The 144,179-nt window shown below is 39.4% G+C and overlaps 1 protein-coding gene and 2 non-coding genes across 6 annotated transcripts; 2 read left to right on the top strand and 1 right to left on the bottom strand.

Annotated features, from left to right (window-relative positions):
* Positions 1 to 24,998: 24,998 nt before the first annotated feature.
* Positions 24,999 to 136,216, bottom strand: PTPN20 (protein tyrosine phosphatase non-receptor type 20). Of its 4 annotated transcripts, none has more exons than XM_039233760.1 (12): positions 136,175 to 136,216; positions 118,313 to 118,466; positions 87,783 to 87,886; positions 81,943 to 82,037; positions 70,486 to 70,598; positions 53,250 to 53,398; positions 50,632 to 50,722; positions 39,975 to 40,309; positions 35,988 to 36,203; positions 29,530 to 29,547; positions 27,943 to 28,005; positions 24,999 to 27,074 (listed from the first exon to the last, which is right to left on the bottom strand). In XM_039233760.1, the coding sequence occupies exons 2-12, from the start codon at positions 118,344 to 118,346 to the stop codon at positions 27,009 to 27,011; spliced, it is 1,284 nt and encodes a 427-aa protein (XP_039089691.1). In that variant the 5' UTR covers positions 118,347 to 118,466; positions 136,175 to 136,216; the 3' UTR covers positions 24,999 to 27,008. The 4 variants fall into 4 exon arrangements, with proteins under 4 accessions (XP_039089691.1, XP_039089690.1, XP_039089692.1 ...); XM_039233759.1 differs by lacking the exon at positions 136,175 to 136,216 and adding an exon at positions 135,807 to 135,850; XM_039233761.1 differs by lacking the exons at positions 29,530 to 29,547; positions 136,175 to 136,216 and adding an exon at positions 135,807 to 135,850.
* On the top strand, positions 113,936 to 114,068 carry LOC120232830. The gene has a single exon (XR_005528656.1). It is a non-coding gene; the product is annotated as a small nucleolar RNA SNORA70 (small nucleolar RNA).
* On the top strand, positions 117,991 to 118,097 carry LOC120232827. The gene has a single exon (XR_005528653.1). It is a non-coding gene; the product is annotated as a U6 spliceosomal RNA (small nuclear RNA).
* Positions 136,217 to 144,179: the final 7,963 nt, after the last annotated feature.

Genomic DNA, 144,179 nt, shown 5'->3' with positions numbered 1-144,179 from the left:
TGACAAAAGTTTTTAAAGGGCACCGAACAATTGTAATTTGTCCCATCGCTTATTAAGACAGCTTTTCAGTATTTCCGCTGCACGGTTCTCTCTCTGGTCCCAGTGACGGCGCCAAACAAAGACTGAACATGTTTTTGTAACAGCTCTTATCCAGATCATCTGATGGATGTAACTTTGTGGGACCTTTGTATATCTTTGTGTTCTTACTTCATTTTTCAGTTTAGCCTGATAGGAAAATCAAATCATAATTATCTTCCATCAGCATTTTGAAATTGTTAACTCCATGTGCTCCCGGCATCTCTTGCTGCTGGTGGAAAAACTATTGTCACTCAACCATTCCTTTGGAAGTAATTGGTTCTCTCATACTTGGTCTTGCTTGCTTGATTGCTTGAATGATTGGCTTTAGTCCTTACTCTGAAATAGCTATCCATATGCTGGCAGTAGCAAACAGTACAGAGAGCTCCTCTATCCCCTTCACCCTGTCTGCTCAGTGGTTTCATCTGACTTACCCACAGTGCAGCATCAAAGCTAGGAATGTGACATTGGCAGAGCGTGCATACAATGGCCGGATGCCCTTTTCACACTTGCGTAGATTCACTTACCCACCACCTCAACGCAGACACAGCTCTATTCCACCACCACACAGATCTGGCCCCCTCAGTCTGCTCCCACCTACACACCCCCATCACTAACTCTAAGCAACCATACATCTGTTCTCCATCCCTAAAACATAATCATTTAGAGAATGCTTTATATATGAAGTCACGCAGTCCATAGCGCTTTGATAATGGCTTTTGTCCCCTCACTGCCCATCAGGGTCTGAAGCAGCCACCTAGTGGCTGGTGAGGTTGAACATCTTCACAGCGCCTATTGGCCATGCATCTATCCTCTTCATTACTTTTGCCCATTTTCTGACTAGCTTATTTTTAACAGTGGAGTTTTGCAAGTTCTTTGCATATTCTAGGTATGAATCTTCTCTTGTATATGGGCATTACCAGTGTTTTACTTTCCCTTCATTTTTGAAGGATATTTTTACCAGACATAGGATTCTAGATTCTTCTCTGTCAGCACCAGAAATGTGTTCCACTTCTTCCGGCCTCTGGAGTTTCAGGTGAACAATCCACGGCCACTCTTTTCCTCTCCATGCCTGTGCTGTTTCCCACTGCTTTCAAGGATTTTTTTCTTTGTCGTTAGTTTGCACATGTTTTTATCATAATATGTCTTCTCATGGATTGCTTTCGGTTTACCCGATTGGTTGTTTGTTCACCTGTTTAATCTATATCTTTATGTCATTTTCCATATTTGGACATTTTTCAGCCACTCCCCCTTGGCATACTTTCTCAGCCCCAACTTCTTTTCCTCGTCTGGGACTCTAATGACATGAATGTTAGATCTTTCCCTGCCTTCCTGATGCTGTGTGCTTCATATTTCTTTTCAATCTATTTTCCATTCCAACAGTCAGGTCCTAGCCTTCACCTTCCTCTAGTTCTCAGAAGCATCTGACACCACTGTCCTCTCCCTCGTTCTTGAAGCACTCTCCTCGCCACGACACCTCCCGGTTTTTCTGCCATATCGAGGACAGCTCTGTCTTTGTCTCCTTTGGTGGAGCTTTCTCATCTCTCCAACTGCTATGTTTTAAGTTTGGGATTTTTAAAAAATGTTTATTTATTTATTTTGAGAGAGAGTTGTGAGTGGGGTAGGGGGAGAGAGAGAGAGAGAGGGAGAGAATCCTAAGCAGGCTCTGCACTGTCAGCGTACAGCCCGATGCGGGGCTTGATCCCATGAACCGTGAGGTCAGGACCTGAGCCAGTATCAACAGTCAGCCATTAACCAACTGAGCCACCTAGGCACCGCAAAGTTTGTGGTTTTTAACTCTTCTTTTTTCTGTCTACACTACTCCAGGTGTAGCCTCATGCTCTTCCTATCTCTTTCATGGCAATAGTGCCTACATTTATAGATGTAGCCCTGACCTCCCCCAAGCCCCAGACCCACCCTGACCCCTCAGCATCCCCACTTGGGTGACGCCTGCGTAGTCACTCAGCAACCTCACCCCGCCCCTCATCTTTAAACCAGAGGCCCCGCCTCTCTGTTCTCCTTCCCACCTCTACTCCAGACATGACTCTTGGGACTTCAATATCCACTCTGAACTCTAACCACCTTTTCCCCATAATGTGAAAGCTTAACATTCTCAAGTTCAACCACCTTCCCATCTCCCCATCTCAGAGATCCTAATTACTTTGTGAGTAACTGACTCCATTACTCCTATTAACCTTATCCCATCACATACATCGCTCTGTGACTTGGCACCAGAGCCTGGAACACTCATAAAGAAAGCAGAGTTGACCTTGTACTTTAGAAACCCTCGTCCTTGCTATAACCCCACCGTGTGGTCCATTCCGTGGTGGTATTTTCACCATATCATCAGAGAATAATGTTCCTTCCCAGACCCGTCTCCCACCTGTTTTCCTGCCGTCCATGACTCTCCTCAAGTCCCCTGTCTTCTCAGAGGATGGGAGCCCAAGGCCCCCAGCGCTCCTCTTGACTCTGTCCCCCCATCATCAGTGCCTAGGCTCCGGTGAGGATAGAGGATAGGGCATCAACCCAATGCTGAGGACTCTTCTGGAACTCTACTTCCCAAGCCTCTGGTGGACTCTGATTCCACTGTTTTCAGTGACACACAGACATGTCCTCTCCTTAGGTCTCTCCACCCCTAAAGAATCGCTCCAGCTCCAGCTCCAAGGCCATGCCCTCTGACCACCCTCTACCTGCCCATCAGCCTCTCCCCAGCTCTTGTTCACCTGCTTTTCATCTGCATAAAGATCACCCATTGTTTTCATCCTGCAAGTGCCTCATGAAATCATTTTGAACTCTGTCCTCCCATACAGCCCCAGATCCCTGGCCCTCCTACATGTTTCCATTCCTGCCTTGTCAGGCACTAGCACTGTGATAAGCCACCACCTGGCTTCCTCTCTCCCCTCCAGGCCCATGCAGCATGGAGGGGGAAGCCATGTAGCTGTGTGCCTTGGCTCCTTGACAAGTCAGCCCTTGCTAACCTCCACCGGCCCCTCCGGGCAGCTGCACAGCCCAGGTCTGCACCCCTTGCTGGTGTTCCAGCAGATTCCCCCAGCAGCTGTTCCCAATCTTCCTCCTATCCCCAAATCCACAAACCCACCCCCATTTCCTGAACTCATACCAGATGAATGCACTTCATAATTTATTGAGAATTTCATCCGATAATGACATTCTCACCTTCTCTCCTCCTTTCCTCAGAATGTTTCTGCCTTCCCCCAGCGGGTCTTTATTGAGAAATATCCTTCCTCTTTTCAAGACAAACCTTTCCCCCTGGATTCTGGATTCCCTCACCTTCCTGATTCCTTCCTGACCACTTTCCATTTTTCTGTCTTAGGGCTTCCTTTTAATTTTCTTAGCTCTATTGAGATATAATGGATAAATCATGCACACATTGAATTTAAGCATCTTGATGAGTCTGAACTTAGGCACACACCGTGATACCATAACCACAACCAAGTCACCAAGGCACTAAAAATATGCAACACTTCTAAGACATTTTTCCTTGTGTTATTTTTCCATTTTTATTTTTTGGTAGGAACGCTTAACTGAGTTCTATCCTCTCAATGTACTTTAAAGAGTAATTCCAGACATTTAACATGTAGGTACTATGTTGTGTAACAAAAATTTCTAGAGCTTATTCATCTTGCATCTTGCATATACCCATTGAAAAACAGTTCCCTATTTCCCCCTCCCCCTAGCCCCTGGCCATAACCATCTGTTATCTGTTTCTATGAGTTTGACTTTCCTAGATAGCTCATGTAAGTGGGATTGTGCAGTATGTATCCTGTGACTCGCTTATTTCATTTAACATAATGTCCTCTAAATTCATCTGTTTTGTCATAAATGGCAGGACTCCTTTCTTCTTTAAGGCTGAATAATATCCCATTGAGTATATGTACATTTCTTTACCCATTCATCTGTTGCTGGACATTTGGATTGTTTCCATATCGGTTGTTATGAATAGTAGCATAATAAATATAGGGGTGCAGATATCTCTTTGAGATCCTGATTTAAGCCCGTTTGAATATATATTCCTGGGGCATAGGGGTGCCTGGGTGGCTCAGTCAGTTAAGTGTCCAACTTTGGCTCAGTTCATGATCTGACAGTCTGTGAGTTCGAGCCCTGAGTCAGGCTCTGTTCTGACGGCTCGGAGCCTGGAGCCTGCTTCAGATTCTGTGTCCACTTCTCTCTCTGTACCTCCCCTGCTTGCACTCTGTCTCTGTGTCTCTCTCTCCAAAATAAATAATAAAATATTAAAAATTATAATAAAGAAGTATAATTGCTGGATGATATGGTAGTTCTATTTTTAATGTTTTGAGGAGCCTCCACACTGTGTTTTATAGTGGCTGCCCATTCTACATTCCCACTGACAGTCTTATAAGGGCTCCAATTTCTCCACACCCTTCCCAGCACTACTTTCCTTTTTTAAAATAATTGCCATTCGAACAGGTGTGAGATGATATCTCACTGTGTTTTCGATCTTCATTTCCTTGATAGTGAAGTCATATTGAGCATCATTTCATATGCCTGGTGGCCATGTGTGTGTCTTCATTGGGAAAGTGTCTATTTAAGCCCTTTGCCCATTTTCTAATTGTGTTATTTACTTTTTTGCTATTGTGTTGTAGGCCTTATATCTGTTTTTAATATTTTGGATATTGACCAAATATCAGACAGATGGTTTGCAGATATTTTCTCCCACTCCGTAAGATGCCTTTCACTCTATTTATTATTTGTTCTTTCCTTTCCTTTTTAATTTGATAGAGTTCCACTGACCTGTTTCTGGTTGTGTTGCCTGTACTTCTGGTGTCAAAGCCAATAAGTCATCACCAGGAACAATGTAAAGAAGTTCCCCCCCCCCACACACACACACACATTTTCTTCTAGGAGTTTTACAACCTCAGGTCTTACATGTTAAGTCTTTCATCCGTTCTGAGTTGATTTTTGTTTTGGTGTAAGATAGGGACCCAGTTTCATTCTCTGCATGGGATGTCCAATTTTCCCATTTTTTAATTTTTATTATTATTTTTTATTTATTTCTAGGAGAGAGAGAGAGAGAGACAGTGTGAGCAGGGGAGGGTCAGAGAGAGAGGGAGACACAGACTCTGAAATAGGCCCCAGGCTCTGAGCTGGCAGTCAGCACAGAGCCCGACGCGGGGCTCGAACCCACAAACTGCGAGATCATGACCTAAGCGAAAGTCGGACACTTAACCGACTAAGCCACCCAGGCGCCCCTAATTTTCCCATTTATTGAAGAGACTGTCCTTCCACCCATTGGATATTCTTTCTTACCACTTCTCTTCCTCCACGAAACTCACGAAAACCCCAGTTATTCACTTAAAATACTTCCTCAGCCTTGTTGCCTTTCAATTTCCTACCCCATCTCCTTCCCCACTTCCCTTCATGATACCAAGTTGAATACTGTGTCGTGAGGTTACCACTTCCCTTCTTGCCCTCACTCACACTCCCCTGCAGGCGTCAACCCTGTAGCCCACTCCCACCACAGAGCAGCCAGTGTGGCGCCTTCGTGGGTCTCTCTGCCTTCTCCACCTTGTGACTTGCGACCTCCTCATCTCAGTTTCTCTGATGTGACAAGCACAGGCTCTCCCCCTCCCTCACATCAGTCCTCAGCCCCCTTCCTGGGAACCTCTGGGATTCTGCCTTTGACCCGCCTCTCCTGCTACATTTCACCTGTGGTTATCAACCGAGAGGCACAGTCCTTTAAAACTCATTACCCAAACTGGGACTCTTTTTAAGAATATAAGAAGCACCATTAATAATTATGTAGGGCAACAGGTGTCACGCAGGGCTGTCCCGGTCACCCCTACCTACTGCTCGCCATACCCATAGGGGCTGTCATAAGGGTGGCTAGGATTCCTTTTTAATGTTTATTTATTTTTGAGAGACAGAGAGAGAGAGTGTGGGGGGAGGCAGAGAGAGAGGGAGACAGAGGATCCAACGTGGGCTCTGGGATGACAGCAGAGAGCCCGACATGGGGCTTGAACTCATGAACCCTGAGGTCATGACCTGAGCCAAAGTTGGATGCTTAACCAACTGAGCCACCCAGGCTCCCCTGGGATTTGTTTGAATCAGATGGTCTGACACGAAAATGATTTAAGACATGCAGACACAGGAATGACTGGCATGAAGGAAGACATGTGTTATACGCAGAGGTACCCAGCGGCCGGAGGCACAGCCCACGATGCAGGACCACCTGAGAAAGCACCAGGGACAGTAGGAGGCAGATGCCGAGGGGACAACGTGGCCAGTCTTTCCACAAGAAAGATTAGATGAGCCAGGGTGAGCAGGCTACGGGGTGGCTAGTGTGAAGAATTTCGGCAGGTTCTGGGGCACAGGGTGTGTGGTACCTGGCCCTGGGGGCATTAGAGTAGATGGATAGTGACTTGGAGTGTGAGAGCCCCCAAAAAGGAAGTGGGCTCTGGATTGGTTGGTTTGCATTTGAAAAGCACACTCTTAGGGCAGTGGTTTCCCATCTTCAAGAACCTTGGCTGCTCCTGGGAAGGGTAGCAGGGCTCCAAGATGTCAAAGCATCAGAACACCGGAAAGAAGATGGGATCAATACTGTGGTCTATCAGAGTCCCTGAAGAGACTCTCCCCAAAACTACACTCCACCCTCCACCCCCTTCCTACCTGCCCAGGTAAGAATGACTGTCTGGGTGAGCCAATCACCAATGCGTGTGCCCCAGCCCTTGGGTGTATGAGAAAAGGAAGCATGAGAACCTCTGCTTTACACACGGCCACCCAATGCTACCGCTTATGCTCACTTGACATACCTAACACTTCGATTCCAAGCCTGTGTCCTTACCCTCATGCCCGCCGTACCCCTGAACTAGAGTTCCACCCTTCTGCCTCCTACGACCTTTACTCCCATTCTTTCCTCAACCCCTTCTAACCCAATTACACCTGTCAAAGAGTTAGCTTTCGTTCAAGGCCCCATTAAAATGCTGCTTGCTGCTTGCTGGAAACTCATCTTGGTCACCCTCTCCCTACAGCCGTTTATGGGACTGCCAGCACGGCCCCAGCTTCCGTCGTGCACACCCCCTTGTGGGTGTGTGAGAGCCTCCTATCCGGGTCCTGTGCAGGGAGCAGGGGGAGGAGGGGCAGCTGCACTGCCGAACACAGGTGCTCTTGACTGAATTGTGTTGCATTCCTCCTGAGTAACGTGTGTGTGTTAATGTGCCAATGCATTACTCCCTGGCAACATATTTAAATAGGAGCAGAACCTCTGGGAAATGGTATCTTTTGCCAGTGTTTCTCATAATACACTCCAGGGAACACAGGTGTCCTGGGTGGCGGGAAGCATTGTGTAGAACAACAAACAAGTTTGACTCTAGGTTAAGCAGAGCTACAATTGTGCTGAACTGTGACACTTCTCACAGCTTTAGATACCAAGAAGCCTTGAATAAAAGCAATCCTCCCAAGGGGAGGAAAGGGGAATTTGCAGCCTTTTTTTTTTTTTTTTTTAACATACTTGGCTTTTTTTCCCTCAGGCTCATGGGACCGGTGGTTTTGAAAAACACCACTTTAGTCTAAAAGAAATGCTCTCAGGAGGCAGTGGGGCTGTGCATGTGCAGATGGGTCCGAGGGCAGGTCACATCAGCTGGACTGTCACCTATTTCATGGGCGTGCAATCATCCCCCACCTCCAATTAAGGTGACCTTTGTCCAGAAAAGCTAATACGTCCCATCTGCTCCTTCTCTGTGGTCACCCCCGGGGACAGGAGCTAAGCCAGCCCTTTCCCCTCGCCCCTGGCTTCAGTCAAGGGAATGAGCTTGCAGTTTCCTGAAAGCATCAGCTGCTTCTAGCTCCTGCGCCTGTTCCCACACCGCGAACTTCAGCTGAAAATCAAAGATATAGAACTTTATCTCTTAATGCACGTAAAACCCCACTTATATAAACATATATATATACATAAACCACATATCCATGGGTTTGGGATGCATATATATTTGGTCATATTTGTATATGTCTATAAACCTAATGGGGAGAAAGAGCCAAAGTAGACAAAGTGAAAATAACAGGTCAAGTGGATTCGACCATGGATCCGTTTTTCAACATCTCAAATGTCTTATTTCGAATGTCAAAACCTACCGTGTTTTTCTTCTCACCTTCCTCTCCTGCCCTCCAGAATGACTGCTTCTATCTTGTCCTCCTGAAATCTCCCATTGCGCGCTCCCCTGGGCCCGGGGGGTGGGGGTGGGGGTGACCCTGCTGCACTTCCGCTGGGAGTATCCTCGCCTTCCTTCCTTCCCTCGGGCTGCTCTGTTCCGGGCCGCCTGAAGGTGGCGCTGCCTCCCCTGAAGGGCGCCCGCGGGCCTGAGGAGAAGCTTGCCGGCCCTCACCCACCTGCAGTCCCGACCAGACATCAGTGCGGCCTGAACCCTGAGCACAGGCACATTCCAATGCCCTGTGTCCTGAGGGCACCCTCCCTTCTGTGCTTCTCATCTCCACCAGTCACTGTGAGATCTGGTAAATGTGGACATTTTAATCTTCCAGAAGAGTCTGGAAGCACCATGTGAACAGCACTATGTCTACTTCTGCTTACTAGGTTCTCCCCGACCCTTAAAAATGCTCCATAATCCTAATTGACAGAAAGAGTGTGAGTGAATGGATGAATGGGGGTAAAGTTTATAACACCAGTGTTGGGGACCCTTGATCTGATAAGAACAGAAGTTGTGGCTCGGCAAAGACGCTCCCTGAGACTGCCCCGCCCACAAACTCTTGAGGTCTAATTAAATTTCCCTCAGTAATTTCCCGTCCACTGACCTCTCATGATCAGCAGTCTGCCCTTTGGTGATACGTCCCTAGCTTCCTCTGCTCTACTTGGAGATGGGCTCAGGTCTGCAGTGAAGTCTCTCTTCCCTACGGCAGTTATTCAGATACAATCAGTCTTGCTGCTTTTAACAAATGTCCAGTGAAATTTCTCTTTGATGGGCTATAAATGTGCACACACAGACCCCGGTCTGGGCTTCCCTCGCCTGCCTTGGGCAAGTCTTGATGAAGCATTCCAGGTCATCATCTTGGACATGCTGAGCCCTCAGCTTTTTGTGACGAGTCAGAAGGTGACTGTCACAGTGCTGTGTGTGCCTCCTTGGCGTGGAAGTGGTGTATCTGCACTTCCGTCTGAACCAACACTGTGTCGTTCATTGTGTCAGAATTGAGTCTGGGCCCACAGGTCCCACAGTGGCAAAGTATTATTGATCCATATTTATCCTTTTGTCCCTCAGGCTACCAGAATCAAAGATGGCATCTCTAGAATCAGGTGGGCATGGAAACTGGAGAGAAGAGTTGGGGAGTGGACACTGGTCCAGTGGCTACGATGTGTCTGGCTCTCTGTTAAGCACCGTATCCATGTGAACTCACCCAGTCTTAACAGCATCCTTCTTTTTATATTGATTTTTTTTTATTTTTTTAATTTATTTCTAGGAGAGAGAGAGAGACAGCGTGAGCAGGGGAGGGTCAGAGAGAGAGGGAGTCACAGACTGAAACAGGCTCCAGGCTCTGAGCTGGCAGTCAGCACAGAGCCCGACGCGGGGCTCGAACCCACGAACCGCGAGATCATGACCTAAGCGAAAGTCGGACGCTTAACCGACTAAGCCACCCAGGCGCCCCATTAACAGCATCCTTCTTAACGAGATAGTCTCACTGGGTTTCCCAGCGGGGTGCTCATCATATGGCCCCTCTCTTCACATGGCCTCGCAGGAAGCGGTCTAGCCTGAGCTTCTTTTCAGCAAGGTGTAGGCCGCCCCAGAAGAAGCAAAAGCGGACTTCTTAAGGATCAGACTTAGAAGTGGCTTAAAATGATCACTTGCCTGCATCTCGTTGGTCAAGGCAAAAGAAAGATCTGGCCCTGGGTCAAGTCACCAGGGATGGAGAGTACTCTCAAACCAGAGCACTTTACAAGGAGAGGAGGACTGAAGGTGACTATCTTTGGAGACCACTTACTGTCCACCCTGAACCTGGAAGTTCTACCTTGGGAAGGAGCTGCTGGTAGGCGTTCTGCTCACTGAGCAGGGAGCAGGTATCAGAAACCTGTGGGGTCATGAGCAAGATGTGAATTTGACATACCTGGACCAGATGCAGGTGCTGAGAGAGTCAGAAAGGGATGAGGAGACTCAGTGCTGAATTCTAGGACAAACTGACACTTGCTTACTATGCCACATGCCACAGATCCAAGATGGCCCCGGAGAGGGAGCCATGGCCTCTTCCGACCTAGGTCTGGTGATCACTGGGCCACAGCAACCAGGCCACCTGTCCGGAAGAGGCTTGGGAACCTGAGGAAAGGGCTGTTCTCAGGGCTTGCTGGTGAGGCTGGTCGGGTGTGGAGATGTATCAGACTCCAAACCTCACCTTCCAAGCTTTCCCAGAACACAGCCTTGGAGGCGAAAACACCTCCTGGTTGTTCTCATTCCCCAAATGTCTGTGTTTTATGATGTGTTAAGTTTTGGGGGAAAAAAGAAAATTCTTCCAGCTGTGGAGTTATCCCAGCTGAAGGCTGTGCGAGATGATGATTTATGATCTGCTGAGTGCCAGCAGCGTGCTCGGCTCCATGAGAGGGCCTGTGATGGGGAGTCCCGCCCAGGGCACTGCACCCTGACCCACAGGTATAACCTCCATCGAGACCCTCCAGGCTGAGGGGCCTCCCTTGTGGGTTCACGACTCCCCACATGCTGGAACCTTCCCCAAGCCCTCTGAGCTATGTAGCTATAGCTGGAATAGCCTGCTGTTCCAGTTACAGTGAGAGGTTAACAGCCCATCAGAGCACGGCCTTGGTTCCCGGAGATTCTCTGGCATGAGCAATGGCCTTCTAAACTAGAAGCCCTGTGGGCATCTGTCCCTGGCCCCAGACTCCCGCAGCCTTGCCCCTACTCGGTGCCTGGGCGCAGGGTGAGCAGGGCCTGTCTGTCCTTGAGGCCAACCCAGTGCCCTCAAAGGAGACTTTGTCTTCCAGCTCCCCTCCTTCTAGACCCAGGTGTGAGGGCTGCTTTCTGCTGGTCTCCTTCCACAGGAGGCAGAAGGCAGAGCCAGTGGAGATGACTTTTCAGCTTACCCAGTGGCTTTTGAGCAGAGTAGCCTTATTAGAGGTGTCCTTTAGAGAGAGGCTCTCCAGGAGGGCCATGCACAGCGGCTGTTGTGTGTGGGCATGTGGGTGGGATGTGGTGGGGCATGATGGAGACGGGCAGGGCTTAGTGGCAGGAAGACCATTTAGACGTGGTTATAAAGGATCTAACAAGGCCTGATCCGATAGCTTCCCTCCTTCCCTCTCAGGGTTCCCTGGCAGATGCCCCTATCTTGGCAGCTGCCTGTAACTCTGCATCAGTGCTGGCTGGAGACTGGGATGAGCAGCCTGCAGCGTGAGAACTGGGAATTTTAGTAGCACTGCTACTAAAATCAGGGCCGTAGAAGCCACCTGAGCCAAAGGACAGGCCCCGGGCTCAGTGGGCTCTGTGGGCCAGTGCTGCTGGCGGGTAAATGATGGGGGTACAGGAAGTCCTGGTGCCCAATGGGACTCTCCAATGGGAGGCCCACTTTCAGATCCAAAGCCAAGCAGAGAATGACTCCGGCCAGAGAATTCTCATACACACCGCACCCATGCAGCCCTCCCCTTCCCTCTCCCCTGACCACAGGAGAGCCCTAAGCCCCACCAGGAGAACCCATGCTGAGCATCAGGTGCAGGGAAGGAGCGGCAAGCTGAGCACGAGTCCTCACCTCCAAACAAGAACCAATGAACCTCTCTCCCCCTCCCTCTCGCCTCTGTCTCTCTTCTCTGTCTCTGTCTCTCTCAGGAGCCACTGTGAGCTACGGAGTGGAGTCTGCACTGTGTGGTGACCTTGCTCTGCAAGGCCGCACAGACCTCACGCTCTGAGGAAGCTGGAGCCACTCTCCCTGCCGCTCATGCAGACTCGGCACTCGACTAATATTTAGCGTTGGGACGAACTCACCCCACTGCCCATTTTTATCACATTTGTTTACTTTAGTCATTCATTTCACTAAGGCTCCTGGGGGCCGGAAAGGACGCGAAGCACTGACAATACAAAATGAACATGGTAAAATCAGAAATGCATTAGACCGAGGTTAACTGAGAGCTAAGTTGTGAACTTATCACCCCAACCATTAACTTTCAAAGTTGTGGCTTGTTTTCTGGGTTTTTTTTTTTTTTTTTTCTTTCTCAGGCGGGAGGATGGATTTCTGTAAGGTGAAATTCACCAGAGGTGTGCCTGTTCTAAACCCAGCCTGGTGCCAAACTCCCCATCTGAAGGGACCCTAGGGGGAGAAAGAAGTTAGCATATGACCAAGAAAGAGACAAATGAAAGTCGAGCCCAGCGAAGGTCCTGCCCGGCCTGATGCCCACAGCCTTCCTTCTCCCCAGCTTGGAACACAAGGCAGGCGTGTGTGCTCCATGGACTGAGACATTTCTGGCCGGGGGAAGGCCATTACCCTGAATGGGTCTCGGAATGGGTGAGAGGATGAACAGCCGCTGCTACTCCTCTGAAGGAGAAACACATGAAAACCGCATCCACAAAAGAGGACCCGGCCTACAGGCCAGGGCCAGTCTCCAGTAAACACGAGCCAGGCCACACGGAAAAAGTGAGTCACACCCAACGGCAGTATTGTGAGGGGGACCCGTGTGCACCCGTTAGCTCCTTCTCTCTCTGTTCTCACTTGTGCCTTTGGTTGCTCATTTCAGACTCTTCTCAGTGAGTGAGTTGTCACTGGTCAGGGTCCAGGAGGAACAGGGCTCTGAATCACATGCCCACCTTTGACCACTGGCGCCTTCTTCCCCTCCCTGAGACACATGGGGCAGGGGGATTAAAATATTGGAGCAACGACACATGTGGAGAGCAGGATCCTGGGGTTGACGTACACTGTGGCTTATTTTTAACCAGTAATCTTGTTTTATCTGTTATTAGCAGAAGCTGCTGGGCAAAACAGGAATGCCAAAATTCAGAAAGATTAGCTTCATGGAGATTTCCCAGAATGTGTTATACAAGCCACAACAGGAGTCAGGATGGCGACTGTACTCTCATTAGTCCTGGCTGGCCTCTCTTGAAACATGGCCTGGGAGAGAATGAGGCTGAAATTGCCATTTTGTCTGTCCGATGTTATCTACTAACAACTCCAGTAGGCGCTGTGTAATGAAAATTCCCTGTGTCGCTTTTCATTCCCCCAAAGAAGGACAAGTCCTGAGGGTCCTCTGTGACAATTCTTAACCTATTTATTTTTGGCTCTGGAGTGGCTCTTGGTTTCTCTAAAAGCAAAAGAACATTTGTGGCAGCCTGCTTCACCAGAACACGAGGAATATGCATTGTGCAAATAATTTGCATTCATTCACGTATGCAAAACTCTGAACTACTTGGAATTGAGCAGCAGGGACATGCACAGAGGACAGTGGCACTGAGAACACATTTAGAAATGACAGAGAAAAGTCCCAGCTGCCAACTCAGCCTCCAGCCCTCAGCCCCTATACCACCTTCACCATTAGCTGGTAAGGAGAGGGCTTCCTTTCAAAGGGAAGAAGAATGACCATGGAAACCATTCAAAGGTACTAGAAGGCAGGAAACAAACAGCACAAAGGTAGTGCCCATTAGCTGACAATTAGGGCTGCACAAAACAGAAGCTAAAGGTGAGAGAGACACTCAACAAAAAGGTAAAAGGAAAAGAAAAGCTTAAAAGCGAGTTGGCAGTGCTTAGGGAAAGATTCTTGTTCCTTGATCTTCTTGCTGGTTTAGCCAGTAATGAGTTAAACGAAAACAATGAAATGTGCCCAGTATTTGTATGAGAATTTGGTTTCAACACAGTGGATTCCTCCAAAGCAGGATAAAATGCTAAGTAAGTGAAATAATATGTACAAAACACCCCAAGTGAGAGAGAGGAGGGACATATGGATTTTATACAGAGCCAAAATGCCATGTAGGCATCAAAACATCTTCAAATATGCCAGAAATCAAAGAATGTGGAACTCATGGGCGCATCTTGAAAAAACTGTGGGTGAGCTCTAATCAAACTGGTGGAATTTCTGTAGATCCTCTAGAGAGACAAAACCAAGATGTTTACTTCACTCATCCCTCATCCTCCGGCCGTAATTTCATACAAGGGGCCGAGAGAGAGATGACATTTTTGCACGCAGGCTGCCCTCCAGTCCCAGCAGATGAGAGCGAGCTAATGTGCTCTGTGGAAGTCCAGGAGGGGCACGTGGAGTGTGTTTCCCAAACTTCTTTGATCCAAGAACGTTTCTCTTATTGGCTCTCATGGAACGTTTCTGTGGAAAAGCCTTAGCATTTCAGGCTTGCGTGCTCATGGTGTAAACCAATGCCCGGAGTGAGCCACACTCCAAGACACTGACATTATGTGATGGGGAAGTACCACAACATCTCTGTCCATTCGCTCGCCACTCATCCAACTGCTGTTGAGGATGTAGGTAATCGTGTCTCAAAAAACAGAATAGAGCACAAGCAAGTCGTGGAAGAGCTTGGAGGAAAGCCGTCAGTCAATAACTGCGTAACATGGCATTTGCTGTTGTGATGGCACATGCACTATGCGAGTCTGGGGCCACAGTGACAAACGCGTATTATGTTTCCGCATCTGCACCTGCATTTCATAACTATGCTCACATTTGGCAGGAGAGGGCTGGGACTGAATCGGACGCTGTTCCCTCCTGCTCTGCTCAGAAGAAAGGTGTGCCGTAGGGAAAGTGCAGAAGAGCCAGGAGGCGCATGTACCCTGTGTGGGCGACCAGGGAGCGCATGAGTTACATTCACAGGAGAGGCGCTGGAAGCCATCTTTGTGCATACCAAGAGCAGAGGCCTTGGCAAGACTAGCCTCCCCAGCCCAGGGCCCCTCTGCCCGCAGACTGTTTTAGGGTCTCCCAGCCTGCCTCCCAAAGCTGCTGGAGATCCTCCTTGTCCCCCCCCCCAACTGCCCCCAGAGCCCTGGCTCCTCACACCCCAGCTCTGGCAGGACACCCAGCTGGGCACAGGTACAGATCCAGTTCTGGCCTCATCGCTACAGTGAACCCCAACGATAACATATTGCCAGACGGTTCCTGTCACACAATTTTGACTCCCTTTTATAGCACACCCTTCCATTTCCCTGCTCTTAACTTGACATGCTTTCCCTGAAGGTCTAGAGCCAGAGAAAATATAAGCACCCCCTGCTCAACGCCAGGCCTCCCTTAGAAATCCCTTATTCATGGTCCTTGCCTCTGTCAAGAGCCTTGACAGTCTCTTAGCTGACCTGAGAAGTTAAGGGGTGGCCACTGTGCCCGAATGCCCCGACAAGAAGAATGTCGCTTAGCTCTGGAGGCAGCAATCAGTGCCAGCAGGCACAAGCGTTGCCTCCCCCAAGAGGTCACTGGAACTCTGCTGCTCCCATAAGTGTCCCAGCCCAGACATCCGAGGCTGGCCCCAACATGCCCCCATTCTAACTGACAATCCAGCTTGGACAGTCACTAAGAGACCCACACAATTTTCCATTTTGTAGCTCCAGTAATGCTCAGACTCTGGAATGCTGTTGACCCTTTGTTGCAAATGACTTGAATGTTGCACTTTGTTTTCTGCTTCATACAAGCAGAAATGAGCACTCTAGCACTAGGATACTGTGCTGTGAGGATGTAGTTTCCTGGAGAATAAAATACTGCTAACACATGCATTTCTGTTGGGCCTGTGAAGTACTTTTTATGCATAGGGCTTTTAAAAGGATTGGTACTGCATTGCCAACATCTTCACGGTGATCCTGAGCAGAAAGGATACTGGAAGAGAATTTGAGAGGTGCTCTATGGGGTATAATTAATCCAAATCCACTCTCTTCGTACTCTGGTTTCTCTTCGGATCGCAGAAATCTTTCGCCTTTTACAAATCCACTCTCTTCATATCTGAGGCAGAACTTTAAGAAGCATCACCGGTGAGGAAGACATGATCTTTTGCAGAAAAGACTTTGTCGTTTCTTTAGGGTTATTATCCAAGCCTGGCTGTGTGGTGGACTCAGTTTCCCCAGTTCCGCTTCCCCTTCCCCACACTTTTCAGAAGACAAGTCCAAGACAATACTTGACTTATAGGCGGGGAACAATATTTGCTATTGAATATCTGCTCTAAGTGTGCTGTAGCTATCTGCTGACAGATTAAAGCAAAATTCTAGTCCTACTTTGTTAAGTATTTTCTTTTCCTTTTCAAAATCAAGAATGGATATCAAATTTCATCAGAATTTTTCTTCTGCATCTATTGAACTATCCATAGGATTTTCTTTAATCCATGAGTGTGATGAATTATATTCACTGGTTTTTACAATGTTAAACCAATATAGTATCCCTAGAATAAGCCCAACATGATCATGACATATTATCCTTTGTATATTGCCAGGAAAAATGTGAAGGGCCCTGAAATGAATCAAACGGGTTCCTTGACGTTCTCAAAGGAAAACTAGAAATTTTCTGATTTTAGGTTTTCTGATTTTATGGGAACCATACTTTGTATAAATGATATTTTATAACTCTGTAAATTGTACATAATTAACCGTCATGCAAATGATTCTTACCCATAGACATGCAAGTTAATTCTGCTCAGTGGAGGAATAATTGATCCTTCTTCCTATCCACTATAGTAAAAGCCAATTTGTCATCTATTTGTAAATTTCAGCATTCATGTGTGGTTTTTGAGTTTTCCTGCGAAACAGCTTATGGGCGCCCTCATTAATTGATGAGTTAAATAAAATCTTTCACTTGTGTATATTTAATATTAAATGAGAGGAATAAATACATTTTCTTCAAAAACTATCTTCTAACAGTTTATTTCTAGATCCAATTTGCTACTGCTTTAAGATACATGCATTTATGCTCATAAGTGAAATTGACCTGTCATGTCTGACAGTTCCTTTTTTGGGGTTTTGGTATGGCTGTTATGCTAACCTAATTCTTTTCTCCCATATAATTGTATAAGATCGGAATAATTTCTAATTCATTATCTTGGAAAGCTTGCCAGTGAAGCCACCTAGGCATTAACTTTTTATTGTGGAATGTTTTTAATTATGAATTTGATTTCTTGAAATTTTAGACCTATTACAGTTTTCCATTTGGATGGTTTTGGTTTTAATACTGCGCTAGGAATATGTTCATTTCATATTTATTGGCATAACCTTATTCATAATATTCTCTCATTTTATTTTTTCAGTTTTTAAAAATTGAGCTATATAGCTGACATAAAACAGTATATTTGTTTCAAATATACAACATAATGATTCTATATTTATATATAATGCAGAACAATCACCACAATAAGGTCAGCTAATGTCCATCATCACACATGGTTCCAAAAAAATTTTTTTGGTTGTGACTAGGACTTTTAAGATCTACTCTTCTAGCAATTTCCAAGTATGTAACTTAACATTATTAACTCATCACCATGCTGCACACTACAGCCCCATGACTTATAACTCAAAGTTTGTACTTTTTGACCCCCTTACATATTTTGCCCATCCCCTGAACCACCCTCTAACAGCCAGTAATCTGTTGTCTATGTCTGTGAGCTTGGTTTTTTTGGCTTGTTTAAATCCCACATGTAAATGAGATCATATGGTATTTATCTTTCCCTGTCTGACTTATTTCACTTAGCATAATGCCCTGAAGGTCCCTTCATGTTGTCACTAATAGCAAGATTTCACTTTTTGTGGCTGTATAGTATTGGGGTGTGTGTGTGTGTGTGTGTGTGTGTGTGTATCATTCATCCCCTGATGAATATGTAGGGTGCTTTCATATCTTGGCTATCACAAATAATTATTTCTTTTTTATATACGTATTAAGGCTACAAATTCCCCTTTAAATACTGCTTTAGCTGTTTCATAAAAGTCATTATCAGTTTGAAAGTTATTTTAATATTTACTATGATTATTCTTTTGTTCTATTATTTGAAAATACATTTTTTTCTTAAATAGTTTATTGTCAAGGTGGTTTCCATACAACACCCAGTGCTCATCCCAACAAGTGCCCTCCTCCATGCCCATCACCCCCCTTTCCCTCTCCCCCACTCCCATCAGGCCTCATTTTGTTCTCAGCACTCAAGAGTCTCTCATGGTTTGCCTCCCTCCCTCTCCAATTCATTTCTTAAGTTTCAGGTATATGGGGTTTTCCAGTTATCATTTTGTTACTTTCTAGCATAATTGCATTTGGTTTAGAAAATGCATATGATTTCAATATGGATTTTGGAAGAAATTGGAACTTAATGTTCCAGGGTATGGTCATTTATGGTGGGAACATATTATATGTGTCACAGGGCTTGAAAAAAAATCTATATTCTGCAGTGTTCTATACATATGTTCTTTGGTCAGCTGGTTACTTCACGTCCTTCCATAATCCCACTGACTTTTTTCCTTTTCTTTTTTTTTTTTGGCTTAAATACCAGAAATTTATTTTTTTCACAATTCTTATTGTTTTAGAGGCTAAAAGTCCAAGAACAAGGTACTAGTAGGGTTGATTTCTTCTGAGGCCTCTTTCTTAGGCTTTTGGAGGGCTATCTTCTCTATGGAGTATAAATGATTTTTGTCCACTTGTTCTATTAATTACTAAGAGAGATTGGTTAAAATTCCCAACTATTATTTGTACTCTTTATCATTTTCATGTTTTATATACATGTTTTGTTTTATATATGCTTTATATTTTTAAGGTCCTGTTATTAGGTGTATGCAAATTTAGAATGTTCAGTATACTTCCAGTGAACCTTGCTAGTAATACCTTTTGCCTGGATTCTGTGTTGTCTAAAAGCAGCATACTACACCAACTTTCTTTTGGCTAGTGTTTGCATCCTTTTTTTACACCCTTTTATATTCAACCACTTTGCATCCTTGTGTTTTAGATTTGTCTCTTGATATTTTTCATTTACCTTAAGCATTTGACCCACTTCTCACTTATTGTAATAACTGATATCTTTGGGCTTCAAGCTATTTTCTTATGTGGTTTTTATTTGCACCATCCTCTAGGTTCCTTTCCTTTTCTCCCACCTCCATTCCTTCCTTCCTTCTTCTCTCCCTCCCTCCTTCCTTCCTTTCTTTTTTTCTGTTTTGCCCATTGTTACCTTCTCTTAGTTTGGAGATTATATACGGTTTTCCTATTCTTTTAGTAGCTATAATAGAAATTATAGAAAGCATTTTAAAGTTACCAAAATCTAACATTAACTTGTAAATGTACCCTTCTTGTGAATAATGCAATGACATTATAACAAATTAAAATTTATTTACATCACTTCTGAACAACATGGTAGTGTTATAATGTATTTTAATTAGTTGTGTGTATTCTAAATCCAACAAAATATTTAACCCATTCTCTGCTCTTATTCCATCATTGAGATTTTTTTTTTAATTTTAGAGAGACAGAGAGAGAGAGAGAGCACATGAATAGAGGAGAGGGCAGAGAGAGAGAGAAAGAATCTTAATAAGGGTCTCTGGTCAATGCAGAGCTTGATGCAGGACTTGATTTTATGACCCTGGAATCATGACCTGAGCCAAAATTAAGAATCAGATGCCCAACCAACTGAGCCACCCAGGTGCTCTTAATTTCTTTTAGGAAATTCTGCTTGAGGCCAACTCTCAGTTTTGTTGCATCTGGAAATGTCTTTATGTCATTTTCATTCCCGTAAGATTTAGAAACCAAAATCTGGGCACTAGTGATGCTCATTTTTACTGGTTGGTCACTGTTTCCAGGCCATTCAAGTTGACAGAGCATTTCTCTATCATCTCTATCAGCAATTATCTTTTTATCTACCTGTCTATCATCTATCTATCTATCATCTATCTATCTATGTGCCAATCATCTAAATACTTTCTTAGTTCATATTGTCATTTCTAAGTGTGAACTATAGGGTTTTTACTTTACTTCTGTATTATGCCTGTATCTTTTTTCTTTCACATTGAGAGTCCTCATTCACAAGGACACAAAGGATGAATGAATTCAGATATTCTATAATTACTCATTTGCTTTACCCAATATTGCAGTAGTCTCAAGATAGCAATTCAAAACTACTCCACCAATTATTACCAAAAACACTTCAACATTTTTTGCCTATACTATATCTACACTATTCTATTCTCTCCGATTTTTAAAAGATTAAAATCTATCTTGTTAATTATATAGCCATTTGCATACTATAATTTCTCCCCTTTAACTCTTTTATATTTTAAAAAGCATATATTCATACATTTATAAGCATTAAATATATATAAAGTATTACATATATAATTAAAATACATACATAATGTCATTAAGTCAATGACTAAGTATTTTGGTGATTTATTATTTTTTAAAAATGTTTTAGTGTTTATTTATTTTTTAGAGAGAGAGACACACACAGAGTGCAAGTGGGGGACAGAGAGAGAGGGAGACACAGAGTCTGAAGCAGGCTGCAGGCTCTGAGCTGTCAGCACAGAGCATAACACAGGGCTCAAGCCCACGACCCATGAGATCATGACCTGAGCTGAAGTCGGAAACTTAACTGACTGAGCCACCCAGATGCTCCTATTTTGGTGATTTAAAGTGTATTCTTTAGTAGATTCCCCAGGAAAAGTTCTTGGAAACAATTTTTCTCCCATGTTGACATCAACATGCACCTTTTATAAATCAAGACATAGTTTTTCCTTGAAAATCTTAAATATATTATTCTATCTTTCCTGTCATAAAATGTTATTGTCAAAAAGACTGATAGTAATCTAATTTTATTTTCCTCGTATTCTTTGGCACAGATGCCCAAAGGTGTTTTTCCTTCACTAATTTTCAAACTTCACTAATTTTACGAAAACATTTCTTGGTATTGGTCAAGCTCATTTGATATTCTCAGGTATATACTGTGGTATTCCAGTATGCATTTTGAAATGATTTTTACTTCAGGAATATTTTCTTAAATTATAGTTTATTGTGTTGCCCTGTATCCTTTCTTTGGTTTTCTTCTTTAAAAGTTCTAGGGGCGCCTGGGTGGCTCAGTCCTTTAAGAGTCCAACTTCAGCTCAGGTCATTATCTCAGGGTTCGTGAGTCTGAGCCCTGCATTGAGCTCTGTGCTGACAACTCAGAGCCTGGAGCCTGCTTCAGATTCTGTGTCGCCCTCTCTCTGCCCCTCCCCCGCTCGTGCTTGCTCTCTGTCTCTCACAAAAATAAACATTAAAAAAAAAATAAAAGTTCTATTATCTATATGGTAGTCTTCTTTGCCTGTCATTGATAACTCATGCTCTCAAGCTGTTTCCTTCCTTCACTTTGTTTTGAAAATGTTCCTCCTTGGAAACCTATTTCTCTCAAGGCATCAGTTATTGTGTGTGTGCTCTAATTTAGTCTTCATTTTTTTCCATTTTTGTTTCTAATTCTCGATTTGTCATACCACTTTGAATTTTTCTCATTCTGATTTTTGTTATTTGTGTGTCCTATATAATTTTCCTAATGTCTTTAAGCTCACTTGGTTAATATTAGGTTATAGTTTTGATCTGTTTTTTGACCGTGTCTTTCTGGTATATCTTCATTGTCTTTAGGTAAGTCCTCTAGCATTGTTTTTCCCCTTATATTAACTTGTATGGTATTTAATCATGACACTTTCCTATTGCTCATTTTCATGTGAATTTAATTTTCCTGAACTTTAAGGTGATTTGTTCATATAGCTCTGCTAAATTCTTTGAGCTCACCTTCTGAAGTTTTCTGCCTCTGTTCCCTTCATTCACTTTTATATAGACCTTCTCTTATTTTCATTCCTATTATCCCTGTTTTGCCAAATGTTGATTCTACAGTTTCTCCTCAATGTGGGACTCAGTTCTGGAAAGGAGTCTTAGCTGATTAGCTCTTATGGTAGATAAAAGCTAGACTGTTCCAACTCCTTTAGGTTTTACCAACTGCTCCTCACACCTACTCACTTTTGAAGCAGACAATCACCCAATTTCAGCTACTGTCCTCAAATTAGCTCACCACACTTTCCACTAAATATCTGATGGGTATTTTGGCTGTTTTAGCGTCCATCTGTTTGTAAATGAAATGGATTCTTCACTACAGAGTTTGAGAAGTAACTGCTGAAGGAGAGAGGAATATTAGGAGACTTCATAAAAGAGGTGGCTTTTAGGCTGGGCCATGAAGGCAGTCAAGATAGGAATGAAAACACTGACATTCCCTGTGGGGAAATAGGTTCTACTTACATAAGTGGGTTAGAGAAAAGCTTAGGATGGGAAGGTGCCACCAGGAGCGAAGGCACCCAAGGTTAGCTAGCGAGATATTGTAATGGGATCATGAGTAACTTGTTGTATCACTTGCAGGAAATTGCTTTCCATTTGACACCAATATACTATTGTACTTTGATCACAAACACCACTTGTCCCCCAGACCCTTTGCTTCCTACACACACAAGTTAATGATTACCCTCTGATTACTTTCTCCACATTCATATGTGCAAGATCTTGCTTTCTTCACGTGCACCACGTGGGTAATATCTTGTAAGCTCAAAAAATATGGAGACGAAACCCCTGTTTGGGACTCTTGTCTCCTCCTGAACACTTGCCTCTCTCGTATTCAATTATGTATCCACTCTCTTGATGGACAAGAGAGTACTCCAGACTCATAGTCTGCTGCAGTTCCCCAGGACTCTTCCCTTGGCCTCCATCTCACTTTCTTTGGGGGAGCCATTCCCATGCCTTCAAGCATCATCTTCAAGGCAAACATCCCTCCAGATCTAGGCCTTCATCCCAGGCTTGTAGAGCCACTAGGTGGTTCCATAAGGATAATAAATTCAACACTGTACAAACTAAGCATATGGATTTCTCCAAAACTTTGGTCACTGCTCCCACATGTTGTTTTTATTTTCACTTCAAAATATTTTGTAATTTCTCTTGAGATTTTTTTTCTTTGACCCATATGTTATTTAGAAGTACATTGTTGGGGTGCCTGCACAGCCTAGCTGGTTAAGCGTCTGTCTCTTGATTTCAGCTCAGGTCATGATCTCACAATTTGTGGGATCAAACCCTGCTCTATGCTGACAGCATGGAGCCTGCTTGGCTCCATGGGAGAATTCTCTCTCTCTCTCTGCCCTTCCACACTCATGCCCTCTCTCTCTCTTAAAATAAATACATAAAAGAAGAAGTACATTGTTCAATTTTCAAGTATTTTGGAGCTTTTGAAATATCTTTATGTTACTGATTTCTAGTTAATTCCATAAATATACCTATAAAGTTCCTTTCATGTGAATTATATTGAGGCTTATTTTATGAATCAAAATATAATCACTCTTGGTGAACGTCCCACATACACTTGAAAAAAAATGTGTATTCTACTGTATTTTGGTGCAGTGTTATACAAATACCAGTGAGGTCAAACTGGTTTATAGTATTATTCAAATCTTTTATATTCTTTTATATTCTTTTATATTCTTACTCATTTGTCTATTTATTCTATCAAAGAGAGGAATGGTAGAATCTCCAAATACAATTGCAGACTCATCTATCTTTTCAGTTTTATCACTTCTATTAGTTTTTGCTTCATAAATGCTGATGCTCTGGATTTGAAATGCTACCTTTAGTATATAATAAATTCACAAATATATGAATCTATTGAGTCTCTTTCTTGACTGTGTTGTTCCACTGATCCATGTGTGTATCCCTGAGTCAGAATGACATTGTGTTAACTGTGACTTTAGATGATATGTTGATTGTTACTAAGGCAAATGCTTTCTCTTCCCCAAAATTAACTCTTCTTTTTCAAAAATATCTTCATCCTTTTCATGTATTTACTGTTCATTGAGAATCAGAGCATCCACTGGTCAAGTTCTTGGTAAATTAAATCTTACGTATTTTATACATTTTACATATCCTTGTTGCTCAGAGGTATTTTTCCTATAACAGAACAGAGGGTGGCACATTTTTCCTTTAAAGGGCCAGACGGTAATAATTTTTGGGCTTTACGGGCCATAGGATCTCTGCCACTACTAACTTGGTCATTGTCACTATAGCACAAAAGCAGCCATAGACAATACGTAAACAAATGGGCATAAAATTTTATTTACAAAAACAGGCAACATGTCAGATTTGGCCTGCAAGCCATAATCTGATGACCCCTGGTGTAGAAAAAGAATAATTTTTACACAGTTATCTTGTATCGAGACTTCATAATGATTTTTTCTGATACTGTATTTTAGTTGTCTTTTTATTTCTATGTGAGCAAATATACAAACAAAAGATCATTTTGTTCTAACTTTTCAGTATGCATATATCACTTATGCCTTGTTGTAGTCTTTCTGTATTGGCTAGATAACTCTAGAGCAACACTATAGTGCTACAGGAGTTACTGATTTTCTGATGGGAAGGCTCTATTTTTCCACCTCCCAATATGATGTGGCCATTAGTTTCTAAAAAATCTTCTTTCTCACAGTCATGTTTCAGATATGATAGTTACATTAGGCATGTTTTAAGATCCCTTCTAATTCAAATTGTTACATGATGAGGTCATTACTTACAGCTTTTTGATTATAGCTGTAGACAAATTGAGTACTCCATTGACCTATCCATCAATCCCACTGAAAACCACTAACCTGTTTTTACTTAATGGATACTTTCCAAATCTTCTGGTTCTATTACTTAAACCACAAGGCAACATATAAGAAAATTAATTCTTCCCAGGTAGTAAGAGAAAATATGTAGGAAATGAAACTTTTTTGTTTTAAAGTGTTTTCATTTAATATTTTTCAGTAAGAATAAATCACTGAAATGACCTCTGAGTAGTAAATGTAAAGTTAATTGAAAATTCCATCATGTTCTAGACAGTTTAGGGGTGAAAAGCCCAAGGGAAAAAAATTGCCAAGACTTTATATGAGAATAAAACCTACAATGTTTATTTCTAAAATGCTTTGGTCCAACATGTAAGTCCATCAAGCACATGCAACTTTAAAAATATGTATTTAAAGTTGAAAGTTAGTAAATGCATATATGCTTTTGTTTAAATATTTTAAACGTTCCTCTACACATTCATACACTCACAAAGGTGTCAATGGGAGTTTTGTATTCATAGGTCTAGGCAAAGATTGATTTATCATTGGTAGGAAAATTAGTAGTTCAATCAGTTAAACATTTTCAATTTGGATTCACTTTCCAAAAATGAAATAAAACAAGTGCAATCAGTATTTCCATATTTACTTATTTAATTTCCCTGAAAAACTAAAAATTAGTCCAGCTATAAAAATATGAGGCACACAGCAAAGAAGAAATATGTTTACCATCAAGAATTGTGGCACTTTTCTTTATAAGAACATTGCAAGGCCTAGATAATAAAAATACTTCTGGCAATACATAGTAAGTCTTTTCATTTAAGTAACACCATAGAATCCTTCTTAGGAATACTGTTGTACATTATATCTATTATTTTACAATAACAGAAAATAAAATGAGGGATACAAATATTAAAGGCCAATCATCAGAAAGAAATTAATGTTTAGCATAGATTATTATTTATAGGAACAAAGTAAATAGGTAGATTCATCAATTTGATTTAATATAAAATATATTTCTGGCATATAATTATTTTAAAATGAAATTTACTAAGATAATTCAGCAAATTCAAGTATTCATTCAGCCAAGGGAACAAACTAAGCCTCTTAAAAATTCAAGATTTACAGATTAATATTAGAAATTTTCTCAATATAATACATGGAATATTCTGATCTCCGTTGAATTACACTGTACAAAGACATGTATCATTTGCTTATAATCAGGTAAAACTGGTCACTAAGATTCCTTGACCAAAATATCACCCTAATTATATGAGGCAAAGTCCTATAATAATATGGATGTAATAATGGCCACATCTTTTCAAAAAGAGAACATGGAAGTTTTCATTTTCACAACTGTGAGTTTGGTTTTCCAAAATCTGGTTCCCAAAGCCAACTTCTAAATGTTAAAGCAGAGGTGGGGCAGTAATGGAAAGAAATGATTTAATGGAACTCCAAAAAAAAAAAAAAACTATCATCGATCTTAGTTTAAGCAATAGATCTGGCATAAGAGATACACAGAATTATGTAATAATGCTTACATCAAAGGTTATTGGTTAGCTAAAGGGCAAAGAGTAAGAGGCAAGTAAGATATAATATGTACTTTTAACAAAGAAGACTGAGTAATATGTTAAGTGTTAGGGTGGGATAGGAAAGAACTCAAGCTGGGCAAAAATTTCCTCTTGGACTTTCTATATAAACATCTATTTTAGTTTTGGATGGTTCACCAGTGTGCTCATGTGATGGAGTAGAGGAACTCTGCCCACCCATGAAATACTTCCCAGACCAACAGGTCCTTGTGCAGCTGCTCTAGAAAGGCAGCTTGTCCTCTGAGGTCCCTGGGCCACCTCTCCCCACCAAGAGTGTGGAACTATAGGAAAATGGAATCCAGATTGTTTAAAAAGTTAATCCATCCTCATTAGCGAACTGAGTTATTCAAATACCAGCTAAAAGTACATACTTCAGCTAAAAGACACGGGTAAGTATCTGTCTTGAAAATGCCTCCAAGAGGTCATGATGTGATCTTGCCTTTACTGGCCATATGTTCTCCCAGAAGAGGGGCTTTATAAGGTCCTGGAAATCCTCAGCTCCCTTTAGCTGACTGTCCAAATAAAATCTTAAGGAATATAGTTTAAGTCCTTTCTTGGGCTCTGTAATCCCTTCAACCAATTAGGCTGCAATTGCTTTATGCAACTTTTGTTTCATTGGAAAATGTGGGAAGATATTTTTATATTATATAAGTAAGATTAATGGGTAAACACTGTTCACTGCAAACCAAATGATGCTGCCTTCAGAGAGTTGTCAGCAAGCAAGTCAAATGATACACCAAGAAAGTACCCCGTACGCCTGAGCAAAGCCCTTCAGGACAGCTGGAACGCGTTCTTTATGAGGAAACTCCAAGCCACTTGGTAATTTCAAGTGTGAAGCTACAGAAGTCTTTCTTAATCGAAAGTCAGAAGCTTCTGAAGAACTTCAAGCACAACTTTATAACAAAAGCAATACTGCTCCTATATACATAAATATGAAAAACAACAGAATGTTAAGTCATTGAATACCAATATCCACTTTCAGAGAACACAGTTGTAATTTTCCACCATAAAGGAAAGTTTCCCCAAAAGAGCAAACATTTAACCAAGAACTTCTTTACGTATATATATACTTAAATATCAGGAAGAAAAATGATCATAGTATAGTGCCTGGTCTAGAATTAGTTAACTCAAGGCTTCACTGAATGCAAGGGAAGTTGATCCTTTATCTCAGTCTCCTTAGAGACCTGGATAAATCAGGCTTAAAAAACTTTTTTAGGTACAGCCTCAGGTCTCTCAGGCAACCTTAGTTCAAATAAAATGCTTCATGTATCATTCATCATTGGCCTAAAAACAGGTCAACCTAAAGATTCAGGTGTACCTGTTTGTTCTCATTATCCATGCTTTTTCTAGATTCTCATTCTCAATGATTAATAACTAATCTGTAACACAAATGCTATCTTTTTATGACATACCAATGACTTTGATAATTTAGTGACAAGTAAATATCCCCAAACTGCTATCCAGTAACTTGCAAATCACTTTAGATATGTTACTTAAATAGAATGGCATTATGGACAAATCATGAGTTTGGCCATCAGGAGACTTCTGTTTCCTTCTTGGCTCCACCATGTGCTATATGACTGACCTCACAGAACAAACTTCATTACTCTGAATGTGAAGTACTTACTTCATCAGTAATATCAGAGAAAAGTTAATGTCTACCTCCAACAGTGAGAATTCAATGCCATCACGTAAGTAAAAGAGATTTACAAATTGTAACATGTTAAACATGTTAATCGTTATATTCTCTTTTCTTTTCATTAGAATTTAGGTAGTGAGAGCTTACCTTCGTTTGAACCATGCCATAACGCTGTTCTCTCATTTGGGCCACTATATTCTTGATGTTGAACTGCAACAGGATGACAGTGATTTTGTATTATTCACATGGGGGAAAATACAAACCCACAGATTGCCAAATGAGTACTCCATAGTTCTTTCCAGTAAAAGAAAGATGTCAAGATACAACCAGAAAGGTCTCATTTTCAACTATAAGAAAAGGCACTGTTTTTAAACGAGCCTAATGGATAAAGAAGACTTTAGTTTAAAAGGTTTCCAGGATAAAGCAGGAAGCAGTCATTTATAATAAGAAATGTGCTCCAAAAGAAATAACAACAAATTTGCCCCTGTGTCTACTTTTCTGTTCTCCAATGGGAAATCTTAAAACAGGACTATAATTCTGGAAAAGTCTGAGCATAGACTACTTTTTCTGGCCACATTAGTAACACAGCTGTTTCTCATCTAAAGAGCCCTCTCAACTCAAATGGAGACCCTAACAACAGCTGGCCTAAAACCAGATTCTGCACCTGTGCTTGGAGACCAGCCTACCCAGTGCGGCCTCTGAGCTGGTGCAGGTCTACAAGGGGCTGTTGCTAGTCTGCAATGAGATGAGTCCAGAAACTGGCAGCAAGTGTTTAGAAACTCGTATGGCAATCTGACAGTGGTGCAGCATCACGGAGCATCACCAGTGGAACAGGATATAGGCCAGCTCAAGTGTTGCTGAACTTGTCTGGAGAGTCACAAGTGGTTGCAAGCTGAGGACCAGTCATGTCCAGCAAGACCACATAGACACATGAAATTTTAAGGTTTGTTAACTATAACCCCAAAATATATAAAATCAGAGAAAATGTAACCATTCCTTGATTTTTATAGCTTTTCATTTTTATCATAATTTAAAATTTTAATTGAGCCTTTAAAATTTTTGATCTTGAAATAACTATAGATGTACAGTAAGTTGCAAAAATATGTACATGGAGATCTTATGTACCCTAAGCCTGATTTCCCCCAATTATGTCATCCTACATAATTATCGTAGAGTATCACAACCAGGAAGTTAACATTGGTATGATCCATGGATGACATTTTGATCATTATTCAAATTTTGCCAGTTTTACATGCAATCACTTGTGAATTTGGGTATGCACGTGTGTGTGATTTTGTGCAATGTTATCACAGGTAAGACTCAGGTAACTGCAACCACAATCCATATATAATACTGCTCCACCACAAAACTTTCTCATGTTATCCATTAGAACTACTCACCCAACCCAGTCCCTAACCCTTCTGTTATCCATCTCTACTGTTTTGTTATTTCAAAAGGATTGTATGAATGGAATCATGTGATATATAACTTTTTGAGGCTTTTTTTCATTCAGTATAATTGCCTTGAGATCCATCTAAATTGTTGTGTATAGTAAAACCTGGGTTTGAGAGCGTAATTCATTCCAGAAACATGCTTCCAACTCAAAAGCACTTGTATATCAAAGTGAATTTCCCCATAATAAAATGAAAAATTATTACAGTGCTGTATTATCACATAAAATAATAAAGGAAATACAAAATAAAAAGAAAAATAAACAAATTAACTTGCACTTACCTTTGAAAACATTTGTGGCTGGTGTAAGGAGACAAGAAAGAGGAGGATTATTGTGTAGGATGATTTTCACTATCAGTAATGGATGGTGACTACAGTATAGTATTAATAAACTCTTGTCATATACTATATTTAATGTAACTGGCAGTAACACAACAGAGAAAAGGGTCTATATCTGCAGGCAGCCTGACTTAAAATGAAGCAAAGCATTCCTAAGCTTACTCTTGTATGGAAAAGCAAAGGACTTTCACTTTAAGTGACAAAAAATACACTAGTGCCAGTTGTGGGTACCTTCCCACATTCTGATAAATCAGATTTCTGTCAGACATTGCAGCCTGAGACCAAGCATCTGAGCAGGGGAGATAATCACCCACAATCCCATAGAGAGAGAGAGAGAGAGAGAGAGGGGAACAACTGGCTCAGTTGTGAGCATGTAGCATTCAGTGTCACATATTATTCTTATTGGAAGATGTCGCTTCTTTATTAAGTTAAAATTAATTAGAAATGTTTGCTTATCTTGCAGAACACTTGCAGAACAAGTTACTTGCAATCCAAGGTTTTACTGTACATAAACAGTTCACTCCTTTTTATTGCTTAGTAGTATTCCATTAAAAAATAAATGGAATGGATATATACCAGTTTGTTTAATCATCAACTTACTGAAAGACATCTAGGTTGATTCCAGTTTTGGGCTATTATGAATAAATCTGCTATGAACAGTTACATGTAGGCTTTTGTATAACTGTTACGTTTTCATCTCTCTGGGATAAACACCCAAGAGTCCTACTGCTGATGTTATATGGTAAGTTTAATTCAGTTTTGCTTTTGTTTGTTTTAAAGAAAGTGTAGAACTATTTTTTAGAATGGGTATACTATTTTACATTCCCACAAGCAACAAATAATTAACCCAGTATCTTCAACTCTTCACCAGCATTTGGAGGTATCACTATTTTTTAATATTAGTCTTTCTGATACATGTCTAGTGATATTTCATCATAGTTTTAATTTTATTTCCCTAAAAGCTAATGAAGCCCAACATCTTTTTACATGCTAATTTGTCATCTTTTTGTCCTCTTTGGTGAAATGTTTGTTCGTGCCTTTTATCCATTTTCTAACTGGGTTGCTTTTTTTGTTTTTTTTTTTGTTCTTTATTTACTATTAAAGTTTTGAGGATGCTTTATATATTCTAAATGTAAGACCTTTGTTGGATGTGGAATTTGCAAACAGTTTCTCTAAGCCTGTAGCTTAACATTCTCTTCAAAGGGTCTTTCACAAAATGAATTATTTTAATTTACTTTGCCCTTAAGAATGTTTGTTCTCACCACCTGTATTCAACCCAATACTTAAAGTTCTAGGTAGCTCAATAAGGCCATAGAAAGAGATAAAAGGCATACAGACTGGAAAAGAAGAGATAAATGTATCCTTATTTGCAACTAGAATGATTGTCTATGTAGAAAATCCCAAGGAATCTAAAAACAGAACAAAATAGAAAAAAAAAACCTCTTAGAAATAGTGAGTTCAATAAAATCAGAGCATACAAGATCAACACACAAAAATCAATCACATTTCTATATACAAACTATGAACATGTAGAAGCTTATCATAAAAACACAATACCATTTACAGTTACTCCAAAGATAATGAAATAGGATAAATCTAATAAATCACATATAGGATCTATACACTGAAAATGACAAAATGCTGATGAAAGAAATCAAAGAAGACCTAAATAAATGGGGAGGCCTATCGTGTTCATGTATTGAAGGATTCAAGATAGCAAAGATGTCAGTTCTTTCCAAATTGATCTACAGATTTAAAGCAATTCCTATCAAAACCCCTGTAAGCTTTTTTTGTAGATATAGACAAGCTAGTTCTAAAATTTATATAGGAAAGCACAGACCCTATAAAAGTTAAAACAATTTTGAAAAAGAACAAAGGAATCACTCTATCTTATTTTATAGCTACAGGAATCTATAGTATGATATTGGCAAGAGGATAGAGAGCTGGATCATTGGAACAGAATACAGAACCAGAAATAGGCCCATACAAACATGTCCCATGGTTTTGACAAAGGTACAGAAGCAATTTGGTGGAGGAAGAATAGCTTTTTCAACAAATAGTCCTAGAATATTGGACATCTATAGGCGAAAAGAAAGGAAAGGAAAGGAAAGGAAAGGAAAAGATAAGAAAAGAAAAAAGAAAAGAGAAGAAAAGAAAAGAAGAAAGGAAGAAAGGAAGGAAGGAAGAAAAGAAGGAAGGAAGAAAACTTAAGTAAACCTTGACTTAAATCTCACATTTATACAAACTTAACTCAAGACATTTATACAAACTTAACTCAAGATGGATTATGGACTTTAGGGTGCCTGGGTGGCTCAGTTGGTTGAGCATGCAGCTCTTGGTTTAGGCTAAGGTCATGGTCTCACGGTTCATAAGTTTGAACCCAGTGTAGGGCTCCACACTGAAAGTGCAGAGCCTGCTTGGGATTCTCTCTCTCTCTCCCTCTCTCTTGAGGGCCCTTTCCCACCTCAAAATAAATAAACTTTACAAAAATGGATTATGGACTTAAATACAAAACATAAAACACAGAACATTTAGAAAACAGTATAGGAAAAATTATTTAGGACCTAGGCTAGGTGACGAGTTCTTAGACTTGAAACCAAAAGCATGATTCATAAGAAGAAATATTGACATGAAATCTTATTGAATTTAAAAACTGTTGCTTCTTTGAAAACCTGCTTTATAATTTATAAGATTAAGATTAGGCAAATAATGGAAATGAATTTATATTATTTGTATTAATTTACTGATGGCAAAACAAGTGTCACTGGATTGTCTTGTCAAAAAAAGACACAGCTTTCTGAATGTAGTTGTAGCTGTTAACCAAATGATGATCATGGAAGTGACTGCAAAGAAATGAAGGCAAAAAGAGTTCATGTTCATTTTACTTGGAACTATAATTCCTTATGTATGGAATCTTACAGCCATTATTGACTGTGAATTGCTAAAAGCACTCTTGTTTTATATGCAAAGATGTACTGGCTAACAAAGTAAAGGAACTATTAAAATTTACTTGCCATTTACATAAAAAAAGAAATAAGTTTGAAGACAAAAGAATTATTTAAAAGAATATTAAATTTGGGGCACCTGGGTGACTCACTCAGTTAGACGGCTGACTTCAGCTCAGGTCATGAACTCACAATCTGAGTTCAAGCCCAGGATCAGGCTCTGTGCTGACAGCCCAGAGCCTGGAGATTACTTTGGATTCTGCATCTCCCTCTCTCTCTGCCTCTCCCCGGCTTGTGCTCCATTTCTCTCTCAAAATTAAATAAATGTTTAAAAAGTGAAATATTAAAAAAATAAAAGAATATTAAATTAAAAAGTCAACAGAAGCTGATGTTCATTATTTTTCACATGTAACATAATGCTCTGCAGACTTAGAAAATAGCACTTTGAATTGTTAAGGCTAAAAACCCACATATTATTGCCAGGACAATGGTCAAAAAGTACTCAAGATGTTTACATGGAAATTTGGGGTAAATATGTGGAATAAAAGACAGAGTACTATTTTCTTTTCTTTTTCCTTTCACACTGTATAACCCCCTTCAATGCTCATGTCCCACCAGTGAAGAGGCTGGACAACAGTTCAGGGCTGCACACTCCTCTGGCACAGGTACACTATAGAAGCCCACAGAAAGTTTTATTTCCTGACGACATTCCAGCTTGACAAATTCACGGGCTGGCTAATGATATGAAGTGGTAACAGCTTTTTTATTTTATTTCTATTCTATTCTATTCTATTCTATTCTATTCTATTCTATTCTTTCTATTTTATTTTATTTTATGTTAAGTAAGCTTCATGCTTAGCATGGAGTCCAGTGCAGGGCTTGAACTCACCACCCCGGGATCAAGACCTGAGCTGAGATCAAGAGTTGGATGCTCAACCAATTGAGCCACCCACACACCTCTGAAGTGGTACCAACTTCTGAAGCGAATACAAGTATCACAGTATTTTCCATTGCAACTTAATGAATAAAGAGATACTGGAACCAGTGATTCTTCCAGGATATGTGTTCTTTGAATGTGATGTGACAAGAAGGAAGAGTTCTTCCTTTTTGCTCTTTGATTACTGACAAACAACTAGCTCAATGTGATTTGAAGCTTGAGTTTTGTGTAGGGTCATGTTCTGGTAGCAGAGCCACAATACAAGAAAGCAGTCTGAAGTATTCAGATCAAGGAATTTGTGCCAGGAGATAAATCACACTGCTTCAGCAAGAGAGTCTTGTTATAAACAAACAAACAAACAAAGCCAATTCTGGCAGATAAACTCAACAATGTGCATAGGGGTGTAGTAAGAGTTTTTAATTATGTAAAGGTCAATGTGCTAAATTTTGGATTATTCACTTCATTGTGTGAAAATATGGTAACCGGTAATGAACTACCAATACTGCACCCTAATGACGGTGAGAGGGGAAAGGTCCATCGAGACTGTTCAAACTACGGAGCAGTCTCTGTTTCTGCAAGATAAGAGCTAGTGTGTGCCCAACGTTTTAAGAATTTTGAAGCGGGCATGATTAAAAGTGAAAATGGCTATAAAAATAACAAATAAAAAGAAAGAAATGGTTACATATTCTCAGATTTTCATAACCTTTAGAGTTATAATTGAGCAACTAATCTTGAAACGTCATCTTACTGTAGATAACAACCCCTCCCTCTGGACCCCCCCAGACTGGTGCTGGTCCGAGACCACACTCTGAGGAGGTTTTGTGGACAAAATTTCTGAAAAGAGTGGAAAGGGAATCAGTAGGAACATCTGACATTTCCAGGTTCTATGGAAAGCCAGTAAGGAAACGATGGATATATTTTCTTTTTTTGAATTACTCCATCAAATCTAAGCTTCCTTAATTGTAAAATGGACCATTATTTATGCACCACTAAGAAAAACACTGTCAATTAAAGCAACAGATGACTTATTATAAGACACATTCCACAAGGTGGGAGAAAACAGTGCTCTTTAGGAACATAAAATATAATATTTATAGTTTTTATAGTTTCTACAAGGAATAAGGACAAACATAAACAAATTATTTAAGAAGCTATGATGGGGAATATATAAAAGAAAATTATGCTAACATTTTCTGCTAAAAGGCTCAAACAACATTAGTTATGGGAATGGGCAATATCAGACTTATACTATGAAAATTTCCAGCAGTTTTGAGCACACTGCGGGGACTCTCTAGTTTATATTCATTCTCTGAGTTTGCTTTGGAAAACCGTTCTCTTCTTACTCTCAGTCTTATGGCCTACAAATTCCTGACTGGCCTAAATAGCCCAGCATCTCCCACAGTGATTACGTCAGGGAAGGGGCTACAACTCAGAAACGGTAAAATGCTGGGAGATACTGGTTCAAGTTTCTGACAAAAAGTAATTTCCTGTGTCCTCCAAGAGCTGCTGGGAAAGACCATTTTCCCACCCTCCCACATAATAGAACCTGAGGATAATGAGTTCTGAAACCAAAAGAGCCATTCTACTGCCACAGGACAGAGTCTAGCACTGGCAGGGTTTAACTACAGAAAGCCCAAGAGAGCAGAGACTTGATTTTTGCGACGATACCCTAACTGCAGAATTTGCCTAGCAGGGTAAATGCCTGGTCACCCGTTTTCTCAGAACTGAGGTGTGGCTTTTCGCATTCCTTGTGCCCCTGGTAAGGGCTGCTCTTGCCCCAGTGCCTGCTAATAAACGGATGTCTTCCCCTTCGCACTCCTGCAGGGCAGGAAAACAGTTCAGTGAGTCAGTCTTTCTGGCCACAAATCTAAGATCATATTCCCTAATCAGTTTAATCAACAGTAACAATAATAGTATAATCAATAAGTGTCTAATTCTTGTGTCTATCTCTGAGCTGGTTCCAAATTTAGGAGGAAAGCAATGAATTGTGAATGCCTGATCAAATACAGCAATATTATTATCATTATTTTATGTATGAAAACACTGGGTTTTGGAGAGGGTGAGCAATTTGCACAGTCACCAAAACCTGAAGTATAAGGCAAAACTGGCAGTCAAAGCTGGAGACCTCTCATTAAAACTCTGGAGTCTACATTTTTTCCGGTGTGCTTATGTGCACGTAATTTCTGTTCATTAAAAACAGGCATACTTCATCAACATTCTTTAACAGGATTTTAAAAGCTGTACATGTGGGTAGAGGGAAAGCAAAGGGACATGAACCCGCAATCGCTGTGCACCTACTGTGTTCCCAACAAGGGTCCACGCCACTTGTTTGTATTATGTATTTTAACCATCACAACCCCCTCCCAGAACCTGCACCGCTTGATTGAGAAGCAGGTGCCTAAAGTTCATGTGCTTCCTCTTGGAACTTTCTCTTGAAGGCCAAATCTTCAGGTCCTAGGAGGCTGTCAAAAGTAGAGGGCTTACTAACAGCATCAAGTTATCTGTTGAATTTTACTTACTGGAAAGTTCTTTTCGATGGCACAGAACACAACATCCACACACAGGAACACCCCCGTCCGACCCACGCCAGCACTGCAGTGAACAAGGACAGGTCCTGTAAGGTGGCTCTTCCTCACATAACGCACGTACTTTATGAAGCCATCTACAGGGGCAGGAGTGCCATGGTCTGGCCAGTTGATGAACTGTAAGTGTTTTATAAAGTGACTAGTTCCTGTCTGTTGAGAGAGGAGACAGGGAGGAGAGAGGAGGGGAAGAGAGAGATTTATCTTTTTGTGTTAAGGATCTCAACTCAATTTCCAATACAATAATTATGATAATAATAATAATAATAATAGCGGCTCTATGGTCTTACAATAATGCAAATAAGAATACCAACAGGTAGCATGAATTAATAAGGACTTTCAGGGGTACCTGGGTGGCTCCACTGGTTGAGTGCCTGACTCTTGATCTCTTGATTTCATATCAGGTCATGATCTCACGATTCTTGAATTTGGGCCCCACCTCAGGCTCCCTGCTTGCAATGTGGAGTCTGCTTGAAATTCTCTCTGCCCCTCCTCCACTTTGCATGAGCACACACACTCTCTTTCTCTCAAAATAAATAGATAAAAATTAAAAAAAAAAATTAAGCACTGATGATGTGCCAGGTACTATCTGGAGACTTCACACGTACTCTCTCATTTAATCCTCACATCAACTCTGGGAGGTAGGCATGGTTTTATCCCCATTTTACAGGTGAAACAGTAAGGATCAGGGTCATTGAGAGGTGTATGCTAGGTCAGAAGTCTCACATGTCTAGAGCTCGGACTATAATGTAGGCCTCCTGAATTCAAACCTACCATCTTTCTTCTGGACCATGTTGCTGCAGAGAAACCAAGAATCCCAAACACTTCAGAGTGAAAGATGAGCTAACACATTAAGAAAAGCATTCTATCTTAGCTTAAAGATTATGATACAAAATTTTATTAAAACAGGTAGGTGCTGCCAAGTTGCTTGACCAGGGGCACACCGACCTCTTCTGGTGATGAGGACAGTGTAGGCTGTGACCAGGTAAGTGGGCTGTGCCCCCACTCTCGTGCTGAGCCCCCTTGAAGCACAGTCATGAAACTCTTCTCAGCTAATAAAGAACTTCGAGTTGGCCCATTACCCCTTCCTAAAGGATGGCACTTTCCCAGTGTGAAGCCCTCATTTTACTGCTCTGGGCACCCCTGCAAGGAAATTTGGAATGAGTTTCTCACTCCTCCCTTGCTTTTCCCTAATGCAGCACTTTCTTCATTGGTATGTGAAATTGAATGATGAAAACGATACTGAAAATCTTGTGAAGGCACCAAAGTGAGGATAGCTTTACCACATATTTCAGGGATTAAATCTCTCCTGCCACTGTTGACCCCTAAGAATCTGCACAAAGGTGGACTTCACCACTTTTCTGACCGAATCAATCACTTAGAAACCTGGATGCAGATTCTTTAAGCACGAACCCCATGGTTCTGGACCCTGTGGGCCTCAGCTCAAAGGTCACGACTGCTTTGCCGAGCCTCCACAGGTAGACTCAAGCATTTGAGTTCTTGCAGAATAATCATTCCTCTGTGCCCTTCACCTGCCTGTACTATCTAAGCATACTGTCTTCCTCCTGAGGTAACATGTACCTCACACATCATTTGGAACTTCCTTCCCCACTAGACTGTTAAGTGCTCTAAGAGCTGATGTGTGTGCGTGTGTGTGTGTATGTGTATGTGTGTGTGTGTGTGTGTGTGTGTGTTTTCTGTCTCCAGCACCTGGCACAATGCCTGGTTAATGCAGGAGGGAATCCACAAGTATCAGGGGAGTGAGGGTTGAAGCGAATCCCCTCAACCTTAGCGCACAGACCAAGCACAGCGCCTAGCACACGGCTAGCAAGTTATCCATCAGCGTCAGCCATCATTCTTGGCCTCCCTGGTCACACCTATGCTCCAACCCTCCTCACTTTTCAGTTCCATCTTTCCCTCTCACCCTACTCCTGTATTTCATCAACTTCTCCCTTTGCACTCAGGTGCCCCATTCGAGAGTAAATTTTTGAAACCCTCATCATTTCCCTAAATGCTTTGTCCACTTCATTCCTTGCCTCCCACAACCCTTATCCCATTCCCCACGCCCCACAGAGCATGGAGGTCATGCCACATGCTCCTTGCTGCCCACTCCTGTTTGTGTAAATACCCCTCTTCCTTTGGAGTTTCATACCTCTTAGCTTCACCTTCTCATTGCAATTACCTAGTGGCTTTAGCCTCTAGTCAATCGACTACGTTCACCAAAGATCCTGACCTCTCTTTGCCACAGGCTCTGACATCATCCAGGGTAAATCCAGGGTCTCAACAGCCCAACAGACACTCTAACCTCATAGCATTTGTATTTCTCCCTTGTAAAGGAGACCACTTGTTTCTTCTGGTCCTCACAGTGATGGTCACCCCTTGAACTTACCATCACCTATAATGACCAGTATCAAAGATCTTCCCTCCAACTACAGTGTGACCAAATGGAGCTTTCCTGTCCTTTCTGCCCTCCATTTACTCCTAGTTGACCAGCCCCAGATTCCATTTGTCTCCCTAAGTTTAGACATCATGGTTGATTATCTGAATCATTCTCTCACCAAACTGTTAACTCCTTTCATCCTTTGAATTTTACCACACATAGTGGACAACCTCTCTCCCTGGGTCAGCCCCTTAACCTGTGTTCAGGAATCCCATAGTTAGGCTGCTGGGAAGGAAATAATCACATAGATGCATATTTTATTGTTACCGCAAATTTATTGGTTCCAGTATGTATCACCTACCTGCTAATCAAATCCACATATAGCAATGATCCTACAAACCATTCCTTTTGTAGTTTTTATTATATTAAAGCAAGAAATCTCTGAGTTATTCTAGATCAACACTTCCCACTAGAACTTTCTACAAGGATGCAAATATTCTAAATCTGTACATCCCAGTATGATAGCCATTAGTAACAAGTGACTAAACATTAGAAATGCAGCTGCTGCAAGTGAAACATTGAATTTGTTGTTTCATATAATTTCAAATAATTTAAATTTAAGCTTAAATGGTCACATGTGGCTACTGTAGAGGGCAGCTTAATTTTTGACCATTCCTTCTGTCACTTATAAGTCACAAGTCCTAAGTCACATATAAGTCTGCCAATTTTGTATGAAAAACACTAAATTCTCTGGTTTCCATCTCAATGCCAACTGCCCTGCTTGAGATTACGATACCTTCTGACTAAAATTCTTCAATGTCTCCCAATTATCTTCGTAAAAATGCTTGTGCTTCTTAGCCAAACTCCAAGATACTTCATGTTCTGACTGGTCCCTGCTTACATCTAGAGCCTCATCTCACCTCTCACTTTCTCCTGAGTTAAAATTTTACATTCCCCAAACACTTAACTACTTATTTCTCCATACACACCCCATGCTATTTTATATCTCCATCACCTACTTCTTATTTCTAACTTTCTTATTGGGTAGTTCTCAATCCAGACATATCCTCCTCCAGTACACCTTCCCCTGAACCCTAAGTAAAGCTAAGTATGTCCCTTCCAGGCCCCCAAAGTATTCCATACAGATCTCAGTATTACCACAGACCACAGTAAGCATTCCCAAATCTCCACTACTTGGTAAGGTAGTGATAGTGCCTGGCACAGTGGTTTACAATGTACCTGATAGACTCAATACATATGTCACACTAGGCAGAAGCAGCCAAAGTGCATCCCAGGATCAGGCAACTTCCAATACTGACGCTCCATGCCCCATCTCCCCACTTAGGTTTTTCATCTCTCTGCAGAGTTTGGTTAAGCAAAAGCAGACATGGTGGTATCTTGGTTTCTAGTACCAAGGAGAAGTAAAACCAAGTTACTCAAAAAAGTACCCACAGTCTGTAACGCAGCCTAATCCTTACTTCTTATCCTGATATGGGGCTTATCTAATGAAATATATGTCTAATACTGATTTTTTAAAAACTTACAGACTTCCTCACAACTTGAAATATTCGGATGATGAAATATTGAAGTATCTGGTAGTTCTCCAGGAAGATACGACAGTTTTTCAATTCCAAAGGCTTCTTCATAGAAACGGGCCAGTAATGGTGGCATTTGACAACTCCACCTTCTATCTCTCTGGTTATCATGACAATAACATTAGAGTTATTTTCTAAGACCATTTGCCAAAAGTCATCTGTGGTACTTGGCAGTGGTCCTTGAGCAGCAATATAAAAATACTCTTCTCCAGAATTGATTATTCTAATATAACTAGCATTGATGTAGTCTTTGTTTTCTCCAAGAGGAACACGTGTTGAATCATCTATCATAAAAACAGAAATATCTGGTAGATAAAGGAAAAGTAGGAGACACAATTCACCCTGGATTCATGAAAGTATTTCATACTGGTAAATTCATTCATCTCTTTGACCAGTAGAGAAGATGGCATAGAGTGTCATTTCAAGAGTTATCGGAGCCCGTGAATTTAAATTCTTCCCTTCCCCAGGTCATATTGGCATCACCTACAAAATATACAATGAGGTGTGTTTTTTGTTTTCATCTGTTTCTACAAAACAGAGAAGGTTGCCTTTGGTATCTAGATACTTTGAGAGATTTCTGTTACATATGGCACAAATTATGATTAGGCCAAGGGAGTTACATAACATTACCCAACTCCCTTGAACTGAACACGGCAAAGAAGGAGCTCTCTGAGGGAGCAAGGGAATGCCATTCTCTATAAATCCAGAGAATCTGGTCTCACCAATAGGCCCTCCCTACTACTCAGAGTCCTGTGGGCCACTCATCTGGCAAAGAAGGTATGACTGAGATAACTAAACAGGGCCTTACACAATTTCTGACAGAACCCTTCTCAAATTCCAACAGAGCAAACATAAACCTCCCCTTGTAAATATGAATAAATAGGAAAAACAATTGCTAGATATATGAAGACGGTCAGTACTTCACAAAAGGAGACAATTTTTAAAAATCATAGCAAGTGTTTTCCTTTCTATAAGAAGGAAGAATACTTTAAAAACTCTGATTTTTATTTAAAATGAAATATAACATTATTTCATTATTTAAAAAGAATAACCTATATTTAGTGATGTTACATTATTAAATTATCAAGTAACAAAAGCATTATAGTAAGATCTTCTTCATATATGAACATATATACAAATACATCATATTACTTTATGTAAACACATAATAATTAATAATAATAATAATAAATCTGGCAAGTATTTACCAAAATACTAGGAGTGGCTATTTTATTATCTAATTTTTTATGGTGAATATATACTACTTTATAGTAGAAGAGTATTTATTTTTAAAAGGGAGATTAAATGTGTGAAAATTAAACAATCTAAACTAATAAACACTTGCTTTCAGATAAAAACCACAATTTCTCAATTAAAACCTGTAAAGTGAGAAGCAAATAGAAAAACAAATTAGTGATTTAGAGAAATGGCTTAAAGATTTTCCCTCAAACTCAGAAAAAAAGATGAAAACAATGATAATAATGAGTAAAATATTAGGGAGTACAGAGCATATAAAGAAAATACATAAAAGGAAGTTCAGAAGCAAAACTATGGAATACACAGTAGTAAAGAAATAGCTCAAGTGATCACAGGAGAAATATTCCCCTGAGAGATGAGATAGTTGTAGAATTTAGGGCTAACATGCGCCCCAGGCCCAAGCAGCATGTATGTACCATACATGCATCACCTCATCTGGACCTCAGAACAATCCTTTGAATGAGGTATAATATGCATGCTTTTCAGACGAGACACTTTTACTCAAAGGGGCTAAGTAATTTGTTCCATGGCATGCAGCAATTCTTCTAGATTCCACAGTCCACAAGTAAGTCCATGATCTGCTGGCCCTCGAGGAAGACTCAAGTTTGCAGATGGAAAGACCACATCAAATGCCAGACAACATTACTGAAGACAGCCACTAAGACCTCAAGACTAGCGGAGCGTAAGGTCACAGAGATAGGAAGCAAAGCTTTGCTGCTGGATCACTAGAGGTCTTAGTGAGCTGTGCCACTCCCGTTTCCAGTCCTCAATTCCCGAATCCTGGCTGCGGCAGAAAAAGCAACATATACCGGATGCTAATTTGCAGCACATATGACCTCCAAGAGAACACTGCCCTGGCCAGCCCTTGCAGGTACTGCCACCTAGCAGGTACCGTAAACTGAGTCTTCAAAAAGCCATTCACTGTTCTATCAAGCCAGTCGCTGTAGGAGGATGAGGAATATGTCTAAGACCAGTGAATTCCATGAACACGAGCCCATTGCCACAAATCATTTGCCTCAAGGTGAGCTCCTTGGTCAGAGGCAATGCTGTGCGGACTACCATGATGTTAGCTAAGGCATTCTGTGGGTCCATGGAGGGTAGATTTGGCAGAAGTACTGCATGCAGTGAAGGCAAATCCATATACAATGTCTATTCTGCAAAAACAAACAAACAAAAAAAGGCACTGAAAAAAGCACTGCTCCTTCTGTGATAGAAGTAGCTTAATGTAATCAACCTGTTGTCAGGTATCTGGCTTAACACCCTGGGAAACAGTGCCATATTGGGGGCTCACTGTTCATCTCTGCGCTGGCAGACTGGGCACTCAGTACCGGCCACAGCAAGGTCGACCTTGGTGATGAGAAGTTCATGTTGCTGAGCCTATTCGTAACTTCTATTCTTGCTAGCACAGCCACTTTGTTGACGAATCCACTGTCTAATGCGAGGATGGCTGGGAACGTGACTGGCATGCACAGAACGAGTCATCCTATCCACCTGATTATTAAAATCCTCTCAGTCACCCTTCAATGAACATTCACATACAACACAAATATCTTCATGAGTTTTGCCCATCCTGAGAGGTCTAGCCACATACCTCTTCCTCAGAATTCCTTGTAACCAATTTTCTAATCATGTTCCTTCCAAGTCCCTGACCATCCAGCTAAGCCGTTGACACAGCTCCTGAATTGGTACAGATTTGTACCTCTGGCCATTGTTCCTTCTAAGCAAAATGGACAACCAAGAATACTGCTCAAAGTTCTACCGACTGGGAAGATTGCTCTTCGCCACTGTCCTTCAGTGATGTCCCCTCAAAAAAGGTTGTAGTGTTCCTGCTGCCTACTTCTAGGTGGTACCTGCATATTGTGCAGAACCATCTGTAAACAACATCTCAGTTTTCTCCTCCTCAGTCAGCTAACCACAGGGAACTCCTCAGTAGGCCACAGATGCAGGCTGGAAGACAGGAGGTAAAGGAAAGAGGATCATGGACATTTTGTTCCCTTCATCTAACTTACACGTGCCTTCAAGGCCTCCTCAAACCCAACCTTGTATCTACCCCTTCCACTTGATGATGGAGTGCTGCTTTGCATGCTCTACTTTCTGGTTTGACGGCTTATAGTTACGTGTCCTGTCTCTACTAATACCCCATCACAGGCAAAAACTGCTCCTTAAGAGGTGAGTGGTTATACACAGAGGTTGGCAGGGCTTTTCTAAAAGCCTGAGCTCTGATTCAGCTGTAGGGGTCCACCAAAGGCTCCAAACAGTATCCCTAGCTGCCACTGACATTCTATCTACTGGATCATATGGCCCAAAGGGCAGAGCAACATGCACAGCAGCCTGGACTTGAAGAGCTTGCTCTTGTTCTGGGCCCTACTCAAAACCCATCTTAGTAAATGATCCAGGGTAGCACCCATAAATGAGGAATATTGCTGGAGACCGGCTCCGGGGTCCAGGGGTCCCTGAAGGATGGACGGTGGTCGGCGAGGGAGGGATGAGAGAGCCATGAGATTCTTTCTGGTCACCAGGCAGGCATCTCTGCTCTGACTGGGGCTCCACTTTATTGCCTCCAAAGTCCAAAGAGGCTCATTAGGCATTCTACCTCTTTGGGCTGTCAGAGAGGCCAGATGCAACATATTGCATATTGCACCCCTCTCCTTAGAAGGGAATGTTTTTATATTCTCCATACCACTAGATCTCTAGAAATTTCAATGAGGTAGAATTTTCATTGGATTCATTTTCCACCCTGTGACACACAAATGCTTCATTGGTAAGTCTGGAGTGGCTAATTGCTACTTCTTATTTCCTAGATTCTATCGGCATAACGTCAGTGTGATGTCTTAAGTAAGGGAAAGGTAATCAAGATCCCTGGGAACTATGACATAGCGCTGGAGAATTCATCTATTCCTGAGTTAGAGCAGTGGATGTGTATTGCTGGCCATGCCAGCTGAAAGCAAACTGCTTCTGGTGGTCTTTACTAACAGGTATGGAGAAAAAGTATTTGCCAGATCAATAGGTATACAGTAGGTACCAGGGGATGTATTCATTTTCCAAAGCGATCAAATCACACCTGGTACAATGGTTGCAGTTACAGTCACCACTTGCTTAAGCTTATAATAATCCACTGTCATTCCCCAAGATCCACTTGTTTTCTGTGCAGGTCATATAAGTAAGATGAATGGGGATGTTGTAGGAATCACCACCCCTGTACCTTTTAAATTCTTAATGGTGGTATTAATCTCTCTGCATTCTCTCAGGAATGCAGTATTGCTTTTAGTTTACTGTTTTCTAGACAGAAACAGATATACAGGCTTCCCCTTGGCCTTTTCCACCATAACTGGCCTCACTCCACAGGTCAGAGAAGCAGTGCAAGGATTAGGCCAGATGCTGAGCATGTCTATTCCAATTATGCGCTCCAGAACTGCAGAAATAACTACAGTGGTTCGGAACCCAGTGAACCCATTAGGAAATGGACCCAAGCTTAAACTTCATTGCTTATCTGTCCTCCTTAAGCACTACTCTTCCTGGTGAGCCAGGGTGACACTTTTGGTCTTCTGGAATTAGTGTCAGATTAGTGCCAGTGTCAGTAGTATTGGCAAAGAAGACTCTTCAGCATTTAGGGGTTTGATGTGCCCATCTCTACCAGGACCTTCCCATATGTTTTCATTCAAATTTTCAGAATCCCATTCTTTCTCAAATTCTATGCTCTCACTGTAACGGCAAACACCCTGCAAAGTATGGAATTCAAATTGAAAAGTCAGTCACCCATTTATAGGATGAGACTCTGGGTTTGATTTTCAACAGTCTCAGCTTCATGGCTATAGAAGATAAGGGTTTCTTTCAGGGGAAACATGAATACTTTTAGGTTATTTATGTGATGCTTGAGATGGAAATTCAAATCCCTAAGATCATCCTTTTTCCCCCTACTTTGCCCAGCACAATTAGAAACAACCAGCCAATTTCATTATATTTGTTAGTTGACAAAAATGTTCTAAGGTATAAAATACACAGTCATCCAGACCTTGCTTCTCGTAAGTATTTGTAAAGGAATAGCCAATGGTGAGATTTTATTTGTCTCTATTACCATTATTACACCATGGATTATCTCTGCTCTCTTTACCACTACAAATAGAGTCATTAGTGCCTTTAAATTTTATCAGAGGAGGAAACCAATTCATAAAACTCATCCTTAAGATTCTGTTCCTCTAGAATCATTCTTGGTACCAAAATTTTTATTAGTCAGTGTTCTCCAGAGAAACAGAATTGATAGGCTATATATACATATATATGTGTGTATATATATATATATACAATATATATATACACATACATCAGAAAGATTTATTTTAAGGAACTAGCTCACACAACTGTGCAGCCAGTCTGAAATTTGCAGGGCAGGCTGTCAAGCTGGAGATCCAAAGAAGAACTGACGTTACAGTCTTGAGTCCAGAAGCAATCTGGAGGCAAAATGGCTTCTTCCTTGGGGAACTTCAATCATTGTTTTTTCTTAAGGCTTTCAACTGATTGGACGAAGTTCATCCATATTAGAGAGGGTGGTCTGAATTACTGAAATTCCACTGATCTAAGTGTTAATTACATCTAAAAATACTTTTACACCAACATCTAGACTTGTGTTTGGACAAACATCTGGGTAGTGTGGCCTAGCCAAGTTGACATATAAGATTAAGCATCACACAAGCTAAAAATTTTTAATAGATGACTAGTGGAGGACGGTCTTCTTGAAACTTAAATTAGTTTCCAGAATACCAAGTGAAAGAAAGCAAGAACTAAATCTAGAGAGAGAGGGGGAAGTACGTGCAAAATTACCAAGAGGCAAAAGTAAAGAAGTAATTAGGGAAAAGTTGAAAGCCTTAGAAGAAAGATCCAAGAGACCAACCCTACAAATCACAGGAGCTCCAGAAGAAGAAAAACAGAGTAGAGATAGGAGGAGCAATTACTAAATAACTGAAGAAACTCTCCTAGAGCTAAAGACTGAGTCTACAGATTAAAAAGTTCTATGAATTCTAAGACCAATGAAATGAGACATACATGGCAACATTTCTGAATTCCAACAAAAAATTAAAGTGCCATAAGGTTCCTGAATGAAAAAATATGTTTCTTACAGAATAAAGTCAGGGCACCTGGGTGACTCAGTCAGTTAAGCATCCAACTTCGGCTCAGGTCATGATCTCACCATTCATGAGTTCCAACCCTGTGTCAGGCTCTGTGCTGACAGCTCAGAGCCTGGAGCCTGTTTCAGATTCTGTGTCTCCCTCCCCCTCTGTCCCTCCCCCACTCATGCTCTGTCTCTCTCTGTCTCTCTCTCAAAAATAAATACTAACAAATTTTAGAATAAGGTCACATTACCACTGTATTTCTCACCTGAAACACTGGAAGCTAGGGGACAATAAAGTAACACTCAGAAAAACTTAGAAAAAAGAATGAATCCCACAATTCTAAAATCAACAAAGATATTCATTATCAGGGTAAAAATAAAAAAGGAGAGAGAGCTGCAGACAGGCAGAGTTTGAGACAACTATATCTGCTACATAGCCTATCTCTAACCAAATAACTAATGAATCAGAACAGAGAACTCAAATTAAGGGAAGATGGAGAGAAAGGGAAGCAGAAGCAAGCAACAAGATTTGCAAAATAGTTTTATTTCTATATAAAGAATGGCTGAGAATCTGTCATTTAGGTGCTAAAAAAATGATTCTTGAAATAGAAAATAACATAGAGAACAAGAAAATCTTTAAGTCGTCTGGAAAAGAATTAATACAGAGAAGCACACTGCACGGTGGATAAACCTAGGTTTGAAACCCAGAGCTGCCTCCTATTTGCAATGCGACTGTGGGTAAGGTAATGAATTTATTTCAGGCTTTCTTTAAAGTAAAGATACTAAGAGTACCAACATCATCGGGTTGTGGTGAGGATTAAATGAATTACCATCTGAGAAGGACTTACAACAGCACTGAGTACATTCAACAACAACAACAACTACTACTACTGCTACTACTACTATATTACTATTAGTGGTTGTGGTAACAGAAACATACAGTGACTTCATTAAAGTATTGAGTATGGATGCTTATTGAATCTCTCCTTTAAAGACCTTGTATTTTTCTATCTATATATTTTAAGGGTAAATGGCACAAAGTATAAAAAATGTGATTATCTTTTGCATTTCTCATTAGCCATCTTTTTAAAGCATATTGAGGTATAATTGTCATACATGGACACCCATGAACCAACGCTAAAGGAGGGATAACACCTCCATCACTGCTAAAATGTTCTCATGCCCTTTCATAATCTATTCTGCCTGCTTCACTCCTGCCCTCATGGCAACCACTGATAAACTTTATGAATTAGTTTGAATTTTCTAGAATTTTATGTAAATGAAGCGACACAGTGTATCAGTCTGTTCAGGCTGCCGTAACAAAATACCACAGACTGGGGGGCTTACACAAAACATTCATTACCACATTTGTGAAGGCTAGAAGTTTAAGATCCAGGTGTCAGATCCAAATCCAGGGCTTTCCCTTGAGCTTGAAGAGGCTCACCATTTGCCATGTCTTCATGTGGCCTCATGTGGCCTCTGTCATACATATATCCCTGGCCTTTTGAGTGTCCTAATTCCTCTTCTTACAAAATACCAGTCAGACTGGATTAGGGTATACCTGAAGGCCCTGTTTTTATTTTAATCACCTCTTTAAAGGCACTACCTCCAAGAACAATCCAGAGGTATGCAGCAAAACAGTTTACTATTTTGTATAGCTGAGTGGTACCCACTGAATGGGCATACCATATTTGTTTATCCACTCTGCTATTGATGGACACTAAGTTGTTTTCATATTTTTGCTTTTGCAAATAAAACTGGAATGAATATTTATTTACATGTCCTTATGCAGATACATGCTTCAATTTTTTGGAGGAATAGAAACGCTGAGTCATGTAGTAGATTCATGCTTAACTTTATAAGAAACTGTTAAACTCGCTTCCATCGTACCGAGTGTAAAATGTATCTTATTATAGTTTTAATTTGCATTTTCTTTCTGACTAATGATATGAACATCTTTTCACATGTTTGTCATCCATACATCTTTTTTGAAGTCACCATGTAAATCTTTTGCTCACCTATTGTTGGGTTATTTGTCCTCTTATCAAGTCATAGAAATTCTTTACATATTTTTTTTAATTAATAAATTTTTTTAATGTTTATTTATTTTTGAGAGAGAGGGAATGAGAGCAGGCAGTGGAGGGGAAGAGAGAGAGGGAGGCACAGAACTGGAAGCCCGCTTCAGGCTCTGAGCTGTCAGCACAGAGCCCGATGCAAGGCTCAAACTCATGGACTACAAGATCATGACCCGAACCAAAGTCAGACGCTTAACTCACTGAGCCACTCAGGCACCCCAATTTCTTTACATATTCTAAACACAAGCCTTTTGTCAGACAAATGTTTTGAATGTGTTTTCTCCCAGTCTGTTGCTTGCCTTTTCATTTTCCTAACAGTACATTGAAAAACTATCTATCTATCTATTTTTTTTAATCAAAGAAGTATAATTTGGTTTTTTCTTTTGTGGTTTGGGGTTTTTGTGTCCTATTAAGAAAAACTCTGCCAAACCCAAGGACACTAAATTTTTCCCAAGTAGTCTTCTGAAGTTTTATGGTTTTAATTCATATTAGGCTTATGATCTATTTTGAGTTAATTTTTATCTCAGGTATGACATAAGGGTATAGTTCATTTTTAAATATAAGAATATGCAACTGTCCAGAACCACTAGTTGAAATCACCCTCTCCTCATTGCTTGCATCCTTAAATTCAGATATTATCTGCTCTGAGATTCCTTGCATAACTATAGACAGCACTCCATGACATATATGTAAACGTGCTCTGTAAAGTGGAAAAGTAATAGAAATCTAAGTCACTATCATTATTAGTTAGTTCTGAGTAGATCCTGACCCAAAAATAAGTGGCAGAAAAAGTATTAGGCCAGCAGTCAGAGAACATGACATGAGGTATGGCCCCACTCCTTTATTAGCCTTCAAAACACGTTTCAACCTCAGAGCTTACTCCCTCTTCTGTGAAGCATAGAAATGGTGATATCCAATGGTCTACCTCAGGAAGATTCCATGAAGATTATATAAGATATATACATAACATATATTATGCATTTTAAAATGCTTTGCAAATTTTAAAGTGCTATAAAAATGCAAGATATTTTCTTTATACTTAAAAATCTCTGGACAACCTAGTAAGACCCATTCCTGCCTTGCACAGTAGTATAGGGTCATAAATATGACTGTGCAAGCACTACAACTTTGCAAAAGATCTTAATAATCAACAGGACAATTTTGACTGTTCTATAACCTCTTCCAGGACACTGTTTCTTCTTAACTCTACTCAGTGTTACTACTTTTTCCTCTTTTGCTTCAATTCATCTTTGTTGACCAAGCAACTTTTGACAACCCATTTTTATAAAATGATATGTGGGCTTATCACAAAAAAATAAAGAGGCAACACAACTATAATATGCTTTGCTATCTGTGCATGAGCTGAATAACAGACACACAGTGACCAACTGAAGCCATATTTGAAAAGAAGTAAAAGAAAAAAATAAGTGACATGAATAGTCACTGATCATGATGCACATTTGTTATTTACACAGTAATCTGCAGACGAGCTAGAAGTGAGGCTTATACTTTATGCGATTACCAATAGTTAATATATTGTGATTACTGAAATTTGAATTGTGTTGTTGGGGGAATAGTGTTCTTAACTGAACACACTAACTAAAATCTGTACATACTGGAGCTATGCAAAGTGAGGACTGCATAAACTTGCAGTGTGTCCAGGTATGTGAATCTCCCAGCTAGTCTTCTCAGCATTTGAAGAGAGGAAGAAATTAATTATTCCCCTGGCTTTCTTGATGTGATTCTTTTTGAATCTTCTATGTTACTTCAAGAAGTGTGTGGTGAAGAAATCAAAAAACCCCTTGAGGAACCTGGGTGGCCAAGAAAGGTGGTCAGGCCTGGGGTACCAATAGTGACAGATGTCTCAGGCTACTAGACTTCATATTTTGTATAGTTCATGGCCTGAGAAGTAGCTTATGAATAAGAAGAAGGTTGAAAGACTTCTGTAAGTAACCCTATGTTAGTTGCTGAAAGAAGTACCTGAACTAGAACACTTGAACTTGACCATATTCTAGCATATTCAAGAATATGTCCAGGCCACCCACTGCTAGCTACTGGAGCTCTTCATCATGGTCACAGGTCAAAATGCCTCATATTGAAAGCCACACAACCCACTTTTTATCTTTTCCCAAGCATAAACAGGAAAATAAAACCATTTTTAGCTTACATGGAAGAATATCTCGATATCTGTTTTTGTCTCTGTTGCGTAGGTCATTCCCCGAGTTGAACTCACCAGGTAGGTTCTTATAATCTAAAGTCTTTAAAAGGTAAAAAATATAAGTCACGCATTTACTACAACAAAACGTAAAAGAAAAAACAATCTGCCTTTGCTTAGTGTTCATGCCTCTATATGGCATGACCCAATGTTACATGTGTTGTATGATAAGTGAAGTCAAAATCCCATTAAAAAATACTATAGAAGGGGGACTTTGGTGGCTCAGTTGGTTAAGCGTCCAACTTCAGTTCAGGTCATGATCTCGCAGTTCGTGGGTTCGAGCCTGCGTCGGGCTCTGTGCTGACAGCTCAGAGCCTGGAGCCTGCTTTGGATTCTGTGTCTCCCTCTCTCTCTGTCCCTCCCCCACTTGTGCTCTGTCTCCCACTCTCAAAAATAAACATTAAAAAAAATCTCAAATTTGAGATATCGCTTGATAATAAAATGCTAGTCTCTCTAAAGATATTTTTTCCCTTAAACTTCAATATTTTTCCTTCTTCATAAAAAAAAAGCAAATACAGGACATTCCCCTCTTAGGACCTACTCATAAATCTATCATTTTATAAACAAACAAACAAATGAACAAATATAACTGTAAAAAATATATGTAAATAGATAAACAAAAAAATATAAACAGACTCATAATTTACTCCTTGGCTCGTGAAGGAATTACAGCTAGGATATCAATTAAGGAATTCTTCCTTTCAAAAAAATTTCATTATCAATGGTTAATTCAGGAAACACTGACTGAACACTTAGTACGTACTCAGCACTTTTCTAGACACTGGAATGCAAAGATGAACCTGAAAATGGCCCCATCCTTAAGGAGCTATGAGAGTAGTCAGATGGACACCTATGAAATCAATGTACAGAGATGCTAGTATAATGGAAACACCAATTACTGCCATTAAAGTTAGTCATATGAAAGTGTGTGTGTGTGTGGAAGGAAACGAGAGCAGAGGTGGGCAGGTATCACTCCAGTTAGAAGGACAGGAATAAAAGCACAGGGGCATACATCTCCTCTTGGGGAAACAGTAAATAGTATGAGAACTAGAGCACAGAGAACATGATCTAGTCCAGAAGGTAAACTAAAACTACCCAGGAAGGCCTTGTTTCATACACAAAAGAGGCAGAGATGTATCCAGTCCTATTCTATTAGAATATTTGTGGATAAAGCCTGTGAGGCTATACTTTTCAAAAGCTCTTCAGTAACTCTTGGGTAGCCAACCTGGCACCACCAATCTTTAAATAAGCTCTGGCAACTACTGGCATGGCTCATGAGAAGCTAGTGAAGGTGTTACGCAGTAAGATGATATGATCAGATTTTTACCCTTTTAATTTTTATGCAAACAAATCCTAAAATTAACTTGGGAAAAAAATATCCGTAGGAAGAACTAGAACAGTTCTGTAAAAGAAGAGTAATGAGGAAAGTAATGTTAGTCTTAACAAACAGTAAAAGATCCCATACAGCTACACTAATTAAGAGAGTTTGGTAACTGCATATGAATAAACAAATCAATGGAAGAAGTCCTAGACTACATTAACATTTATGTATCACTTCAGTATGTAATAAAAGTGGCCTTTTACATCACTGAAGAGAAGTTTCAAGAGATCTCGGGACAACAGGATAGCTATATAATGTGGGGTCCCTAACAAATACCTTACAAAAAAGTAAAATCTAGTTGGATCAAGGATTTATACATTTTTTAAAAATTATACATGTTAAAAGATAGTCAGTCAGTTAGGTGTCCGACTTCAGCTCAGGTCATGATCTTGTGGTCTGTAGGTTCAAGCCCCACTTTGGGCTCTTTGCTCACAGCTCAGAACCTGGAGCCTGCTTCAGATTCTGTGTCTCCTTCTCTCCCTGCCCCTCTTCCCCTTGCTCTCTCTCTCTCTCTTTCCTGCTCTCTATCTCTCAAAAAATAAATACATATTTAAAAATTAAAAGAAAAAAACCAAACAAAAACCAAAGAAAGATACACTTGTGATGGAGTCTTTCATTAAAAAAAAAAAAAAAAGGATACGCATACATATGTACAGGCATATGAAGAGGGCTAATTGCTGTTCATAATAGCCTAGAACAATCTAAATGGGCATCGTAGGGGAATACTTAAAGAAAAGAGGGTCTTTGGATCTATACAATTAACTATCCTATGCAACTCTTAAAAAGAATGAGAGTTTTAAAAAAAGAGTGAGATAGAACTATATGTACTGATAATATATTTGGAAATTATTTCATAGGTGAAACTTTTTTTTTAAGAAGGAAAAGGTAATCATGAATAAAGTACATGCTAATGCTTTTCTGGATGCTTATATGACAAACTTAATAGTGGAAAGGGAGACTAGGAAGTCAAGAGAGAAAAAGAAAGAGACTTTATCCATTTTATAACCTTTTATGCTATTTAACATTTTTTTTACTATATACACCTATTACTTTAAAAACAAACTTAATATTTAAAAACAAAAACAAAGTACTCAATCTAAAACACAAAGAATAAAACAGAAAAGAAAAAACCCTCTAGTAGTAATGTGGAAAATCACATATGCACTTTTGTTAAAGCCAAAATATTTACCATAAATTCCTGGAGGATTTCATATTCTGCTACTTTTTTCTCAAGCACTTTAAAACAATCCTTGATGGTTGATCGCTCATGAAAGCTGAACAGTAATGGTCGAACGTGAGCTAACTGAGCTAGCTCCCTTTCAGAAACAATTTGTATACCTAAGAAAAAGAAAAATTCACATTTGTAAGTCATTTGTATGTATGTGAAGGGAGATTTTCTTTCTGTTGTTGCTTTCTCATAAGTAAAGGCACAGCCACCTATGAATTACTGGAAATTTGTTTTTCCAGAAATGAAGAATCTATTACTTTGAAAGAAAGTATCCTTGGTTCAGAAAAATCATGATTATGCACTTTGAAATTACACAAAATCTACTATTCTTGGAAAATACTGTTAAGTGCTATATAAATAAAGGATGCTATAGACTGAGAAGTGTTCTGTTTAACAATGTGAATTGAGTATAGGTATTGACAATCGAATGACTATAGTGGACACTGTTGTTGACACTGATTCTACCCTGATGGTTAGTTAAAGCCATATGTGATCATTCCACAATGATTCCCTTGCCAGTGAATAATTCAGCAATATGTAGTGATTTGAGCCAATGGGAAGCAAGAACTTTATTCAGGGCTTATGGGCAAGGAACAGAAGCAAGCCTCTCTCCCATCTCCATCCCCTGCCCAGATGTAAATACAGAACTATAAGACCCCAATTTTTATAAGCAGCCCTACTGTGACATGAAAGGAAAGAGCTGAAAACAGCAAATATGAAAAATACGTATATAAGGAACCTACGGTCTTAATGACATCACTGAGCAACAGATCAAATTGAACTTGGAACACTACCTACCTCTGCATTTCCATTATGGGAGAAAACCTACTTTTTTATTGTTAACATCATTTTGAATCTGGTTTCTTTTTATTGCAGCCTGGTCCGAGAATTCCAATCAAGACAAACAGGTCAGGCTTCAGCTACAATAATGGCAATCATCACAGGAAGGGATTTGTGCAGAAGGGCAGTTCTTATCTAGCTATTTGGTGCTGACATCATTGGACAGGTTTGAAAAACAGGCGCTTCGCCCCAACATGGTCCAAAAATAACACTGCAGAATGGTCTGCCACAAAAAGGGCTAGCTTTGCCATAAGGAGGAATCTGAGGGAGCAGGACATCGCTGCTCTAACCACTAGCTCCCGGATGACACTACTTTAGCAATCATGGAGAATTAGTAAGGTCAGCACCACAACTGTTGGTGCCTGTGGTGTGCTGCTTTAGTTACGGTGAGACATTGGGAATACCATGAGTGTTCAGGTGTGTACCAGCAACTTGAGTGCTTCTCCACAGACTTAAGTCTTGGCTAAGTGCATATGATTGGTCAAACCCACGTAACTGCCAGGGTTTCTGGGAATTGTAGTTTTTAGTTTTCTTGCCCAGGCCATACGGAAAAACATGTTAGGAGAAGGATGTGATCGATGCTGAGTAAGCCACACAGCAATTCATCCACACCCTGTGAGCTCTCTGTTCCTTTTCCCCAACCCTTCTGCACATTTGTAATTATCTTCTCAGGCAAAATGCAGTCCTTGAAGTGTAGTTTATAATGGAAGATGACTAATCAAATCAAGTCAAATGGAATGAGAATCAATAAGAATTTATTTGTGCTCAAACTGCAAAATCAGAGATGCAGAACTATATGTGTTAGTGAGCAAAATGGAAATGAAATACAAGATGAAGAAAAAAATGAGTAATGCAATATGGTATGCAAAAAATTTTAATCCATTCTGAATGGAACATAACCTATATTATAGATCTATTACCTGTAGGAAGAAGTAATAGAATATAAATTATTATAAATGATTTTAAAAATGAGGTTTTCAAAAACAGAATGGCCTCTTTTTAAATGTTTATTTACTTATTTTGAGAGACAGAGACACGAGCGGGGAGGGACAGAGAGAGGAGGAGAGAGAGAATCTCAAGCAGGCTCAGCTGTTCTCAGCACAGAGCCAGATGTGGGGCTCAATCTCACAAACTGTGAAATCATGACCTGAGCCAAAATCAAGAGTCCAATACTTAGCCACCCAGGCACCCCCAAAAAACAGAATGGCCTCTTATATTAAGTTCCTAGAGTAGTCAAATTCACAGGCAGAGAGAGAGGGAGACACAGAATCTGAAGCAGACTCCAGGCTCTGAGTTGTCAGCCCCATTACCCAATGCGAGGCTTGAACTCATGAACCGCGAGATCATGCCCTGAGCCAAAGTTGGACGCTTAACTGACTGAGCCACTCAGGTGCCCCACTTACAACCTATTTCTTAAATGCAAGGCCAAAGTTTCCCAAAAGCATCCAAGAAACCTTTACTTGAATTTACAGGCAAGTCAAGTGTCTGAAACATAACTGGCAAAAGAGATAGATTTATCCTTAGACCAATCAGGTTCGCATCCTGAGTTGAAAGCAATTTCTCAGCCTGCCTTGCCACAGCTCAATGGAAAAGAGATGAAATAAATGAATGCTGAAAAATCAGCCACAGTGCCACAGATCACTAGTGCCACCATACAACGTTTGCAGCAACTTCAACCCAAGTGCACACACAAGGGTGCAAAAAAACCTTTGTGCAAAATTCAAGGCACGCTTCCAATTCTTCCCTAGCTGTCCCCTACTGGTGCTGGCAAAACTCCCCTATATCTCAGTTCTGATACCTCCCCACCATGTCTTACCCTACAGCCAGAGGGGAGGTTACACCTCTGGGGGACAGAGGCTTAGATGAAGAAAGCATCAGAAAAGAGGCCAGATTTACATTTGTCTCTTTAAAAAATTTTTTAATGTTTATTTATTTTTGAGAGAGAGACAGACAGAGCACAATTGAGGGTCAGGAAGAGAGAAAGGGAGACACAGAACCTGAAGCAGGCTCCAGGCTCTGAGCTGACACAGAGCCCAACACAGGGCTTGAACCCACGAACTATAAGGTCATGACCTGAGCTGAAGTCAGACTATTAAGCAATGGAGTCACCCAGGTGCCCTGCCACATTTACATTTGTATCAACATTACCTGGGAAGTGCCTTGAAGTTTTGGATTCAACCCAACAAATGCTGAATCATAACCTTAAATAAAAATTAAATTTAAAAAAAGAATGAGGTAAAAATAAGTTTATAGACCTAAGAAAATAAAGGTCAAAACTACATGATTACAGGGGCACCCAGGTGGCTCAGTCGGTTGAGCATTCGACTCTTGATCTCGGCTCAGGTCATGATCTCACGGTTTGTGAGTTCGAGCCCTATGAGGGGCTCTGCCACTTGGGACTGTCTCTCCCTCTCTCTCTCTCAAAATAAATAAACTTTAAAAGGTACATGATTTTATAGAATTAATAATTAAACAACACACTATAAGAAACAAAGTAGACAGTTGATAATGAACTTACTCACAGGACAGAGACGTGTATGTAAATTAAAGAAGAAGAGACAAAAAAAATCAAAAGATAGCACATGTATGGACATCATCAAAAGTTCAGGAAAAAACTTAAGATAACAATGAGGAACTCAAGAAATCTTCCCTTGTGGTTCAAGCTCAGAGAGGGAAGCAACAGCTTCTGCGAGCAAGGTATGATCCCCATCCAGTTCCTTTCCCCTATCTTCCCTAAGGGTCAGAAGCAGAAGAAGTTGGGAAAAGGGCAGCAAACTCTATTATCCACAAAGCACAAGTTAAGACACAATAACATTGGGAATTGGGAGAGAAGGAAAGCATTCTATGCTCAGACCATAACATGTTCTCTACCCCTAAAGAAAAGACAGGTAACTGAGAAGGCACCAGATCCAGAAGACAGGTAACCAGAAGGCACCCCTAAGAACCAGGGACACTGCACTTGTCTACAACTAATGCTGAGCAAAGACAACAGGGAATGCACTTCCACCCTCAACTAGGTTAGCAAGTAACAGAAGTACAAATAAGAGTACTGTTGCTACAAAATGAACAAGGTCATGGACAGAAACCTCTGAGGTTCAAGTGCAATGGGGAGATCTAAGGCAGAGGGTAGGCATTGAAATAAACCCTCTGGCATTTTCCATTCTAAGCACAAGGTAGTCATACAGGAATTTGAAGCTGGTGATGCACTAGGAATAACCATGGCAACATCAAAACTCAAACCCTGCTCAATTCCTGACTAAGTTGACTCAACTCACCAGACTGAAGGCCTACAAAAAAAGAGGTATGCCTATTCCTATTTACCTCAGTCTCTAGAACACAAGATATCCAGATTTCAACAAAGAAATTAAATGCATACAAAGAAGCAAGTAAAAGAAAAAATAAAACTGTCAAGAAATAAAACAATCAAAGGGACAAGGCAGAGATAGGACATAAATGTTAAAACGATCAGACAATGAGTTATAAATAAGTAAGATTGAAGTTAAAGGCTTCAGTGGAAAAATTTACAACGTGCATAAACAAATGGGGAATTTCATCAGAGATATGGAAACCATAAAAAAATCAAGCAGAAATTCTAAAAACGAAAATTACAATAATAGAAATAAAGAATGCTGGGGCACCTGGGTGGCTTAGTCGGTTAAGCGTCCGACTTTTGCTTAGGTCATGATCTTGCGGTTCGTGGGTTTGAGCCCCGCGTCGGACTCTGTGCTGACTGCCAGCTCAGAGCCTGGAGCCTATTTCAGAGTCTGTATATCCCTCTCTCTCTGACCCTTCCCTGCTCACGCTGTCTCTCTCTCTCTCTCCTAGAAATAAATAAAAATATATATAAAAAAAGAATGCTATCAGTGGGTTTATCTATAGGCTTGATACACACAAGAATTGGCAACCTTAAAAATAGGTCAATAGGCATTACTCAAACTGAAAGAGAAAAAAGAGTTAGTGAAGCCACAGAAGACAGCATCCAAGAGCTACAGCCCATGGATATCACACAGATTAATATTCCTATAATTAGAAACCCAAAATAGAACAGAGAGTGGGAGTGGAATTGGGCAGAAGAAATATTTGAAATGGCAGTTGTTGGGAATTTTCCAAAATGAGTGAAACACAACAAGCCTCAGATACAAAAGCTCATCATCACACAATAAGTCTTACGACAACCCGGAATTCTACAACCAACATAAATGTCTTTCAGAACAAATGAAGGAGAAATAAACACTTTTACAGACAAATACTGAGAGTTCATTAGCAGCACACCTGCACTGTAAGAAATGTTCAAGGGATATTTTCAGGCAGAAGGAATATACTACAGAATAGAAAACCGACTCTACACAAATGAAGAATTCTAAAAATTCCTCATGAAAGTAGCTAAGTATAAAATTCTTTTCTCCCTTAATTTTCCTGGACAGTAGCTGGCTATCTAAAACAAAAGCAGTGAATACGTATTTTTCATAATTATTGTTACATAAAATTAAAACGCCTGACAACAATTGTACAAAAGATCATGAGGAGAAATTAGGAAGACACTAGGAAAGTCCTTATGCCACAGGTAAAGTGCTTTAATGTTATTTGAAGATAGAAAACACAGACTGTGAGAAATTAAAGATGTATATATATTATAAATCTTAGGGCAACCAAGAGAACATTTTTAAAGAGGTATAACTAAAAAGCAATTGGGAAAATAAAATGCTATTACAAAATAATCCAAGAGAAATCTGCAAAAAAAAAAAAAAAAGATGAAGAATAGAAAGAATAAATAGAAAACAATTAGCAAGATGGTAGAGTTAAAAGATGGTAGATAGATGGGGGGCACCTGGGTGGCTCAGTTGGCTGAGCATCCAATTTTGGCTCAGGGCATGATCCCACTGTTTGTGAGTTTGAGCCCCGCGTGGGGCTCTGTGCTGATAGCTCAGAGCCTGGAGCCTGCTTCAGATTTTGTGTCTCCTTCTCTCTCTGCCCATCCCCCATTCATGTTCTGTCTCTTTCTCGAAAATAAACATTAAAAACATTTTTTAAAAAGACTGTAGATTTAAATGCAAACAGTCTAAACATACCAATTAAATAACAGAAATCAGGAGACTGGGTGAAAAAGGAATACCCAACCATACAATGCCCATAAGAAACCACTTTAAGTACAAAAATGTTGGCAAGTTAAAAGTAAAGGGATAGAGGGGCCCCTGGGTGGCTCAGTCAGTTGAGTGTCTGATTTTGGCTCAGGTCATGTTCCCGCAGTTCATGGGTTCGAGCCCCGCGTCGGACTCTGTGCTCACAGCTAGTTCAGAGCCTGGAGCTTGCTTCGGATTCTGTGTCTCCCTCTCTATCTGACCCTCCCTTGCTCACGCTGTGTCTCTCTCTCTCTCAGAAATAAATAAAACATTTTTTAAAAAGTAAAGAGATAGAAAAATACATATGATGGAAACACTAATCAAAGGAAAGTGGACTGGCTGTATTAGTAGCAGAGAATATCAACAACAAAGTAGACTTCAGACCAAGAACATTACCAGGGCTAAAAAGTCATTACTGGGGGAAAGAAGGATGAATAAGAGGAGCAAAGAGAGTTTTTAGAGCAGTGTAACTATTCTGTTTGACGCTAAAATGCTGAAAACATGTCTTTACACATCTGCCCTAACTCATAGAATGTATACCACCACCAGTGAACTCGAATCTTAATTATGGACTCAGAGTGATAATATGTCAATGAAGATTCATCTGTCACAAATGCACCACGCTGGTGAGGAATACTGATAGTGGGGGAGGCTATGCATATGGAAAGGCAGCAAGGACATGGGAAATCTCTGTACCTTCTGCTCAATTTTGCTATGAACTTAAAACTGCTCTAAAAATTAAAACAAAATTTTAAAGAGACAATTACTAGTGATAAAGAGGTCAAATCACAGAGAAGACATAACAATGCTAAATGTGTGTGCGCCTAACAGAATTTCAAAAAAATGAAAAGCTGATAGTGCAAAAACAAAGAAAGAAAATTCACAAATATAACTGAAGACTTCAAAACTCTTCATTCAGGAATCAACGGAACACGTACACAGAAATTCAGCAAGGACAGAAAAGAACTAAACGACAACTTGATCTAACTGGCCTATATAAAACACTCTATCCAACAACATTGTAAAAATTCTTCTCAAGTGTACATGGTACCTTTACCAGATAGACCATATTCTAGGTCAAAAATCAAACCTTAACAAATTAAAAAGAATTAATATAAATTATGCCCTTGGGCCATAATGAGATTAAGTACAAGTCAATAACATATCTGGAAATTTTTCAAATATTAAAAAAGTTAAAAGCATATTTCTAAATAACCCATGGATCAAAGAAGAAGTGACAACAGAAATTAGAGAACACTTTAAAAAAACAGACTTTAGAACAGATCTATGTTTACCAAAAAAAATTAGTAGGTAGTACAGAGAGTTCCCATATTTCCTCTGCTATAGTTTCCTCTATTATTAACAATTAAATTAGGACAGTATATTTGTTAGATTTTGGGGTGCCTGGGTGGTTAATCAGTTAAGTGTCTGACTCTTGATTTCACCTTAGGTCCTGATCTCATGCTTCATGAGTTTGAGCCCCACGTCAAGCTCTATGCAAAAGCACAGAACCTGCTTCAAATTGTATCTCTCCCTCTCTTTATCCCTCTGTGTGCATGCATACTCTCTCTCTCTCTGTCTCAAAATTTTAAAAAAGAATTTAATTAACCAATATAAATATATTATTATTAATATGTTAACTGAATAGTTCATTCAGAGTTCCTTAGTTTTCCTTCATATCCTTCTACTGTTCCAGGATCCCATCTTGGAGTCCACATGACATTTAGTTCTCATGTCTCCTTAGGCTCCTCTTAGCTGGAATGCTTTCTCAGACTTTCCAAGCATTTGATATCTTTGGTAGTTTGAGGAGTAAGTATCAGATATATTCTAGGATGCCCCTCTATTGGAATTTGTCTGATGTTTTTCTCATAATTAGCTTAGGGTTTCAGTGTGGGGGAAGATCAGCGAGGTAAAGTGCCATATTCATCACAACATATCATGGGGACCTGCTGACCACATGACTGGTGTTGACCTTGTTCACCTGCTGCAGCTGTGTATCATGTTTCTTTACTACAGAGTTCCTCTTTTTACCCTCCTTTCCATACGGTACTCTTTAGAAGAAAACCACTATGTACAACACACACCAAAGGGATGGGGTGTTATGCTCCATCTACTCTAGAGTGGAATCTCAACATAATTTATTTGGAATTCTTTTACACGGGAGGTTTGTTTGTTCTCCCCATTTATTTATATGTTCAATTATTTGTTTGCTTTCGTTATAATATAACTAATCTAATGCTCCATTGTATTGGTGCTCAAACTGTTTGAGCTGTAGTGGATGGGAATGAAAAGCATTCTGAATTGAATAACTAAAAACACATCAAGAATTTGGGGATATTGCTAAAGCAGTATTCACAGGGAAATCTGTTGTATTCAATGCTTATGTTAGGTCAGAAGAAATAACTCTTACCAAGGAAGAAGTCAATAAAATCAAAAACAATAGGAGAAATAATAACTGAAACTAAAAAAGCCAGTTCATGGAAAAGATCAATAAAAAGACAAATACCATATGGTTTTCCTTTTATGTGGAATTTGAGAAACAAAATGGAAAAAAAAGAGATAAAATAACAGAACCTTAAGTAGAAAGCACAAACTGGTGGTTGCCAGGGTGGAAGTGGGTGGAAGGATGGGTGAAATAGATAAAGGGGCTTAAGGGGTACAAACTTCCAGTTACCAAAAAAATAAATTATGAAGATGAAAAGTATAGCATAAGGAATATAGTCCAAACATTGTTTGGTGACAGATGATGACTATACTTATTGTGGTGAGCACTGAGTAATGTACAGAATTGTTGAATCACTATCATACATCTGACACTAATATAACACTGTGCTAATTGTACTTCAATTAAAATAATAAAAATAAATAAAATTACATTGAATTTTAAAAAATTGAATATCTCTAACCAAACTGATCACAAAATAAAGAGAAAAAACACACTTCACCAAATCAAGAATAAAAGAGAGGGTATCAATTCAGATATTATAGACATTACAGAGTTAATAAGGCAATACTATAAACAATTCTAATTCCATAAATTAGACAACTTATATGGATGAGACAGCTGCCAAAGCTCATTAAAGAAGAGAAAGATGATCCAATAGTCCTTTATCAATTAAAACATTCAATATTGTTATAGGATCAATTATGTCTCTCTGCCCCAGAATTTTATATGTTTAAGTCCTAACCTCTCACAATTCAGAATACGACTGTATTTGAAGATAGGATCTTTAAAGAGGTAATTAGGTTAATGAGATTTTGGGGCGCCTGGGTGGCTTAGTCGGTTAAGCGTCCGACTTTCGCTTAGGTCATGATCTCGCGGTTTGTGGGTTCGAGCCCCGCGTCGGGCTCTGTGCTGACTGCCAGCTCAGAGCAGAGAGCCTATTTCAGAGTCTGTATCTCTCTCTCTCTCTGACCCTCCCCTGCTCACGCTGTCTCTCTCTCTCTTTCCTAGAAATAAATAAAAATATTTAAAAAAAAAAAGTTAATGAGATTTTTAGGGTGCACCCTCAAATATGACTAGTGTCCTTATGGAAAAAAAAAATAGTGCCCAGATACTGTACAGGGAGAAGACAGCCATCTGCAAGTCAAGAAAAGAGGCCTCAGAAAAAATCAAAACTGCCAACACCTTGATCTTGGACATCTAGCCTCCAGAACTGTGAGAAAATACATTTCTGTTATGTTAGCCACTCAGTCACTAGTAATTTGTTATGAAAGCCCTAGAAAATGAATACAAATATGTATTTTAAAACTCTACAAACAAACACATTCCAAGACCAGATGGTTTCACTGAATTCTACCAAACATTTAAGAGAGCAATAATAACAATTTTGTGCAAACTCTTCCAGAATATAAAATAGGAGGGAGTACATCCAAACTAATTTTATGAGGGCAGCTTTACTCTGATACTCAAACCAGAAAAGGGCACTCCAAAAAAGAAAACCACATATCAGTATCTGTTATGAATGTAAACACAAAAACCTCAACCAAATACCAGCAAATTCAACCAAGCCACATATAAAAAGGAAAAAATCACAAAGTTGGGCTTATCCCAGGAATACAAACCAAATTCAACGTTTGAAAATCAACCCTATCAATAGGTAATAAGTCACCGTATTAACAGACAAAAGAAGAAAAACTATGTGATCATCTCCGTAGATAAATAAAAAGCATTGAAAAAAAATTCAGCATGCACTCATGATGACAACTCTTAGGAAACTAAAATTGGAAAGAACTTCCTTAATACGATAAAAGAGATCCACAAAAGTCCTAACTAACATTATACCTAATGATGAAAAACAGCATGTTTTCCCTCTAAAATGGCGCACGCTCTCCCTACTCTTATTCAACGTTGCACCAGAGGTCCCAGCTAGTGCAATAAGAAAAAGAAATGAAAAGGGATGCCTGGGTGGCTCAGTCGGTTAAGCGTCTGACTTCGGCTCAGGTCATGATCTCACAGTTCATGGGTTCAAGCTCCATGTCGGGCTCTGTGCTGACTGCCAGCTCAGAGCCTGGAGCCTGTTTCAGATTCTGTATCTCCCTCTCTCTCTGACCCTCCCTTGCTCATGCTGTCTCTCTCTCTCAGAAATAAATAAAAAACATTTAAAAGAAAAAGAAATGAAAAGCATATACATTAGAAAGGATGAAAAATAAAACTGTGTCTATTCGGGGCGCCTGAGTGGCTTAGTCGGTTAAGCGTCTGACTTTTGCTTAGGTCATGATCTCACGGTTCGTGGGTTCGAGCTCTGCGTCTGGCTCTGTGCTGACTGCCAGCTCAGAGCCTGGAGCCTGTTTCAGTCTGTGACTCCCTCTCTCTCTGACCCTCCCCTGCTCACACTGTCTCTCTCTCTCTCCTAGAAATAAATTTTAAAAAACATTTAAAAAAATAACTGTGTCTATTCAAAAATAACATGAGTGCCTACATAGGCAAATCCCAAAAACAATATACAAAAACACTCCTAGAATTAAGAGTGCATTTAATAAGGTAAAAGGATATAAAGGCAATATAAAAAAATCAATCATATTTCTATATACCAGCAGTGAACTATGGAAGGTAAAATATTTAATAATAGCACCAAAACATATAAGATACTGAGATAAAAATCAAACAAAATATGTACAAGATCTGTGTGTTTAAAACTGTAACACACTAACTACTGATGAAAGAAATCAAAGCAGACCTAAACGAGTGAGAAACACTTCCAGCAGAGAACACAACAAGGATCCCATTGAGTTGGAAGTTGAGAATGCCACCAGGCCATTTTTGGCTCCTCATTGCTACCAAATTGACAGAAAAAGAGGGGTTACTATAGTGCTTGATATGACTAATTCTAATTATCAAGGGGGAAATTGGGTTCCTACTAAACAGTAGAGGTAAGAAGGAGTATGTCTAGAGTGTAGGTGATCTCCTAGAGAGCCTTTACAGTGATTAAAGTGAAAGGAAAATGATAACAATTAAATTTAGACATGATTGCCACTAGCTTCAACATTTCAGGGATGAAGGTTTGTGTCACCCTACCAGACAAGGAACCACAACCAACTGAGGTGCTTGCTGGGGTCAAAGAGAACATCAGGTGAGTAGAAGAAAGCAGTTCTACCAGATACAACCTTGTGACCAGTTGCACAAATGAGGACATAATACTATAAGTAAATCTTCCTTTTTCAGCATAAATGTCTGATACAATATATCAAGTATTCATTTATATTCAAACATGTAAATTAACCACAAATTTTTGTTTTCTTTTATAGGGTATTGAAGGTGAGTGTTAATCAGCTCAACAAGGAAGACATCACTCAAAGACAAAAGGGAGTGGTAACTAGGTGGCTCAGTCAGTTAAAGGTCCAACTTTGGCTCAGGTCATGATCTTGTGGTCTTGTGAGTTCAAGCCCTGCACCAGGCTCTGTGCTGACAGCTCAGAGCCTGGAGCCTGCTTCAGATTCTGTGTCTCCCTCTCTCCCTGCCTCTCCCCCTCTCACGCTCAGTTTCTCTCTCTCTCTCTCTTTCTCTCTCTCTCTCTCTCTCTCTCAAAAATAAATAAACATTAAAAAGAGAAAAAAGGGGAGATTTTTATGTTCTCTTTTGAGGATGGGGTAAGAATGTGTTTTCAGTCACACATAGGATTACTGTATCATCACAGATGGACACATAATGTTTTCATTTGGAGATTAGGTATAGTTTAAAGAGATGTGTGTGGGTGCCAAGTTGACAAAAGACGGACTCTGGTTATTTTGCAATATGTCAATATGGCTAGGCTGAACTACTTCTCCCAGAATTCTACTTCCCAAATGTTTCCAATTGAGATGATGACAAGAGTGATTCTTATGTGAGACTTTGGAAGGCAAACTTGAAACAATCTCCATTTTGCAGCTTACACACACTACAGCTCATCTCCCGACACACCTCATTCTTTCCATAGAGGGAAAAACTTGATATCACAAAAATGACAATACTTTCCCAATGAATACCATGCCACTCAAATCTGAATTTCAAAGTGTACATGGGGATATATGCATCCCAATATTTACAGGAGCAAAATCAACAACAGCCAAATTATGGAAAGCGCCCAAATGTTCATCAACTGATGAATGGATAAAGAAGATGTGGTTTATATACACGATGGAATATTATTCAGCCACAAAAAAGAATGAAATCTTGCCATTTGCAATAACATGGATGGAGCTAGAGAGTATGATGCTAAGCAAAGTATGTCAGTCAGACAAATACCATATGACTTCACCCATATGTGGAATTTAAAACACAAAGCAGATGAACATGGGGTGGGAAGAGAGGCAAACGAAGAAACAGACTCTTAACTATGGAGAACAAACTGAGGGTTGATGGAAGGAGATGGGCAGAGAGTGAGTTAAATAGGTGGTGAGCACTGGGTATTGTATGTAAGTGATGAATCATTAAATTCTACAACTTAAACTAACACTACACTGTATGTTTACTAACTGGAATTTAAATAAAAACTTGGAGAAAGAACAAAAAGGGTTTTGTGGGAACGAACAAAATAATTTAAAATACTGTATGTAGCAACAGCCCAACTAGCCTACAAATTTTTTTTATTAATGTACTATTGACATACAATATCTATTCCTTTACGCTGTAGAGTGATTTGTTATCTTTATACATTATGAGATAATCCCCACAATAAGTCTAGTTTACCACCTGTCACCAAAGTCATTACAATATTATTGACTACACTCCCTATGCTTTATATTACACCCCCAGGACTTACTTATTTCATTACTGGAAGTTTGTACCTCTTACTCCCCTTTACATTTGGTTTTCAAAAATTAAGGGAAGGATTTGCCTTTCTAGATAGCACTTAGAGCTGCTGTCACATTTTTAAATTTCTTTAATTTATTTAAAAAATAAATTTCATTGTAAATTGTTGCTTCACTGTGGCTTGATTTTCACTTCCCTGATTAAAAATTAGGTTGAGCGCCTTTTTCAGATTTCCTCTTCTGCGAAGAGCCTAGTGACACCTGTCTGGTCCCTGTGGGATGCTACAAGTGATAGATTCAGGGGCTTGAACAACAATTTGTTGTTGTTTCTTTCTCACAATACTGGAAGTTAAAAGTCTGAGCTCAGAGGGCCAGCTGGTTGAATTCTCTGTGAATGCCCTCTTTCCGGTTTAGAGACGGCTACTTTCTTCCTGCATCCCGTTACAGAAAGAGAGCTCTAGTTCCTCAATCCTTTCTAAAGGCACCAATCCCATCATGGGGCTCCACCCCCATAACCTCAGTTATGAGTTCAGTTACCTTCCCAAGGCCCCATCTCTGAATGCCATCACATTGGAGATTCCACATAAATTTGGGGGGCTATGGGGTGGGTAAAAAAAAATAGTCCATAGCAGGGGCGCCTGGACGCTCCGTCGGTTAAGCGTCCAACTTCGGCTCAGGTCATGATCTCTTGGTTTGTGGGTTCGAGCCCTGCATCGGGCTCTGTGCTGACAGCCAGCTCAGAGCCTGGAGCCTGCTTTGGATTCTGTATCTCCTTCTCTCTCTGAACCTCCCCTGCTCACACTGTCTCTTCTGCCCATTTTTTCTAGCCTTTTACTTATTAATTTGTAGTTCTTTATGTTTTCTGGCCTTAATCCTTTATTAGTACAGACCTCAGTCTCAGTAACAGAACCCAGGAGAGACCTAGCCCTAAAGTGAAAATGAAAAGGAGGGGAAAAGAAGGGGACTGGGGAAGAAAAAGCAGCATCTGTCTGCCGTCCCTGGGGAACCGGCCTTGCTTCTGAGAGCCCGGCCATGCCACTCTCCTATTGAGCAGAAATGAATGTCATATAGCATTGATATTACTTGTCACTGCAAGACTGTAATAAAGCAAAACAAAATCATCTAATCATCATGTCCAAACACAGACAGAACTCAAAAGAATGATCCTTGATGTAGCAACTGCAAGTTTCCTGTTGCTCCATTGCTCTGAATCTCAGATGTCAAAACCACCTGCTTGGTTAGAAACTGATCTTAGATCATAGGAGTCCTGCTGTTGCTGCAGCAGTAGCTGTATGAATAAAGCTTGCCTTCTTTTATCCAACCCGATCTAAGAATTGTCCCAAGATTCAGTTGCATGGATGCTTATCATATTACTTTTTATATTAAATAATATGTAATATTTATATTAAATAATATGTAATATTTATATTAAATAATATGTAATATTTATATTAAATAATATGTAATATTTATATTAAATAATATGTAATATTTATATTAAATAATATGTAATATTTATATTAAATAATATGTAATATTTATATTAAATAATATTTAATATTTATATTAAATAATATTTGATATAAAAGAACTACTGTAAATGACCAACAAGAAGAGACTGACTATACAGATAATTGTGCACTCATACAATGGAGTATCATTGCGCTTCCAAAAAATGTTGGGTAACTATGTGTTTACTAAAAAGACTTGTTTACAGAGGGATGTGATCATTTTTCTTTTAAAACTGTATTTGTATTAAAAATTCTGCTTCTACCTAAAATGCAGAAAGCTGGTAAGAGCATCACCCATTCACTAACCACATATAAAAGTTGCAAATCACAAAATAAAAACATTTGAATCCATTGGAGACAGACTCCTCCAAAGAGAGACAGGTCACCACCACGAGATCACTTGCAGCAGCTAATCCATGTGAGAAAGAGATGCCAGACCCCATACAAATACGAAAGAAGTAGTCAGATAAAACACTTAATATACTGCTGAAGGCTGAATGTGGCCTCGCGTGACAATTTAGAATTCTGGGAAGCCACAGATAAAAGAGAAAACTCTCTTGCAGACTCAAGAGGCCTCCAATAGGTGCTCATAAAAAAATAAATAAATAAGATAGAAACAGAGTAGGAAATGGAAGGACTCTTTCCCTCAGTGGTACAAGCCCGGAGGAAAAGAGTTGCTACCACTATGGAAAATGTATAAAGCCCTTACTTCTTCCCCATTGAAGAAAAGTCTTACTTCTTCCCCATTGAAGAAAAGTCTTCAATTGCAGGAGGAACAGCAGCAAACTCCATTGTGCACAGGTGAAAAGCCGATGCAGTTAGAACAGGCAAAAGAAAAACACTCCTGGAGGAAGGGCAGGAAACAGTCTGAAGCTCAGGATCCTATACCAATGCTGTTACAAGTCTCCTACCACTAAGCAAGGAACAGGAAACCTCCTCCCACCGTAAACCTGACAAAAATATAAAGCAGGGGCGCCTGGGTGGCTTAGTCGGTTAAGCGTCTGACTTTCGCTTGGGTCATGATCTCGCGGTTCGTGGGTTCGAGCCCCGCATCGGGCTCTGTGCTGACTGCCAGCTCAGAGCCTGGAGCCAATGTTTCAGTCTGTGACTCCCTCTCTCTCTGACCCTCCCCTGCTCATGCTGTCTCTCTCTCTCTCCTAGAAATAAATTTAAAAAAAACATTAAAAAATATATATATATAAAGCAGAGTTTGAATGCCATAATGAGAAGAGGCAGCATCACTGACAAAGTCCCTCCCGTGACAACCAGGGACAGAGCGCTTACCTCAGGCTGAGACTGGACTATGACTTCATTAGATTTGACATTTTCCAAATTTAAAAGTCATTAGAGAAGATGATTCTGGAACTTGATCTAAGGTTGAAATGGGTGACCTCTATAATCCTCTCTAGCTCCAAGGTTTTTGAGGTATGGGATTTCCTGACCTCACACACAAAAATTTATATATGTATAAATTTATATATTTTATATTTATAATTTTTATAAATTTATATATAAATCTATATATGTTCATGGCTATATTCATGTTTACATTACATACAAATGCAAATACATATACACAAAACTTGTGACTATTTTCAGTATTATGATTAATTTTTTATACATACTTGTATTTTATTTTTTCCTTACAACATACAATTATGTATAATGCAAAAAAGTTGCTATTTTACTTACAAAGTATATATACTGTGCAACAAATTAAAATTTTAAAAATGAGCAAGCAGGTCATGTGCAAGTCTATACAAATCTATAATTCCTAGTATAAGAAAATATAAATAGGGGCTCCTGGGTGGCTCAGTCGGTTAAGCATCCGACTTCAACTCAAGTCATGATCTTGCTGTTTGTGAGTTTGAGCCCCGCATCGGGTTCCTTGCTGACAGTTCTGAGACTGGAGCCTATTTCAGATTCTGTGTCTCCCTCTCTCCCTCTGCCCCTCCCCAGCTCGTGTTCTGTATCTCTCTGTCTCAAAAATAAATAAACAAAAAAAATTTTAAAGAAAATATAGAGAGTTCATTTTATTAAATTGATATGTTTGGTTTGCAGGCATAATTCATTCCGCAAACATGCTTGTAATCCAGAGCACTCATATATCAGAATTTCAAGAACCATTAGCTCCGTTGTGAGCATGTGACATTCGGCATCACACATTACTTGTATTGCAAAACATTGCTCGCTTACCAAGTTAAAATTTATTAGAAATATTTGTCCATCTTGCTGAGGACTCGCAGAACAAGTTATTTGCAATCCAAGATTTTACTGTAAATTAAAATATTTAAGGAAAGGGAGAGATTTGCTCTTATGAAGGTGAGGTGTGGAGCATTTTGTTCATTCTTAACAATATCCAGGAAATCATGCTTTCTACATATAAGAAAGTTTTTCCTATCTCTTTTCCACATTTATATTAGAAATTTCTTTGTTCATACCTCTGAAATATAGCCTCTTCAAGAATGTGATAATAAAAGTAGGATGAAATCATACCATGGATCTGATGAGGGACAGTCTGGGATGGCCCTGCAAGTTCTTCATCCTCACTGCTCCACTTGTCTTTTAGAAAGGAGCCACTGGTGGCCGATATACTGGGGTCACTCTCACTAGAAAAGAAATACATATAGCTGTTCATGGTTTCAAAGAGTGTATACATTTTTTAAAGAATCTCTGATAATCTATTCAGTTGACATTCATCTTGATTTGGGTTTAGCCATGTACTTCTGCTGTCAGCACCCAGAACTGGCCCACTTCAAAGAGATCAGCCCCAATGTCTGATCACAAACTCCATCTCTTCCCACACTTATCTGCCTTGCAAACTAGCCATCTTGGATCAATCTACCCATGCCCCTTCTTTCCTCCTTTACCCAGGCTGTGGGAGAAAAGTACTGAAGGCACTGAAGTTTCTAATATCAGCAGAGAGCCAGGTAGAAAATACTGTTATATATGTTCCTGTTGAGTCTCCTCTACTTTTCTTCCATGACAGCTAATTCAGAACCACCACCCTCATTAGCCCCTATCTTCACCTCTGCCTTAGTAAAAACGTAGCCCCTTCTGGAAAATGCAACCCAGAAAGCAAGAATTCATTCAACTTAATCTCTTTTAAAATTTGTACTTATGGGGTCACCTGGGTGGTCACTCAGTTAAGTGTCTGACTTTGGCTCAGGTCATGGTCTTGTGGTTCATAAGTTCAAGCCCCACATAAAAACTCTGCACTACCAGCACAGAGCCCGCTTCTGATCCTCTGTGTCCCTCTCTCTGCCCCTCCCCTGCACTCTCTCTCTCCCTCTCAAAAAATAAACATTCAAAAAAATAAAATGGATACTTAGATACATCAACATGTTTCATTATTCTTTACTTTCTCCCTGATCAAAATTAATCCCTCCACATACAACCCCACACCTTCTGTTTCCTAAGTCTTTTCTTCAAAAATCCTAATTTCATATATATATATGAATATATATATAGTAACATATATATAGTTATATATAATTATTGTCTTCCTATGTACAAATTCTGCCATAACATAAGAATACTCAATTCTCCCTGATCTTAAAATAGAATCTCTCTTCGTCCACAGCTAATATCATCCTCAATAGGGAAAACTTGATAGCTTTACCCATAAGGTCAGGAACATGACAGGGATGTCCATTCTCGCCACTGTTACTCAACATATTGTTGGAAGTCTTAGCTTCAGCAATCAGGTAACAAAAAGAAATAAAAGGCATCCAAATCAGCAAGAAAGAAGTCAAATTTTCATTCTTCACAAATGACATGATACTCTATGTGGAAAACTCAGAAGACTCCACTAAAAAGCTGCTAAAGCTGATATATGAATTTATAAGGACACAAGTCTAAACCAAACTGACTCCATAACAGGCTTTAAGTTTCTCCTCTAAACTAGAAGCCCTAAGTTTCAGTTTCCCTGAAACTATCAGGCAGTTACACATTGCCCAAGGCCGAAGAAACTGCCCACCACATCACTCCACACACTACCTTGGTAATGCCCAATCAAGAAAGGCCAGCAACTATAGATAAAACTCTGTTACCTAATGTTAAAGCGCCGAACAAGACCCTAGGCTTGCTCTGTAATTGGTTAAATTTAAAAGTACTCTAAATGTTGTAATTGGGTCTCGCCAAAAGTAACAAATACTCTAGACAGTGTGTATGGTTAAACCCGCTGTCAATGATATTGTATAATTATGATTGGATCACTGTTTCCATGCCACAACTTCTGTAACTCCCCCGTCACAAACCCCATAAAAACCCTACTCTGTCTTTGTTCGGGGCTCACAGCACGGATCCACGGCGCTGGTAAAGTCTGTGAGCCTGAGCTCGAGCCCGTAATAAAGCCCTTTGCCTTTGCATGCGTGACTTGGTTTCCCCGGTGGTCTCTGGTCGTTGAGGATACTGCAATCTGGGTATAACATTTGGTGCATTGGCTGGGAATCCTCCTCCTCAGAGGGGGAATCCTCCTCCCCAGAACCCCTGGGACCCCTACACGCTGGACCTGATCGCCGGCTGGTGAGTGCACGCGTCTCCTTGTTCTTCTATGTCTAAGTCTTTTTGTATGACTACTGTTTGGTCTGTTCGGTGCTTGGTCTCTAAGGGCCTCAAAGGAGCCAGGTGGACGCGCTGCGAAAGCTCAAGGCCATGGGATCCAAGAGACATCTTGGACCCACAGGAAGGAGAGACTGCGGACAGGGGTTTTCACGGCACTACAGCTGGAATTTGGGCAGGGGTACCCCGCGGACAGGGGTTTCCGTGGCAGTGTAGCTGGAATTCGGGCAGAGGTCCCCCGTGGTCAGAAATTCCCGCAGCAGTGAAGCTGGAATTCAATAGATCCTGTTGGTGGCAGCAATAGGATCTCGTTTGTCTTCTCGGTCGTACTTTCGTTTTCTTCTCAATCACTTGTGGCTGGTCTGTTTGTTTACGTGCAGTTCCCATTGTGACCTTGACTGATGAGGACGCTTAAGGAAAGTTTTTTCTCTCCCTTCTTTTCCCTTCATCTTTCTATGGGACTTTGGGGTCGCCACCCCACATATTTTTCTTTTTCTTTGGAAAGCGTGCAAAGACCATCATCTCACTTTCGTTCTCTCCTCCGCTGGCCAGGAGGACTAATTCTTATATCTGTGTCTTAATCTGTGATACTTTATCTTGTTTGGACTAATGTCATGGGACAATCCACTTCAAAACCTCTAGATTTAGTCCTGCTTCACTTCAAGGAAGTTAGGATTCAAGCTCACAATCTGTCAGTGATTGTCAGGAAGGGTCCATTCTAAACTTACTGCAGCACAGAATGGCCCACTTTCAATGTGAGATGGCCACCGGACATCATGGTTTGGGCCAATCTGGTTGATAACCCACCCCCTTGGATTAAAAATTTCTTGCCTCCACAGAAACCTGACGTCCTGGTGGTAGCTGAAATGCACCCGCCCTCCCGGGCTTCAGAGCCGCCGAAAAAGAAACTAAACTTTCTGCTCTGCTCTACCCTATCTTACAGGGCAGAACGGAGGAAAAATTAACTTCTCCCCCTCCTCAGGCAATCTCCTCCACAGGACCCAGCAGGAGGGGCAAAGGTGCCACCCAAACCATCGGCGCCCTCTGCCCCAGCGGCCCTGGGATCAACAAAAAATGGGTCCTGCCCAAGGGACTCGAAGCCGCCGTGGAATGACACCTGAGGGACCAGACTCTACTGTCCTGCCCCTGAGGGCCACGGGCCCCCCTAGTGATCAGGGCAACCAGCCCCACCATTAATGGCCCTTCACCACAAATAATCTGTACAATTAGAGTACTCAAAATGCTCCATTCTCAGAGAATCCCCACACCCTTATTAACCTAATAGGAACTGTTCTGTTTACTCATCAGCCCACCTAGGATGATTGCCAGTAATTGTTGCAGGTTCTGTTCACTACTGAGAAGTGTAAAAAAATCCAGTCAGAAGCCAGGAAATTAGTTCCTGGACCCACTGGAGTTCCCACTACTGACCAGGCTCAGACTGACCCTGGGTTTCCCGTGGCACGGCCAGATTGGAACTACAACTCGGCTAAAGGTAGGGAGAGTCTCTTCGTCTACCGCCAGACTCTATTGGCAGGTCTCAAGGCTGCGGCTCACAAGCCTACAATGTCAGTCAGGGACCAAAGGAAAGCCCTGCAGCATTCCTTGAGAGAATAATAAAGGCATTCTGCCAGTACAGTCCTGTGGATCCAGAGGCCCCAGCAAACTTAGCTGCTGTGGCCATGACTTTTATTAATCAGTCCACTCCCAACATTTGGAGAAAACTTCAGAAACTAGAATGTCTAGAAAAAAAGAGCCTCCAAGATCTAGTGGTCATGGCAAAGAGGGTACACAGCAACAGGGACAGCGCAGAGGACAAGCAGGTAAAAGCTGAAAAGAGATAAAACCAGGGTCTAGCCAAGATCCTACTCGCGGCAACTGTGGAACCGGAGGACCGAAAAAGATGCTTCAGGCAGTTGGCTTCAGGGAAAGAAGGTAAGGAGAACTCCCAGCGGCTCGAGGGGCGCCCCCACTTAAGCAAAAATCAATGCGCCTACTACAAAGAAAAAGAACATTGGGCCAAAGAATGCCCCCAAAATAAATCTAAAACTCCCATTCTAGTAATGGAAGATGACAGTGACTAGGGGAGACAGGGTTTGGCACCCCTCCCCAAACCCAAGGTAACCCTAGAAGTAAAAGGGAAATCCACCGAGGTCCTAATGGACACTGGTCTCAACATTCTAAGGAGCGCGCAGTAGTGACGTCAGGGCGTGAGGGCCGACGGCCACGGCCCCAAGCCAGCCGCCCGCACCCCAGTGGCTCCCACATCCCTGGAGCCATACGCCCAGCCCGGGAAGGTCTCCGGGGGTGTCCCCGCCCAACCCGTGGCCTCCGCACAGCACACTCACCCATCGCCGACCACCATGCACTTGATGGCCTGCCTGAAACGCCGCTGACACCAGATGCGGAATTTAACCTTGGGTCCAGCAGCTTGTTAAGCTCCTCATCATTGCGGATGGCTAGCTCCGGGATCTCCAGGGTAAAGTAATGGCCCTTAATAAAGAAGAACGCCTACCAAGGGGCTGAGGAACCACCGCCAGCCGAGCACTCCCAACCAAACATGAGACTGCCCAGATAGTGGCCAAAAAAATTCCTAAAAGACATCTTCATAGGTATGGCTTTCCTCAAATGATAGGGTCAGACAACGGACCTGCATTTGTGTCCAAAGTAAGCCAGAATTTAGCCACGGCCCTTGGGATTAATTTGAAATTACATTGTGCACACAGACCCCAGAGTTCAGAACAGATAAAAAAAAATAAATAAATAGAACTCTAAAAGAGACCTTAATTAAATTGACCTTGGAGACTGGCGGAGACTGGGTAGCTCTCCTCCCCTTTGCACTCTATAGAGTGTGCAACTCCCCCTACCAGATGGGGTTAACTCCTTTTGAAAACATGTCTGGCCTGAATTGCATGCCCTCTATCTAAACAGAATACATGATTAAGGGTAAAAGAAAGTAATTTTGTCCTAAATAAGACTGGTTGTTTAGAAAAAATGGTTTTGTTTTTTTTTTTTTACAAATAGTTTATTGTCAAATTAGTTTCCACATAACACCCAGTGCTCATCCCCACGAGTGTCCTCCTCCATGCCCATCCCCCCCTCCCCCCCACATCCATCAGTCCTCAGTTTTTGTCAGCATTCAAGAGTCTCTCATGGTTTGCCTCTCTCCCTTTCCCCCACCATTTCCCCCCTTCTTCTCCCCCTTGGTCCTCTGTTAAGTTCCTCCTAATCCTCCTATACGTGCAAACATATGATATTTGTCCTTCTCTGCCTGACTTATAGAAAAAATGGTTTTGAGACAAAGTTTAAAGGCAAAAAAAAAAAAAAATGTAAAAGGTCCGTAAAGGAAAATCTTTGAAAAGATATTCTATATGTGCTCAGGATAAACTAAGATTGAGATAAATGGAATTTAAAAAGTACACTGGTATAAAGTTAAAACTCTGCTTTTCTCTCTGGTCAAAACACAAAGTTTCCTTGGATTGTAAATCTTCTCTTGATAAGACAATGTAAACAAAGATTTTCTCCTTTTGCTGCCAAGAAAACCAAAGCTTTAGGTTTCATCTTTATCAGGTCTTTAATTGCATAGTTAAAACTTCTCAATGTTAAAGGAGCTAGGTTTTTCTACATTAGCCTTTAAGATCTTTTATTGCCACTTTGGTTTGATAAAAAAAGAGGTTTTAAGATTTTTAATAATCTGTAATCCTATTTAGGATACACTTTATAACTTCCTAAGGTTTTAACAAACTTCCCAGGATTTAAATAATAAAACAGGGTCTTTTGGCCAATTAGGCCCTTCTATTTAAGATGCTCAGTTACTTGGAAAAACACTATGCACAACAGTAAACCTTAGGTTGTATTGCATGGGTAAATGCTTTAACTGCCCAAATATATATGTAAATCCTAAAGTTTTAATGTTTTGTTATAGAGTTATTACATGTCACAAAAATAACTGAATTTCTATGTCAATTGCATCATACTGAACTCTTGTCATATCTTTAACAATGTCCATCTGAGATTTTATCATTTAAATAGATTGCTTGCCTTCGTGCAAGAATGTCTGGGGGCAATACAACCCATAATACTTAGGTTGCAGTATTGCCACCCTAATGATTGGGACCCGACCGAAGACCCATGATTGGGCCTTCAAATACACAAGGGAAGGGAAAAATGAAGAGCCAAAAATTAAGTCCTCCATTAAGAGCAACCTTGGGCTGCACGTAGCCCCAATCCCAGTTCCAGGAAAAGCCTCAGACTTTTCAAGGCTAAAGCCATCCTCCGACTGCCCTCAGTTCAGCTAATCAAAAAGTAATAAAGATACGACTAACCCAAGATTGGGTCAGTTACAAGACAGAGGGGGAAATGTAAGGACACAAGTCTAAACCAGACTGACTCCATAACAGGCTTTAAGTTTCCCCTCTAAACTAGAAGGCCTAAGTTTCAGTTTCCCCGAAACTATCAGGCAGTTACACATTGCCCAAGGCTGAAGAAACTGCCCACCACATCACTCCACACACTACCTTGGCAACGCCCAATCAAGAAAGGCCAGCAACTATAGATAAATCTTTGTTACCTAATGTTAAAGTTAACCCATTAGGCACCAAACAAGACCCTAGGCTCGCTCTGTAATTGGTTAAATTTAAAAGTACTCTAAATGTTGTAATTGGGTCTCGCCAAAAGTAACAAATACTCTAGACAATGTGTATGGTTAAACCCGCTGTCAATGATATTGTATAATTATGATTGGATCACTGTTTCCATGCCACAACTTCTGTAACTCCCCCGTCACAAACCCCATAAAAACCCTACTCTGCCTTTGTTCGGGGCTCACAGCATGGATCCACTGCACTGGTAAAGTCTGTGAGCCCGAGCTCGAGCCCATAATAAAGCCCTTTGCCTTTGCATGCATGACTCGGTCTCCCCGGTGGTCTCTGGTCATTGAGGATACTGCAACCTGGGTATAACAAATTCAGCAAAGTCGCAGGATATAAAATCAACATTCAGAAATCAGTTGCATTTCTATACACCAATAATGGAGCAGCAGAAAGAGAAATCAAGGAATTCATCCTATTTACAATTGCACCGAAATCCATAAAATACCTAGGAATGAACCTAACCAAAGCAGTAAAAGAGCTATATGCTGAAAACTATAGAAAGCTCATGAAAGAAACTGAAGATGACACAAAGAAATGTAAAAACATTCCATGCTCATGGATTGGAAGAACAAATATTGTTAAAATGCCAATACTACACATTCAATGCAATCCCTATCAAAATTACACTAGCATTCTTCACAGAGCTACAACAATTCTAAAATGTGTATGGAACCAGAAAAAACCCCAAATAGCTAAAGTAATGTTGAAAAAGAAAACCAAAGCTGGAGGCATCACAATTCCAGACTTAAAACTGGAATCTTCAAACTTACAAAGCTGTAATCATCGAGAGAGTATGGTACTGGCACAGAAACAGACACACAGATCAATGGAACAGAATAGAGAACCCAGAAATGGACCCACAAACATATGGCCAAATCATCTCTGAAAAAGCAGGAAAGAATAGCCAATGGAAAAGAGTCTCTTCAGCAAATGGTGTTGGGAAATTGGACAGCAACATGAGGAAGAATGAACTTGGACCACTTTCTTACACCATAAACAAAAATAAACTCATAATGGATGAAAGACCTAAACGTAAGACAGGAAAGCATCAAAATCCTAGAAGAGAAAACAGGCAACAACCTCTCTGATCTTGGCCACAGCAATTTACTACTAGACATGTCTTGAGAGGCAAGGGAAACAATAGCAAAAATGAACTATTGGGACCTCATCAAAATAAAAAAGCTTCCACACAGCAAAGGAAACAGTCAACAAAACTAAAAGGCAGCCAACAGAATGGGAGAAGATATTTGCAAATGACATATCGGATAAAGGGTTAGTATCCAAAATCTATAAAGAACTTATCAAACTCAACACTCATGGGGCGCCTGGGTGGCTCAGTCAGTTAAGCATCCAAATTTGGCTGAGGTCATGATCTCATGGTTCATGAGTTCAGACCCCACGTCGGGCTCTGTGCTGACAACTCAGAGCCTGGAGCTTACTTCAGATTCTGTGTCTCCCTCTTTCTTCCCCTTCCCCGCTCATGCTCTTTCTCTGTCTCTCAAAACTAAATAATTAAAAAAATTTTTTAAGTTAAAAAATTTAAAAAAAACAACAACCTCAACACCCAAAAACAAATAATCCAGTGAAGAAATGGGCAGAAAATATGAACAGACACTTTCCCAGAGAAGACATCCAGATGGCTAAGAGACACATGAAAAGATGCTCAACATCATTCATCATCGGGGAAACACAAATCAAAACAATGATGAGATACCACCTCACACCAGTCAGAATTCCTAAAATTAACAACTCAGGAAATAATAGATGTTGATGAGGATGTGGAGGAAGGGGAACACTTTTGTACTGTTGGTGGGAATGCAAACTGGTGCAGCCACTCTGAAAACCAATATGAATGTTCTTCAAAAATTTAAAAACAGAGCTACCCTATGACCCAGCAATTGCACTACTAGGTATTTATCCACAGGATACCAAAACACTGACTCAAAGGTGCACGTACACCCCAGTGTTTAAAACAGCACTATCAACAACAATCAAATTATGGAATGAGCCGAAATGTCCACTGACTGACAAATGGATAAAGAAAATATTACACACACACACACACACACACACACACACACACACACTGGAATATTACTCAGCAATCAAAAAGAATGAAATCTTGCCACCTGTAATGACCTGGATGCAGGTGCAGTGTGTTTGTTATGTTAAGCAAAATAAACCATCCAGGGAAAGACAAATACAAAGTAATTCCACTCATATTGTAGAATTTAAGAAGCAAAACAGATGAACATATTGGATGGGGGAAAAAGAGGGAAACATATCCTAAGTGTATCATTATGAAAGAAAACAAACTGAGGGTTGATGGAGGGAAGTGGGTGGGGGATGGGCTAAACAGATGATGGGTGTTAAAGAGGGCACTTGTCATTATATGTATGTTGTATGTTGACGTCTTTTTGAGCACTGTGTGTTATACGTAAGTGATGAATCACTGAAGTCTACTGCTAAACAATATCACACTATTTGTTAACTAACTGGAATTTAAATAAAAATTGGAAAAAAATAGAAACCCTTTTCAACCTCCTATCTCAAACAGATTTTTCTAATACTAGCCATACCCATTTTCTGTTCCTTTCCAACATCTCACTACTTACTCTATTTACTTGTGCTTTCATTCATAACCCCATTTAACAAAAGCCTCCTAATTTGACTCCTTGCTCTAATCTCTGATGTTTAGAGACAACTGTTCCTAAATTCAAATTTAATTATGCCTACCCATCACCTTCAAGATAAACCCAGGCTCCTTACATAAGTTTAAGACACTGGCAATCTGGCCCTGGCCAATTTGTTCATTGTCATCCTAATCTCCTAAGGTTAACCTTAACAACGACAACAAAAAAAATGCCTTTTTTTGCTTCTGGGAGTGATTTCAAGTTTCTTACACTTTCTCCTTTCTCATCTTTTTTAAGGATTACTATAAATATCTAATTGCTCCCCATTTCTTGCCAGCTATCATCCACTTGGTGACCAGCACTCCTCTTTCTAGATAGATAGACAGACAGACAGACATATTCATGGATACAGCAAAAAAAGTCCCTGTACTTTCTTCTCATTCCAACAAATGGACTGAAATACACAGTCATTGGTCTCACATATATCAACTTCCTTCACATGCTGGCCTACATTGTGTTTCGCTGGACTGCTTACCTTCTCAAGCTTCCTGGCATTCCAATTCACATGTACCTACAACTCTTGACACATAACATTTTTCACCATTAATAAGATATTTTCACAACTTCTTACCTTTGCTCAAACCTCTTCCCCCTGCTTGAAATTTTCTTTACTCTCTTTTCTTTTTTTAAAAAAATTTTTTTAACTTTTATTTATTTTTGAGAGACAGAGACAGAGCACAAGTTGGGGAGGGGCAGAGAGAGAGGGAAACACAGGATCTGAAGCAGGCTCCAGGCTCTGAGCTGTCAGCACAGAGCCCGATGCAGGGCTTGAAACCACAAACTGTGAGATCATGACCTCAGTTGAAGTCAGACACTTAACTGACTGATACACCCAGGTGCCCCATCTTCCCTTCCTTTTCATCTACTAGATTTCTACTTATTTAAGGTCATATCTTTACTTCAAAGAAGCTGGTGAAGCCCCCTGTATGGGGGGCTTATTTTTCTCTGTCTTCTATATTCATAATCCTTGGACTTTGACTCCATAGTAATATTTACTACATTGTATTTAAATTTGTCTTTTACATATCTGTTTCTTTAATTAAACTATAAACTAGGGGCACCTGAGTGGCTCAGTCGGTTAAGCTTTTGACTTTGGCTCAGGTCATGATCTCACGGTTTGTGAGCTCCAGCCCCACATCAGGCTCTGTGCTGACAGCTCAGAGCCTAGAGCCTGCTTCGGATTCTGTGTCTCCCTCTCTCTCTGCCCCTCCCCTGCTCATGCTCTGTATCTCTCTCAAAAATAAATAAACATTAAAAACAATTTTTAAAAACCTATAAAGGGCAAGAGCTGTGTAATATTTTGCAGTTGTATACAGTGCTTAGTATATAATCAGTTATCTAAATTAGTATATACTATTAGATTATAATAATATCTCAGCATGCCTTTTGAATTATTATTTGTTCACCTAATGCACTTTTGAAAGTTGTATATACAAGTTATATATTGTACACATTATTATGCAGTGCTATTCCACTAATATTACTTATAAATCTCTAAGGAAATATGGCTCAATAAAATGTTCTTATTTGACATGATTTTGCATATAACACCTAAATTTGACAGTTTATAAGGGTAAATGCTATTGTTTCTTTTGTTTTTCTAATGGAAATTTACTTTTCTCTTGGTCCCTTAAATTCTTTCATCTATAGAACCAAAATTTCACCGTGCTAACAATTCTATTGTTTTCAGCACATTATTTTCTTCTGAAACCAAATATCATTTCTTGTAAAACTTAGTCATATACTGAGCTTTACCTCACCTCAAGTACACTGTCCTCTCCAGAGTTCCAAACACCATGACTATGGAACTGTACAATTGTTGAGATGACAGAGAAGTTACATTCTTTGGGGATATCTTTTTCTTCTGTTAATACTATATTTATGAGATCATAAATACATCCTATCTCTAGCCAAATCAGGTTGTAATTACTACAAAGAGCTGTATCTTGAAAAACTAACCAAACACTTGAAGGCCATTATTCACTGTCTCCACTGAGAGAGCTAGTTACGAATATGAATAAATAGAGAGCTAAGTAAGCATATTATACCTTTCTGTAGCATCTTTTAAAATATCCTCATAATCATTTTGGAAACTCTTAAGAGAGAGTTTTAGCTTCTCTGAGCTATCTTCCTTTGTCAAAGCCTACAGGAATAAGAAAGGAAAGAAAATTATGGCTATGATTTTAGGAATTTATAGTTTAAAAGAAATATGATTTCTCTAGCTTCTTTTTAAAAAATGTTTTAATGTTTATTATTTTGGGGGGGAGAGAGAGAGAGAGAGAGCACATTGGAGGGGCAGAGAGAGAGGGAAACAGAATCTGAAGTAGGCTCCACACTATCAGTGCAAAGCCCAGCATGGGGCTCAGACTCACAAACCATGAGATTATGACTGAGCCGAAGTCAGACACTCAACCAACTGAGCCACCCAGGTGCCCCTGATTTCTATAGTTTCTTAGGAAGAGTAATAAGGTCTTTAATAACATAATTAAAACCACAATCACCATCAGTTTGATTTCTATTCTACAAAATCACTTGAAATGTATTTCTCCCTATTAAATATTATCCAACTGTCAAAACAGAGTATAAAGTACTATGTACATACAATTTTTATTGAATCATCCGTTATTTTACAAAAGTTAATAAAAATAAGCTTCATTTGTGATAAAAAAAAAAAAAGACTATCACTGTGGCCCAGTGAAGATTCTTATAATGAGTGCTTATTACATTTAGTTTAAATACAAAATTATTAGCACTATATTTATCTTTATTTTAATACTTATATCATCGAATTCAGTAATTAATTCTAAGTATGTCTCTGCCATGAGATTTTGTTCTGCCCCATAGACTTTTGTCCACTTTGTTGCATTCATAGGGTCCTGTATAGTTTTAAAAAAATGAGAGTAATTAGAGGGGGAAAATCACATTAAAATAAAAATTCAGTGATCAATATTTTAGTCTTCAATTTTGTTTCAATTAATCCATTCATTTGACAATTATTTTCTGAGGACCCAGTATGCACAGATACTGCTCTAAGTGCTATGGATAAAACAATGAACAAGAAAGTTGTGTGTTCCACCCTTGCATGAGTATATTCTCATGGAGGGAAAGAAAATACACAAGCAAACATATACAAATTACAACTGGCGGTGGTGATATGTAACTGCCATGTACCTAAAAGGCAAAAGTAAGGGCTGAGCAAAGAAGACAGGGAAGCATCGTGAGCAAAAGAAACAGCAGATCCGAAGTCCAGGCAGAGCTTTCTGGGCTCTGCCTAACTGACCACCCTCATCTCATGCCTACTTCTCATGCAGCATCTGAGGCCACAGCCTATATACCATGTCTTTTCACCTCTTCTGAAGTATCTTGGATGACTCTGATTTTGTAAAACTTATTAATCTTTCCCCACGTGTGTGTGTGTGTGTGTGTGTGTGTGTGTGTGTGTGTGTGTTGCTTACTCCATGAAACTTTGTAGACCTGGAATACCTCTTATAGGTATATATACAGCCATCATTTCAGAACGTGGTCTCAAATACAATCAATTTTGGAAACAAGCATGTTAATGGAAAGATGTAAATAATTACCCAACGTTCTTCTTATCAAGCATATTCATTTGGCTTGAACAAGTCAAAACAGGTAACTCATTAGGTTTTTAATCTAATATGAATAAGGATTACTTGAAATGCAAGGTTAACTCATATTTTAGCAGTAGTTTTCTAAATATATTAAGTTCTGGTGGATTAGCTAATTGCCATTTTGAATAATATATAAAACATAAAAAATCTTTCCTTGTGGTGACACAAGTATAGCACAACGTACAGAGGTGTTGAATCACTGTGTTGGAGACCAGAAACTGATGTAATATTGTGTGTCAACTATACTCAAATGAAAATAGGTAGATAAATAAATAAAAATTAAAGTAAAAAATAAAAGTCTTTCCCTACGTGAGTAAGAAAAATATCAACTCTCAAATACTTTTCCAAAACTATTTAACATTTGCTTTTAATATTTGGGGACTCAATTCACCTAGAAACAATTTCAGTGTAAAGGGTACCTCACCCACTCTGCTCAACCACCAACAAGAATCTTGCATTCAAATGGACATTCACAAGATCCAGTAAGCCACACCTGCTACCAGATGAGCTTTGCAGAAGAATAAGGTGGAAAACCACAGCATGTGAGCAGGACAGCCTTAGGCTTGCCCTCATTAGGAGTCCTAACAGCATTGTACTGTAAGCTCGGGTGTGAAGAAATGAGACCACATGGGTGGGTACCTATGTCCCCCTCCTTAGAAACCTCAAGCTGCACAGGAACCTGTATCTCTTGTAATAATGCATGAACCTAACCTTGGACTCACTGCAAAGCGATTCCCACATTCACCCCATTTGTACTCTTAACAAGACATTTATTGTCCTAGTCATAATCCTTCCAGTCCAGAGGTCATTTTTATCATAGCCAATGCCACCTGGTAATACAGCTGACAGTCTGCTTCTACCAAGTATCCAGAGAAAGAGGGTGCTATTAGGCTAACACAAGATCATTTTCTCATCATGATGAAAAAAACGTTCTGTTCATCTTTACTCACAGGCAATAATACCATTTTATTTTTCCTGTTGGAATAACCAATGGTACCAGCACTACTAATTGAGCACACCATTCTAGAAATCTACAAGGTCACCTGTCACATAAAAAGTTCTCTTACATGTATATGTCTTTTCTAGAATTTCTATGCAGTTTTACTGGTCTTATTCACCACTTTCTATACTATTTTCACATTTCCTTAATTCCTACAGTGCTATAATAGGCCTTGACACTTTGCAAGGCCAGTGGCCCCTCCACCACATATATACTCTTGCTCCCTTTCCTAATACTGTCTTGCCTATTCTTGACCTTCTGTTTTCCCCAAAGTTTTGTAATCAGTTAATCAAATCTCACATATAGACTAACAAAACAAAACTTTGGAAATTTTACTGAAATTAAGTTAAATTCATTTTGTAGTTTAAATTAGGGATGTTTTCTTTATTATATTAACTCCACTTATCCATTAATATGATAGAGCTATACATCAAAATATTTTTAAATATTCTCAAGAAAGGCAATTCATACCATTCTTAAACTGACTCATATACTTTATAGCTGGTACCATTGTAAATATAACGGTATAATCTATTATGGTAGTTAATTTATATTTTGTATTTGGTATATATTTGCTAACTACTGAATAATAAAGAGAAAACCACATGTTTTTATATACTGTAATTTTATATTTATTCTATTAAAAACATTTTACATTTCCATTATGATTTCTTCTTTGACCCACAAGGTATGAGTACGTCTTTAAATTCCAGATGCGTGTTTTATCTATTTGTGGTTGATTTCTAAGTGAATTTCTTTATGTCAGAGACTACAGTCAGCACTATAAATTTAAATATACAGTATTATTTGAAATTTGTTGAAATATATTTTTATTTTGTACATGGAAAATTTTTATAAATGGTCCATGTATACTTGAAAAGAATATGGGTTCTCTAACTTCTGGATGCAAGTTCTATATATATGCTCATTATATATATCTTGTTAAATTTTTTTGTAAGTTTCTACTCTTTACTATTATCTATTAAAAATAAAAGATATTTTTTTAAAAGGTCCACTCTCATAGTGAATTTACCAATTCCTACTTGTAATTCTGTCCAATACTGATTTACATACTCTGGTGCTTATACATTTAGAATTTTATATCTTCTTTGTGAACTAAACCTTTCAGTATTATATAGTGACCTCTAAAGTCTAATGTTTTTTGCTTTTATTTGTCTGATATTACTATAGCTAGCTCTCTGTTATTAGTGTTGTTCTGTTTATCAAGGGAAAATGTCCCCCCAAAATTCCTTCTCATTAAACTACACAGATGACCAACAAATTGAATGAGTTCTACAGAGTTGGCTTAGTCCTGAAAACTTGTTTACCAATGCTAATTGGTAAAACAAACCCCTAAACATTAATTTTGGGATAATTGAAACAGGAATGGGAGGATGGAAGGAAAGAAGAACAGGACTATCGCACCAACACGGTCCCTCTCTTCTTCCAACAAGACATGTTTTAAAAGCCATTTTCTTAGCACTTGCTCACTGAGAAAAAAATGACATCACCTGAGTGATAATTCCTACCGTAATTTAAACCTGAGCCATATTTCAAGTCACACTTCAAAATCAACTTGATTACATTTATCCAAGAAGCAAACTGTTTTAGATGGCGGCAATTCAAATTAAAGGCTCACTTAGGGCTCTAGTATGTCTTTGATCGAATGAAATGTGATTTGGCCAGCAACGCCAAGAAGGTACAAGGAGAAATATAATAAATTACCAAGATGTCAGGTCTTTTTGGAGATTGCTCACTGATTCAAATATGTGTCAAATTAAAGAAAGGGCTAGATACTTTTTTATGAGGAGACTAAGTTAGGTTTTTTTGCACTGCGTATGCCAAGGACATATAAGGACAAAGTGAAAGCAGTGATACTAGGAGACAGAAGCCTGGTTTCTAGTCTTTTCTCTGTGGTTGAAGAGCTGTATGATCACAGACAAATCATTTCAGCTCCCTAGGACTTAAGTTCTTCATGTCTGTAATGAGTGTTGGAATAAAAGTGATTTGATCTAGCCTCAAAATCTAATGATCTACCAGTCTATGAGTCTAGATAATTCCTACAGACAGCATCATAACTCAAGGGACACCAAGTGGTTGTAACATCAAATTAATTCATGAAATGTTAAAAGCAAATTCTGGTAAAATTGGCTGGTTTTCCCAACATACACTAAAAACCATCCAGAAATGTTCTCTAAGATACTCTTTTCTAAAATGAAACTTTTAAAGCATATCAAAACTTTATCCTAGATAGGTCAAGCCATAAAATATAGGAGCAAAAAAAAAAAACCCCAATAAAATGTATTTAGTTCTAGAAGGGAGTCAGTATGATTATAAAAAGGATCTACTCGGGAGATTCTATGAAGGTGCTCATTTTGAAATTATCTGTCCTTCAAGCAGAAAATCATTCTGATCAGAGAGAAGTATCAACAGTGGAACTGAGAGCCCAGCAGTACACTAAGAATTAGAGACTGCCAGCCAGATATGTGACCATGGGTGGCCCCGATGCAGCCACCTTACGTGTCACAGAGGAATGCACAGATTCGCCCACAAGAGAACAACCAAACCATTGCACTGTTCTTTCCAAGCAGCAGTATGACTGTCAGCCCTTGGGTTCGGATGGCAGCCAAACTGGAAAGTGAAGAAAGCAGTGTCTGTTCTTGGCACTTATTTTTATCTCTAATAATGCTGGAACTTACAGAATGTGAGTTTGAGGACAGCAACATGATGGAAATCCCAAAGTTCCAGTAGATAAAAGAAAAAGACGCAAAGCACCCACACGATGACAAAGTATTTCACTTTTTGTGCTTTAATCCTGGCAGTTATCTCCAGAAGGAAGGAGACACATGCCAAGGTGAGAGTTTTTGCCCCAGATTTTCCCCAATCCTCTACCTTTCCACAGTTTGGAGACACCATACCATGTCTCCATCAATTAAAAATTCATCATCGATATACCTAAAACTGCCTCAAATTTTATGTGAAATTTATTTTGTATCTCTATCGGTAGCACAGAATGAAATAGATGCCCAAATAAGTAAACTTTCCAGAATAATATCAAAAGGTTTTCTTTTCCCATTAGACTTACAAAGAGTTCCACTCTTTCAAATAGCTGTTTTGTTTATCTTCAACATCAGAGTAAAACAGAATGAGAATTATTATGCTGAGAACAAAATAGACACCTATTCCTTACAGAGCTTACTCAGGTATTAGGTATTAGTCACAATCAATTAGCAGAGATTCCCTCCTCTAGTTTTACCTCACGAGTCACTGATCTAGATGTCCTTTTCTGACTTGATGAAGGCAAACTCTCCCAGGAAATCTTGTCTTTCATATCAGAGTCCGTTCCCTCCATATCTTTTCCTGAACAAAGAGAAGGGAAGAATGCATCAAATGCAAAGGGCTACATGGAGAAAGGGTGTGCCTTAATGAGAAAAGGCAAGCTACATATGGGGGATTTGCATCTACTTTCCTGTCTTAGAGTTATCTCATCTTTATCTCCTATATTAATCACTTTTCTCCCTGTGTTAAAAAAATAACAGAGTAAACATGATCCTTCTTCTAGGATCATTCTCAGGACGTTAATTTTTGAACAGTCCTTTTGTTCCTACTTCCATATTATTTAAGAAAGTGCTCTTCAGATAGATCCTAAATATACACAACTCACAGAATATATGCGCTAGGTATTACAGAATATAATTCGTTTTGCAAGGTCTACTTCTGGGATAAAGAGCAGTGTGTTCCATACATCTCACTTTGACTTCTTGAATTATTAGTCATAAATAAATGAGCAAAATGTTAATGTATATAGAAAATCATTTCAGGCTTTATTGAAGAATATAATATTAATCCTCCCTAGGAAACTCATTGCTGGTTTTACTATAGGAGCATTGCTAATTACTCTGTTATTTTCACTGCACAGAGTATTTCAGATAGAAACCAGTGGAAATATTTTTCTCTGATCTTAGAACTAAGCTTTCAGAGTACTGTCCCCCATATCATGGCAGCCTTAAATATTATGATTTAGAAATGTTGTGACATGGCATATTACAAAGTCGGTAGTGTAAAAAATACCAAAAAATATAGTAAACAAATACTTTGGAAACTAAAAGTGCATTTGTGAATATGTTAAAAAATCAAATAGGAATTGTGAACTATTAGAACACATGAGTTGATTTTATATATATATATAAAGAGACATCGATGAAAAAACAACATATCAAAACTAATGTGAAAGTTAGCTAAAGTAGCGTTTAAAGGGAAAATGTAAAATTTCAAATGCATTTATGACAAAAACAGAAAAACTGACAAAAGTGAGGTTTATATTCAATCATAAAGGCTAAGAAAAACTGAGGAAATCTCCAAAAAAGTAGAAAGTAAGACATCATCAAGAAATACAACAAAGAGAAAATAATTGAAAATAGAACAATCAACAAAATCAAAGACTTGGGAAAAAAAGACTTAAAATTATGCAAACTTCTTTCACTACTCAATTTAATTCACATTAAGAAGGAAAAAGAGCACAGCCACAGACCCAACTATCACTTTTTTTTAATTAATTAATTAATTAATTAATTTTAGTGTTTATTTTTGAGAGAGACAGAGTGTGAGCTGGGTAGAGGCAGAGAGAGAAGAAGACAGAATCCAAAGCAGCCTCCAGGCTCTGAGCTGTCAGCAGAGCCAGAGTTGGGACTTGAACCCACAAACTGCAAGATCATGACTTGAGCTAAAGTTAGGTGCTTAACTGACTGAGCCACCCAGATGCCCCCCAACTATCACTTTTAGAAGTAAATACCTTTAGGGGTATTTGGATGGCTCAGTCAGTTAAGTGGTTAAGAGTCAACTCTTGATTTCTGCTCAGGTCATGATCTTGCAGTTCCTGGATGGAGCCTGGCATTGACTATGTCCTGACAGACAGCATGGAGCCTGCTTGGGATCCTCTCTCTCCTTTGCTCTCTACCCCTTCCCTGCTCACAAGCATATTCTCTCTCTCTCTCTCTCTCTTTCTCAGAATAAATAAATAAACTTTAAAAAACTTAAAAAGGCAAATTTGATGAAATGGAAACTTTTATAAACCATCAAAATCTACTAAAGAATATGTAGAAAGCATGAATAATATAGTAGCCGTTTAAAAAATTAAATAAATAAAAATTCATCCTCAGGAAGTATAAGGCATCTGGACCCAAAGAGGCTTCCAGATGAAATTTTATCAAACATTCAATGAACAAAATATCTTTTTAATTATTTTATAGAATTTTTTAATGTAAAGTTACCTAATTTATACTAAAAGGTTAGCTAGATTCTCACATAAAAACAAAATATGTAAAATACAAGTAAGAAAGATTATAAGGCAAATTCAAAAATGGACATAGATGTAAAAATCCTAAGTAAAATATTACTAAAAGGTGCAATGAAAGAAATGTGTAGATTTAAGTTAGATTTATCAAAAGAATTCAAAGTATCTTCAGTATCATACAAATCTAGCAATGTAAACGGTATATAGCAAATGTTAACTGAAGGACAGAAATTATACTATCATTTGAACATATAAAGAAAAATCATTTGAAAAATTCAGTAGTCTTTCAAGGGAGAAATAGAAGGAAACTTCTTTAACTGATAGAAAAAGTTATCTATTCAAAATATTGAGCCAACATTATACTTAATGGTAAAACTTTAGACATATTCTCATTGTTTAAGGAAAACATAAAAATGCCTGCTACCACTACTCTTATTTAACACTGAATAATATATGAGGCCCAAGCAATAAAACAAAAGAAGAACAAAAAAAACCCTTAAGGATTGGAAACAAAGCAAGTAAATCATATATATAAATACTGTAATTGTCTTACACAGAAAGTTAAAGAGACTATAGTCAAACACTAGAAAATAATAAGAACATTTGACAGGATAGTTGATGATAAATTAGAAACATTCCATAAACCAACAATAATGAACTAGACATTGCAACAAAAGAAAATGTATCATTCACAATAGAAATAAAAATATAAAGTAACTAGAAATAAACCAAAAATATATAGTAAAAATTGCAAAATCTTATTGAAGTGTAAAAAAATAGAATTACTAAAGAACCCATATTCTTACAGGAGAAAACTCAGTATCAGAATAATGGTAAGTATCCTCTAAATTAATTCACAGATTCAATGCAAACCCAATCAAAATTCAAGCAGGGTGTGTGTGTGTGTGTGTGTGTGTGTGTGTGCGCGCGCTGCATGTGTAGACAAATTAGAGAATACAAGTCTAAGAACAGCAAAGACAACTTGGACAAGAAGAACAGATGGGGGGCATTTGCCCTATCAGATATCAATACTCATTACAAGCTAAAGTAATCAACTGTGTGAATTAATATAAGAATAGAAAAGTAGATGAAGAAAAGAGAAGAGGGATTCAAAAACAGACACAGGCACATGAGAGCCTTTGCCATTTGATAGTGGTGACATTGCCAATTAGTAGGGAAAACACTAAAATAAATGAGGTTGGGGAACTGGCTTTCCCACCAGAAAAAAAAAAAAAGATTATATCCCTATCTCAGAGAATGATACGATCAAAGATCAAAATATACAAGAAAAAATAAGAGGTGATTTTTATGATCTCAGCGTAGGAACAGATTTTTGAATTGCAAAAACACAACTTATAGAAGAAAATAATGATATGGGGCGCCTGGGTGGCTCAGTCGGTTAAGCGTCCGACTTTCACTTAGGTCATGATCTGGCGGTTCGTGGGTTCGAGCCCCGCGTCGGGCTCTGTGCTGACTGCCAGCTCAGAGCCTGGAGCCTGTTTCAGAGTCTGTATCTCCCTCTCTCTCTGACCCTCCCCTGCTCACACTGTCTCTCTCTCTCTCTCTCTCCTAGAAATAAATAAAAATATTTTAAAAAAAAGAAGAATAAGAAAATAATGATAAATTTGAATATTCAATTAAAAGATTCTGTCAACAGGGGCCTACCTAGCTGGCTCAGTCAGAAGAGCATCTGACTCTTGACCTCAAGGCTGTGTATTTAAGCCCCATCTTAGGTGTAGACATTACTTAAAAATGAAATCTTAAAAAAAATAAACACAGGGCAGTTGGGTGGCTCAGTTGGTTAAACGACCGACTTCAGCTCAGGTCATGATCTCACCGCTCCGGTGGGTTTGAGCCCAGCTTCAGGCTCTGTGCTGATAGCTCAGAGCCTGGAGCCTATTTCAGACTCCTGGGTCTCCCTCTCTCTCTGCCCCTCCCCCACTCACACTCTATCTCTATCAAAAATGAACAAATGTTAAAAACATTTTTAATTAAAAAAGAAAAAAGAAAAAGAAAATATGCTATCAACAAAGCTTTAAAAATGCATTCACCAGGAAGAAGTGATACAAAGAATATATATCTAGGATACATACAGAATTCTCCCAATTCAATAGGAAGACAAGCCAATAGAAAGCAATGAGTAAAGTATATGAAATCAGCTGATACTCTTAGTTGGAAGTAACAACAACCAACTATTGCTGATTTGAGAATAAATAAAATTTATTTATGTCCTCTGGACAGCTCCTCTAACCACCAAAAAAGCTGAGCAAAAAGATATGGGACCCCTGCATGCTGAGCATGCACATTTAACACTCCTGATGCTGACTGCTAAAACTGCACTATATCCTCCCATAATCCTTGGCCTTAAATGTCACTGCCACTATTGCTTCACACCAAGATTCAAAGAACAGGGCATTCTGTAAACTTAAAAAGGAGCTTCATATGCGAGGGAGGCAAAACACACACACACACACACACACACACACACACACCACACACCAAGCTCACAGAAGAAGAAACTTATAGGTCATAAATGTATAAAAAATATCCAATGTCACCTAATAAAGAAATGAAAATTAAAATAACCTACCCTTGACTTTCACATCTGCCTATGATGAATTTACCATTGCAGGACTTAATGACAACCAGGAAATACAACAAAATACACGAAACAACAATTTTCAGACATTGCACAACAGATTATGATCTCAGAGAGAGGGAAAACAAATAAGGTGAGCCTTATGATTACCCCAGATTAAGACCTCAAGGAGTTTCCAGGCCACAACTCAGGAAGAGAAACAAAAGACAACTCTCACTGAGTTCTAGATAAAGATCTTGATCAAGGTTCAGTCAGAGAGCCTGAGGCAGGTAGAATTTGCAGCTGAATTTGTGGGGCAGACTATCAAAAGAGGAGGGACCTGTACAGAACAACAGAAGTCTGATTGTCTGCAAAGAAATCCTCTCATGTCTTTTACAAAATATGGATCTGCTTATATGTAGGAGAACAATCCCTGACATCCAGGAAAATCTTTGGAAAATAAGGCCAGACAATTCCTAGAGATTAGTAAGGGCTAGGAATGGTTTGTGTTCTTATAAACCAGAATGAGGAGATCTTACTATACATGGGGCCCTAGGGAGAGTTCCCAGAATAGACACCTCTCAGTAGCAAAACTAAATAATCCCCAGAATAAAGGCTACCTTGGACCACCTTTAAAAAGCTTAACAGCAAGCCTCAAAAAGAATCAAGCTCAATTTGAACTTCAAGTGTTATCACTGCAAGGCAGAAAATACCATTTTTTAAAGGAATATAAAAAAAAATTTCGGCACCCCAAAATCATATAATTTGCAATATCCAGCATCTAGTCAATAATTAACAGTCATATGCAGAAGCAGGAAAATATGTCCTATGACCAGAAAAGTCACTCAATAGAAATATACTTAGAAATAACAGAAGATGAAATTTGTATACAAGAAAATTTAACAAGCTATTATAAATTTTATAAAGGTCCTCAAGGAAATAAAACACAGTGAGTAGAGAAATAGAAACTGTAAAAATGAGACCTAAATGGAACTTCCAGAGATGAAATACACAATATATGAACTGGATAGGACTGACAGCAAATAAGACAATAGAAAAAAGATTTTAAAAATGAAAGAAAGAAAATATCAGTGTATGTCAACATATAGCAATAGAAATTATCCAAAATGAAGCACAGAGTGGGGGAAAAAGATACTAAACAGAAATTCAGCAAACTTTAAAAGAAAAAAGAGGGAAAGAGATACTATAGTCATAAAATAGTTAGAATGGCTAGATTAATATTAGACAAAGTAGACTTCAAAAAAGATAGCATTACCAAGGATAAGGAGGACATTACATAAGGATAAAGAGGTTAATTTATTAGAAAAATCACAATTCAAAATATGGATTCAACTAATAGCAAATTACATGAAATAAAAATTAACAGAATTGAAAGGAGAAAGACATATATCCACAAAACTTTCAGCAATCAACACAACAGGAAAAAAATATCAGTAAAGACATGGAAGACTTACTTGAAACACTATAATTCACATTGTCCTAATTCACCTAAAAACAACAAAATAAACATTGAATTGTGCACAGAACATTTCAAAGGTCAAACACTGGGCCACAAAACAATTCTCAATGAATTTACAAGCTATGAAATCATATAGAGTTTATCATACAGATTATAAAATATATCCTATAAATATTGTCAGATCACAATGGAATTAAGTCAGAAGTCAATAATAATAAGATATATGAGAAATCTCCAAATATCTGGAAACTAACCAACAATTTTTTTTCAACCTGTGAATCAAAAAAAGGTCACAAAACAATCTAGAAAGCATCTTAAACCTCACAAAGGTAGATAAAACCTCACATTGAAGTTTTAAGGATGAAGCCAAAGTAACGTTTTAGAGAAGTGTACAGCATTGGATACTTGTTATGAGGAAAAGTAGAAAGGCCTGAAATCCAATTAACTAAACTACCTCAAGAAATTAAAAACGAAGAGAAAATTAAATTCAAAGAAGCAGAAGAGTGGAACCGGCAATAAAAACACAAATCAATGAAGGAGAAAAACAGAAAAATGCAACCAGCATCTGGTTCATTAAAAATATCACTAAAATTGGTGAATTCTCAGAGGAATGAAAAAATAAAAGAGAGAAGAAACAAACTAACAATCTCAGGAATGAAAGGGAGGACCCCACCATATTTTCTATAAAAATGTAAAGTGTGTTAAAGGAATAATATGAATAATTTTGTCAGTGAGTTTGACAACTTAAATAAAATGAACAAATAATTTGAAAGACAAGAATATACCATAATTCATCCAAGAAGAATTACAGGATATGAGTAACTCTATATTTATTAAAGATATTGAATTCATAATTTAAAATCCTTCCCTCAAAATAAATACCACGTTCAAATACCTTCCCTGGCAAATTCTACAGAACATTTAAGGAAAAACACCAGTTCACCATGAAAGTGAAGAGGACACATTTGCCACCTCATTTTATGAGGTAAACACTACTATATTAGCCTACTAGGGCTGCCACAACAAAATGCCACAGACTGAGTGGTCAAACAACAGTAGTTTATTTTCTCAAAGTTCTGGAGACTGGAAGTCCAAGATCCAGCGGGTCTGGTTTCTTCTGAGGCATCTCTCCTTGACCATCTTCTTGCTGTCTCCTCACATGGCCTTTTTCTGTGCATGCATATCCATGGTATCTCTTCCTCTTCCTACAAGGACATCTGCCCTATTGAATTAGGCACACCCTTCCTTATGGTATTATTTAACCTTAATGACCTCTTTAAAGGTCCCATCTCCAAATGTAATCACACTGGGAATTATGGGAGAACACAGTTCAGTTTCTAACAACTATCTTGATACCAATATCAAAGATATTAGAAGAAAACTACTGATCAACATCTCTCTCATAAACAGAGATGCAAAATTCCTTAACAAAATTTGCCATATCAAATCCAGAAATACATAAAACGATAGTCTATTGTGATCATGTGGAGTTCATCCGAGAACGTAAAGTGGGTTAACACTTGAAGAATAATCAGTGTAATTTACTATATAACAATACTTAAAATGAAGAAAAGTATATATTCGTTTCAATAGATGCAGAAAAAATGCTAACAAAATTCAATTCCTATTTACTGAAAAACCCTCAATAGGCTTAACCAAAGGAGTACCTCTCAACCTGATAAAGGATATCTACAAAAACAAAACAAAACATAACAAAATAACCTATGGCTAACAACATTCTTAAGATTGAAAGACTGAAATCTTTCCCCTTAAGATTAGGAACAAGTGAAAGCTCTTAGCTTTCTGCTCTTAGCACATCTTTTTCAACAACATATTAGAAGTATTAGCCAGTGCTGTTAGGCAAGAAAAAGAAGACAAAAAGATTGCTACAGAAAATATACAAAACTCTTATTCAAAGATTATATAATCATCTATATAGAAAGATGAGGAATCTATTTTTTAAAAAAGCTATTAGAAATTCTAAATAAATTTAGCAAGATTGTGAGACATGCAGTCAGAATACAAAATCAGGTGTATTTCTATACATTAGCAAGGAACAATCAAAAATTAAAATTAAATAATTTAAGAAATCTGAAATACTTAAAAATAAACTTAAAACATGATTAAGACCTGTACACTGAAAACTACAATGTATTGCTAAAAGAAATTAAAGAATACCTGGATAAATGGAGAACTACATGTTACCCTTAGGTTGGAATACTTGACATTGTTAAGATGTCAAATCCCCCCAGTGATCTAGAGATTCGATGACATCTCATTCAAAATCCCACCAGGAGTTTTTTGTAAAAACTGATAAGATAATTCTAAAATGTATATGGCATGCAATGGGCCTTAAGAATAGCAACAATTTTGGGGGCACCTAGGTGGCTCAGTCGGTTAGGCATCCACCTCTTGGTTTCGACTCAGGTCATGATCTCATGGTTTGCAGGTTCGAGTCCTGCATCAGGCTCTCGGCTGGTAGCACGGAACCTGCTTGGGATTCTCTCACTCCCCCCTCCCTTTGCCCCTCCACCATTCTAACTGTTTCTGTCCCTCTCAAAATAAAAATAAACTTTAAAAAAATGCTTTAAGAATAGCAAAAATTTTGAAAAAGAACACTATTGAAAGACACCACTTGATTTCTAGACTTATTACAGAGCTGTAATAATTAAGATACTATGACACTAGAATAATAACAGATGTATAAATCAATGGAACCAAATAAAAAAGTCCAGATATAATTCAACACATATATATTCAGTGATTTTTGACAAAGATGCTTGGGTAATTTAATGGAGAAGGGACAGATGTTTCAAAAAGTAATTCTGAAATAACATGGAAAGAAAAAGAAACCCAATCCTTCTGTTATGTCATCTAAAAAAAAGAAACAAAATAAATCAGAGATCTAAATCTAAAAACTAAACTATAAAATGTTAGAAATAAACAGGAGAAAAATGTGATTTACAATTATGCAAATGTCTTAGTACACAAAAACATGAAGGATAAAAGAAAAACTGATAAATTGGATTTCGTCAAAATTCACTGTTCAATAATTTCTCAGAAGGTTTCTCTTGGTTTTATACAATCAGTAAACTTCCAAGTGTCATATATCATACCTTAACTTCACCTCTCTGATCCCAGTTCACTTATGTGGTTCATGATTTTGCTCAAGTTCCTTAATCTATCTATGCTTCAGGCTCATCATCTATAGAATAAAATAGGAACAGTGCCTGTGTCATAAGGATGTTATAATGATGGAGGGAGTTAAGATGGCAGAAAAGTAGGGGGACTAGGATTTTCCTCCTCCCTCACAAACAGTTGTATTGAGGTCAGATCACTTGGAACATCCAAGAAATCAATCTGCAGAGTGGTAGAAGGATCTACAGGTGGAGGGAAACAGCTGGCAGGATCGAGGTGTGTGTATGTGAACTGGGGGACATAAAATAGGGTAGTCACGAAGGAGAGGGAATCCTTTCTGGGGAGAGACAAAAGAGAGAGAAAGAGAGAGAAGTTGTAAAAGTGCAGCATCAAGTTAGCACAAGAGGAAAACCTCTCTGGACCACTGACCGGGGGGTGAGAAAGACAGAGAGCGCCAGTTTCTTTTTTGCAAATAGCCTTAGGAGCTAAAACTTGGGAGGTTCGGAGGTGCACAACTTTCTCCGGAGTGAAGCCAAGAGCCTTGGCACGCGCTCCTGGGGAGGAGTAAGCAGGCCCCGGAGTGCACAGCCTGGTGTAGCAATCTCAGAGGTGCACTAAAAGAGAACAGTCCCCTTCCAGGAGGACTCTGGGAAGAGGGTTTATTGCTTACCCAAGGACAAAAGAACCTGCAGGTGCCAGCCAAAGGCCTTGTATCAGCAGGGTGGAGAGGCTCCACTCTGGAACAGGGGAGAGGAGGCACACCAAAATGGGTCCTTTAATACTTTGGGTTTTGAATCCCAGCTGAGCACCTAGAAGGCACGTAGAACCAAGGAGCAGGGCAAGTTGACCATCCTTGCTACGCTGTGAGGACTGCCTGAACAGTGTGGGTTGACATACCTGGTCACAGGAGGAGAGATTGGGGTCTTACCACTTTTCCCCCAACACCAACACGATGGGACAGCACAGCGGTGCCCAGTGGAGGTGGGACCCACTTTTACCAAATCCTGCCCCTCTGCCTGACAACTGCTTATTGACTGGAGTAAGACTGACTGACCTACTGCAGCCCCTTTTCCTTCAGAGCAGCACAGCCGCTGGCCCCAGGCACCAACAGTCAAATGTTTTCTCTTTTCTTTTCCCTTTTTGTTTTTCTTTTCTTTTCTCTTTTCTTTCTTTTCTTTTCTTTTTCTTTCTTCCCTCTTCTTTTTTTGTTTTGGAATCAGGATCAGAGTCTTTGATTTGTTTTTGATCAATTCTTATTACATATATATATCTTATATTACATTATTTTATATACACACATATATATACACATATATGTACGTATATATGTATACATACATACATATATAAATATATATACATATATATATATAATTAGCTTGATGAGGCATTTTTTAGTCTATTCTTTTTCCACCTTTTCTCTCTTCTTCTTTACTTTCTTTTCTCTTTCTCTGGATTTAGCCTTATAGTTTTTTGATTCTCTGGTTTTCTTTTCTTCCCTTTAATTTTCCTCTTTTTATGGGATCAGGTTTCCCTCCCCCTTTCCTTTTTATTGCAGAGTTATTTCAACAAAAAATCAAAACACATCTAGTTGAAGGTTCAAACACTACACCACTATAAGCAAGGAGGAGCTCTGCAGAGGACTGACCAGGGGTATAGAACAGCCAAAACCCAACAACAGAGTACACACAACATATACCAAAAAAACTTCCCTAAGTGCCAGACCCTAGACAATGTATGACCCCTTTTTAATATAGCAGTACTCTCAGGTGCAGGACACAAGCTTTGAAAACATGCAAAAGACAGAAACTTAGTCAAAATGATAAAATGGAAGAATTCTCCCCACAGACATAGAATTGCTCAAAACAGATATAAACAATATATCTGAATGTATAACAGTCATAAGACTAATAGCTGAGCTTGAAAAAAAAAATAGAAGAAACCAAAGAAACTCTTGCTGCAGAGAACCACGACCTAAGAACTAGTCAGGATGAATTTTAAAAATGCCATAACAGAGGTGCAAAATAAATTAGATACAGTGATAGAGAGAAGAGGTGAAATAGAAGATAAGATTATGGAAAATAATGAAGCTGAAAAAAAGAGGGAAAGGAAATTACTGGATCATAAGAAGAGAATTAGAGAATTAAGTGATTCCATGAAATGAAACAATATCCATATTATAGGAGTCCCACAAGAAGAAGGGTGAGAGAAAGGGCAGAAGGTTAATTTGAACAAATTTTTTCTGAGAACTTCCCTAATCTGGGGAAGGAAACAGGCATCCAAGTCCAAGAGGAACAGAGAACTTCCTTCAAAATCAACAATAATGGGTCAAAACCATGACATATCATAGTGAAACTGGCAAAATACAAAGATAAAGAAGGAATTCTGAAAGCAGCTAGAGACAAATGGTCCTTAACCTACAAGGACAAATATATAAGGTTAGGAGCCGACCTGTCCACTTGGCAGGCCAGAAGGGAATGGCAGGAAATATTCAATGTCCTGAATGAAAAAATACTCAGCCAAGAATGCTTTATTCAGCAAGGCTATCATTCACAATAGAAGGAGCGATAACAACTTTCCCAGACAAAAAACAAAGGAGTTTGTGATCACTATATCAGCCCTGCAAGGGGTCGCAAGGGGTACTCTGTGAGTAGAAAGCAGCAAAGATTACAAAGGACCAAGGACATCACAACAAACACGAAATCTGCAGATAACACAATGGCGCTAAATCCATACCTTTCAATAATCACTCTGAATATAAATAGACTAAATGTCCAAATCAAAAGATACAAGGTATCAGAATGGATTAAAAAACAAGATCTATCTATATACTGTCTGCAAGAGACTCATTTTAGACAAGTGGACACCTGCAAATTGGAAGTGAGGGAATGGAGAACCATCTATCATGCTAATGGACATCAAAAGAAAGCCAGAGTAGCCATACTTATATCAGACAAATTAGCTTAAAACAAAGACTGTTACAAGAGATGAAGAAGGACATAACATCATCATAATTAGGGGTCTATATATCAAGAAGAGCTAACAATTGTAAATATTTATGTCCCAACATGAAAGCACCCAAATATATCAATTTATCATAAACATAAGCAAACTTATTGATAATAAATTATCTGTTAGGGTACTTTACCCATCTAATTGTTACATGGATGAACTATATTTTGTGTAATTTTTAAAATTTATTTACTTTGAAAGAGAGTGTGAGCAGGAGAGTGAGAGAGAGAGGGCGAGAAATCCCAAGCAGGCTCCATACTCAGCACGGAGCCCAACACAGGGCTTGATCTCACAAACTGTGAGATTGTGACCTGAGCCAAAATCAAGAGTCAGATGCTTAACTGAATGAGCCACCCAGGCACCCTTCACTTTATTTATATTTATTTGTATTTCCATGTGGTCATTTTTCAGATTTTTTGGTTTTGTGGGTTTTAGTGTTATTATGTGTGGGTTTTTTTTTTTTTTTTTTTTTACCTAAAACAAGTTCACTACCTTGCTTTACATTACCTACTTGACCAAATTCAGCATTGAATGAATACATCAACCCACTTTCCCTGTACCTTGCACCCAAGCAGAAAGTCACAAGGCAAAGTGAATTCATTAAAAATTCGTGATCTCTTTGGCAGACACAAATAATTGTCCCAATATATCACTGTCCTAGAGTTTTAGCTGAACACGTGGTCACCTAGGATAAGGAACATATTAGTAGCCTTCCTTGTACTTAAGAATGGTTATGTGACTAATTTCTGGCCAATGGGATAGAAGTAAAAATATCCTATGACAGCTTCCTGGAATGTTCCTTAAAAGACAGTTTGGGGGCGCCTGGGTGGCTTAGTCGGTTAAGCATCTGACTTTCGCTTAGGTCATGATCTCGCGGTTCGTGGGTTCAAGCCCCACGTCGGGCTCTGTGCTGACTGCCAGCTCAGAGCCTGGAGCTTGTTTCAGTCTGTGACTCCCTCTCTCTCTGACCCTCCTCTGCTCACGCTGTCTCTCTCTCTCCTAGAAAAAAAAAAAAAAGACAGTTTGGATGTCCCCTTTACTCCTTGGCTTCTGCTTCTATCATACTGTTCAGAATTACAGATATGATGGCTACAGCCTCATCTGGACCATGAAGATACAGGTAACACCCTAAGTAAGGGTGGTTAAGTGGAAAGCTGGAAGCAGCCTGGGTCCTAAAACTTCTTCAGGGGATAAGTAAGATGCTGTTTAAAGGCACAAAGTTGTAGTAGTAGTAAATAAGCTATAGGGATATAATGCACAGTGTAATGAATATAGACAACAATATTGTACCATAATGATCAAATTTGTTAAGAGACCAGAACTTAACTATTCTAATGACTAAAAAGAAAGAGTAATTCTATAATGATGGAAGTGTTAAATCTGCCTATAATAGCAATTCTATTATAATATATGTGCATCAAATTTACATGTTGTACACATTAAATTGACATGATATTTTAGGTCAAATATGTTTCTTTTTAGAAAACTCCTTGGAGTAGTGCCAAATCCTGGTCCTGGGCTGTCTATCTCAGACCTTTATATGAGAGATAAATTACCTTACAGCTCTTTAAAGCCATAAGTGTTTCAGTTTTTCTACTATTAACAACTGTATCTAATCCTGGTATTCAACAGGTCTGCCTAGTAGATTTGGGAGATTGACTTACTTTCTTATTCATCTCAAAAGTTGTTTCAAATCTTTCCTATTCTCCTAAACCCCTAACATCCCCATATCTCCCCCTCACTCCCAGCAGTGATCAACTTGCACTTCACAGACAAAATAAATCCATCTGTTGGAATTCTCTTGCATTCTTGCTGCATAACACACCAATCCTCCACCTCTGCACATCTGACGTTTTCCTAGGGTGGTAGGTAACACAGGAGCCATACCTTCCATTTAGGCATTGGATCCCTATCCCTACTCTGCTTTTCCTCTTTCTTGATAATTCAACTTCTCCCTCTTACACAGATCTCACTCAGGTTTGAGAAGACACTCCTCATCCTCCAGATGCTAGCCCAGTTCTATCTCTTCATAGAAACATTTCTTGAAAGAGATGTCTCAACTATTCACTGCTTTCATCTCTTAACCTCCCACCCACTCTTTACCTCACTCCAATCTGGATTCTGGCCCTAACATGACAATAAAACGGTCTCTCCAAAGTTACCAGTGGCCTCAGTGTCACTAAACCCAACTGTTTATTTTTAATTCCTTATTTTGCTTTATCTCTCAGAAGCATATCACACTGGTGATCTTCACCTCCATATGTAAACAGTCTCATCTTGGCTTCCATGGGACACTAATCTTGGTTTTTCTCTTATCATCCCATCACACATTCTCTATCACTTTTGCCAGATTTTCTTCTTCTATCTAGATATTAAATGCTGCAATTCTAAAAACACTTCTCTTCTCAAAAGGTATAACATCTCCCTGAGTGATCTCATCCATATCCAAGTCTTCAACAATATTTGTACACAAATGAGCCACAAACGTTTATCCCTGGCACAGGCATGGCAACTACCCCACGCAGAGAAACCTTCTTACCACATAGCTCCACTTGGACGGTGTCTCACAATCATTTCAACTGTAATACAACCTATTTCAAATTCATAATTTCCCTGATATCCCCCACACAATAACCATCACTACCAATAACTGATCCTTTTCCACTGTTCTTTCCTCAGCAAGAGGTAATGACAACCAATGTGCAGCTATGACATCAGAGAATTTACTAATTTTTTTTATGTATATCTCTCACTTATCACATTGTCCAAGGAGCCACCATTTGTCTTGATGACTACCAAAGTCTCTTAATAAGCCTCTCTATTTCCACTCTTACTATCCATCCAACATATTCTCAAAATTGAAGCTAGAGAAATAACAGACAAGAGAAAAAAGACAGATAAGAATTCCAGATATTGGCATTAACAGATACTTTAAAAGTCATATATTTAAGTATAAAAAACAAATTGAACCTTTTACAAAGGAACTGGACAAAAGACTTCTGTCACTGAAAAGGAACTCAATAGAAAAACAACTACTGAAACATGTAACAGCTGAAACTAAAGACATCATTGGTGAGTTTAACAGAAGAATACATAAGCTAAACAGAAAATTAGTTAACTGGAAAAAACGTTGTAAGAAATATGAGTGACAAAAAATGGAAAATACCATAAGAGAAGGGAAGAAACACAGGATACAGTAAGAAGGCCAAACATAGGTAAAGTTGGAATCTCAGGAGTGGAGATGATACAGAAATAACAAGTGGGCAGATAAAGACAGAATCTTCCCCCTAAAAGAAGACAAATTACCTTTAAAGAAACAACAGTGAGACTTTAATTGACTTCTCAAAAGCAACAGTGTAAAGCAGAAGACACTGTTGAAATAAAGCAACTGCCAAACTGGATTTTATGCCCACAGAAAATATCCTACAAATACAAAGGTGAAAATATATATTTGAAGAGATATCAAAACTGAGAGACTTCATGAGCAGTGATCCACACTTACAGAAATAGTAAAGGATATTTTCAAACAGAAACAAAAAAACTCACATGAAAGGTCATAGATGTTAAAAGGCAAATAGAAAAACAAAAATGGTAAATACATGAGCCAAGCTAATTAAATACTGACAGCCTAAAGTAACAACAATAACAACATATATATGAAATTAAAACTATATATAGTTTTATACACAGACACACACACACACCAGGAAAGTTGGAAGAATTTGGTGAAGAAAATGTGGAGTTAAAAGGTACTAAAATTTGCAGTATCTGCAAGAAAGGTAAAAGAGGTAATATCACTATAAGAAATATTATTTACAACTTTTTGCGAACAAAATTTACAAGTTAGAAAATAAATGTCTTCAAAGACACAAATTCCTCTTTAAAGTTTTGGATATGGGCATTTTACTAGACTATGGTCCCTCTGTTCCACTGTTTGTGTTTTCAATAGAATGCTCTTTATTTCAGTTTTATTTGAGGTGTCCTCATGATAAATCCAGAAGATTCATTCTCAACTGGAATGAGCCCACAAAGGTGGGCTCCTTCCTCAGCATTTCACATCCAAAAGGTTACACTGTCCATCTTTCCCTTGGTTAATTTGGGTTAATAATGGTTAATTTTGACCACTCATTTAACTACAGCTTTTCTCCTATACTTGCAATTAATGCACAACCTATAGGGAGACAGTTTCCAACCACACATACATCCTGCTCTTCATCAAAATTTTCACCTTGTTTTACATCCATTGTTGCTTTTTGTCTGATTCGGTCTTTTATAATGGGTACAAAATAATAATTTTCCAACCCTAGCCCTACCCTCACTTACTTTTATTGTGATACAAAACATATAACAAAAAATGTACCATCATAACGGTTCTTAAGTTTACAGCTCACTAGTGTTGACCATATGCATATCGTTACGAAGCAGATCTCCAGAACTTTTTATCTTGCAAATATGAAACTTAATACCCATTAAACAACAACTCCACTTTTCCCACTCCATCCCAGCTCCTGGGAACCACTATGCTACTTTCTGTGTCTATTAATTTGACCATTCACAATACTTCATACAAGTAGAATCGAACAGTACTTGTCCTTTTGTGACTGGCCTATTTTACTTAGCATAATACCCTCAAGATTCATCCATGTTGTAGCATGTGACAGGATTTTCTGCCTTTTTAAGGTTGAATGTTATTACATTGTATGAATATATCACATATCGTTTATCCATTCACCCGTTAATTCCCAGTTCTATCAGATATAACTGACATGCAGCATTGTATATGTGTGAGGTGTACAGTACAATGATCTGACTTATATATGCCCAGAAATGATTACCAAATCAGTTTAGTTACCATTCATCATCTCATACAGATCCTCTTAACAACTTTCACATATAACATACAGCACTGTTAACCAGATAGACACCAAGTTGTATATGACATCCCTAGCACTCTTACCTTATACGTGTAAGTTTTACCTTTAGACTATCTCCATCCAATTCTCCCCCTCAACCCACTGCCTCCACTCCTGGTGACCACAAATCTGATCTCTTTTTGTATGACTTTGTGTTCCTTTTCATATTTTCAAATTCCACACATAAGTGAGACCATACAGTATTTGTCTCTCTCTCTCTGTTTTATTTCACTTAGCATAATGTCCTCAGGGGCCATCCACATAACTGCAAATAGAGGGTTTTCTTTCTTTGTTATGGCTGAATAATATTTCTGTGTGTGTGTAGAGTTCCATTTTTTACATGTGAGTATTTAATTTTCCCAGTACCATTTATTTAAGAGACTATCTTTTTTTCATTGAATATTATTCTTAGCTTCCATGTCAAATAGAAGTTGACCATATATGTGTGAGTTTATTTCTGGGCTCTCAGTTCTGTTTCATTGGTCTATGTATCTGTTTTTATGTCAGTACCATACTGTTTTGATCACTATAGCTTTATAATATAGCTTGAAATGCAAAGTGTGATGGCCTTTTGTGGTACTGTATAAGTTTTAGAATTGTTTTTTCTACTTTTGTATGAAATTCCATTGGAATATCAGTAGGGATTGCACTGAATCTGTAAACAACTTTGGGTAGTATGCACAGTTTTAACAATTTTGATTCTTCCAGTCCATGAACATGGTATAATTTTCCATTCATTTGTGTCTCCTTCTTTTTCTTTCATCAATGTAAAGACACAAATTTTAAACACAAACAGAATAAGAAATAGAAAATCCAAATAAAGAAGTTGAATTTGGGTCAAAAAATCTTGGAAAAGACATGCAAACAATCTCTAGGCTCTATGACTTCGCTTATACCAAAGATTTCAGAATTAAACAATATCAGTTCTACACAAAGTATTTCAGAAAATAAAAAAGACAGAATACTTCTCAAAAACATTTGATGACACCAGACTTCTCCTGCTATCAAAAACAGACAAGAATGTTAAAGGAAAACACCAATATCTCTCATGAACATATTGTTAAAAAATAAACCTTTCAATACTTGGTGCTGATTCAATTAAATATCCATATTCAAACATTTCAGAAGGATCACAGATCTAAATTTGAGAAGTTAAACAATAAGCTTTTAGAAGAAAATATAAGAAAATATCTTCATGACCTTCAGAAATTGATTGTTTCTAAAACAAACACCAGTGATGAAGGAAAACATTGAAAAAACAGACTTGCTTAAAATTAAAAATTTCTGTTCACTAAATGATACTATTAAGAAAATAAAAGTCTGGCTCAGTCAGAAGAGCATTCAACTCTTAATCTTGGGGTTATAAGTTTGAGCTTAACTTAAGATGTAGAAAGAACTTAAAAAAAAAGAAAGTAAAAAAAAAAAAAAAGAAAGTAAAAGGCAAATGACGGAGTGGGAAAAGATATTTGCAATACATATAGTCTATAATAAACTCATTTAAATGATACATAAAGAACTTGTACAAATGGGGGCATATGGGTGGCTCAGTCAATTAAGCATCCAACACTTGATTTTGGCTCGGGTCATGATCTCATGGTTTGTGAGTTCAAGCCCTGCATCAAGCTCTGTGCTGCTTGGGATTCTCTCTTTCTCCCTCTCTCTCTCTGTCCATCCCCAGCATGCACGCACACACACACATACACACACACACGTGCTCTAGCTCTCTCAAAATAAATAAACATTAAACACACACACACACACACGCTTCAGGGCACCTGGATGGCTCAGTCGGTTAAGTGTCAGACTCTGGCTCAGGTCATGATCTCCCAGTTCGTGGGTTCGAGCCCTATACTGGGCTCTGTGCTGACAGCTAGCTCTGAGCCTGGGGCCTCTTTCAGACTCTGTGTCTCCTTCTCTGTCTAACCATTCCCTACTCACACTGTATCTCACTCTCTCTCTCTCTCAGAAAATAACATTAACTTAAAAAAAAAAAAGAACTTCTACAAATGAATAAGAAGAGAATCAGACTACTTAATAGAAAAATGGGAAAGTGAACAGTTAACACAGATAAAAGAATAGATAAGGGAGGATATCCATGTGGCCAATATTCATGAAAAAGTACTTAACTTCACTAATCAACAGGGAAAATAAAAATTAAAATCAAAATGTAATGTTACTACACAGACAGCCACTAGGTTGACAAAATGAAAAACACAAATTATACAAATAAGTTTTGATGAGGACGTGGAGCAACTGAAACTTTCAAACACTGCTGTTGGATTAACCACTTTGGAAAATTGGTAGGCACCAGCTACTACACCTTAACAGATGCATACTTTATGAACCAGCAATTTCATTCCTATGTATATATCCCCAACATAAATAAGTATATATATTCACCAAAATACATTTACAGGGATATTCATAGCAGTACCATTTGTAACAAAGACTACTAACACTGTGTTTATTTAAAATAGAATGAATAAACTGTAGTATATCCATTGAATAGAATATTACTCAGCAATAAGAATGAACAAGTCACAACTACATACAGTAACATGCTTGAACCTCACAAATAAAACACTAAATAAATGAAGTTAGACTCAAAAAAGTACATAAAATGTGATTCCATTTACATAAAGTTCAAAAGCAAGCAAAATTAAACTATTGTATTAGAAGTAAGGGCAGTAGTTATCCTTTGAGAAAGGGACTCAAATGATAGACTAGGATTCTGGTAACATCTTGCTTCTTGGTTTGAGCATTCATTACACAATGTGCAGTTTCTTTGTGAACATTCATTGAGCTTGTACACATATGAGTACTTTACCATATGTATATAAACTAAACTATACTGGGATAGTATTTTATTGTATTTCAATAAAAATACAAGGAAAAAAGATAAGCTAGAAGCTGGGAGAGGATCTTTGACTTATGTATTAAAGATAAGCTTATTAGCTATAAAATACAGAACATATGAATTTTTTTTAAAAAGCAAAGAAAAAGAACAGAAAATTCATATGAAATGGAAATAGCCTAATAAATAGAAAAGATGACAACCTTGCCAGCATTCAGGAAAATGTACATTAAAATCGTGTGTTATCACTTTAACTCATCAGTTGGAAAAAATTATTAAAATGGATAAAATTCACTATTAATGAGGGTTTAGGGAAATAGACTAAAGGGAAAGTAAATTGAAATAGTATCAATCCCCTTACATGTACATAAAATTTAATCAGAAATCCTCTATATATCTCTCATAAAGAAATAGAAATACACATGTAAATATTGATCAAAGAACAAGGATGTTTGCTGTAGTATTGTTTGGGGCAATAAAAATTGGGGGAAAAAACAAAATGTCCTTCAGTTATGGGACAATTAATAAGTTAAGACATTCACTAAATTGAAATCGAATAGACTATCTTAAATTTCCCTGATTTCTATCCCACTGTACTTTCAAAGTCTTTCACACTTGATAAAGCTCTACTGAGTCAGAAGTTTGTGAGGTATAGCACAATAAATTATAAGTAATAATTAAATAACTAAAATTGCAGGTCAAATGTTTATATCAGAAGTTAAGTTATGAATTTTGGGGTGCTTGGGTGGCTCAGTCGGTTAAGCGTCCAACTTCGGTTCAGGTCATGATCTCACGATTCTTGGGTTCGAGCCCTGGGTCAGGCTCTGTGCTGACAGCCAGCTCAGAGCCTGAAGGCTGTTTCAGATTCCGTGTCTCCTTCTCTCTCTGACCCTCCCCTGCTCACACTGTCTCTCTCTCAGAAGTAAATAAAACATTTTTAAAAAAAGAAGTTAAGTTATGAATTTAATAATATTTTGTTAACAGCTGCCTGACAGAAAAGGTTGTGGTTTCGATGCCCTGCAGAACATTAATCTGTTTTATTTCTAATTCAGCAAACTTATTTTGAAATGCCTAATAGACAATACAGACCCTATTCCTCAAAATAGTCTTTCAACCGGCGCTACTCCCTGATTATTTAATGAGTGGAATAAATTACTTGAGACAGCTTTTATTCTATATTTGTAAGGATTTGCCTCTAATACCATGTAGCTAAATGAAGTGACACTTGAATGCAGAGTGATTTTTCAAGCATATATGATTTTAACCTTTAGAAAAAAAGGGATTGTGTCTCCTTGTCTACAAGGCTTTTGAGAATTCTGTCAAATCTGAAGCTTTCAAAATTTGATCTGAATAAATGAAAAAACTTCAATTTTACTAGACTTTGTACTTTTTAAATAACCTACCTTCTTTTTTTTGTCTACGAAGATAAAAGCATAACTTTAATATACATTACAATGTCATACAGAGATATTAAAATTGTGTCTCTGCCATGGGTCCTTACAGAGCGCAATTCTAGTAGTTTCACTTTGAAATGTGTATTGTGTGCCGTATATTGTACTGTAGAGGTATATAACACTGAGAGAAGGTCAAGTCTATTCACAAAATTGTTCCAGGACCTTACTAACCTACCTTCTTTAAAGGAATGCAGGGCTCTGTTAAGAATTTTTTTAAACTAGGGGCGCCTGGGTGGCTTAGTCGGTTAAGCGTCCGACTTTCGCTTAGGTCATGATCTCGCGGTTCGTGGGTTCGAGCCCCGCGTCGGGCTCTGTGCTGACTGCCAGCTCAGAGCCTGGAGCCTGTTTCAGTCTGTGACTCCCTCTCTCTCTGACCCTCCCCTGCTCACGCTGTCTCTCTCTCTCTCCTAGAAATAAATAAAACATTAAAAAAAAATTAAAAAAAAAAGAATTTTTTTAAACTAAAAAACCTGCTAGATTTACTGACCTACTTTTTGTGCCTATAACAGACAGCTTCCTCTCTACTAATTTATATACATACTGGCATTTATTGTTACAATAGCATCTCACTGTCTAGTTAGATTTTATATTTAATAGTCTGGCAGTCTCCCAAGAGATTCCCTTATATGATTCTATTCAAACTTACATAGGCTTGTATCAGTCATGATTTCATCACTGAAAACGACAGGCCATTAACAAGTTCAGCCAGAGTCTCCCTCTGTAATCTCAGATTCCACGCGGGCACTCTGGAGCACCACAGAATGCGCCCTTTCGTAACAGCTCTCGGCACATTTGCACACTGGTATAACATCTACTGTTATGTTCTCTTCCCAGGGTTAACATCCTACTTCCTTATTCCAATCCCTCCAATTCCTTTCTTGCCCTACACTGGAAATAAATGTGGTTACACTTACTTCATGTCTGAGAAATCCTTTACTGTAGCTTCCAGTGAGATAATTTGATAAGCTAATATGATGCTTTCCTTTTTTTTTAAGTTTATTTATTTATTTTGAGGGAGAGAGAGAGAGAGAGAGAGAGGCAGTGACAGAGGGAAAGAGAGACTCCCAAGCAGGCTCCATCAGCATGGAGCCCAACTTGGGGCTCGATCCCATGAACCAAACTGTGAGATTATGACCTGAGCCAAAGTCAAGAGTCGGATGCTTAACCGCCTGAACTACCCAAGTGTCCCCCTATTATGTTATTCTGACTCTAATGCACAACCTGGGACCTGTTTTATCCACTCTTGTTGGAAGCTTTTGGGATTTTCCCCTGTGTTTAGAAATTTTACAGTAATGTTCCTCTATGTGGTGTCTCTTTTTCCTTTTGTTTTGCTAGAACTGGAACTCACTCTCATATCTAGAAACTCATGTCCTTCAGTCTGGGAATTTTTCTTTAGTAAGCAGCTCCTTAAATATTTTTTTTCTGAATTCCTACTAATTACATGCAGGCTCTCGGATTCATCTCTAATTTTATCTTTTCTATCTTTTTATCCTATTTTCTGAAAGATATATCCAACTTTATATTCACCTCTGGTATTTATTTCTGTTAACAGTTGCTAAATTTCTAACAATTCTTTTTGTTTATTGATTGGTCTTTGTTTTGAGGATCCTGTTCATGTTTCTTGGTGCAGTATTGCTTCTTAGCTCTCTGGGCATATTAATTACAGTATTTACTTATTTGTTTTCTACCTGCATTGTCTCTGAATTCATTCTTTTCCCACTTGTTTATTTTACTTGACAGCTTTCCTTAGATATCTATCTCGTGACCTTTGGCCATTCGTTCATGCATAACACTAAGATACTAAGAAGGTGATTAGGAGCTGTGTGTGTGTGTGTATGTGTGTGTGTGTGTGTGTGTGTGTCTTTGACTAGTAGTAAGTAGTCCTTGTTATATGAAAATTCGAAGAGAGAGGGAGACACACATACATTGTCCTTTAATTGAGAACTTCCCAAAGTCTGTAGACCTTTTCGCAGAAAAGCCAATTTCCCCAGAGATAAATCCTCTGATTTCCTAGGGTGTGTAAAACTGGCTGCTAGCATTGTTGAGAGTTGAGTGGAGGAAAAAAGGACAGTTGATGGGAAGGAAGGAGGGAGAGTCTTAACCTTGTGCTAGGCACAAACTTTCTACTACTTCTCCATTTTCAGTCTAACACCCCACTCCCCTCCCGGTCCAGCCAACCTCCAAACCAAACAACTCCTCCACCTCCACCTCTACAGAGCAAGCCTTCCTGTCCTTAGTCAAGGTAAGAAAAGAACAGCTATCTTGTGTCTAGAAAATCTAGTACTACAGACTTTCAATAATTTTCCTGTTTCACTCAGTACTTTCAATTCTTGAATACTTCTTAGTTCTAATGCAAAAATGTAGCTATTTCTTATTGGCAGCTTCTCCGACCCCATTCCTTTCTGGCAGTTGGGTTTCTTTTCCTCTGCTCTGCTAAAGGCATCGCCCATCTGCTTTCCATCTTCCAAGTCTATTCTCCAGAATAGATCACATACATAGTCACAAATCAGTCTTCAACAGGTATAAAAAGATTGAGAGCATACCATGCATATTTTCAGATAACAGCACTATGAAATTTGAAGTCAATCACAGGATAAAATTTGGAAAGCCCTCAAATACATGGAAGTTAAGAACACCCTATTAAAAAATGAAGATTAACCAGAAAATTAAAGAAGAAATTTTTAAAAAACACATGGAAACCAACGAAAATGAAAACACAATAGTCCAAACCCTTTAAGATGCAGCAAAGGCGGTCCTAAGAAGAAAGTATATTGCAATCCAGACTTATCTCAACAAGTAAGAAAGTCGTACCTTACACCCAAACAAGCTAGGAATAAAACCAAATAAAGCTGAAAGCCAGCAGAAAAAGAGATATAATAAAGATTAGAGAAGAAATAAACAATATAGAAACAAAAAAAAGCAGTAGAGCAGATCAACAAAACTAAGAGCTGGTTCTTTGAAAGAATAAACAAAACTGATAAACTAGCCAGACTCGTCAAAAAGAAAAGAGAAAGGACTCAAATAGATGAAATCACATTTTTTATCACAACCAACACCACAGAAATACAAACAATAATAATAAGTTTTTCCAAAACTGAAAAAGGAAAAGTGGAACATTTGAACAGATCCATAACCATCAAAGAAATTGAATTAGTAATTAAAAATCTCCCAATAAGGGGCACCTGGGTGGTTGAGTTGGGTTAAGTTTCCGACTCTTGGTTTCAGCTCAGTTCATGATTTCATGGTTCATTGGTTCAGGCCCCATGCTGGGCTCTGTGCTGACAGAGCAGATCTTACTTGGGATTCTTTTGAGATTCTCTCTCTCCCTCTCTCTCTGCCCTACTCACACTCTCTTTCTCAAAACAAATAAACTTAAAAAATAATCCCCCAACAAACAAGAGTCCTGGGCCAGATGGTTTCCCAGAAGAATTCTACCAGACATTTAAGGAGGAGTTAATACCTATTCTTTTCAAACTGTTTCCAAAAGAAAGAAAGAAAGAAAGAAATGGAACAAAAGTTTCCAAACTCATCCTATGAGGCCAGCATTACGTTGATTCCAAAAACAGATGAAGACCCCACTAAAAAGGAGAATTAAAGGCCAGTATCCCTGATGAACCTGGATGTAAAAATTCTCAGCAAGATACTAGTAAATTGATTTCAATAGTACACTAAAAGAATTATTTTCCATGATCAAGTGGGATTTATTCCTGGGCTGCAGGGCTGGTTCAATATTCACAAATCAATCAATGTGATACACTACATTGACAAAAGAAAGGACAAGAACCATATGATCCTGTCAATAGATGCAGAAAAATATTTGACAAAATATAGCATCCATTCTTTATAAAAACCTTCAACAAAGTAGGATAGATAGAACATACCTCAACATCATAAAGGCCATATACAAAAGACCAACAATTGGGGCGCCTGGGTGGCTTAGTCGGTTAAGCGTCCGACTTTCGCTTGGGTCATGATCTCATGGTTTGTGGGTTCGGGCCCCGCGTCGGGCTCTGTGCTGACTGCCAGCTCAGAGCCTGGAGCCTGTTTCAGTCTGTGACTCCCTCTCTCTCTGACCCTCCCCTGCTCATGCTGTCTCTCTCTCTCTCTCCTAGAAATAGATAAAAATAAAAAAAAATAAAATAAAAAGACCAACAACTAATATCATACTCAGTGGGGAAAAATTGAAAGCCTTCCCTCTACGGTCAGTAACAAGACAAGGATCCCAGTCTTACCATTACTATTTAACATAGTACTGGAAGTCTTAGCCTCAGTAGTCAGACAACAAAAAGTAACAAAGGGCATACAAATCAGCAAGGAAGAAGTCAAATTTTCAGTATTTGCAGATAACATGATATTCTATGTAGAGAACCTGAAAGAATCCACAAGAAAAATTGCTAGAACTGATACATGAATTCAGCAAAGTCGTAGGATATAAAATCAACATGCAGAAATCTGTTGTATTTCTATAACAAGCAGCAGAAAAAGAAATCAAGGAATCAGTCCCATTTACAACTGCACCAGAAACAATAAGATACTTAGGAATAAACCTAACTAACGAGGTAAAAGATCTGTACTTTGAAAAGTATAGAACACTTATGAAAGAATTGAAGAGGACACACAGAAATGGCAAAGCATTCCACGCTCACGGATTGGAAGAACAAACAATGTGAAAACATCTATAATATCCCTGCAGCCAACTAAGCCGACTGTGCCTTTTCCCCATGGGGCCCAGTGTGCAATGGCTGCGCACAGCAGCCTCCTTAGTAGTGTATGCAGCCTGTTGATTGTACGGGTTGCCCTAAGGGACCTTGGAGACAGCTTTTTTTGTGGGCATTGAGGTTTGGCCTCGTGCTTTCTCCAATCTAGACTCCAGACAGGCATGAGGGGTGCCTTTGGAAAGCCCCAGGGCACAGTGGCCAGGGTCCACATTGGCCAGGTCATCATGTCCATCTGTACCAAATTGCAGAACAAGGAGCATGTGATTGAGGCCCTGCGTAGGGCTAAGTTCAAGTTCCCTGGCCACCAGAAAATCCACATTTCCAAGAAGTGGGGCTTTACTAAATTTAATGCTGACGAGTTTGAAGACATGGTGGCTGAAAAGCGGCTCATCCCAGATGGCTGTGGGGTCAAATACATCCCTAATCGTGGCCCCTTGGACAAATGGCGGGCTCTGCACTCATGAGAGCCTCAGCAGTGCCCTCCCCATTCGTGCCCACCAATAAATCCTGCTTCCTGTAAAAAAAAAACCAAAAAAAACAAAAAAAACCCATCTATAATATCCAAAGCAATCTACATGTTTAATGCAATCCTTATCAAAATACCACCAGTATTCTTCACAGAGCTAGATCAAATAATCCTAAAATTTGTATGAAACCACAAAAGACCCCTAATAGCCAAGGCAATCCTGAAAGAGAAAAGTAAAGCTAGAGGCATCACGATTCCACACTTCAAGCTGTATTACAAAGCTGTAGTCATCAGGAGAGTATGGTACTGGCATAAAAACAGACACATAGATCAATGGAACAGAATAGAGAACCCAGAAACCTATGGGCAACCCAGAATGGACCCACAAACCTATGGGCAACTAATTTTCAACAAAGCAGGAAAGAATATCCAAAGGAAAAAAGACTGTCTCTTCAACAAATGATGTTGGGAAAACGACTGCAATATGCAGAAAAATGAAAACAGATCACTTATTTACACCAGATACAAAAATAAATTCAAACTGGGTGAAAGACCTAACCATGAGACAGGAAACCATAAAAATATGAGAGGAGAACACAGCCAGCAACGTCTTTGACTTTGCCATAGCAACTTTCTACTAGACATGTCTCCAGGGGCAAAAGGAACAAAAGCAAAAATGAACTCCTGGGACTTCATCAAGGTAAAAAGCTTCTGCACAGTGAAGGAAACAGTCAATAAAAATAAAAGGCAGCCTATGGAAAAGGAGAAGATATTTGCAAATAACATATCTAAAAAAGGGTTAATATCCAAACTCTAAAAAGAACTCATTAAATTCAACATCGAAAAAATACACCCAGTTAAGAAATGAAGACATGAATAGACACTCTTCTAAAAATGACATCCAGATGGCTAATAGACACATGAAAAGATGTTCAACATCACTCATTATAAGGGAAATACGAATCAAAACCACAATGAGACATCACCTCACACCCATCAGAATGGCTAAAATTAATAACACAAGAAACAACAGGTATTGGCAAGGAGGCAGAGAAAGGGGAACACTCTTGCACTGCTGGTGGGAATGCAAACTGGTGCAGCCACTCTGGAAAACTGTATGGAGGTTCCTCAAAAGACTAAAAATAGGACTACCCTACGATCCAACAATTGTGCTATTAGGTATTTACCCAAACAATACAAAATACATATTCAAAGGGGTACATGCTTCCCAATGTTCACAGCAGCATTATCAACAATAGCCAAACTATGGAGAGGGTCAAGTGTCCATTGACTGATGAATGGATAAAGAAGATGTGGTATATACAAACAATGGAACATTACTCAGCCACCAGAAAGAATGAAATCTTGCCATTTGTAAGGACATGGATGGAGCTAGAATATATTACACTAAGCAAAATTAGTCAATCAGAGAAAGTCAAATATATGATTTCACTCATATGTGGAATTTAAGAAACAAAAAGATGGACATATATATGGGAAGAGGGGGGAAGTGAAAAGAGGAAAACAAGCCACCACAAGAGACTCTTAATGATAGAGAATAAACTGAGAGTTAATGGAGGGAAGTGGGTGGAAGATGAGCTAGATGCGTGATGGGTATTAAGGAGTGCACTTGTGATGGAAGTGATGAATCACTGAATTCTACTTCTGAAACCGATATTGTACTTTATATTAACTAACTAAAATTTAAACAAATAAAATTTTAAAAAATAAAATAACTTGGTTCTTGCTCTCTTACTGTGGACTTTATTTTTTTTTTTTTACTTTTTAAAGTTTACTTTTTTATTTTGAGTGAGAGAGAGCAGGAGAGGCAGAGAGAGGGAGAGAGAGAGAGAACCCCAAGCAGGCTCCACACAGGGCTCAAACTCACACACCAAGAGATCATGACCTGAGCCAAAACCAATAGTTGGATGCTTAACTCACTGAGTCACCTGGATGTCCATTACTGTGGACTTTAAATCCATCTTTATGTTTAACTTTTCAATTTTGCAAAGCATACTCTTTCCTTGAGAAAAGAGAGCATTCACTAGGTGGCAATAAAGAACAAAACTATAAGTTACCATATATATTTAGAATCTAAAAAGTTCTGCTGATAAAATATATCAATTGCTACTTTCACTGTAAGTTCTTGTAAGAAAACCCACGCAGTTTGGTCACGTGCATAGTAATTGTAAAGGTCTTAGGTAAATGGGCGCCTCAACTATCTTTTTGTGTGCTGTTTTTGTCCTTGTCACAAAACCTAAAATAAAGAAACGGGGTGTTCAGGACATAAAATAGGAAAGAAACTGATTCAAAATTATATTTTAAAAGACCTCAGTAAAATTTATAATCTGATCAGATTATTTAGTAGAAAGTCAGAAGATAATTGATAGAACTGTTAGTGCATAGTTATCTCAAAAAGGAAAAAGCACGCAGATTTTTAAACAATCAAGGTACACAAAATGAAATAAATAATCCTCGACAGTAATCCTAGAAATGGAAGAGAAAAGGAAACTCAAGATATCATTTCATAACAACTAAATTACCTTTCTTCCTGCTGTGATAACATCAAATATGGTGATTTTACAGTAGAACTGGTATAATCCTGTGATATGATCAACCTTTTCCAGAAAATAATTTGGCAATAGATAATAAAAGCAGTACAAAATTCTTGGGATGCCTGGGTGGCTCAATCGGTTGAGCGTCTGGCTCTTGATTTCAACTCACGTCATGATCTCACGGCTTCATGAGTTCGAGCCCCACGTCGGGCTCTGCACTATCACTACACAGCCTGCTAGGGATTCTCTCTCACCCTCTCCCTCTGTCCCTCCCCACTTACACTGTCTCTCTCAACAAAAAGCAATAAAAAATTCAGACCCATTAGCTCAAGGAGCCCAATCCTGGGACTTCATCCTAAGGAAGGAATTCAACCAAAGAATAAAACCTGTAAATACTAACATGTTGTCAACAGTAATATCCATGATGGAAGAAAAGAAACTGGAAACAACATATCACTTGGATAAGTAATATCACAATGAGAAGGAAAGCTGCCTCCGCGTCTTTCAGAACGTAGACAGGACCAGAAGGACTTCTGGAGTCAGAGGTGCAACAGCAGAGAAGCAGCCCAGCAGGGACAGCCCGATGTAGGCAAGGGAGTAGCACTGGTGACAAGGAGGACAGTCTAGGAAAGAGACGAGCAGCAGAGCCGAACATGGAAAGAGTGACGAAAGAAATGGTGAAAAATGACGGCAGGCTGCTAAATGTCTGAGACAAGACAATGACAACATGGACCACCTGAGACAGAGGCATCTCATTTAACCACTGTGTTAGTCTTATGTGCCAAAAGCCTTCCCTGTGTTTCTGTGCTTGTTTGTACTTCCCAAATTCTCTGCGATCAATCTATATATTTACTATTATATATGATTATACATTACATACGGTGTATATGTAACATATTATTTACAGAATTAGAAAATGTTCTGTGAAAAGAGTAAAATAAAACAACAAAAATCTATTCCTTGCTACTCTGAGTGTGACAGCTTGTTAGAAATGCAGAGCCTTGTGCTCGCTTCGGCTGCACATATACTAAAATTGGAACGATACGGAGAAGATCAGCATGGCTGCTATGCAAGGATGACACGCAAACTCATGAAGCATTCCATATTTTTTGACAATAAATTATATTTAAAAAAAAAGAAACACAGAGTCTTGGACTTCTGGTTCAGGAGGAGACTGTCCAGGTTCACCAGGACAGACCTGGTGAGTCAGAATCTGCAGGTTAACGAACCCACAGTGGTTCCCACATGTATTCATAGTCTGAGAAGCACTGCTCTGGCCCCTTCTGCTCCACATCCCCCAAAGAGTGCAAGGCATGAGAACCTACCAGACTGTGCTGTGGCCTTCCTAGGTGAAGACATGTTGTCCCCATGCCCGGATTAGATGGGTAAAAGGCTTCTGCAGGTACTGAGCCTTGTGCCTTGAGAGTCAGGCAGAAGTTCTGATTAGTATCCTGGGGCCAGCACACAATTGTTGTTCACCTGGTCAAACACACAATGCAAAGGAGTTTCTATTAGATTATTACTGATATTTATTCAGTCAACGTCACTCAATGACTTAATTCTTTGAATGCCACATTTATGCTAAAGTAGGTGTTGGAGATTCAATATTGAATGGATAAGAATTAACTACAGAGCCTGTCTTCAAGTAGTTCATGTTCAATCTATAAAAAGTCCTCAGATAGAATAAGCATGTTTTCTTTTCTAATCTTTGCCTGTAAAAGAAAGAACTGTAAAATCATGTTTAATTACTCCCTCTGGTTAAAACCTAGAGTACATTTTGTTTGGCAACTTCTCCATTAGCTACCTGCAAATGATATGGGATTACTGTAACCTGAATCTAAAAGTTAATGTTTTGAAACATACATATTTCTTTTTTTTAATGTTTATTTCTGAGAGAGAGGAGCGGGGAGAGGCATAAAGAAAGGGAGACACAAAAACCTAAGCAGGCTTCAGGTTCTGAGCTGTAAGCACAGAGCCCAGTGCGGGGCTTGAACTCACAAACTGCGAGATCATGACCTGAGCTGAAGCTGGACGCTTAACCAACTGAGACACCCAGGCACCCCTGAAGCATACATATTTTAGAATTCTGAGATATAGAATGTTAAGAAAGATTATTTAAAACATGTATATAAGGCAAAAAGGTAGGCGACATGTCCTTTTAATATTATGAGGTTAATATTTAATAGGTCCTTCCAAGGATCATTCAATTACATAGAGAATTGTAACTACAACCCATTGTTTAAATCCTAGACTTAGTATAATTACATGTTAACCTATAGATTTTTCTACAACATCAGAGACTACATCAGAGATTATCATCTATTGCCCTGTCAGACATTAAACTAAGCTTTCTAATCTAACCTAGAGTTCTTATTCTAATATTCATTCCAAATGCCTATAAAAATATCATCAAATCTTCTCTGAACTACTTTCGTCATCTTCCTGGTTCCTTCCTCAATCAATACATTGAATAAAATCTCTAACATAGTCATTTCTTTTTTTTTTTTTTTTTATGTTTTATTTATTTCTAGGAGAGAGAGAGACAGCGTGAGCAGGGGAGGGTCAGAGAGAGAGGGAGTCACAGACGGAAAGAGGCTCCAGGCTCCTAGCTGGCAGTCAGCACAGAGCCCGACGCGGGGCTCAAACCCACAACCGCGAGATCATGACCTAAGCGAAAGTCGGACGCTTAACCGACTAAGCCACCCAGGCGCCCCTCTAACATAGTCATTTCAAATTTTAATGCATCACACTTTTAATTTTTTTTAATGCTATTTTGATGAAGGGAAAAAAATCTCTTCTTTTTAAAAGAACAGCAGTGGCCTCATGACTGGTACTGCAGTAATGGACTTGAGTGGTGAGCCTTCCCTGGAAGCAGACTTGAGAAGTTAATGACCTCACTGGTAACTAAGAACCACTGAGAATAATGCCCAAGCTTCTGCCTCCGAAATACATGACTGAAAATATTTAAAATGATACAATCTTAACTAAAGACTAATAAAATGAATTTTCTTTAGAAATTCTCAGACAATTTCAAGATGCTCCTTGGTAATTGGAGATACTCTTAATTAAATGTCAGGGTTTAGGGGTGCCTGGGTGGCTTAGTCGGTTAAGCGTCCAACTTTCACTTCGGTCATGATCTCACGGTTCATGGGTTCGAGCCCCGCGTCGGGCTCTGTGCTGACGCCAGTTCAGAGCCTGGAGCCTGTTTCAGAGTCTGTGTCTCCCTCTCTCTCTGACCCTTCCCTGCTCATGCTGTCTCTCTCTCTCTCTCGCCTAGAAATAAATAAAACATTAAAAATTTTTTAAATAAATAAATAAATAAATAAATGTCAGGGTTTAAATATGCTATATGCTGCATTCCATCAGATCAAACATCTGAATGGTCCTGCACTCCAACAGCTCACAGTCTTTTTATGAATACACTCCCCACATACCTAGGATCTCTCTAATGCACAGGTGAATAGACTGAAATCCATATTAATCCATACCAACAGTCACCTGTTTCAAATCTTTCATGTAAGTCAGTACTGCTCCCAGAGCAAAAAACTCCGATCAGAAACACATACCCATTTCTAGTGTTTATTGGTGCAGTGAGTTTGAGACAGCCCTATAGAAATATAAAAATCAAACTGGAAGAATTTCTCTTCTCTTACACTTGGTCTAGTATGTCTTAGGACAAATAGACAAAAGAATATCTTCATTAAGCTGATTAACATTTAATTCAGTTCGTGAGTTGCAGCTGCTATAGTAAATCAGCAATAGCATGAGATTATAAAATTCAGCATGTGTGTCATTAAAGCCTAGATGGTCTATAAAGCATATAAAAGTAAATTATATAATAAAAAACAGAATCTTCATTTATTATAATGCAAAAGAAAACTTTTAAGGGAATATAGTGAAAGCTTTTACCATATTATCTACCTCTTCCAATGCTTGATTAAGTAATACCCCATCAGGGCTTCCCCTATAATTTCTGTTTTTTATAATGATTTCTACACTCATCTCCCCAAGTTGAACCATAAACACCTTGAAGGCAGGAGTTTTAACTTTTTCATTTTTGTATCTTCAGTGACCAGCACATTCTAGACATTTTAGCACATTCTAAATGTTTGATGGGTTAACTAATTATTTAATTCCATGAAAAATCTGTATGCATCACTGGGCAATCTGCATAACCATGTCAAGAACCCTGGGAAGTCACAGAGGTCAGATCCCTAAATTAAAAGTTTTCCTCCCAACTCCTAAAGAAGATTGCTATAAGGTAGAAAATCAAGGAATTAACCTTGAGAAGGGGGAAAATATTAAAAATCTGTTACCTGCTTTGGGATACAGCACTGAGGATAGACAAATAAAGCTCCAATATGGCATAAAGTGGTCCCATGTGACCATAAGAGGAAGAAAACACAAGAATTTGGTTCCCCCAAGAAACTAATGCAGGACATTTTTCTTCAGAAGTTAGAGCGATAGAGAAGAACCAACGAATATTGTACGTATTCTCAATGCTTAGTTAAGGTGCGATTGTCAGTCTGTCTCAAATACTCTCATAACCAAAGCAGATGCCAGCGAAGACCATTCTGCATATTGGACTTTATGTTGGAAGCAAGATGCCAAAATATAGTTTGAAATGACATGCTCAGCACCTTGTCCTAGCAATTCTAACCTCTAGGGCTGCATACTTCCAATTCTTTTGAAAATTCTACTCTGAGACCTGTGTTGGCCTGGAAGGAAGAAAATGAAAGAAACCCAAATGCCCGTACTGAGTAACTACTACCCGACCTGAAGTCACCTTAGGAATAAGAGTTCTTTCCTGTGAAATCTATATATCTGGTGACCAAATTCTCAGGGCAAGCTTCTGGAACTATTATTATTTAACATGTTTTATGCCGCTTAAGAACTGCTTTTAGTTTAGTGTATTTTTTTAAAAGAATAGTGTTATTGCTTTTTCCAATTAAACAGATCACCAATATTCACGTAGAAAGTGAAGTTGCCATTAGGAAATCTCACTTTTGGCTTATTAGTTACTTTCTGCAATATGTGTGTGTGAGGGTTGGGGGGTAGGAAGCAGGGAGGGACGAGGTGCTGAAGCACAATCTCAAAGGCTATTGGCAGTTCTGGCCAGCACAACGAGGCAGGAAAAAGAAACAAATGTATTCAAATACAGAAGGAAAAAACAAAGCTGTCTTTATTCCCAAGATTAAGATAGGTGTGCATAATTATACTTCAACAAAACTGATTTTTTAAAGCCATAAAAAGATAAATAATCTACTTCAGTAAGTGTAAAATAAAACGCAGAGGTCATTGTGTAAAAATTATTTAAAAAATCAAGCTATTAATGGAAGTTTAAACATTAAAGAGCTGTTAGCCACCGATTATAGAAATGAGAGAACTGTTACCCCTTCACGGGTCCTTTTACCATCTTGTTTGTATTATAAAGCACTGGAATTCACTTGCTCAGTCACTTGCAACTCAGGGATTGACATAGTTACCATGAGCCACACTCTGAGCAAATACTTTTTCAATTATTAGAATGGCGTTAGTAAAAATAACGACTTACTAAATACATTTGAAAATGACTTCTTTACCTAGATGCTTCTGCTGTTTAGGTATCAAGATAAACAGTCTTCTATTATTTGTTTCACCCACGACATAACTTGCTTTGGCATCTTCCCTCAACCCTCCTGAACATCAGGTCCATCTGTCTGTCCATCGGTCTGTTCCTCCTTTTTATCTTCCCTCTTCCCTTCCTCTTGCTCTTTGGGAAATATACCAGTAATTACATGAGTGTGCCTGGCTATTCCAAAGTATATAATTCCTGTACCTCTAATCAATAGACCTTGGCTTGTGTATCTCAAGGAACTATTTATTTATAGGGTACAGCTAAGCCTTTCCATAACTGAGATTATGTCAGGCACAAACATATATGCATTACATACGTGTGCAGACAAGAGTTGATATAGCAGGCCTTAGGCTGCTACACTTAGAAAAACCTACCTGCAAGGCTGGCTCATGGTTTTCATCTGGGAACTTGCCAGGCAAAATTTTCCCTAAATGATAAGAGTGACTCACTGTGCCTACTGTATGTGCTGTAACTATGTGGTGTAAATAATTATGTGGTGTACGCTGAACATCTGCTTGCTTTCTGGACATCCGGAATCTCAGTGACCACCATCAGTCACACAAATACTGTGTGCCTTCATGACTGACCCCCCAGAAAACCCTCAATTCCTAGCCTCAGGTGAGCATCCTGGGTAGACAACACTTCACACAAGGTATCACAATTTGTTGCTGGGGGAATTAAATACATTCTGTGTGACCTCGCTAAGTGTGGACTCTGGAAAGCTTGCACTTGGTTTTCTCCTGCAAAGAACTGAATGTTTGTGTCCTTCCAAAGTTCATATACTGAAACCCTAATCCCAAGGGGATGGTATTTGGAGGTGGAGTCTTTGGGAGGTAATTAGGTCATGAAAGTGGAGACCTCATGAATCGGATTAGGGACCTTATAGGAAGCAGAGAGCTCTCTTTCCACCAGTGAGGACACAACAGGAAGACGGCAGTCTGCAACCTGGAAGAAAGTCCTCATCAAAACCCAACCATTCTGGCACCCTGAGCTTGGACTTTTAGTGCCCAAAACTGTGAGAAAGAAATGTTTGTTGTTTAAGCTACTCAGTTTATGGTATTTTGTTGCAGCAGCCTGAAGTTACTCTCACAAAAATTGGTACTGAGAAGTGGGGATGCTGCTGTAACGAATACTTGATGCAGGAGCACTTTGGAACCAGGTAAGAATAGAGGCCAGAAGAGGTTCAAGGTGCACGCTAGACAAAACCCAGACTGCCATGAAAGGACATTTAAAGGCAATTCTAGTGAGAGCTCAGGAAGAAAAGAAGAGTGCTACAAAATTTCCATTTTCTTAGAGGATACATAAGTAACCACAAACAGAATTTTGGTAGAAATATGGATGGTATAGGTGATTCTAATGAGGTCTCAAACTAAAATGAGGAGCATGTCACTGCACAATGTTAAAGGGTTGAGGGGACAAGGTGGACAACATATATGAACAGTTAGAGAATTTAAGTAGAGTGACAAAGTACTTTAAATAATCAAATGGAAATGCTAGAAATAGAAAATGATATCAGAGATAAAGGATTTCTTAGGTGGATCTATTACAAGACTGAACACAGCTGAAGAGAAAAACTGTTAAGCTTGAAGACAGTTAAATAGAAATGATCCAAAATGAAACAAGCAGATGAGTGAAAATCGGAAGATCACTCAAAAGTTGTGGGTCATTATTGAATGTCCTAATTTCTGTATAAGTGGAGTCACCAAAAGAGAGAATACTTAGAAATTTCTGTGATTAATAGATGACAAGAAATCACAAATCAAAGAAATGTTCAGAACCTGAATTGGGGGGCAGGGGGGATGTATGGATTACAAACATCATAGTCCAAATGCTGACAAACAAAGATATTGTAGAAATCTGGGAGGTACCTAGAAAAAACTGACAGAATTCAGTGTCAGCATGTTTGCACTAAAAGGTGTTAAGAGAAGTTCTTCGAGAAGAAAAAGTAGGACAGATGTGGAAATTTGAAGTTACACACACACACACACAAAGTAGAAAATACCAAAAATAGTAAAAATACCAGAAATGGTAAGAATACCAAAAATGGTAAAAATATGAAGGATTTTTTAATCTCTTTAAAAGATCACTGTGACTACTGGTTTAGCTTTGACAAGCAAAGAGCTAGGAAGTCATCACTCTCATCTTCACAAGAAAAACAATGAAAGTAAAAATCAATGAGTTTTCTTAGATCCACCAGAGAACTGAGGTGACAGAGCAAATTGCCACCCCAAATCCAGAGAGGTAGGCAGACACAGAGAAGTACTGCTGATATCAGCTTACCTCCAACAGAAGGTATCAGAGCCAGTGGGGAGTAGGAAGAATTAAGCAGTAAGTTTTACAAAGCACTGTAGGCTGAGCGTAGACTACCTTGAAAGTGAAAAACCCCTGAGGTGAAGGAGGTAAAAAGGTACAGACTCCCAATTATAAAATAAACAAGCCCTGGAGATGTCACATACAGCAGGTGACTAGGGTCAATATTACTGTACTGTATATTTGAAAGTTGCTCAGAGCATATGTCTTGAAAGTTCTTCCCACAAGAAAAAAATTATAATTGTGTTATTTAGTCTTGTTGTGCTGATTTCTCTATATATACAAATATCGAATTATTATGTTGTTTGCCTGAAATTAATATAATGTTCTACGCCAATTATATCAATTCTTTAAAAAATGGGCAAAGGACTGACATTTGTACAAAGGAGGTAAAGAAATTGACAACAAGCACTTGAAAATATCCCAACATGATTAGGTAACAGGAAAATGCAAAATAAAATTGCAGTAAGGTACCACTAAACTCCCCCAACTAGAAATCCCAAAATTACAGAGGCTAAAAATTGGAAGTGTTGACAATGATTTGGAAAAATTACAAGTGTTGGCAATGATTTGGACAAATTATGTATTCTCACGTATAGTGGGAGAATGTAAAATGATACAAATGCTTATAAGTAAAGTGTGGCAGTTTTTGTTTTACATTAAACATGTACTTACCACATAAGCAGCATATTCACTCTTAGATATTTACTAAGAGAAATTTATTAAGTGAAATGAAAAGTTACATGCACATAAAGACTTGTTCACCATTGTTCATAGCAATGCTTTTCATAATAATTCCACCCCTAAAACAGTCCAAATGTCCCTCACTGGATGATGTATAATCATAGAATGGAATGAAATACTGTTCCAAAATAAAAAGGGGTGGAGTGGAAAAAAAAAAAAACCCTGAGGGTCCAGACTTGGAAGAGTCCCAATACTTTTATGAATTTTAGCTCCAAGAACTCCACCAGGTTCCCATGAGAAAAAAAATTTTTTTTTAATTGCCCTTGTGTTTTAAATGGGGGAGGGAAGAACAACATAACCATTTTGCATTGTCCCTAAAGCATTCTCCCTGTAATAAAGGCCTGCACTCCAAGGAAGAGTGCTTGACTAGAGCTTTATCTGACCTGGAAGAAGTGCAATTGGCAACTCTAGCTTCCTCTAGCCATCTCTCTTATGTAAAGAGATAAGAAAAGATACTAATAAACAATTCACAAAATCAATCCCAAGGACTCAGGCCCACAAAAAATACAAGATCTAATCCTAAAATTATGCAATACTTTCCTCCTCAAAACCCTACCATATCAACTAGGCTTCAGCATGTTAGCATACGTTAGTGGTGGATTATAATTGAAAAAGTTGCAAGTTGCAAGTCACAAACTCCATGTAAGGAGGAGTTCTTAGGAAGACCTAAAGGCAACAGAGCTATGGAAAGATTTTTTTAAAAAGAAAGAAAGAATAAAAAAGAAAGAAAGTAGAAGAAACTGTGACCTCTGACACCCACCGTTATAGGAAACATTAGACAGAACCCAGCTTCCAGCCAGATTGACAGAAAACCTCACTCTAAAAGCCTAAGGACATCAGTTCCTATTACTCAAATACTATGTCTGACTTTCAAGAAAAATTACAAAACATTCTAAACAATCAAAAGAAAAACCTTACCATCTAAGGAGACAAAGCAAGTATCAGAACTAGATTCCAATATGACACACATATCAGGTAGGGATTTAAAATAACTAAGAGCTCTAGCAAAAACAAAAAAGTAAATAATATGTTAGGAACATATGGGTCATGTACACAAACAGATGGAAACTGTAAAAAGAAATAAATAAAAAGGAAATGATCAAAGGCAAACACTGTAACAAATGAAGAATGCTTTTGATGAACTCATTAGTAGACTGGACATGGCTGCAGAAAGAATCATTGAGCCTGAAGACATGTCAACAGAAACTTCACAAACTAAAAAGAAAGAGAAAAAAGAAGGGGGAGTGGAAGACAGAAAAATATATAAGAACTACTGGACAATTTTAAACAGTGTAACATGTGTAATGGGAATACCAGAAGGAGCATAAAGGGAGGGAGGAAGGGAAAAAGAGTGGGAGGGAAGAAAGTGGGGAAGGAAGGAACAGAAATATCTGAAGTAAAATTAATCAAGAACTTCCCCAAATTAATAACAGACATGAGACCACAGAACCAAGATGCTCAGAAAACACCAAAGCACATTATATTCAAACTGAAGAAAACCAAAGACAAAAAGAAAATCTTGAAAGAAGTGAGAAGGGGGGAAAATATATCTACAGAGAAACAAAGACAAGATTTACCTGAGATTTTTTTGTAAGAACCACACAAACAGGACCATAGAGCACTTTGGGGTACTTTAAATGATGAAAGAAAAAAAAAAGCAATTTAAAATTCTGTATACAGTGAAATTATCCTTCCAATGTGAAGGAGAAATAAAAACTTTCTCAAACAGAAACTGGGGGACTCTGCCCCTAGCAGACCTCCTTGCAGGAAATTTTAATGTAGTTCTTCAGAGAAAAGGAAAAGGTCAGAAACTAAGAATATCACAGAAAAAATAAATGAAGGTCAAATAGAATCTTTTGTTTTTCCTATTCGTAATTGATCTAATAATTTTTCAAAGTAATAATGTCAACAATGTCCTGGGTGATTATAGCATATGAATAAATGAAATGAAAGACAGCAATGTCATAAGGGATAGGAGGGAAAAATTGGGACTTTTGCTTAATAAAATAAATATGTGAGGCAAAATGGGGAGTACCCATGAAACAGCATAATGTTATTTGAATGTAGACTTACATTTATTATAAATGTACACTGCAAACGCTAACGTAACCACTAAAAATTAATTCTTTTAATCAAGAGGACAGAAAATGATTTTTATAATTTTTTAATTAAAAGGACAGAAATGACTTCAATAAATGACCAACCACAAAATAATCAATTAAAATCAAGGAAGGCAGAAAAATGGAGGAAGATAAAGAAACAAAGAACAGTAGAAAACAGTTACAAATACAGTAGACATTAACCCCACTACATTATTATCACCTTAAATGTAAATAGTCTATAAATACATTCATATGTCAGAGTAGACTTTTTAAAAGACTCTAATATAATTTGTCTCCCAGAACCCCACTTTAAATATAACAACAAAGATAGAATTTTTAGATAGGGAAAGAAATAGATATAGCATGCTAACATTAATCAAAAGGAAGCTAGAGTATCTATATTAATCTCAGGCAAAGCAGACGCCAGAACAAGGAAAATTATCAGAGACAAGGAGTGACACTACAGAATGATAACTCGGTCATTCTCCAAGAGGCCATAACAATCCTTAACATGTATGCACCTAACAAAGTGTCAAAATATGTGAGGCAGAAAGTAATAAAACTACAAAGAGAAACAAATCCACTATTTTAGTTCTAGAACTCAGCACCCTTCTATCAGTAGTGGACAGATTCAGCAAGCAAGAACTCAGAAAGGATACAGTTAAACTGATCAACACAAGCAATCAACTGTATCTAATTGACATTTTATCAACTACTTCCTTCAACAACAGCAGAGTAAGCCCTCTTTTCTAGCTTACATGGAACATTCACAAAGACAGACCACATATCAAGCCATAAAACACACTTTAAAACAAATCTGAAGAAGTATAAATCATACAAAATATGCTCTCAGACCACTGTGAAATTAAACTAGAAATAAATAACAGAAGGATAGCTGGAGACTAATCAACATGTGATAAGATAACACAGAAGTCAAAGAAGTCTCAAGAGAAATTTTAAAATATTTTGAACTATCCTTCTCTGCCTGACTTATTTGCACTTATAGGAGGATTAGGAGGAACTTAACGGAGGACCATGGGGGAGAAGAAGTGGGGGAAATAGTGGGGGAGAGGGAGGGAGGCAAACCATGAGAGACTCTTGAATGCTGAGAAACAAACTGAGGACTGATGGATGTGGGGGCAGGGGGAGATGGGCATGGAGGAGGCCACTTGTGGGGATGAGCACTGGGTGTTATATGGAAACCAACTTGACAATAAACTAAAAAAAAAAAAAGTACAAAGAGAAAAAATATTTTGAACTAAATTAAATGGAAATACAACTCATCAAAATTTGTGAGATACAGCAAAAGTGGTACTTAGGAATAAATTTAAAATACTAAATGCATACATTATAAAAAGAAAGATAAAATCAATAACTAAGCTTCTACCTCAGGAAATTAGAGAAAAAGGACCAAAGAAATAATGAAAATTAGAGAAGAAATAAATGAAGTTGTTAACAGCAAATCAAGAGAAAAATTAATAAAACCATTAATTCTGTGTCTCCCTCTGTCTCTCTGCCCCCTTCCCCACTCACACTCTGTCTCTGTCTCTCAAAAATGAATAAACTTTTAAAATGAAATAAAATGAAACATAAACTACCAATATTCACAAAAGGAAAAGCTGATCATCTGAATCAGCCTATGTCTATAAAAGAAATTAAACCAATAAAAGTTATACCAATTCCCTCCAATCTCCTCCATAAAACAGAATCATAGGAAACAATTCCTAACTCATTCTATAAAGCCAACATTGCCCTAACATCAAAACCAGATAAAGACATTAAAAGAAAAGAACAACTATAGGGCAAAATCACTCATGAACACAGATACAAAAATCAACAAAAATATCAGCAGCTGAATCCAAAAATAGATAAAAATAATTGTACACCATGACCAGCAAAACTTCTGCCAGGTATTCAAGGTTGGTTCAATATGTGAAAACCAACTGATGGAATGCAAAACAGGCTGAAGAAGGAAAATTGTATTATCACATCAATATACACAGAAAAAAACATTTAACAAAACCCAAATACATTCATGATAAAAACTCTCAGGAAACTAGGATTAGAGGAGGGGAACTTCCCCAGCTTGATAAAGAACATCGACAACAACATCTACAGGTAACTTAATGATGGTAAACTAGACGCTTTCTTCTAAGATAGGGAACAAGGCAAGGATGTCCTCTGTCACCACTCCTATTCAAGATCAAATTATAGAAGTCCCACCTAATGCATAAAACAAGGGAAATAAAAGATACACAGACTGGCATCAGGCTCTGTGCTGACAGCGTGGAGCCTGGAGCCTGTTTCGGATTTTGTGTCTCCCTCTCTCCTTGCACCTCCCCTGCTTGTGCTCCATCTCTCTCTCAAAAACAAACATTTTTTAAAAAATTTTTAAAGGAAATAATGAATACATTATTGGATACTGGAAGAAAAGCAATCATTACAAAGTGGCAGAAACTGGCTGAATTGTGTTCTAACTGTTGGGTCACAAGTAAAACTTGTAACTACAGTTGATCCTTAAACAAACTGGCAGTTAGGGGCTCTGACTCTCCACATAGTTAAAATCCACCTATAACTTTTGACTCCCCAAAAATGTAACTACTAATAGTCTACTATTGACTGGAAGCCTTACCAATAACACGAGTGGACTGACACATCTGAATGTTATATGTATCATATACTGTATTCTTAAAGTAAGCTGGAGAAAAGAAAATGTTATTTAAAAAATCCTAAGGAAGAGAAAATACACTTATTTACTCTGTTCTGTTCTACATTTATCGAACAAAATCCACATATAAGTGGACCCACGCAGTTCAAACCCATGTTATTCAAGGGTCAACTGTAATGAATTTAGATATTTAGCTGAGGATATTCCTAAGCAAAGTATAGAAATTGTGATCATGAGTTCTCCTTGTTGCCTATATAACAAAATGCAAGGGGAAAGAGACAAACTGAGGAAAGAATTGTTAAGCAAAATGGAACCCACATTCCATGGTGATTTGGAACATCCTCAACCTACCTAATACATCGCGCTCTGGAAATAAGTCTAAGGGTATGGTTGGATAAACATCGACGAGAGCATGGTTCTGCTCACAACTTGACTTCAGACTTCTAGCTTCCAGAACTATGAAAGAATACATATTTTAGGACACTAAGAGCCCAAACCACAAAAGAAAAAACTGACACTCTTAACAAAAAATTTAAATCCCACTCTTCAAAAGATAACATTAAGAAAGTACAAAGATAAGCTGCACACTGGAAGAAACACCTATATGGAAAAGGACTTGTATTCCAAACACATGCAGACCCTTATAACTCAAGAAGAAGACAAACAACCCAAGTTTTGTTTTTTGAGCAAAATATTTGAATAGACACTTTGCCGAAGAAAAACTACAGATGGTAAATTAAACATAGGAAAAAATGCCCAACACCATATGTCAACAGAAAAATGCAAAAGGAAACAGTGACATGCCACTACATACTTATTAGGATGGCTAAAACGAAACACGTGCAATCACACAACCAGCACGAAGCAGTTCTGGCAACAGCGTAGAACAACCAGAACTCTCCTGCACCACTGTCAGGATCACTGTACTCACTACCTTGCTTTACTTTTCTAAAAAGCACTTTTCATTACTTTAAAGTTTACTTCTGTATGTCAGCCCATGTGTATCTGCTCACATGTGTACTGTCTATCTCCCTCAGTGTAAGTACCATGAGGCTGGTGAACTGGTCTGTCTTGTCATCACGGTGTCACCTCAGCGCCAAGATGAATGGTAGAAACTGGGCACTCAATACATATATATTAAAAGCAGGAAGAAGCAGAAAGAAATGACATGAAGAAAAGTAAATTTGCTAAAGCAAGGAACCCAGTCATAGCAGTCCAAAGATGGGCAGCCTGCTGATGTAAAAGAAAATAAATTCAGACCACCAGGATTGTGCACATTCGAATTATCTGGAGAACTCTGCAAAATACCGATGGTAGCCCACATCAAATGAACGAAATCAGAGAATGGGGTCCAAGTGTTGATCATTAAAGTTCTCCAGTGTGCAGTCAAGATTAAAAACTACGGAGGAAATGGAACCTGGCTTTGGAGCTGTACACACTTGGGTGAAAACCTCTCTCTCCCTCAAAAATCTCATCTACATAATGGCAATAATATATACCTCACAAAGACTGAGATTATATATAAAGCTCTTAGTAAATGTTAATTTGCTTCTCCAGGACAGCTTATTGAAATCTTCATTGCTTAGTATGACTAGTGCTAATTCAATCATCAATTCATATCTTCCATTTTTACCTGATTGTTGAATTGAACACCTGCATTGGAGAAGTTTAGAAATGCTAACTTTTTCAGTGTTCTGATGATAAGATGCTGCCTGAAGCTATGTCCATTTTAAATGAGTAACTAAACGTTGAAGAGAGATCTAGCTGATTATATCAGTGATTCTCAAACCTGGATGCAAGTTAGAATCAACTTAGCTTTTTAAAAAATAACCAGGGGCGCCTGGGTGGCTTAGTCGGTTAAGCGTCCGACTTTCGCTTAGGTCATGATCTCGCGGTTCGTGGGTTCGAGCCCCGCGTCGGGCTCTGTGCTGCCAGCTCGGAGCCTGGAGCCTGTTTCAGTCTGTGACTCCCTCTCTCTCTGACCCTCCCCTGCTCACGCTGCCTCTCTCTCTCTCTCCTAGAAATAAATAAAACATTAAAAAAAATTTTTTAAAAATAACCAATACCAAATGTCCAGACCATGCGAAAGCCCACTAAATCAAAATCCTTGGGGTAGGTCCAGAGCATCAGGATTCTTTAAAAGGCTAATTGATCTGTAATTCTAAAACACAGGGCTGAAAAACACTGATTTGCACTAATGGCATCCCATGCTAACTACGTATCTGTGTCATTTGTGGAGCTCTCAAAAAAACTGATGGATTCCAAAACGCTGCCATAACTTAGTGATTCTGAATCCGTGGACATGGAGCTTGTCATTTTGCAAAGCATCATAAAACTTCCTCCTGGTGATTCTGGCAGAAACCCACAGGGAACTGCTACTTTATACCATTAATTTACTCTCCCTATTGTGTACCAGCAAAGGTCATTTAGAACTTTCACTTCCATGCCAAGCCTTCCCAGTTGCTTCTAATCAGTAACGGATGTAACACATCACAGTAAATCTAAATTCTACAGACCTTTTCAAAGCCTTTTCACATGCAGACTACTGACCCACATCATTTACTACACACTATGCCCAGCACCAGCTGTGCAGCCTGCTGGCCTTTCTAACCAAATCCCACCAGGCTGCCAATTTGGGAATGGCAAAATGGAATACCCATGCCTTGTTTCCCTTCAAGTGAGATGTGATACCAGGACTAATGAAATTAACCTCACTGGTCAGATGAGTCTGAATGAAATCCAAGCTGAAGAGGTAAATTGTGAATTGTTAAATTTGTTTCCCTCAGAGAGATAAGAAAGTCTAAGGAAAGGTGATCCCTGAATTAGGAGCATTAAGAGAGTGCCTCGTAATTTTCAAACTCTACTAAAATCAGTTGGACAGGACCTTGCGTGAATGATTTCAATCAGTATACACACCACCCTGGTTGCATTACCAGGCAGATGGTAATAGCATTTAAACAACCAGGCATTATTTTTAGGCTTATTAAATACATTAATTCATGTAATCCTCACAATAACCCTATTGAGCATGTACTGTACTGTTATTATTCCCATTACATAGGTTAAAAAAACAATAAAAAAAACGCACACAGAAGTCAAATGAGTTGCCCAAAGACACAGAACTAGTAAGTGGCAGCTTTTGAACCCAGGCAATTTGCTTCAGTCCATTACCTTAACTACCACACTCCAGTGTAGGTGAGTGATGGCCAACCAATCTTTAACCAAAAAAAAATTTTTTATAGTTAGTCTGCAGCAAAAACTGGAGATCAGACTATGTGTACTGTGGGTAAGTTATTTAACCTCTCTGCACCATCTCAGCACATGAAAAATAGAGATAATGACAGTGCCTGCCTCACTGAGTTGGGGTGAGGATTACACAAGACACTGCATGTGATGTGCTTAGAACAGTACTTGGCGTTTTTAAGAGCCGTCAATGTCATCCATTGTTGTTATATGTACCATAATACAGCTAAAGTGGTCAGGGAGAAATGACAACCAATTAAGCTGAAAATCCCCTCCGGTGATCTTAGATCTGTAGATTCTGTAAAGTCCCAGTATATCAGATCCAATATGATATGCAAAATAGATTTTCACAAGAACTTTATAACTGTTAACTGTGACAGAGTTCCAGCCCTTCCAGGCCAAGACTGAATTAGTCTGCCAGTGACAGGCCCATTTGCTATAGTTTGGCTTTTTTTTGCCAACATCCCCAATTATCAAGCTGTATAAATATAACACACTAGGAGAAAGACTTCGAAATAGCTGCAAACAGTGGACACAGGTTTGAATGGAGAAGACCCCGTCACTTAATAAACGTCAGCCCACCTCCCAGTTATATTTGCACAAACCAAAAGAAAAACAATGAGAACTCAAGAATAGGTAACCCTCATCATGTGCTTGCCAACTTATTCAATGCTTTCCATATATTATTTCATTTAATCATCAAAACACCTTTCTGGGGTCTACCATTCCCAGAAGACCACACAACCTCACTGGTTGGTCTCACTCTAAATTCATGACTACACACCTCAAACAGGTATTCAACATTGCCTGACAGTCCAATCCCACTTCCTTAGTTAGGTCACTTCTCCACTCTCCGGAAGGACTACAGAGGAGAATGTGTCTCCTCCACGTTCTAACACCTCTTCTCTTCTCCCCTACTGTCCTTTCAGCCAATGACTCCATCACAGATGGTGCCGCTACCACCTGTCTGCATCTGCACCTGTTTGTCTCAGTTTCCCCTCTCGTTATACTGGAATATGTTTTCCTGCTCAAGTCAAAGCCAACCACCCATCTGCTCTGGATCTCCTCCCCTCTCAGATGGTCAAGGACTTACCCCTGCAATGCTCCCTTCTCTCATCTGCATCATTTTTCCCTTTCTAGGAGTTCAATCCTACTGGCATATAAACATAAACATATTCTAGCTTCTTCTATCTTGGGGAAAAAAAAACCCTTGACCTAAAGGCCCCTCTACTCCAAAAAGTTATTCTTATTAAACTAATTAAAATCCTAATTCCAAATCCATCTTACATAGTAGCATTCACCACAGTTAACCACCACCTCCTCCTTTTTTGGCTTCCCTTTTTCTTTTCTGTGTACACTCTCAACCTATGTGGTTTCAACCAGCCCCTTAGTTTAAATACCATCTATCTAGTAGTGATTCCAAAGCCCTGACATCACCCAGGATTTCAGACTCAAATTTCCAATGACCTATCTGACATCTCAAAGTAAAAATCTACTAGATTTTTATCCTGTATATTTCACCATAATAAAAAAAATAATAAATCTACAAGATAGGCAGGTGGAGAGAGGGATGGAGAGATAAATCAATATGTAAACCAAGTGTGGCTAAATGTTAGTGATAGGACCTAGGTGGCAAGCATACAGAGTTCACTGGAAAATTCTTTCCAACTATGCTGTGTGCATATTGCACGTTGGGGAAAAACCTAGTAGGCATCTCAAACCTAACATATTCAAAACATTAATTCTTGGTTCCACCCCTTCCAAAAATGAAACCTTACCCCCACCCCTTACTGTTTTGGCCATCTCATTAAACAGCAAGGCAAAAGTAGGCAAGGCAAAAACCAAGGACTTGGCCTTGACTGGCTGGCTATCTTTCCCCCTGGAATATAATTCCATCAAGGCAGGAGCCCTGCCTCTCCTGTTCATGTATATTCCCAACTTCGAGAACAGTGCCTAGCACACAGGAGGTGTTCAAAACTGGCTGTTGAATTAACTGATGAATTAATGCTGTTTCTTGCTAGGCCCCTCAATCCTCATTGGTCCTTGAGTGAGAACAAAGTTCTTGGCCTCGAAACCTCCCCAGCCCAGGCCAGCGAGGACCATACACGTCTTAGTGCCTGATTATGGCTTCTTACCAATCATATCGGCTCCATGCTCCTCAACGAGAGTTCAAGGCCTTTCTTTACCACAGAGCCAAAGTGTTTCCTGCCCCAAACCTGTCACACACGGGAACCACAACACATGTCACAGTACAGCTGGACATCACACTACCCAGGCTGAGTCTCCCCGTCTAGGCTTCTCTCTGCCCAGGGCCTGCCCAAAACCAGCATATGCAGGCCTCCTGGTGTCTGTGGGTCACAATCCACCGTTCGGCCCCTGGGCATCAAAGGCATCTTTCTCTCGGGGCCACGGAGTGAGCCCAAGTCCGCCCTCTCACGCTGCTGCGCTGCAGCTTCCCCCACCCTCCCCCGGTGCCACCTGGCCCCCAGCTACCTTTCCTCACCTGGCCTGCCCCGCCCTGCCTGGCCTCAACCGCCCCCGGCCCGCCCCCAGGCCACCTTGCCAGTTGGGTTCTCGTGGGAGCCCGCCGACCCAATCCCAGCGACGCCTGCGAGCCTGCGCACTAGAGCGTCATCCTGCGCCACCACCCTCTGCTGGCCTGGCTGGAGGGTGCAGCCTCTTCCCTGCTGGCCTTTAAAGGCCCTTCAGCGCGCACCGCGGACCCAGCTGGATTTTCCCTGTGGTCGCTGGTCCACCACCCTGCTGTGCATACCCCTTTCCGAAGCTAAGCCCTGATGCCAGCAGCTCTCTGAGCCATGCCCACATCTTGAACCACTGACGACTGTGTTTCCTAGGGACGGTCACTTGGTTCATATATACCTCTGACCGCCCTCCCCCCAGCCGCAGAGGGGCCAGGGCGGGAGTGGGTTTGCAGGGTCAGAGCAAGACAGATAGAGTGTTTAGGAACTTTGGACAGGATAGACTACTGCAGAAGTCACTAGCCTTTGCCAGGGTGCGAGGTCAGTTGGCCACCAGTCAGTTGAGCGTTTTCTGTCAGTGCAGGGGCAATTCAGGATGTAAACATTGCCTCAGTACATGAAGCCGGAATCTTTTTATCTCGGTGAGTACATCTCTCCCCACTGGGTCCTGACCAGAGCCATTCTGGCGGATCCAGTTCCCCTGAAGTCTTGACAAGAGCTGCCTCACTTAACCCACAGCCATTGGTGTTGGTCCAAGGAGACAGCCTTATCCTTAAGCTGAATGGGGGCTCAGCAAAAATGGCCACCCTCTGTCCAGGGATGGAGGGGTCAGCTTCCTGCTCTATGAGTCGCTGACAATAGCTGCCTTCTCTCCATCAGAGGCCTGGTTTTTCCTCAGCGGCCAAGGCGCCCTCCAGGCAAGCCATACCAGTCCTCTTAAAGATGGACCCCCTGGTCTGATGTATCTTTTGTTTTTCATAGTCCCTAATATCAGAACTCTGCCTGTGGTCACCATTTCACAAACATGAACAGCATAAATGAATTCAAATGTGATGAATATTGTTTTAAGTCCCTACATAGATGACTATCCTAGGGACACACACAAGAAAGAATCCCCACCCACAGCATCAGGAACTCCCCGAACGAAGACCAAATGAACGCTTGGTCAAAGTGGACGCTGAGGTCGCTATCCCCCAACCTTCCGCTAAACCACACAATAATCTCAGAGGCCACCAACCCAGAAGGCTTTTCCTGAATTGCTTCTGTGGAAAATTAAAAGAACTACATAGTATGTTATCAAACTTTCTGCCATGCTTTGGAGGCCTTTTCAAACCCTTGTGTCTGACCAGGTGCCAGTAGTCCAAAGAGTCTTGCGGGCCTGGATTTAAATCTCTGCTCTGCTACTGAATAGCTGGTGACCTCGAGCAAGTTACTTCCCAACTTCTGCCTCAGTTTCTTTAAAAAAAAAAAAAAAAAAAAAGAGTCCAGAGGCATCTGGGTGGCTCAGGTGGTTAAGCACATGACTCCTGATCTCAGCTCAGGTCATAATCTCATAATCTCATGGTTCGTGAGACTGAGTCCCCTCGCAGAGCCTACTTGGGATTCTCTCTCCTCCTCTCTTTCTGCCCCTCCCCCACTCATGCTGTCTCTCTCAAAATAAATAAACTTAAAAAAAAAAAAAAGAGTCTGTAGGGTTGTAAGTGCTTAATGAGACAACGTACAGAAGCATCCAGCACTGCGTTTGGCGCTAAATCCTCTTTCCCTTTCCCAGAAAGATGGATTCACACATTTTTCTAGGGCTGTGGATCTTCAAGAGTTTCTGTGCTCACTTGTTTCTATCTCTCATTGTCTGTGTCTCTCTAAGCAAAGGACCCACTGTAGCCATGGTGTCTGTCCTGTTGTGGGTAAGGCTGGATACCCTCCCCAAATCAGACCAGATGCACTGATGCACCGGTCCTTCCACAAGCAGGTCTAGGAGACCGGATTGCTAACATCCCCTTTCCCTTGGGCCCCAGGACTCAACCTTACAGGACACTTCACCACACACACACACCCCCACTCCTTGCTCCTTATTGCAGGTCTGGTCCCACTGTGCCTCCAGCCCAGTTCTGCCTCTCCTAGTCCATCCCTCCAGGTCCCCTTTCCAGGCTAGCTGAGGGATCTCTTGGTTAGCCCCTCCCCACTCCCCCCCTCCCCAGACACCACCTCCTCATGCCCTGCTTGACCTGGGGCTCACTACAGATCTCCGGGGAAAGCTCAGTTCGGGGAGTAGCGGTAACCAGCACAATGAGGTAACATGGATTGTGTCATCTCACAGTCGGCCTCCCCAGCCCTCGTCTGGACATCCAGGTCTTGGAGGGACCTGCGGGCCAGCCAGATACCCACTCTCTGCTGAGGTGGGGCCCACCTGCTTCTTTTAAGTGCAAGAATTCATGCCAAAACGGCCCCTCATCCCAAGCCATGGGTCTCCAGATACAATCAGAGAGGATCCATGAGGGGCTTCCAGACCCCAGGAAACAGTGTGCACCCAGGACCTCAGAACCCAAAGTCCTTTTTTCACAGCCTGCAAGGTCTCTGCTCAAGTTCAGAGTTTTATAAACCTGGTTTGAACCAGGGAAGGGGGCCTAAGAATAAGAAACACTGGCAGGAAGAAAAAGAATCTTTTCAGCAACCCTACCCTTCCCTCGGATCCATCACGGCACAAGCCTCTGCTTTGCAGCCTGATTTATTTTTAGATGATGTTCTTCACACCCAGCACCACCAAGTGTGAGTTGATGGGGATCGTGAGCTCGGAAAGAGCCATGGGGCCTTTCTGTGTGTTTCTTTCTCTCTGCTCAGCTTTGAGACACTTCACATAAAAGACTCTATAAAAATAAATTGTGGAAAGTACAACGCCAATAAAAATCCCAGTGGGAGCCGAAAACTATTTTATTTAAAGAGCAGAAGGACATGCACTCACCTCATTGTGAATTCCCAGCCGCCCGGTCCCGAGCCTGGCACATGGTAGATGCCCAATAAATATTAATTGATTGACCATTAGCTGGCCGCTCATCTGTTTGCAGAGCTTAACCAGCCCACCGCTCTGCAGGCACACACCACAAGGAGAGAGAATCCTTAGGCTTTGACAGGAGAGCTGCAAAGTTGTCAGGCTTGCTTGTCACCAGCTCTTGTACATAAATGCCCTGCCTTCCGCTTCCAGCTCTACTTATTAACAGTAAAATCATGATATGGCAGAAAGTGAACTGCAAACACTGCCAAATCTAGCAGAGGAGCTGGATGGGTGCCTTTCAACCCTCATGTATTACCACTTGGTCTTTGCCAAGCCCTGTACTTTACAGCAAGAATACAGATGTCATCATCTTATTGCATCTTATTGCGTCTTATTAGCTAGACGGAATAGAGGACACACAGAAGACAATGCCTTTGCTTCTTTCCAGTGCCGCTCAAGCTCAATATCCAGATGGATTTGTTTTCCTGGGCCCTTGCCTATCAAATCTTGGGTGGGTCCATAATTTTGAGCACCCAGAACAGTCCCATTTCAGTGTAAGATTCCCTCCATCTTCTTATCTGTTAAGATCTCTCTGCCCTTGAGGCCGGGACTGCTTTGGGCTGGAAACAGGAATGGGAAATGGCCACATCAGTTTCTCCTTCCTCACTCAGCTTCACACCCACATCCGACTCTCTAGGCCCAGGGCCTCTTATCTCTGCAGCTGGAATGCAGCCCTGGACCCTCTGGGATCCACAGGTATTTTGAGTCGGCTGTTTGTCCTGAGAATTTTGTGGTTTCCCCCAAGAATTCCCCTGCAAGGTGCCTTCAGGCACAACTCCATTGCCTGGGTGATGCTGTCTCTGAACAGCTATTTACAATGCCCTCCCTCTGCTCCCCCACTCCAGAGTACCAATGAGTTTACATAGTCTGCTATAAGTACAGGCGCCAGACAAATGGGTAAGTGGAGGCCCAAATGCAGACTTGGTTTTGTGCCCCGAAGAAGGATTTGTCAAAGGGAGAAAAGCCCACCTTTGTATAATTTATCAGCCACAGAAGGGGCCTTTTTGTGATTCTCACTAACATACCTTCTGTGTGAGCTTAGGCTCTGACTCTCTCTCTCTCTCTCTCTCTCTCTCTCTCTCTGGTTGGGTCGTGCCTACTTATTTTACAAGGGCTCTAGGCTGTGCCCCACCTGTAGGGCCACTTGACTATAAGAAAGGCTTCTGCATCCTTATCCTACCAAGGGTATGACACTTTATTCGCGGGCAGTCCTTTTACTCTTTCTCTCCCACCAGGCTTATTTCTGCCATCACCTCTCACCTTTATACTGCTCAGGCATGGATTAGACAGTAAGCCCTTTTTGTATGGTATGTTCTGGATAGCTAGCTTGTGTGAGCACACTGCAAATGTCCCTGTTCATCACTATCTTGAGAAGGTAGAGATCCCATCCTCCTTGCATATTCCCATCAAACAGACTATGCAGAAGACCGTGTTGTTCAGCATTCAAGGTCAGGGACTCCAGGGGTCATCAACCCGGAGAGACTCCCTTGTAATGAAGAATGTCCAGAGAGCAGGACTTCATCTCCGTGGAATACTGGTCATGTAGGAAGGAGAGACTACAGATAGCTGCTAGGCTAGTTGCTACATTAGCTTGCTGCATGTAGATTCCAGCAATGGTTGCTTGTCCAATCAGCCACTTCTGGACTCCCTGTACGTAAGTTGCACCAGTAAACCGACATCTCGACCTCTGTGTCTGGGTCATTTCTTCGGCCTCACTGGACTGTCACCCACACTTGGCTTAGAGTCTGCTGGGATGCAGCTACACACCCTTGTCTCCCCCCGACACACACACACCTCCAGCTGCAGGGGACACACATCAAGCCTTATAAATTATTCTCTTAAGTTCTCTCATGTGGGGAAAAGCACCACCCTCCCTCACAGGCATGGAAGGGGAAATGCTGTAGCATTCCAACATGTTTTCAGAGGAATTGTCCATCCCTGGCCTCCTTACCCTCTAAACCCTTACAGGCTATGGTGGGTGATCACCAGTGCTGCTGACGTGCCAGGGGAGGTGACTTGCAGTTCACTGAATTGAAGAAGGGAGACTGCTGCATGAAGGAGGGGGTGTCCCTCCTTCTGCTGCTCCATTTATATGTTAGCGCTTCGTAGCACTGTTAGCTTTAGGGTCTGTTCTTCAGAATCTCTTATAGATAAAACCACACCATGGCCTTGCCTTGAGCCCTCAGTAATGGCACCCTTTGCAATGGAATTCATGATGATCCCCTCTTAATGAAAACCTCCCTCTGGGGTAGCTCAGATCCAGAGATATCTCAAATTCAGAGTGTATAAAACCAAACTGATCACCAAATATGATATTCCTTGATCATCCCCATCTTGGTTGATGGGCCCACCATTCCTTCTGCTCTGGGATCAGCAGTGGTCTCCAAAGTGATCTGATTACTTCTTGTCTCTCCCTGTATCAGTCCTTCTGCCATTCCATAGACCAGACCAATCTTTCTGATCAGAGTTCTTATTATAACAAGCACTGCTGAAAAGCCAAGCTTAGTTCATAATCTGCCCACACCCCATCCTTGGCTCCTCTCCTGCCTCTCAGCTCCCTGCTCACTCTTTCTGCTGCATCGTCCCCATGTTCTTCAAGGCTCATATCTCTCCTCTTAGAGGAAAACCTTGTTGCCCCATCACAGACCCTCCCCTCAAGTAGGATTAACATTTCCTTCTGGGAAAAAAAAAAATCCCTTTTCTCTCTACAACATTGTTTTCTATACCATCATTTTAGCATTATGCCCACTGATAGGAATGTACCTGTGTTTTATCTCCTTCACAAGACACAAACCCCCAGGGAGTAACTGCCATCCACGGTCATCCCTACGTCCTTTACCTTGCCCAGAGCCTGCTATATAGTAGGTATGCAGTGAATGTGTATCAGATGGAAAATGGGGCAGAAACATGTAGAGCTGCTCCAATATTCTTCCTGATTATGTTTCTCTAGAATTGCTTGACTCTGAAGCTGAGTACCTTATTCTGCAGCAGAGATTTGTGTAGCTGAAGGATGAAATTGCCATTTATGAAGAATATATATACTTCAAGTGTCGCCGTGATAGCATGACGTAGACGTGCTATTGCAGAGTTGTGTGCACTTCAGACATAGTCGGCAGCAGATGCTGAGAGCTCTCACTCTTGGTCAGTGGATCTGTGACTTTCTGTAGAATCCACCCTGCCAGGATGTGCATCAGCCACAATATGGTTACAGCAGTTAGGAAAACCATTGTTTTTAATTAAATTTTTTTTATTTTAAGATCACTAGAGATTCACATGCAGTTATAAGAAACAATACAGATGATCCTCTGGACACTTGACCCAGTCTGCCCTAAGGATAACAACTTTATTATCATACAACTAGTGTAGTTGACCAGGGTATTGACATTGATCTCTCTTTTGTTTAGATTTCTTTTGTTTTCCTTGGTGTGTGTGTGTGTGTGTGTGTGTGTGTGTGTGTGTGTGTGTGTTCTGTTCTGTACAATTTTATTATATGGGTAGGTTTATGTATCTAACACCACAGTTGAGATATAGAACAGCTGGGGCTCCTGGGTGGCTCAGTCGGTTGAGCGTCCGACTTCAGCTCAGGTCATGATCTCCCAGTTCATGGGTTCGAGCCCTGAGTCGCGCTCTGTGCTGACAGCTAACTCAGGTCCTGGACCCTGTCTTTGGATTCTGTGACTCACTCTCTTTGACCCTCCCCTGCTCACGCTGTCTCTATCTCTCTCTCAAAAATTAAAAAAAAAAAACATTTTAAAAAATGTTTTAAAGAGAGATATAGAACAGTTTTCTTACCATCAGAGTCCCTCCTGGTACCCTTTGATGACCACACTCATGTACCTGCCCCCTCTCTCCCTACTCCCTCCTTAACCTAAGGTAACCACAGATTTCTTCTCCATTTCTAGAACTTTGCCACTTCAAGAGTGCCATACAAATGGAATCATACTGTACACACTTTGGTGACTGGCTTCGTGGCGTAATTCTCCAGAGATCCATCCAAAATAGATAAATCACCCTTGTGAGTATGGATATACCATATACCATAGTTTGTTTAACGATTCGCCAGGTTGAAAAGCATTTGGATTATTTCCAGTTTGGGGCTATTATAAATAAAGCTGCTCTGAACATTAATATACAGATCTTTATGTGAAGATATTCCCACTTCTCTGAGATAAATGCCTAAAATGCAAGTTCTGAGTCTTATGGTAACTGCATATTTACTTTTTATTTCTATAAGAAACTGCCAAACTATTTTCCAGAGGGACTATACCATTTTACAGTCCCACTGGCAATGCATGAGTGGCCCAGTTTATCCACATCTTCACCAGCATTTTGTATTGTCACTATTTATTTACCATTCTGATATATATTGCATTTCCCTAATAGCTAATGAGGTTAAACATCTTTTCTGGTGCTTGCTTGTCACCTGTATATAGTCCTCAGGGAAATACTTCGCATACATTTCCCTATTTTCTAATAGGATTTTGGCTTTTTACTGTCGAGTTTCGAGAGTTCTACATACTAGTCTTTGTTGGATACGTGGTTTGCAAATACTTTCTCCCACTTTTTTTTAAGAGAGAGTGAGTGACAGAGAGCACACATATGAATGAGGAAGAGGATCAGAGGGAGAGAGAGAGAGAGAGAGAGAGAATCTTAAGCAGATTACATGCTCAGCACAGAGCCCGACGCAGGGCTCCATCCCAGCACCCTGAGACCATGACCTGAACTGAAATCAAGAGTCAGACTCTCAGCCACTGAGCCACACAAGCATCCCTGTTTTTCTACTCTCTTAATAGAATCTTTCACAAAGCAAAATGCCAATTTATCCATTTTCCCTTTATGTGTCATGCTTTTGATGTGAAGTCTAAGAATGCATTACCTAGCCCTCCATCCCAAGGCTTTCTTGTTTGTTTTTGTTTGTTTGTTTTCAGAAAGCCCCATAGTTTTACACTTACCCTTAAGTCTGTGATCCACTTTGGGTT

The sequence above is a fragment of the Hyaena hyaena genome, unplaced genomic scaffold, assembly GCF_003009895.1.
Source record: "Hyaena hyaena isolate Hyena2069 unplaced genomic scaffold, ASM300989v1 scaffold_78, whole genome shotgun sequence".
NCBI lineage: Eukaryota > Metazoa > Chordata > Mammalia > Carnivora > Hyaenidae > Hyaena > Hyaena hyaena.
The sequence above is the reverse complement of the archived record's forward strand: the minus strand, read 5'-3'. Positions and strand labels throughout refer to the sequence as shown.

Excerpts from the sequence above, each read along its gene's own strand:
- PTPN20 (XM_039233760.1), bottom strand. The coding sequence starts at position 118,346 with ATGTCTTCACCTAGGAAGGCCACAGCACAGTCTG. Across the intron at positions 82,038-87,782 it reads CTAGATCAGTGACTCGTGAG|GCTTTGACAAAGGAAGATAG; the intron begins GTAAAACTAGAG and ends TTATTCCTGTAG. Across the intron at positions 36,204-39,974 it reads TTCAAGTTGTGAGGAAGTCT|ACAGGAACTAGTCACTTTAT; the intron begins GTAAGTTTTTAA and ends CTCTCTCAACAG.